We start from the raw sequence: 124,064 nt of genomic DNA, 5'->3' as shown, positions 1-124,064 counted from the left end.
GAGTAGATTAGGTGTCGAAATCTTTCTCTCTCTCTCTCTCTCTCACACACACACACACTCACTGGCCACTTTAATAGGAAGTTGTTGATTCTAAGATCCCTGTTCTTGGCTGCAGGAGTGGAACCCAGTGTGTTCTTCTGTTTTCTGTTGCATGCTGAGATGCTTTTCTGCTCACCACGGTTGTAAAGAGTGATTATATGAGTTACTATATCCTTCCTGGCCAAAAAGTTCAAACCAATCTGGTCATTTTGTGATCTCTGACCCTCTCTTATCAACAAGGCATTTGTTTCCACCCACATTGAGAACTGTCACTCACTCACTCACTCACTTGATGTTTTTTGTTTTTCGCACCATTCTGTGTAAACTCTAGAGACTGTTGTGTGTGAAAACCCCAGGAAGGAGATCAGCAGTTTCTGAAATGCTCAAACCAAAAATACTCATCTGGCTCAAACCAACACCCATACCACAGTGAAAGAAAGAAAGAAAGAAAGAAAGAAAGAAAGAAAGTCACACTTCACTGTGAGATCACAATTTTTCTCATTCTGATGTTTGAACATTGTGAACATTAACTGAAGCTCTTGATTTGTCTCTGCATGATTTGATGCAGGGGCGGCACAGTGGTGTAGTGGTTAGCGCTGTCGCCTCACAGCAAGAAGGTCATGGGTTTGTGGCCGGCGAGGGCCTTTCTGTGAGGAGTTTGCATGTTCTCTCTGTGTCTGCATGGGTTTCCTCCGGTTTCCCCCACAGTCCAAAGACATGCAGGTTAGGTTAACTGGTGACTCTAAATTGAGCGTAGGTGTGAATGTGAGTGTGAATGGTTGTCTGTGTCTATGTGTCAGCCCTGTGATGACCTGGCGACTTGTCCAGGGTGTACCCCGCCTTTCGCCCGTAGTCAGCTGGGATAGGCTCCAGCTTGCCTGCGACCCTGTAGAACAGGATAAAGCGGCTAGAGATAATGGATGGATGGATGGATGATTTGATGCATCGTGCTGCTGATTAGAGAACTGTATCAAACAGTAAGTGGATGTAGGGGTGTTCCTAATAAAATGTCCAGTGAGTGTTCAGTTTTATAAGGAAATGAGCTGTAAGTTTTTCTGAGCACTAAATTGTAATTTTGTGCTGGAACATTAATGTTTAGAAGTCAGTTTTTCACTTTGCATTGAGTCAAATATTATAACTTATTTTTGTTTTGTTGAGTTGCCCAACCAACTCCTGAAGTACCACAACCCTGAGTTAGACATCCTCCCTCCTGTAATACATAACCTTAATCAACCTCAGCCAGTATCTAAGGGACTGAATTCCAGCCCACAAACTCCTTCAGGTTCTTCTTAACCTGTTTGAGACCCTGAGCCCTCTTTAATAATCCACACATCTAACCACTTGGGATGAAATGCTGTACTTTGTGTCTCACTGATCTGGATTATTAACAGCCCAAATGTCATTCCTCCTTTTAATACGAGTCATAACCATGTTCTGAAAGTGTGCATTATCTTATATTATATACTATCGCATTAGTTAGTAATTGAGATCAAGTCAGCTACCTGGTGCGAAATCTTTAAATCAGCTTTCTGATAGTAAAATGTCACCTAATTACTTTTTTTGTTTTTAAGTAGACTGCCTTTCGGATTTTTCAAGATCAGATTTTCCAAGGAGGCCATCATTAGGCTGGAAAAACAAAACAGACCTATCAGGGAGATAGAAGAAAATTTAAAGGTAGACTGCCTTTCAGATTTTTCAAGTGTAGGTCATAAAAAGAATTTTCCCCGACACCCAATTATTTTTGTTCAGTGACCAAACGCTACTGAATTCGAATCACAGACTTCCAATTTTATTAGTTTTAAAAAAAATAGAACAATTAATGAATTTAAGGCCACATGGCCCTAAATTCTCCGCTATTTTTTCCTGCTTCACCATGACCCTGTTCAAGATACTACATCATGCATCACGTGGTGGGCTTTCCCCGTTCGCGCAAGGCATTGTGGGATATAAATTTGAAACCGTTGAGAAAAATGGAGGACGTGAGTGTGCAAATGAACCATGAAAGACGGACTACAGTAACGGAAAGAAAGCGAGAAGAAAAAAAGACGTTGTGTTATATACGAAGGAAAGGAAATGCAGGAAATATCAAACTAATAAATATTGGCGCTCAGCGAGCACTTTGGTGTGATCAGCTGTTCATTTAGCGACAGAATGATGGAACTGTCAGCGCACGCTCAAAGGGAAACCTGTAGATGCCAGCTGCCGTAAAACCCAAAAGAAGAAGGTAAACCTGCGCATGCGCACACGGACTTCCTCTGTCTTCTTGACTGCGCGAAGTGAGTGATTTCAATTTCATGCACATTATTTGCTTTAATCCCCTCAAATTAAATAACTTCCCAGCCACAGAATGGCCTGATATTTTGTGAGATATTACAGAAATAAACAGATATCACAATCACCACATTTCAGACAGAACTAAATTTCACCGATTTTATGAAATCGAAAGGCCGCCTTGCTTTAAATGCAGTGAGTAAAAAGTAGATTTTTCTTCCACCTCTAGGTTTACTATCAACCTTTCTGCCCTGATCTATTACTAAAGATGACTCAATAACCAGATTTAACAACCCATGGGACAGAAATTTTAGTTTTCAATATAAATATGAAAACATTTGATAAGTAAACAGTAGCATACAGCAGCCTCCTCTGAACACAACACAGTTCAGTTTGAGTTTACACCAAACTGAGAAGCAAGTTTAAACAAGCAACATCATTTTATAACCATTTTATATGATCCATTATTTAAAAAAAAAAAAGTTCTTTTTTTGCCCAATAAAACATGTACAAAATTTAAAATAACAAGGCACCTTAAATAACATTACCAAAATCATTTAATGATTTTAATTCCGACATAGAATGATATAAAAACGGCACACAAATTCGCCTTGGTATAAAAGGGAAGGAATAGTCGATGCTCTGGAGCAGATTCTCATGCTATCTCTTAAATTTCCTCTTCCTCCCGAGTCTCTGGCTGTTCCTGTCCGAGTACTGCTGGTGGAAGTTTATGAGGCAGTCCGTGAGTTCGGAGATGGGAGTGAAGGATTTGATCGGAGACGAGCCGACGTAGTAACTCAGAGTCTGAGAATCCGCGCTGTCACTCGGCATCACGGACGCGTCTGCGAGGCCGCTGAGGAACACACACACACACACCTTTAATATTAAAGACTCCGGGAGTTACAGTTGTACGTGTGAGCTGTTTAAAACCTACTGATTGTTTTTGATTGTAGTATTAGACGGTCCAGCTCCACTGTCATCTGAAACAAGTCAGAAATTGTCTTTAGATGCATTTGAAATCCAGGCATTGTAGTTTTAACATCTAAAATCATTACAGAAATGGATTTACACAATCATTCATTCTTCACTTTTACCTGACCCATGGATCCAATAGATACAGATACACACAAACACACATCCATACACTACTGTGTGAAAAGTCTTAGCCACCCTATTTTTTTCATACAAACTTTGTTATAGAGTTCTATTTTGCGGCTATGAGATTTCTACGTTATCGAGTCAGAACATTACAAAAACGTTTTAGAGTTCCAAACGTTTTTTTTTCTTTTTTTCCAGCACAAAATTAAATGTTACAGAAAAAAATGTTTGTAATATGTCTGAGCAGCATATTACATCCATCAGAGAGCACTTTTCAGATTAAAAAATAAAAAAAAACATAATGAAGGCTGCTGGGTTTTGGTGCAAAATGAAGAAGCGAGTGTGACAGTCAAAGTGTCCAGAAGAACTGGGGCTGGTTCTGTAAGATGCTCAGGAAAACCTACAGATCATTTCCGCATAAAACTGCACTCACTGGACTGGAAAATACTTTTTTTTTTTAAATTTATTTTTTCAAGCAAATATTTTACACCAAATATTGACTGTGTTATATAGCTTTACTATGGCTTACTGCTTATAGTATTTTTGTTAATGTTGAAACGTTTAATTATTTAAGCCATTTTTGGTCAACAGCATTTCTTTACATGTGCCTAAGACTTTTGCACAGGACTGTGTGTGTGTGTGTGTGTGTGTGTGTGTGTAGGTAGATAGTATAAACACACAGGTGATTATAGAAAATCGCTTGCTCTGATTGGTCAAGTTAAAGTCCTTCCCGCACCATGTGGCGCATCGGGCGGCGTCGATCTCCGTTTCTGTAGCCCTCGGCCTCTCGCCTATTACATAGCTAGGGTTACAGTGGGGGGCTAGTCCTCTGGTAACCACGAGAGTTTAACTCCCCATGCGCATCTGTATTGCCAGATGGTAGTAGGCACCATTTTTATGATGGTCTTTGGTATGACCCGACCGTGAATAGAACTCCCGATCAAGAGGCGGACACGCTACCACTAGGCCAGTAGTCGGTCTGATTGGTCAAGAAATTCAGATTATTTCTCGATAATCACCTTGAGTGACTCAGCAAAACGGCGGCCAGTCACTGTAAGTGAGGAAGAATTACACATTCAGTAAGAAAATGCTGTTCCTAAATAAAAGCACTAAAAAAAAATGCAACGGAGTTTGGTCTAAAACTATTCGAAGGGAAGGTGGAATTGTGATTTATTTTATCGATTTCAAAACAAAAGTATTTTGTGTGACTCGGTGTAGATAAGGGACAAGTCTGTACCACGCCTTTATTACATTTGCATGAAGATTTTGAAGTCTGAAATAAAATTTTTTTTTTTTCCTGAATATAATTTTTGAAAAAAAAAAAAAAAAAAATCACCCGTGTACAGTGGCATGCAAAAGTTTGGACACCCTTACTGAAAATGTCTGTTACTGTGAATAGTTAAGTGAGCAGAAGATGAACTGATCACCGAAAGGCATAAAGGTAAAGACGACACGTTTCTTTTCAGCATTTTCTGCAAGGTTTGTGTATTATTTTTGTTTTGTACAATTGGAGAGTGAAAAAAGAAAAGGAACACCATGCGAAAGTCTGGGCACCCCAATACATTTGAGTTCTCAGGTAACTTTTCCCAAGGTTCCAGACCTTAATTAGCTTATTGAGCTGTGGCTTGTTCAAATTCTTCGTTAGGAAAGGTCAGATGATGCAGATTTCAAAGCTGTATAAATTCTCTGACTCCTCAAACTTGTCCCTAAAATCAACAGCCGTGGGCTCCTCTAAGCAACTCCCTCGCATTCTGAATAATAAAATAATTGATGCTCACAAAGCAGGAGAAGAACGTAGCAACGTGTTTTCAGGTAGCTGTTTGCTCAGATCGTAATGTTATTAAGAAATGGCAGTTAACAGAAACAGTGGAGATCAAGGTGAGGTCTGGAAGATGAAGAAAACTTTCTGAAAGAACTGCTCGTTGGATTGCTAGAAGGGCAAATAAAACCCCTGTTTGACTGCAAAAGACCTTCAGAAAGATTGAGCAGACCCTGGAGTGGTGGTGCACTGTTCTACTATGCAGCGACACCTGAACAAATATGACCTTCATGGGAGAGTCATCAGAAGAAAACCTTTCCTGCGTCCTCGCCACAAAATTCAGCGTCTGACGTTTGCAAATGAACATCTAAATAAGCCTGATGCATTTTGGAAACAAGTCCTGGGGACTGATGAAATCAAAATAGAACTTTTTGGCCACAATGTGCAAAGGTATGTTTGGAGAAAAAAAAAAAAGGGTGCCAAATTCCAGGAAAAGAACACCTCTCCGACTCTGAAGCATGGGTGTGGATCGATCATGCTTTGGGGTTGTGTCGCAGCCAGTGGCACAGGGTACATTTCATTGGTCGAGGGAAGCACGGATTCAAATAAATACCAGCAAATTCTGGAAGCAAACATCACACCATCTGTAAAAAAGCTGAAAAGAGGATGGGTCCTACAATAAGACGATGATCCAAAACACCTCAAAATCTACAATGGAATCCCTCAAGAGGCCCAAGCTGAAGGTTTTGCCCGGGCCCTCACAGTCCCCTGACCTAAACATCATTGAAAATCTGTGGATAGATCTCAAAAGAGCAGTGCATGCAAGACAGCCCAGGAAACTTGTAGAACTGGAAGCCTTTTGCAAGGACGAATGTGTGAAAATCCCCCAGGTAAGAAATGAAAGATTATTAGCTGGCTACAAAAAGTGTTTACAAGCTGTGATACTTGCCAAAGCATGTGTTACTAGGTACTAACCATGCAGGGTGCCCAAACTTTTGCTTCAGGTGCTTTTCCTTTTTTGTCATTTTGAAAATGCAAAAACATGAAAATAAAAAAAATTGTTTTTGCTTAAAATATAAAGGGAATGAGTCATCTTTAAGTTTACGCCTTTTGGAGATCATTTCATCTTCAACTTGCTTAACTGTTCACAGGAACAGCAATTTTGACCAGGGGTGCCCAAACTTTTGCATACCACTGTATTTATACTAAAACAATTATCCGCCTCAGACTCCGTGAATATCGGTGAATAACCTCAACTTCATCTTGGTTATTATTCACTGATATTGACTTCACCTTCAGCGAATAACTGTTAAATATATAGACTCTGTGGTGTACGTACCTAATTGTACCGTTTCTGTCCGGTTCAAGGCAGACAGCAAGCCATTTCCCTTTAAAAATAAAAACAAGTCCTAATGATGGTGCAAACTGGATTAGAATGATAAAATTTTGTGCACGTCTCTCACAGGAGCTGGTCTCCGCTCCAGGAGCAGAATAAAACATCAATATTACAGAAAGATGTATTCAGAGTTCAGTTAAGCACGTGTACTGAATACTGAAATTGTGAACGTCGGTATTCAGACCTCAGATGTATAGTAAATCCACGTGTTTATTGAATTTGCGTTCTGTGCATCGGTTCAGCGTCTAGTCACTGGATTGTCTTACGGTCAAGCGACACAATTTGTTTTTGTCATCATGTAATTTCACAGCCCAGAATGAATGAATGAATGAATAAATCCACCTGAGCTGAGGATCACCGGTCCAGTGTCATGATTTTAACAGCACAGTCCTGCGAATTATATGACGTGACCACATTCACTCTTCTTCCACAGTGGATCATTCTTCCCATTTGCATATTTGATTAGGCGTAGGTTTTTACACTGGATGCCCTTCTTGACAAAACCCTCCCCAAGCTATCCAGTAGGGCTGTAACGATACACCCAACTCATGATTCGATTCGTATCGCGATTTTTGACCCACGATTCGATACGCCCACGATTTTTTTTTTTTAAATGTTTTTTTAAAAGTAGTAAATTTGACTTATTAACATTTACTTACTTACATTAACTATTTAATAACAAATAATTCAGACCACTGCAGAGAATGAGTAATATGTATGCAAAAATGAACAAATGTATATCCAAAGACTGTTTTATTTCTCAAAATAATACTGTTGAGCCGGAAGCTCTGTTTTTTTCGGTTCTGAAAAAGTCATTTTTCCAAATCGTGTAAATCCGTTAAGAGTTTTTTTTTGGGGGGGGGGGGGGGGGGGGGGGTTGGGGGGGTTGAGGGGGGTGTGGCTCTCTCACTGTCTCACTCTCATAGGGCCAATGATTTTCTGTGATCGCGGAAAACAGATTGAAATTACGGAATTTTTATGGTGAAACATTGCTCGCGTGTCAAAATGTAACTGCCACAGAAGGCTTCCGCCCAAGCAGACATGCCTTCAGTGTTGCCAGATATTGCTAACGTTTTCCACCCCACAATATGTTCAAAACCAGCCAAAAAGCACCTAAACCTGCCCAGTCTGGCAACACTGCATGCCTTTCCGGTCAAGTGACTGTGATTGGCTTGTGGCACACCTAGCCAGCCAATGAGCTGCTTGTTTACAGATTCGCTCCCCGTGTCGCAACCAGAATGGCGACCGCTTAAAAGAAATGAATGCTCTGCCAGTGGCGAGTGTGGACGTTGCGTGACTCGCAGAAGATTGTCGCAGGTCGGCGAAAAAACGACTTACTAATAGATATAAAAAAATAAAAGTAATTTAAGCAAGTTTAAAATGTAATTTAAATAAAAAGTATTCATAAATTGAAGTTTGGAAGCACCTCTGTTTTTGGGCTGAGGAGAAGTTTGAAAGGGTGTACTGCGATTCTGCCTTCTTGTATCGCGATATGGATCGTGGCTCTGCGTATCGCGATTTCGATACGCATATCGTTACAGCCTTACTATCCAGGCTTGGGACTGGCACCAAGTATACACTGGCTTGTGCTGGGTACGGCCCCCGTCGGCCGTGCTGGTGCTGGTTCACAACTCGTTCAACTTGCGAGCCAGCTGAGAACCAGTTTGCTTTTCCATAGCTCGCGGTGCTAAGGGAAGCCACGTCATTACGTCGCTGTATACGTCAGTTACGTCGCTGCTTTTGCATAAACCTTGGCATGAACATCGAAGCAACAACAACAACACGGAGAAGAAGCAGCAGCAGCAACAACAACAATAATGGATGACTTTGCGTTTGTACAGCTGCTGCTTCTCGTCGCTTAAAAATGGCGACCTTTGGCGGTCTTGCGATTGTTGTTGGTCTTAACAACTCCGCCCCCCCGCTGACATAAGCGGTTCTTTCCTCTGTCCCAGCAAAGAGTTGGTGCTAGCTTGGAACCGGTTTTTCTGGCCCCAGAGCCAGTTCTTTGTTCAGTGGAAACAGAAAACCCGGTTCCAAACTAAGCACTGGCCCCGAACCAGCCCTGGAACTGCTTTGGTGGAAAAGGGGCATCAGTCTACTCTTTATATTCAAAACAGTGAAAATTAAGCAATTAAATCACGTTTTGATGAGAAACTTACAAAAAAAAAAAAAAAGTCTTCTGTAAACTATATGTATGATTTAATGTTCTTTTACATCTGACTGACCACACATTCCCTTTTTTCAGTGTACAGAAGCTATTTGGATATTTCATCGCGAGTTGTGCTGGGTCAGGTTTCCCTAAAATATAGGCGTGTCTCAGTTATGCACAATTTTCTTGGCCTTATACGGTATTTAAGCGCATTCTTCTTGCATGCTATCAGCTCGAAGCAGAAGCACGATTACGTCTGTCTACAAATATGCTTTAACTACAATACAATACATCATGCTGAAATCTATGTTTTGGGCTGTAAATGCAAAAAAACAAGCAAAAAAAAAAAAATTTACGAAACTCCATTTAAGGTAATTTTTAAGCCTATAACTATGATAACATTTAATTAATGAATAGTACTGTCCATTTTAAGTGCATGAAATCAGTCCATCATAAATCAGCCACATTGTTTATCTCAAGAACCAAATCATTTTATGAATAAAATCATTTAAAGTTTCCTAGAATAGATTATATCCCGTGCATGTGATGATTTCATGCCCTCAATTTCTCTCCCTCCCTCTCTCTCTCTCACGGCTACTTTAAGTATAAACTGTTGCTGAGAATTTTGAGAAATAAAATCATTTATAAGCTGCTGAATATAAATTTGCACTGATTATTACGATGATTATAATTAGTAATACATTAACAATACAAATCTCCTGTTAGATATTTATTTCACTGCTTGACAACTAATTTACACTTTATTTAACCATTTTTAAACAAAGAGTCTCATGCATGTACTGTACGTTTTATTGTATTGCAGCTGACAGCAAAGAAAAGAATCATCTGTTGCTTCAGAATTTTTCTATCCATGATTGTTTTTCAGGCTGAACAGGAAGTGCTTGTGTTTAAACAGGGTTTCTGCAGGCTTGAACAAGTTCAATTTAAGACCTTTTTAAGACCATAACAGGTTAAATTTAAGACTTATGCCGCACAAAAAAAATAAAGAAAATTGGGAGAGCCTGAATTACTTTCAAAATAACAAAATTTATCATCATTCACCAATGAACTCATTACATCCCTAAGGTGCGCTCTTGCATTAATGAGGAACTAAGTTGCAGTGGAGCCAAAGACATCCCGCAAATCACTTGAGGGTGAGGCATTCGATTCCGTACGGTTTGCGTGTTGTAACGTTACAGTTTGCACGGAGTTAGCTGATACACCGTCTCGAGATGTGCTTGGACCTGACAACAGTGAACAAAATTGAGTGATGGCATGCGATTGTTGCAGACTTTTATGGGCAGCCTGGTGCTTCTCCGCTTCCGCGTGCGATTCCAGTGCCTTTACACCCAGGGTGCGGAGTTTGAGTGTTCTTTTGCACAATGTGCAGTACGCCTCAAACGGATTGTTTGGTACATGTTTTAACCAGTCTACGAAATCATTGCGTTCAAGCCAGCAGTCGTTAAACTTGCATTTGCCCATTTTGCTACAAACCGTGACAATCTCCCTCGCTTCTTTTAGGCTCTACTGTCCAAATGCGCGCGCACCATGCCCTGTGCATCACCATGCCAACCGGGCGAGATGTCGGATTCCACTGTGTCTCATTTGTAGTTTGCAGCGTAGCCTACTGATACTAAGTAGGCCTAGCCTATATGACTAATTATGAATATCACCAACGCATTTAACAAAAAAATGGACGTAAGGATTTAAGACTTCACAAAATTACATTTAAGACCTACAATGCAAAATATGCTCGTATTTTAGACTTTTTAAGGCCTTAAATTAGGATTATCAAATTTTAGACTTTTTAAGACTCCGCGGAAACCCTCTTAAAGCGGGTATTCTGGATGCTTTTGAAAAATGCTGTTAAAACCTCGGAGGTGTGAACAACGCGCAGGTGATCTGCATGATCTGAGTCACTGCCCCAGAAAACAAACCTGTACGACAGGTGCATAACCCGACTCTGAATACGAGTAACTTTCCCTGTGTGAATACTGACATGAGCTCAGAGTCTGAAGCGCTCACGTCATACTGAAAACCAGTAGAAGTATTTAAACATAGGTTTGATATTGATTATATAGACGGTTTACCCGCTTCTTTCCGAGTGTTTTCTGTTGATAGCACTGGTCCACGTGATGGCTGTACTCCTTGTTTGTGAAAAACTTACTACACAAGAAACATTTCTCTCGCTGCTCTGATCTGATGAAAAAAAAAAAAAAAAGCAACACTTGGTTCTTTATTCAGACAAGACATGAACACAACTGATTCTTAAAAATACATCAATAATACTTTTATTGGACAAAACAGCATGCAGCAGTTTGCTTTTCTCCAGATATTTTAGTGGAATTTGTCCCCACACTGAGACGTCTCTCCCTGTGTATGAAACAAGACTCGACTCTAAGGCTGTATGATACAACAAGATTATATCGACATTGTAATAAATTGTCAATATGATTTTCTGAAATTATGAGATATTGTGATATTTTATAAAAATGACTGCAAACTGACAAGAAGCAGCTGATTTTTAGTAAAAATCTTTGTACTTTTACGTATCTTTACAAAATCACAAAATGTAATGTTTTTTATAGCTTTTAATTTTTCCTTCTCATTTTCAGCCTTAAATATTTACACATTCTAAAAATTTTAAAATCTGATCAAGTAATAAGTAGGACTGAATTGATAATCTAATCTAAATCAAATCATGAATCAAATACAAAATCACATCTGAATCTAATCAAGTAATGGGTATGACTAGATTTAGATTAGATCATCAATTCAGTCATGCCTATTACTTGATTCAGATTAGATTCTTGATTACATTTAGATTGGAGGATCAATCAAAAATCTAATTAAATAATGGGCATGACTGAATTGATCATCTAAATCTAAATTAAGAATCTAATCTGAATCTAATCAAGCAACAGGTATAGGTATTACTGAATTGATCATCTAATCAAGAACCTAATCAAGTAATAGGTATGGCTAGGTTTAGATTATCAATTCAGTCCCATATATATTACTTGAATAGAGTCAGATTAGATTCTTGATTATATTTAGATTATCAATTCAATCAATGACCTAATCTGAATCTAAATCAAGTAACAGGTGGAACTGAATTGAGAAATGTTAGAAAAGTTATCAAATCGTTGCCTTTTTATTTGAAATCTTATTCTAAAATATCAAATCGCAACACCCTAATTCTAACACGGTGCAATTATTTATATTCTATAAATTAAATGGCATTTAAAAAATATATTATATATATATATATATATATATATATATATAAAATGTATGTGTGTGCGTGTATATATATATATACACACACACATACACACACACACACACACACATACATACACACACACATACATACACACACACTTATATATATATATATATATATATATATATATATATATATATATATATATATATATATATATATATAAAAACATACACACACACACAAATTAGTGCATCTCAAAAAATTAGAATACCATGAAAAAGTTCTTTCATAATTTAATTCAAAAAGGTAAACTTTCATATATTCTATATTCATTACATGTAAAGTGAAATATTTAAAGCCTTTTTTGTTTTAATTTTGATGATTATGGCAGAAATCCAGTATCTCAAATTATTAGATTATTCCCTAAGATCAATCAAAAAAAGGATTTACAATACAGAAATGTCCAACTTCTGAAAAGTATATTAATTTATACACTCAATACTTGGTTGGGGCTCCTTTACCATGAATTACTGTATCAGTGCAGTGTGGTATGGAGGTGATCAGTCTGTGGCACTGCTGAGATGTTATTGAAGCCCAGGTTGCTTTGATAGTGGCCTTCAGCGTATCTGTATTTTTGGGTCGGGTGTTTCTCATCTTCCTCTTGACAATACCCCATAGATTCTCTCTGGGGTTCAGGTCAGGCAAGTTGGCTGGCCAATCAAACAGTAATATCATGGTCAGCAAACCATTTGGTAGTAGTTTTGGCTCTGTGGGTAGGTGCTAAGTCCTGCTGGAAAAGGAAATCAGTATCTCCAAAAAGCTCGTCAGCAGATGGAAGCATGAAGTGCTCTAAAATCTCCTGGTAGATGGCTGTGTTGACTTTGGACTTGATAAAATACAGTGGACCAACACCAGCAGGTGACATGGCACCCCAAATCATCACAGACTGTGGAAACTTCACACTGGGCTTCAAACACCTTGGATTCTGTGCCTCTCCACTCTTCCTCCAGACTCTAGAACCGTGATTTCCAAATTAAATGCAAAATGTACTTTCATCTGAAAAGAGGACTTTGGACCACTGAGCAACAGTCCATTTTCTTTCTCTCCTTAGCCCAGATAAGACACTTCTGACTTTGTCTCTGGCTCAGGAGTAGCTTGATATTAGGAATGTGAAAGCTGTATCCCCTTTCTTGAAGATGTCTGTTCGTGATGGGTCTTGATACACTGACACCAGCCTCAGTCCACTCCTTGCGAAGCTCTCCCAAGTTCCTGAATCAGCTTTTCTTGACAATCCTCTCAAGACTGCGGCCATCCCTGTTGCTTGTGCACCTTTTCCAGCCACCCTTTTCAGCAATGACCTTTTGTGGCTTACCCTCCTTGTGGAGGGCATCAGTGATCATCATCTGGACAACAGTCAAGTCAGCAGTCTTCCCCATGATTGTGGTTGTGTGTACTGAACTAGACTGAGAGATACACTGTGTTCATACTATTTTACTCAAACTCGAAATGAAATATTCTAATATTCTGAGATGGTTTTTTTCTTATGTTTTTGTACTGTATGCCATACTGATTAAAATTAAAATAGAAAAATGCTTGAAAACATTTTTAGTTTATGTGTAATGAGTCTATAATATATAACATTTACACTTTCTTAAATAACTGATGGAAAATATTGAAGTTTTTCACAATATTCTAATTTTTTGAGATGCACACAAGTTTTTAATGAGATACACAAATTTACCAGCTTAAGGTCGGTCTGTATCGTGAAATACCATGACCGAGGCCTCTGGGCCGAGGTCAGTATTTTCAAGGCCGAGGTCATGGTATTTCACGATACGGACCAACCTTAAGCTGGTAAATAATATATAATTTTTTTCTTTACCAAATTCTAACAGAAAATGAGAGCGCCCGACAGGGAAACTATATTTAGAACAAACCCGATTCAGATAGCACTGGATACTTCTCTGGAAAGACGTGAGCGAGGATGGCTCGTACACAGCCATTTTTCTTTATTGCGGACATGAGAGTTGCACAGCAACATGTTTAGTTCTTCGCCAGGTACGGTATGTCTTCCACCTTTCGATCTTCATTTAGGTTTCGACAGAACTTCCCAAAGACACTGAGGTCGTAGGTCGTCTTTTTTGTTGTATTTTCTGCCCTTTGCTCCTCAATAAAGTGCTGGATTTGCTCAGCGTTAGCAACAGTTACAGGTTTTCGGTTTTCTCTTGAAATGTTTTCTTTTATTTCGTCTTCATCAGGGTAGTAAAACTCGCTTTCGCTGTGAACACTGTCATTATCGCCATCCATGCTGTAAAATTAATGCTATTATACTAAGAAATGCGAAAATAAATGTTGACAAAAAATTTGCTACCATGTTTGTTGTTGTGAACGAGCAAGTCGCCAAAGGTCCGTAACCGGGGTCCGTATCATAGGATTCCGGACCACTTGCGAGCCAATCAGAGTGCACGATTTGATGGAAACCGGACCGTGAAAAAAAAAATTAATTATTTTCTATAGATATGCACTACTGTTTTGCTGAACATTCCTTTGGGGAAAAAGCTATAGCTAGTTATGAGACTTACACTGTATATCATGAAAATGCCTTTGAGAATCATGATAGCCAACTTTAACCCACTGCTACAGATTTCTAACCGCACTGTCAGTGCTCCTGAACCCAAAACCTGAACTCTCAGATGGTTTTTAGGAATAAGGGTTAAAACATTTAGGCCCAATCCCAATTCTAATTTCTACCCCTTCCCCTTGGCCCTTCCCCTTGAAACTGAGCTACAAGGGATAGGGCTTGAAATTCAACCCTTACGTATTGGGATAGCCCTTCAACGATCGCATACGTCATCACGTACCTCCGTCAGCGTTTACGTTAGCAAAACGCGACCAAATGCGTCATTGGCTGCGACCAGCTCTGCTGGCAGGGTGTGATTTGTTAACTAACACCACTGAATGGGATATCTTTGGCGCTTCGTGCACCACATCCGACAGAATGAGGTGTCAGAACACTCATGTAAACAATAAAAGCGAGAATAACAGAACAAAACGTACGCAGTCAAGCAACCGAAAACAATACTCACTCCCAAAGCTTTTTAGCAGCAGCTTGGATTTCAGAAATCGCTGCTCATTCTCAGCTCGAAAGCGAATCAAGCGGCGTGTTTCCTCTGGATAACAACTTAAAACACATAAATAATGGAGAAAATACATTTATGGCAATCTTTCGCCGCGGGAACCGCCATCTTTCTGAAATCCGCATGAAATCTCGCTGAAATCCGCATGGCATTGTGGGAAATCACTCAAACCCCTTCGTTCGGAGTCAGCTCCAGGAAAATCTCCGTTTGGAGGGGTACAGAAGCCCTACCCCTTCCCCTACCCCTCCGCGTTAACTGGGATTGGGATACCCCTACCCCTTCACGTGAACGCGCAAAATGGAGGGGAAGGGCCAAGGGGTTGGTCCAAGGGGTGAAATGGGATTCGGCCTAAGGGCCCACCATTCTTAAAAACCAAGCTGAGCCAAATACAGGCTGCTGAAGAACGTGTAGATGATGTGAAAGGCCACTATGATACCCACTTACTTCTCAAACCTCACATTGTCTTCCATTGCGGTTCTTCTTATGCCCTTCCGTCGAGCACTCCCTAAATACAGAGGGAACCACAGAGTTAAAAAAAAAAAAAAAAAAAAGAAGTGTCTCCAATAATGGTTTAAAAACAAACACACAGAGGACTTGCTGACCTTCTGAATGGTTGTCCTGCTCATCCTGGTCCTCCACTGTGCCGTTACAGTAGGCTGCATGCATCTCAATCTTACTGAGAGGGAAGAGCCGAGTACACATGGGACACTCTACCTGAGAGGGCACGGACTCTCTCCATGACTGCTCCTCACCTGGACGCTCCTCCTCTTCCTGCTCCATCCTCTCCTCACCTTCAGCTGGCTGCTCCATCACTTCATCCACCTCCATGACATCATTCTCTGCCTGCAACTGGACGAGGAGAGAAGAGGAGACCAGACAAGAGTTAGTGACTTTTGTACAAGGTTCATTTAAAATACTGCATGAACATCCGTGTAAATACAGCTATTTATTTATTTATTTATTTATTTATTCATTCATTCATTCTGCTTTGCACTGAGAGGTGTACCTGTGCAGGACTGGTCACCATCAGCTCTGGTGTGTTGTCTTCAGTTATCTGGGTTTCTGTATTTCAAGACAGAGATGAGACATGAGAATGGTTCAATCTCATCCCAATTATAATTAACATATCATTTTGAAGGCATGCAGTGAAATACTTGTGCATGTTATTTTTCATTATTTGGAAACACATTTTAATAAAAAGCTCAGAAATGGTCACAAAAGCTCATTTTGTGAGCTTGCCTAATTTGTCGCCCTTTCTTTTTGTTAAATACGGGAAACCAGAACGTCAAGGACGTAATCGCTCATCTGGCCTGCCATCAAAACACCCATGACGACCAAAACATCAAACAGAACTGAAACGTGACTATGCGAGAGAAGACGAACCTCCATGACAAACCGTTTACAACAGGAACATCAACAAAGGACTAAATTTTGTTCCGAGTGAAGATCGACCCAAAACCTCAGTCAGAACTGAATTTGTATAATAAATGAGCGAGGAGATACAATTCAAGTCCGAAGAAAAAATGTGTGTAAGTTGGCCTAATGACTAATTTGTTAGCAAAAAACTGACAATAAAATGACCAAGTTTTGTGCAGAAGGTCGAATTCTATGGAATCAATTTTGTGCCAAGATGTTCATACAATACTTTTGAAATATCAAACAAAAATGACAAATCAAAATACAAAAAAAAGTCAATTTTTTTAGACTGGCAAACAAATTATTCGTGTAATCGTGCAAAATATCAGTCTATTACTCTTCAGAAACCTTTTATTTTTGTTCCGCGTCTTTCTCAGTTTTGTTTGACGTAATTTATTTTGGTTGCGATTCCAGCTTTCTCGTTTGCGCTCCCTGACTTTTTGCTTGCAGTTTTGGCACAAACTTCACGTGTGGGTGGGCTGTCCAGGAATGCATTCCCATTGGCTAACTTGTGTTTGATTGACAGCTACGCTCAGCCATTCCCTACTCGGATTCTGGCGGACTGTTTGACGAGTGACCGATCCATTGACGGTAAATAAGGATCGAGTGGACTTCAGTGGCGACTATGATATTGAATTAATTCAACAAAGTGTAAGTACGGGACAAATGTGTTGTATATGTTGCAGTAGTGCACATTATGCAGGTGTTTCATGGCAAGTCAAATGTTAGCCTTAGCTCCACTACCCAATATAACAGCTGTCTTACTAACGTTAAACACGCCTGCATAATGTGCACTACTGCAACACATACAACACATTTGTCCCGCACTTACACTTTGTTGAATTAATTCAATATCATAGTCGCCACTGAAGTCCACTCGATCCTTGTTTACCGTCAATGGATCGGTCACTCGTCAAACAGTCCGCCAGAATCCGATTAGGGAATGGCTGAGCGTAGCTGTCAATCAAACACAAGTTAGCCAATGGGAATGCATTCCTGGACAGCCCACCCACACGTGAAGTTTGTGCCAAAACTGCAAGCAAAAAGTCAGGGAGCGCAAACGAGAAAGCTGGAATCGCAACCAAAATAAATTACGTCAAACAAAACTGAGAAAGACGCGGAACAAAAATAAAAGGTTTCTGAAGAGTAATAGACTGATATTTTTGCATGAATAATTTGTTCGCCAGTCTAAAAAAAATTGACTTTTTAAATTTTTTTTTTAAATTGATTTAGCGTTTTTGTTTGATATTTCAAAAGTATTGTATGAACATTTTGGCACAAAATTGATTCCATAGAGTTCTTTCAAATAAAACAATCAGAACTGAAATCCATTGAGAACTGAGAGGAAATACAATTTAACTGAAAACAAAGTTGTAAACAATTTGTTTACAACAAGAAACAAACAACCGAGTTTTGTTCCCCGAGGAAAGATCTACCCAAAACATTGATCAGAACTGAAATCAGGTGAGAACTACGAGAGGAGATATAATTCTAATGAGAAGTCCCAAAACTCATGAAGTTGACCTAATTAGCAGGTCGTTAACAAAAATTTGACAATACAATGCCCAAGTGTTGTACAGAAGGTCGAGTTCTTTCAAATAAAACAATTAGAACTGAGGGAGGAGACACGATTAACAGAAAAATCAAACAAACAAACGACCAAGTTTTGTTCCTCATGGAAAGATCGACTCAAAACATCGATCAGAACTGAAATCGGACGAGAAATGAGAGAGAGGAGATACAATTCTAATGAGAGGCCTGGAAAATTCGTTATTTGGCCTAATTAGTAACTCTTGAGCAAAAATTGACAAAATAACGACTAAGTTTTAAGCAGAGTGAGGAGTTCTTTCAAACAAAAACAAATCGGAACGGAAATTTGTGGAGAACTGACGGAGGAGATACGATTTAACTGAATTATGGACAGACGGATAACGGACGCCACGCCACGGCAACAGCGCATCAACCTTACGGACAGATGAGCTAATAAACCTTGAGGACTGTTGTTATAAAATAAGAGGTTATCTTGATGAAACGTTCTGCTTGTGAAGCAACTGGAAAAATAAATAAATAATAATTCTCGCTCACTGCAGACTGCCAAGCCATTTCAGTTCAACGACTAAGCGACCGTGCAGTAACACATCCAAATCATACATCAACACACGGGGGAACGACTGTAACAGTACACCTCCATAATGTCAAGAGAGGAAAGTCATTTCTGTTCAGTAACTCGATGAACCTGGTGACACCAGCGTCCAGGTTTCACTCATCATTTCATGAGGAGTTAAATCATACCGAGGTCTATACAGAGTCATATAGTTTATACCCGTTTTAAACCATCCCCAGATAGGATCTAGATATTTTCATACCTGGACACACCGTGCTCTCCACATCAAAACGTCCGTTCTGAGCTTCTTCTCCGTTCTCATCGGGCTCAGACTCTATCTGAGTGGCTTCTGAAAGGTCCTGAGAAACAGGCTTCCTACAACTATTAAACAAATGATTGTGTTGAAGTGCCAGGCTGATTGGATGTTAACTGAATGTACCTCAATGCTCTACACTGATACTGAGGTCCTGTCCACACGGCAACGGATTCAGGTGAATCTGATAAAATTGTTTATCGTTTCAGCCTGGCGTCCACACGGCACCGGCGTTTTGGGTGCCCCAAAACGAAATCTTTTGAGAACGGGTCCCAGAGTGGAAAAATCTGGCAACGGCCCCGTTGCGAAGTCGTCTGGATGAGTAGAACGGATTTGTTTACGATGACGTCACAACCACATGACTGTCAGTGCTTCACGCCGGGTAGAAGTGTAACGAACTCGATGCGAGTTGTCAACAAATCCTATAACTAGTCCAAACACTGCAGAAGCAGTAACCAAAACCGCGCACCGCCCGTGCGCTTTCCAAAAACAAAACCAATCCCGCCAGCAAAAATAGGAAAAAAAAAAAAAGGAGCGATCTCACCTCTTCAGATGTTGGTTTAAGTCCGACAATACATTCCTCAAAAAGGGCGTAGAAGAACAAAGTAATCCATCAACGTGTAGCATTCAATTTATTCCGGACCATTAAAGAATTCTGGAGGATATCAGAATGTTGGCGTACCGGCTTCCGTCTACCCCCATTCATTCCTCTTTCCACGTCTTTCGTTTTACGCTACTGATTAATAATCAAAACTTTATGTGGCTAAAGCTACAGAAGAAGGGGTTTATGCGCATGCGTCTACTTCTTCTATTGTTCTGGTGTCTCCGATGGGACCGTCTTACAGCGCACCTAGAGGTGTGGCATGTGTATTGCATCGTTTTCAGCAAGCGTTCCGTTCCCATATGGACCTGAAATTTTACTGATCCGTTGCCCATGTGGACGCGATATTTAAAAAAAAAAAAAAAAATCTTGTTGCCGTTGTCGTGTGGATGTAGCCTCAGAGCGTATCAGTTAACTAGCACACCAAAGGTACAATGCTTTCATTACCTGGAAGGTTTAGCTGGATTTGTAGACTCCTGATGCCTGAACAGCAAAGGCGATTTCTGCTGTGGAATAGAAATAAAAAAGGTTTGTGAATTTAACTAATCAAATCAATAACAACATCTAGTAACTAGGACACCTGAAGAACGCAGATCTCCACCAAGGACAACAGTCGACTCAAATCTGCAACCAACATGCGTCTAAATACATTTCCAAAGCGTATATTAAAAAATACAGTTGGGTTTACTTCTTTGAAATGTGTCAGAGTTTGCATTCAGGCTTTGTTTTGCGTGTGTATTTCCCCTGCATCAAAAATCAGTGTGGCAGCGGGGGCGTGGTCAAGCACCGGTCTGTGACAGGAGGGCAGAGTCAGGGAAGGTAAGTGGCAGAATCACTTCACCTGAGAGCAATTAACCTGTGTTTGTGTGTCTTCCCAGGGACCGCGCCCTATTTAGGGAGGGAGAGCGAGAGCAGAGGAGATCTCTCCCGAACCAGACACCTGATGTGTGTGTGTGCCTGTGTTAAACATATTGTGTTCCCTGAAAAGTGGAACAATAAAACTATTTGTTGAACCTGATCTCTGTCCTGCCGTCCTCTGTGCTCCACCCACACCTAGGGAAAGCTACAGTGGTGCTGAAACCCGGGAAATGGAGCACCAACCCAGCAGCCCCATGGAATCCTCCCCGTTCACCGACCTGGTCCACGCCCTCGCCACGGCTCAGCAAAGCCAGCACCAGGCGCTCGTCACACTCCGAAAGGAACAAGAGCGGCGCTTCGATGCCCTGGTGCTGGCCCAGCAAGAAGATCGCAAGGCGTTCCGGCGTCTCCTCGCGTCGGCGGGGCCCACCAGCGCTCCGGCCGCGGGCCCGTCTCCCCTCACCTTAACTAAGATGGGCCCGCAGGATGACCCCGAGGCTTTCTTCACGTTATTCGAGCAGGTCGCTGAAGCCTCGGGGTGGCCGATGGAGCAGCGCGCGGCGCGCCTCCTCCCCCTCCTGACGGGAGAGGCGCAGCTGGCTGCACTACAGCTCCCCGCCGATCGCCGGCTGGCCTACGCCGACCTTCGCCGGGCTGTCCTTCAGCGCGTGGGGCGCACGCCAGAGCAGCAGCGCCAGCGCTTCCGCGCGCTGCGGATGGAGGAAGTCGGCAGCCCGTTCGCGTTCGGCCAGCAGCTCCGGGACGCCTGCTGGCGGTGGCTGAGGGCCGAAGATCGCGACGCCGAGGGAATCGTCGATCAGGTGGTACTGGAACAGTTCATCGCCCGCTTACCAGCAGGAGCCGCGGAGTGGGTCCAGTGCCACCGCCCGGCGTCGCTGGATCAGGCAGTCGAGCTGGCGGAGGATCATCTGGTGGCTGTCTCGGCGGCAGGACAGCAGATGTCGACATCTCTTCTCTCTCTCTCTCTCCCCTCCTTCTGTGTCCCGTCCTCGCCCCATTCCCCCACCGCGGAGGCGGGGGCCGGCACCACCCCTGCCGGCCCGCCGCACCCGCGGTGCCCTCCCGTTTCTCCCTTCTGTGTCTGTCTCTCCCCCACCTCAGGTGAGTGAGCCCCAGAGCACCGGTGCAGAGGGGAAGCCCGGGCCGGTTTGCTGGCGCTGCGGGGAACCGGACCACCTTCAACAGCAGTGCACAGCAATGGAAGTGGGCGCGGTGGTTCGGATCCCCGACGCGCCAGAGGCCGCCCTCGATCGGGCCGGAGCGTATCGCATACCGGTGAGTATCCAAGGGGCTACATATCAGGCATTGGTGGATTCTGGTTGTAATCAGACCTCAATTCGCCAAAGCCTGGTTCAAAACGAGGCACTGGGGGGAGCACAAGGGGTGAAGGTTTTGTGTGTGCACGGGGATGTTCACAGCTACCCTTTGGTGTCAGTCCATATTATTTTCAGAGGGGAAAAATTTATAGTGAAGGCGGCGGTTAATCCTCGCCTTACCCACTCGTTAATTTTGGGGACTGATTGGCCGGGATTTCGGGGTTTAATGATGCGCCTAGTAGAGAGTGGGTCCTGCCAGTTGACAGGGGGAGGTCCCGGTGTCGTTTTGGCGGGAGCAGCTGTCGCAGAGCCGTCTACGTTATCTCCGCGTCAGGGTGAGGAGCCTCCGGCTCCTCCTCTCTCTATTGGGGAATCCCTCGCGGATTTCCCATTGGAGCAGTCGCGAGACGAGACTCTGCGGCATGCGTTTGACCAAGTGAGAGTAATCGATGGTCAAACGCTCCCGCCGAACGCCACCCCATCCTTCCCCTACTTCACGATTATGAAGGATAGGTTATACCGAGTGACGCAGGACACTCAAACTAAAGAGCGAGTCACGCAGCTTTTGATTCCAAAGAGCCGCCGGGAATTGGTATTCCAGGCGGCTCACTTTAATCCCATGGCTGGACACTTAGGGCAGGATAAAACACTAGCCCGAATAATGGCCCGATTCTATTGGCCGGGGATTCGCGGCGATGTCCGTAGGTGGTGTACGGCATGCCGCGAATGCCAGTTAGTAAATCCAGCGGCCATTCCAAAAGCGCCATTGCGCCCTCTACCGTCAATCGAGACCCCGTTTGAAAGAATTGGGATGGATCTCATCGGGCCATTAGATCGGTCAGCACGAGGGTACCGCTTTATATTAGTTCTAGTGGACTATGCAACGCGATACCCGGAAGCAGTGCCTCTGCGCAATATCTCAGCACGCAGTATTGCAGAGGCACTCTTCCGCGTTATCTCCCGAGTTGGAATCCCGAAAGAGATTCTGACTGATCAAGGCACTACGTTTATGTCACGAACACTACGCGAACTGTATGGGTTATTGGGGATTAAGCCGATCCGCACCAGTGTATATCACCCACAAACGGACGGTTTAGTAGAACGGTTCAACCGCACCCTCAAAAATATCATTAAGAAATTCGTAAGTGAGGACGCACGTAATTGGGATAAGTGGCTCGAACCCTTGCTGTTCTCAGTGCGAGAGGTCCCTCAAGCCTCCACGGGGTTCTCCCCGTTCGAATTATTATATGGGCGTAAGCCGCGCGGCATCCTGGACGTGCTGCGGGAAAATTGGGAGGAGGGACCTTCACAAAGTAAGAATGAAATTCAGTACGTTATGGACCTGCGCGCAAAACTCCACACGCTCACCCACCTAACTCAGGAGAATTTGCGGCAGGCCCAGGAACGGCAAGCCCGCCTGTACAACAAGGGTACGCGCCTTAGAGAGTTCACACCGGGAGATAAAGTACTCGTACTCTTGCCCACGTCGAGCTCCAAATTAATCGCCAAGTGGCAAGGACCCTTTGAGGTCACACGGCAAGTCGGGGACGTCGACTATGAGGTGAGGCGAACAGACAGGGGTGGGGCGCTACAGATTTACCACCTCAATCTGCTCAAACTCTGGAACGAGGAGGTCCCCGTGGCATTGGTGTCGGTAGTTCCGGAGAAGGCGGAGCTGGGGGCGGAGGTTCAAAAAGGGAATTTGGCATCACGTACCTCTCCGGTCCCCTGTGGAGACCACCTCTCCCCGACCCAACTCACGGAGGTCGCCCAGTTGCAGGCCGAGTTTTCGGATGTGTTCTCGCCCCTGCCCGGTCGCACTAACCTCATAGAACACCACATAGAGACACCCCCGGGGGTGGTAGTGCCCTTATAGACTACCCGAACACAAAAAAAAGGTGGTTCGGGAAGAACTTCAGGCCATGCTCGAAATGGGCATCGTCGAGGAGTCCCACAGCGACTGGAGCAGCCCGGTGGTCTTGGTTCCCAAGGCCGACGGCTCGGTCCGGTTCTGTGTGGACTATAGAAAAGTCAACGCGGTGTCTAAATTCGACGCGTACCCAATGCCTCGTATTGATGAGCTGCTCGATCGACTAGGCACGGCTCGCTTTTACTCGACACTGGATTTAACGAAGGGATATTAGCAGATCCCCTTGACTCCATTATCCCGGGAGAAAACGGCCTTTTCCACACCGTTCGGCTTACACCAGTTCGTCACACTTCCATTTGGGCTGTTTGGGGCGCCCGCTACGTTTCAGCGGCTGATGGACCGGGTCCTCCGGCCCCACGCCACCTATGCGGCCGCCTACCTGGACGACATTATCGTTTATAGTAACGACTGGCAGCGGCACCTGCAACACCTGAGGGCCGTCCTTAGGTCGCTGAGACGGGCGGGACTCACGGCCAACCCAAAGAAGTGTGCGATTGGGCGGGTGGAAGTACGGTATCTGGGCTTCCACTTGGGCAACGGGCAGGTGCGTCCCCAAATTAATAAGACAGCAGCGATTGCGGCCTGCCCGAGGCCCAAGACCAAAAAGGGGGTGAGACAGTTCCTGGGGCTGGCTGGCTACTATCGTAGGTTTATACCTAATTATTCGGACGTCACCAGCCCGCTGACTGACCTCACTAAAAAGGGGGCGCCAGATCCGGTCCAGTGGACGGAGCAGTGCCAGCGGGCTTTCTCGGAGGTAAAGGCTGCACTGTGTGGGGGGCCACTTTTACACTCCCCTGACTTCTCTCTCCCTTTTATGTTACAGACGGATGCGTCGGACAGAAGGCTAGGGGCCGTTTTGTCCCAGCAGGTGGAGGGAGAGGATCGCCCGGTCCTATACATCAGCCGGAAGCTGTCAGTGCGTGAGGGGCGCTACAGCACGATTGAAAAGGAGTGCCTGGCGATCAAATGGGTGGTCCTCGCCCTCCGGTACTACCTGCTGGGGCGCTCTTTCACCCTCTGTTCGGACCACGCGCCCCTCCAGTGGCTCCACCGCATGAAGGATGCCAACGCGCGGATCACCCGTTGGTATCTGGCGCTCCAACCCTTTAATTTCAAGGTGGTCCACAGGCCGGGGGCGCAGATGGTCGTGGCGGACTTCCTCTCCCGTCAGGGGGGGGGGGGGGGGGGGGGGGGGGGGGAGTCGGCTGCGGGCCGGACGGCTGCCCGGCCTGAGTCGGGCGGTGGGGGTATGTGGCAGCGGGGGCGTGGTCAAGCACCGGTCTGTGACAGGAGGGCGGAGTCAGGGAAGGTAAGTGGCAGAATCACTTCACCTGAGAGCAATTAACCTGTTTTTGTGTGTCTTCCCAGGGACCGCGCCCTATTTAGGGAGGGAGAGCGAGAGCAGAGGAGATCTCTCCCGAACCAGACACCTGATGTGTGTGTGTGCCTGTGTTAAACATATTGTGTTCCCTGAAAAGTGGAACAATAAAACTATTTGTTGAACCTGATCTCTGTCCTGCCGTCCTCTGTGCTCCACCCACACCTAGGGAAAGCTACAATCAGGTACATATAAATGCCAGGAAACTCGATTCCTGACCATGTCGATGTCCATGTGCCACTCCTTCTTTGGTACATTCTAAGGATCACTCTTCGAGTCCAACTCGATTTTAATAAGCAAATAAATATCTGCTTTAACTGCCAGTTTCAGTTTCCCCTACTAACGGCAGCCATTTGCCACTCGGTTGGACTGAAGGGGCGTGTTCCAGTAGGAAAGTGACGTCAGTGCATACTTTCTGTACTGCCCTCTACTGGATTTTAAGATGTACAACATCGAGTTTGAATGCTGGATCTTGCAAGTGAAAGTAAATCTGTGGATCCGCCTGTGACTCAGAGCCACTCGAAAATGTAATGGATTCTTCCTTGGTCCATGCTTCACCCTTCCACCAAGTTTCATGGAAAATGGGTTAGAAGGCTTTCCACAATCTGGCTTACAGACAAACCGCACTGAAAATATAACCACCTTGGCGGAGGTTTATATATAAATAAATAAATAAAATTTCACATTCACTTCTCAAGTCGAACAGAATCGTTAATGTGCACACACACACACACACACACACACACACACACACCTTGGATATTTTAATGACTGTCTATATGAATTTATTCTATCCACATTCACTGGATACAAGCAATCACATGCTCTGATTGGCTACTCTACTACTAGGATATCAGCTTATATACCGTGAGTAGAGAAAAACAAAATGGTGGAACATGTTGCTGAACCAACAGAGGACGAAATAACAACTCTACTCGAAAACAAAACCCCAAAAAAGAAACAAAAGCGCTCCGAGAGCAAAATATCTCCTGCTGGCAACTCGGCTATAACTCTGGTAAAACGCGACTGAATTGAACGAAATTGCAATGTGTGTATTACCGACATAACACAAAGAATCCTGTCAAATTTCGTGAAATTCCTCCAAAAATTGTGAGAGGAGTTGATTTCAGAAGGTGGGTACCCTCCCCGAAACGGACAGACATCGCCACGACATCATCCCCCTTCGGGCCTTTCGGCCAGCGGGGGATAAAAAAGCAACAAAATGTGGAATTAAAAGTATTTGATGGTAAGAACGCATCTTTTTTTTTCTTTTTCAAGAATTATCGCATTTTTCACAAACTGCTCCTGTCAGTTCACTGGGTTGTTTACACTTTAAAGGAAAACTGAAGTCATTTTTAAACTTGCTTTATTTCTTAATTAACGCGTTATTCAATTATGTTTTCGGTTTTAGTAACCTTATATCGTGACTCATATTGGCAACTAATTATAATTAAATATTATATTTATTGGCCTATTTGGTTTTTAGCTGTGTTGAATTTAGTTCGTTTAGTCCATGGCAGGTGTCGCTTATCTGCGCGATCTTCACGAGACTTGTGAGAGACTTGGAAACGTGAAGTAGTGTCAGCGCCACCATTTTGAAAACTGTTTTCCAAACGAAATATTGCACAAAAACGAGTTTAAATGACGATTACTGCCTACTTTTTTCAAACTTTCCTGATTGCTATCAAAACAAACAAAACTTCCGACTTGATTACATCAGCACTCCAGGGTATCTGCACATTTTTCAAGTACAAATTTAAAGACTTTTAAGACCTTTTCAAGACCTCTAAATGGAAAAATTAAGACTGTACCATGGCAAAGAAAATGATAAATACGACAACTTAAAACTGTTTTCTGCAATAGTTTTTTTTTTACTAACTTTAAGAAGAATGCACACAATTGGTGAACAACAGGGTGCATCAATGGCAACTGTTAGACACGCAAACAGCTGAAGCAAAGTCGTGTGTTCTGGGCCTGCAGAACTACTGTAGCAGCAAGGAGAAGACTGGAGTTTACTGGAGAAAACACCATGAATCATTTCAAAAACGAAAACAATAAACGGCAAGTAGAACCAGCTGAACAACCTTAGCCGGCATTATTTCAATTCCCAAAGATTATCTTTGATGTGTGATTTTGTGTCCGACAGCAAACTCAGTCTGAGTGTGGTACAGTATACAGCTGGCTGAGGAAGTTCTCGAGTATCTTCTGCATTATAGCAGGTAACAGCGTAAACCTGTTTATGCAGCCATACAATCATCAGAGCGTTACATTAAACACAGAAAAACAACTGTCACCTTTCATAACCATTATCAATATTAATCAATGTGCTGTAATAACTAAACTAATCATCATCAGTGCAATTGTTATATCAATGTTCATTATTCAAAAATAATCATTAATTATCTATAATCCATGAATAACTGTTTGTATTACTACTACTACTAATAATAATAATAATAATAAACCACTTTTTTAATAATAATTTTTAAAAAATTCTCAATTTTATAACATTTTAATAATAACTACTTATTAGCTATATTAATAATTGAGTAGCAATTATTATAATTCAGTATTATTAATTACTACTTAATTAATAAGCAGTGATTATCAAAATGCAATTTAATAATTAATAAGTAGCAATTATTAACTACTACTTAATTATACTAATAATTAATAAGTAGTGATTATTAAAATGCTATAAAATTGAGTTATAAGATTAGTTAAAATTATTATTAAAAAAGTAGTAATTATTATTATTATTATTAGTAGTAGTAGTAGTAGTAGTAGTAGTAGTGATACAAACAATTATTCATGGATTATAGATAATTTGTTTTTAATAGTGAACATTGATGTAACAATTGTTCTGATAATAATAATAATAATAATAATAATAATAAGTATTACTAGTAGTATTATTGTTTATTATTATTATTAGTAGTAGTAGTAGTACAGTTATATCAATGTTCACTTTTTTAAAAATTATCTATAATCCATGAGTATGTTTGTATTCTACCAATTACTACTTTTTAAATAATTATTTGTAATAATTTTTAATAACTTAATTTTATAACATTTAATAATCCCTAGTAAGTACTTATTAATCACTAATTCATAAGTAATGATTAATAATCAATAATAATTTCTACTACTACTAATTATTAGTGGTTGTTAATATTATTCTTATTAAAAACACTGTTGTAGACGATAGGTAATAAAACTAAACTTTTTGTACAAATTATTTATATTGTACTATATTTAGAATTATTGTATTTTCTGTAGTTCTTTTTAATTGAGTTTTGAAATAAAGGTTGTTTATATATTTATATTAAACTTAGTACAATAAACAATGTTAATTATGTAAAAAAAAGATGCTAATCATTATTATTATGTCCTATAAGTCCCATTTTCCACCTGACTCTTGTGCGCATGCGTGAACCCCCCTGCGTTTCACTCCGGAGCACTTGACCTCTAACGCGCGCGCGCCTCGTGTCCGTGAAAAAACAGTTTCCCAGTCCGCCGTGTCCCCAGCGCTGCGATTGTCTTTAAACACATTTGTGCGATCCAGCGCTTTTTAATCGCAAACGATTCTTCTCCTTATTTTGGGGGTATTTGTCATCCCCCAACCACTTGTTGTTAAACAGACATCTTCCCATAATTATCAACGCTTTCTAGCGCCCATGTAAGCTACCTGCATTTCTCTCACTCTTCACAACCACCACACCACACCACCTCCAGTAGCCTCCTAACGTTAGTTCTTGATCTACGGAATGCACAGAACGCACAGAACCAATGCTGCCCCCAAAAGGTACGCTGGTCACTTTTAAAATTACGGTTAAAAAAAAAAAAAAAAAAAAATACCCCAAACCGGATGGAGACATTTCACTCGTTCGGTCCAATATTAAATATAATACCTCCCTTTCGAAAATTCCAGTCATTCCAAACAATAAGACGTTTTTAGGCCTTGAAAACCAAAAGTTGTATTTAAGACTTTTTAAGGACCCGCGGGATCCTGCATTCGAAAGAGGGCGCGCGCGTCTTTTGACAACGTTGGCAGATGTCGGTCACTTTGATTTTGATTTTACTTCCGTCCTACGATGTCTCGCACAGGTCTCAACGAATCTCGTTTACGGCCATTGCTTTGACATACGGACTGATATATTACAGAGCATATTTCAAACACTCATAACTTGCTATAGCAGCGACAAAATAGCGATTAGAAATGCATTCCTATATTTAATAAAATGAGATAAATACAATTTTGATAAATTTGCCTTCAGTTCTCCTTTAAGCGGAAATGATTGTCAGACATTTTCTATAGTTTTTATTTATCGAATTTGCAAAAAATAAAAATGCTCCGTTTCCAAAATCCAGTGAATGTGGATAGAATACAACAGTTATTCCACTCAATCTCGTCGTACATGGATTATAGACAACTCGGTGCTACGTGCCTCGTCGGCTATCAGCTCATGTACGACTCGATTTCGTGGAATAACTTAAATATATACTATTCATAATATATAATGGCCAAAAGCAATATATAGTACACCACAAGTAAATATGAACCCCAATTTAACACTCTGGTCCAATTTCCAAAGATGTCTCCAGAGACACCTTTACGGTCCGCTGTATTCTAGAATGCAGCAGTCACGTCACTGATCACAATTCCCAATCATCTTTGAATGGAAGAAAGCGATGGCACGCACTCACTCACTCTCCCTCTCTCTCTCTCTTTCCTGTTGATCAGTACAACACTAGACAATTGTACATGTCTGTGAGATCATGTATGCAGAAGAGGGCGGATAGCGCTCCTGCAATGTCGCAGTTTGAAGACGTACAGTTGGCAGGTCTGACGCGTCACAGAGGAAGCATGTGATATCCTAAGTAAGCTAGCATGCTGCTTTATGAGATCTGTATACAGTGTATTTTTTTTGAATAATAATAGTAAAACTGAGTGAACAAAACACACCCCGAGCTCTTCCTGCGTCTCAGGAGAGGACACGACGACGTACGTTTCGTGCTGAACGTTCTCCGCTCCTTCTTCCAAACAAGTCCGAGACTCTTCCCTCTCCTTCCAGTCTGCTTTTTTCTTTTTCTCTTTTTCTTCCTTGTCTCTCCCCTTGTCGTTGTCTTCCTCTTCCTCCTCCTCCAGAAGCTGAGGGGCTCGGTGTCGCTTCAGTCTCCTGCCATGTGGCCTCTCTACCGGGCATGGGAACACCTGCACAAACACAAAGAACAGCACCAATACACTTCCCTGTATATACGTACATTAAATTCAGACAGGAAATTTAGGAAAACATCAGAAAGCCGAAGGAATCCAAGGTTTCTCACTAGCAGCACATGATATACTGTAAAACCTGGTCTGACTCACTGGAAGACCCCACTCAGCTTTGTGCAGTAGATGTCGTTGGGCCTCTTTCAGGCTCTTCTCGTACACCTCCAGCTGGGCGAGGATGACGCGGGTATAATCATCCGGGCTTTGCCCCTTGGGGCAGAACGGAATGCCCCAGTAGTACGATACAAGACGTTCCTCTTTCCTTTCCACCGGCAGCGAGAGTCTAGAGTCAGAAGACGTTCTAGAAACCTTTGGCTGCTCAGACTCGGCATGGGAAGGGGATTTGGTCTGAAATGAGTCGTGTGTGGTGACGGCTGTAGGCGGGGAGAAGCAGGGTTGCGTTGGCGAGAGCTCTCGTTGGCTTGTGTGTGACGCACGGTCCTGAGGGAAGACTGGGCTTGGAGGAATAATCTATAAAATAAGAAGTTTTTTTTCAAAAATCCAAACATTATGCACCTTCTTACAGTTTGTTTTGTCTTTAAGTGGAATATTTATGAAGTGATTTTAAAACCTACGCACGAATACAAGAAATACCTTTTCTTCGTCATCATCATCATCATCATCAGACAAATGAAGGACCATGTGACTGGTGAACTCATCCAAAGGTTTGGTGGCAGCAGGTGAAGACACGTCCGAGTTCGGTGCCCTGTCTGCAACTTCCAAGTTGAAAAATAACAGATTTAATAACCAGGCTTGAAAATCTCAAAAAAAATATTCTCATGTTGCATCATTGTTTGTATGGAACCATCGCACAGGAAGCCCAATAACTTGGCAGGCCCTGTCGGCAGGAACCGGTCACTCTGTGTGGTGCATATGTGCTGCAGGACACTGCTCAGTTTCGCAGCCACGGTGAAGCCACCACACACACACACACACACACACACACACACACACACAGAACAGAGAACGCTCTACCTGATACAGTGCGTAAGCCGGCTCCCCGAGACGACTCCTCCTTTACCTGTTGAAGCTGGACACCTTCCTGTGATTTAAAGCGACATATTAAGAAGTCAGAAAACTATGAATGTCATACGCCGAATGAATAAATGAAAGATTCTATGCCAAGATACACACTGATTGTGATTTTTCCAAAAACAATCAATAATAATCATAATTTCATGCATACCTCCGCACAGAACAGAATTGGATTATGTTCGCAAAATGAATTTCAGGCATTGCTTATATTAACCAGAGCGTCAGTGACGCAGTAGCTCACACGGCCGTACCACGAGAAACCAGCCTTGTTTATAATTAGCCAAGTTGCTCCTCATGACAACAATTAGAACGATTTGATCTTCCAAACAAAACAACCAGAATCAAAATCCATTGAAAGCTCACGGACGAGTAGCGATTTTTGTGGAAGTTCATTACCTCGCCTAATTAGCAACTTGATAATGAGAAATCACAAAACCAGGGAGTAACTTTTGTGCAGACTGATATCTTCCAAACAAAAAAAAAAACCAAGCAGGATCAAAATCTATTGAAAACTCAGAGGAGTAGCGATTTTTGTAAATTGCGGACAGATGGATGACGGCCGCCGTGCAATGGCAATAGTTCTTTGCCCTACGGCTGGTTAGCTAAACATCAGCAGTGTTAAATTATCGAATCTGACTGCGCCGAAGTTGTTGATTAATATTCCATAACAGCATAACATTCACTTATTACTATGCAATAACCCGCTGTATCATAGGTCACACCCTAGGTACATAGAACTCTTTTTTTTTTTTTAAGCATCTCTTGAAAAGACATGTTTATCCTTTTTTTTACTGACTTATCTATCTTGTACAGATCTGACTTTTTTTCCCTCCTCTTAATACCAAGTGTTTGTATGAATACACCGACTGCGCGTGCTTCAAAGTCACTGTACTGTATGATGCAGTGACAACGGACTCTTGAATCTCTCGGACAGTCCTGACGGCTGCAAAGCGTGATGGAAAACCTCATGAAATTGTCCACAAATTCTGCTTAATCTGTGTAATCCATGCTCTCCCTTGATGAAGAACTTAACTGTAGACTTGGAAAAAGCCACCACAACCTTTGGAAAACAGGAGAGAACATTTAACTCCTTCCACTTCTGCTGCCTTCGTGAGATTCTAGGCATCAGCTGGCAAGACAGAGTGTCAAACTCAAGAGTTCTTCATAAGGCAGAGCAAACGACAATCGCCACCATCATGAGCAAGAGAAGGCTGCGATGGCTTGGACATGTGGACAGGATGGACAACACTCGCATTCCAAAGCAACTTCTTTTGGGCGAGCTTGCCAACACACAACATCCTCATGGAAGGCCCAAGCTACATTTCAAGGATGTCTGCAAGGACACTATGAAACCGGTTCAACATTGATTACTCCTCCTGGGAATGACTCGCCGATGACTGGCCTGCGTGGCGAAGCGCACCGAGCATCCTTGACTTGCAAGTGATGTCAAAGCCAAATAGAAACCCGGATGTCGGCCATGTTGGTGAAGATATTCCATACAAAACAGTCACATGTGCGCAACTCGTCATTTTTTCCACTGCTTTAAGCGTTCTTTTAGCTCTGCCATATCTTTGTGTTGTATATGGTTGTAGTCACAACAGTACTCATGACTGTGGCACGTTCTGATATAGAAGCAAACTAAATGCAGAAGAAGCCCTAACTTACCCGTGCAAGTACAACTGCGTTGTTATCGTTGACTGGTTTAATTAATAAGGTATTCACCCATCCAGAAACAAAGAAGTTTCAGGCTTCCATGGACTTAAAGGTCATAGGCAATGGTCGGAGGTGAAACGTAGAATATCAACTTTGTTGTCGAGAAGAATGACCCAAAAAGCGAATTCAATCTTCCTGGTGTCTAATTTGCACCCTAAAACTGAATAAAACGGTAAAAATATACTGTTTTGCCCAATCTCCGAAGGTTTGTTCACATCTCACTGATGCGCACTTTCACCACCAGGGGGCGTCGTCATGACGTCATTCAAGCCAAACAGACTGGGAGCAGTTCTGTGTTTACCTGCGAACCGAGCACACGTGTACGGACTTTGTGAGAGTTTGTGTAAAATGTCTGAAAGTGATAGTGATTTTGAAGTAGGAACTCTCCAGATCTAATATCGAGAGGTGAACCCGTATATGTATGAACCTCTGGCAGTTGCGAAGCAATCGGTGAACGTGGCTCACTGGTTTGACCGTGCGGCCTCGGAATCGGACAGCGACTCGGCTGACTCTGATCACGGTGACCCCGGACCTCAACAAGACTCGCGCCCAAACGATTTATCCTGGTAGTTATGATAAATTCTTAAGGCCCGGTCCCACTGCACTTACGGATGCAAAGAGGATGTAAAACGTAAAAAAATCTTTGCCATCCGTTGGAAAACGCTATGCATCCGTTGTGTACTCATTGCATACGTGCTTCATACGCTCTATCCATCGAGCATCCGTCCACTGTGATTTCATCCGCGCAAAAAGTTTTGAGCTGCACAAAACTTTTAGAACGGATGAACTTTCCGCCGTGTACGATGTAAATCCGCGACATATACGAGCAACAAACGTTCTATGTCCGTTATCATCCGTTAAACGTCTGCTGTATCCTCTCTGCATCCTCTGGGCATCCTCGCAACTCACATCCACTGCAGCTGAAAATGGAAAGAGGGAGGAAAGATAAGGTACATGAAACGTCTATTCATCGTTAGTAGCACGGAAATAGAAAGGATGTAAGCGTATGCATCTCGTATATAAAGTATTCAAAACGGACAAAGCGTTTATATCTGGGATGTATCTCGTATATTTAGGATGTCTGGAGTATGTCTAGAGTATGTACAGTTGGGCAAAAATGTATTTAGTCAGCCACCAATTGTGCAAGTTCTCCCACTTAAAAAGATGAGAGAGGCCTGTAATTTTCATCATAGGTACACTTCAACTATGAGAGACAGAATGGGGGGAAAGAATCCAGGAAATCACATTGTAGGATTTTTAATGAATTAATTGGTAAATTCCTCGGTAAAATAAGTATTTGGTCACCTACAAACAAGCAAGATTTCTGGCTCTCACAGACCTGTAACAACAACTTTAAGAGGCTCCTCTGTCCTCCACTCATTGCCTGTATTAATGGCACCTGTTTGAACTCGTTATCAGTATAAAAGACACCTGTCCACAACCTAAAACAGTCACACTCCAAACTCCACTATGGCCAAGACCAAAGAGCTGTCAAAGGACACCAGAAACAAAATTGTAGACCTGCACCAGGCTGGGAAGACTGAATCTGCAATAGGTAAGCAGCTTGGCGTGAAGAAATCAACTGTGGGGGCAATTATTAGAAAATGGAAGACATACAAGACCACTGATAATCTCCCTCGATCTGGGGCTCCACACAAGATCTCACCCCGTGGGGTCAAAATGATCACAAGAACGGTGAGCAAAAATCCTAGAACCACACGGGGGGACCTAGTGAATGACCTGCAGAGAGCTGGGACCAAAGTAACAAAGGCTACCATCAGTAACACACTACGCCACCAGGGACTCAAATCCTGCAGTGCCAGACGTGTCCCCCTGCTTAAGCCAGTACATGTCCAGGCCCTTCTGAAGTTTGCCAGAGAGCATTTGGATGATCCAGAAGAGGATTGGGAGAATGTCATATGGTCAGATGAAACCAAAATAGAACTTTTTGGGTAAAAACTCAACTTGTCGTGTTTGGAGGAGAAAGAATGCTGAGTTGCATCCAAAGAACACCATACCTACTGTGAAGCATGGGGGTGGAAACATCATGCTTTGGGGCTGTTTTTCTGCAAAGGGACCAGGACGACTGATCCGTGTAAAGGAAAGAATGAATGGGGCCATGTATCATGAGATTTTGACTGAAAACCTCCTTCCATCAGCAAGGGCATTGAAGATGAAACGTGGCTGAGTCTTTCAGCATGACAATGATCCCAAACACACCGCCCGGGCAACGAAGGAGTGACTTTGTAAGAAGCATTTCAAGGTCCTGGAGTGGCCTAGCCAGTCTGCAGATCTCAACCCCATAGAAAATCTTTGGAGGGAGTTGAAAGTCCATGTTGCCCAGCGACCGCCCCAAAACATCACTGCTCTAGAGGAGATCTGCATGGAGGAATGGGCCAAAATACCAGCAACAGTGTGTGAAAACCTCGTGAAGACTTACAGAAAACATGTGACCTCTGTCATTGCCAACAAATGGTATATAACAAAGTATTGAGATGAACTTTTGTTATTGACCAAATACTTATTTTCCACCATAATTTGCAAATAAATTCTTTAAAAATCAGACAATGTGATTTTCTGGATTTTTTTTTCTCATTTTGTCTCTCATAGTTGAGGTATACCTATGATGAAAATTACAGGCCTCTCTCATCTTTTTAAGTGGGAGAACTTGCACAACAGGTGACTGACTAAATACTTTTTTGCCCCACTGTAGAAGGACACCTAGCGGACAATCGATATTTTGTATAAAAAGGGGGAGAAAATCATCTGGATCTCTCGATGTAGCCAGCAGCACGTCTTTCCGCTTTATGCTGATGACGTGCGTGCTGCATCCCTGTATATCTGCGGAGCAGGCGCAATTCATACCCCCCACATGCGCAGTGAACGGTCTGCATCCGATATACATCCGCGCAACATCCCCTTTGTTTCCGTTAGGCGTACGTGATGCATCCCCTTCATCCGCTAGGCATCCGCTCTTTCTGCTATGCGTCCGCTTCTCAGTTATCACCGGTAACCCCTTCGGAGCTGTCATCCACTTCCATCCGCTTGGCTTCCTATGAACATGCGTTTAACATCCCCGCTATATACTACCCACGTCCGTTCTTTTCCGTTCTGTTTTCGCAAATTTTCGCCAATTTTGTCCATTTCTGGAGCGGATGAAAACGGATAGAGCCACCCCCGAAATTTTGCTCGTCCGCTGTGTCCTTTTTGCATACGTTTTGTGTCCATCGGCCAGTGGGACCAGGCCTTTACTTTCGACATAATACTAAATAAGAGCCCTTCTGAAGAATAATTAAACCGCCCTCCCTAGTGGATATAGGGAACGATTACTGGACAGTGCGCCGGTAGGCCACATTAGCCTGCCATCCACGGCATTATACCATTTATAGCCAACTCTGAGGAAATATCCCTTTGTCTCATTTCCACAATGATTGTACAGGATCCCTCAGGATTCTTGACTTGTCAATTGCAAGCAAAAGTAAAAATGTTTACCTCCAATCTTCTCTTTTTTGACTGAGCATTGCTGCTCAGTTTCTTCTTTGACTGCTTGATTTTGTTTCACGTACACAATCCACTCTCTCCACCTCTTCTCCTCTTTTGGAAAAAGCCAACCCCTTCGCTCCGCCTCTTCTCCTTTTTCGGAAAAAGCCAACCCCTTCGCTCCGCCTCTTCTTTTTCGGAAAAAGCCAACCCCCTCGCTCCACCTCTTCTTTTTCGGAAAAAGCCAACCCTCTCGCTCCGCCTCTTCTCCTTTTCCGGAAAAAGCCAACCCACTCACGCCACCTCTCCTTTTTCGGAAAAAGCCAACCCTCTTGCTCCGCCTCTCCTCCTTTTTCGGAAAAAGCCAACCCTCTTGCTCCGCCTCTCCTCCTTTTTCGGAAAAAGCCAACCCTCTTGCTCCGCCTCTCCTCCTTTTTCGGAAAAAGCCAACCCTCTTGCTCCGCCTCTCCTCCTTTTGCGGAAAAAGCCAACCCTCTTGCTCCGCCTCTCCTCCTTTTGCGGAAAAAGCCAACCCACTCACTCCACCTTTTCTCCTTTTTCAGAAAAAGCCAACCCTCTCGCTCCGCCGCCTCTCCTCTTCCCGAAAAAGCCAACCCTCTCGCTCCGCCTCTTCTCCTCTTCCCGAAAAAGCCAACCCTCTCGCTCCGCCTCTTCCCGAAAAAGTCAATCCACTCTCTCTACCTCTTCTCCTCTCTCAGAAAAAAGTAAAAACTACTTCCTGAGCCGGTCCCGTTGTTACAGTTCACTGCACAACGATAAAGCATGGGTTTTTTTCTTTGGAAATTCCCGAACGCACGTCTGCACTCAAGCCGAACGGCAATATAAGTAAATGGAAGTGGACTCAACTCAAGCGGTTTATTTGTCTTGAATGACGTCACGTGCCGAGTGGTCACGAAAATCGCCGAACAGAAATTTGCCGCGATCCGCACTAACTTATTTTAACTATTACTTATTAACAATACTTCTTGGGACCAGAAGAAAATTACAGAGGGTTTTTTTAACAAAGTTTCAAATGTGCATGAATTGAAAACCGTTGCCTATGACCTTTAAGCCTTCATTTGAAATTTGTCGACCCACGAAGTCTGCGAAACCATACAGAACGCGATATCTGGGTGCTCAATGGTCGATAAAAGCATCTTATCCTCAGAAAAATCTGACTTTTTTAATATGGGTCAAAACCACACATCTATCTTCTCTTTGTATCGAATCTTTGCTTGACCGTTCAAACCATGGTAATACTGAGAAAATTCAGCATTGTGTACAGACACGCTTTCAGTGGCTGCTATCCTAGTTGCTTTGTATATCCACCATCATGGCGGACGCTCATGACATTGCATATTTTGATCACGTGGTTGCAAATCGGCAATAGGTGCTGCCCTATAGGAGGAACGCCTGCGTTCAGAATGGGAAGGAAACGCGCCAAAGCAGGAAGCAGAGGGCCAGCACCCCACCCGGGGTTAACAACTTCCCTTGCTGCTTGTGCAACCACCTCTGCAAATCGAACACTGGTAGAATCAGGTTTCTATTAATGCACTTCTTCTTATAGTTTCTGTAGTAACTCATGAAAGTCACTCACGGACAAGCAAATTTCAAAAGTGTTTTGTTAAGGTAAAACGTGTAATTGTTGATCTCGTGATGCTTTCCTGTTGAAGGAGAAATATTTACGGAAGGGAGTCAGAATGGTTAGTAAGTTTTATGGTTCAGGAGTCTTCAGGACAGAGAAGGTTTTGATTTCTTTGTAATATGACAAGCTCTGGTTTTGTGTGTGTGTGTTTGTCTTATTAACTTATAAAGAAGAAAAAAAGAGAAGCTGATGAAGGAACGATGGTTTATAGCTGCAAGAGTGCAAGATGCAATGCTCTTGAATGTTCCATAATGTTAAATGCAACTATAAATGGTTAAAAAGTGTGATATGTAACTTTTTTAAATGGTACGTTTTCGAATTACTGCGGTATAACAGTACATTCCGACATATTGTTATGGGAAATAATCGACCTCTGGGTGGCATCAGTAGCTCTGCCTCGCGCAGTGCCACATCACACCAGCCTCAGGTTGATTATTTACCTCTGACTGCATGTTTTATTCCTTGTGTGTCCAACAATATTCTGGCTATTTATCACAGAACATATTAGACCACATTATGACCAGACATTATTTATACACCTTCCTGGTTTTTCATTATTGAAAATTGAACCCAAGGGATTAGTCAAACATTCTAATAACTACAAACACCTCAAGAAACCCCAATACAAACCTGTCTGTCATCTTCAGGCCCTGAAACGGGTGATGATGATGGCTGTGCTGTCCTGCTGCGTGCAAGGCGTTTTAGGGAACCTCGGCTTTTATGGCTTGAAGATTCTTGGAATGTGTCTTCAGGTTTGCATACGCGGTCTGTAAAGCTGCTGAGGGAAGTGCAATCGCTAAATTTATCCCGTGTTAATTTAGTGCATCTTTTAGAGTCAGTCATAGGAAAAACAGGGCTTTTGGGAGGAGGGGGGCTGTTTTGGGACCGGTCAGGACTGGTTAAGGCGACAGAGGTGTTCCCTGAGGATCCTCTGGGGCTCAGAAAGTTCTGGTTCAGTCTTACGCTGCACTGACGGACGAAGATTGGTGACCCCTCGCTCTCGGGAGAGTGGACTTTAATTTCCTGTTTATCCAGGCGTGAAGAGTGGGATTCCTGTTAAATAAGAGAAAGCAGACCTCGTTAAGAGCTATTCAGTCAACTCACTGGTTCTACTGAGCCACTATGCTGGTCAGACACGGTGTCGCAGAGAAACTAACTTGAGAAGCAGCAGAAGGCACAGAAGTAAGGGTTGGACTTGGAGGTGAAGGTTGCGACAAGGTCCTCTGAGACAGATCAGGCATCGGTGGTAGTGGACTGACTTCCTCAGAACCTTTCAAAGCACTCGTGTGTGTGGCTGAAACGTCATCATCGCTCCCACTGTCCTTCCCGTCCTTGCTTGGAAAGGAGAGCTTACACCGAACGTGTGCTGTCACAGTGTCTCGGTCCTGGTGAGGCTTTGCCGCAGGTCTGACTCGCTTGGAGCTCGTTTCTGAAGTTTGACAGCAGCTGACCTGGAGGATGATGAACGGGATTTTCAAGATCTTTTACACACAATAAAAGTCACAAAGATCAAAACAGAAATTTTGAAATCATTTACTTCAAAGGAGCATACTTATATTTTTCAATCCAATCTCTGATGGGGTGCCAAAACTTTTAAAATCGCAATCTCAAATTGTTTTTCAGTGCTGTTCAATTCAAGAAAAGGGTTCACGACATGCGACAGCATTTGCACAACTACGACAAACCATAAAGTCACACCACATGAATAGAAAAGGAAGAAACGACGATATAAAGCTGAGCACATACAACAAATACTAAACAACTCCCATATACTGCTGTACAGTAAATACAACTAGACCGGACAATTCCCCGGGGGAAATTGTGAGAGGATGCAGTGCGCGAAGCAATTCGGTCACGCATGTTCGCCGGCCGTGAATGTGTGACCCGCAATGATGTTTCAATGCAATGATTGTGTGTGTGCTTGAGACAGCAGCCGTCATGAAGAAGAGCTATTCAAGAGCATAACCAAAGTGACTACAGGCGGAAATTAGCATGTACTGCTATAACCTGGGACAGACATCTGTCCTTACCACAAGGATAATGTTTAATTTGTGCACTGTCCCTTTTAAAAATAAAATAAACTCTAAACTCTAAGAAGAGTGTTTGTATGTACGAACAGAAGTGTTCCTAATAAAGTGGACGGCTAAGGTGAAGTGTCATGCCGACCGAGGCTGTTTTTTTTTTTTTCACAATAAAAAGAAATTCACAAAATTCTTTCACAGTGAGTGCTAGAAGGGTCTCCTGAATAAAATGATGTATTTTTTTTGTCTGTAGTCTTAAAAATAACGACACTAGAGCGATTTAAAAACGAGTGACTTTTCTCTCACGTTTATAATGCGTGTCAATGAGCTAAGACACACAAGGGCTGGATTTTTCTACTGATTTTTATGAAGGAGCAGGCCTCGAACAATGACAAATAACTCGACAACGGAAGCAGCTATTCACAAAATTATTTCACAGTGAGCGCTAGAAGGGTCTCCTGAATAAAATGATGTATTTTTTTGTCTGTAGTCTTAAAAATAACGACACTAGAGCGATTTAAAAACGAGTGACTTTTCTCTCACGTTTATAATGGGTGTCAATGAAGCCTGTCAGCTGCCCTGTCCTCAGTTTGACGCTTGTCATTCAAAAACTGTAAATCCTATCGTTTAGGTAGACACATTGTGTGAATCAGGACAAGTTTTCCTACTACTTTTGAGAAAATCATGTCTGTAGAGTGAAATTTGTGGCTGAAAACACAGTTTAAGCGAGAAAGTTTGAGCTTTATTTTCAACCTCTCTCCACTCTGAGTTAACGACCTTCACTGGTGTGTAACGCAATAGACACCCATACAAAAGCCGGATTTTCTCCCAGAACCCACATGGCGTTGGAGCCGGGACTGATCCGAAAGTGTAGAACCTAGCAGAAAAGTTGAATGCCAGATCCACAGAAGAGAAGTTTTCCTACGTTTTAGAGTTTGAATCACGTCTCTAGGTGAAAGCATGCCAGAGCAGTGGATGTTTGAAAAAGTGCTTTTTTTTCAATTAATTCCATAGAAATGAATGGGGGTTTTTTGGACGATTTTTTCGCGACTACGTCGCGAAAAAATCGTATTCTGTAGAGAAAAGTAATAGCATAGCGAGTCCGATCGAGCCGCACGTTTTGATATATTGTTTGTCTGTGTGCGACGTACGGTTATTGAGTTAATCGAAATCAAAATTTGCGTAGGAATAAGATTAAGAAGAAGAAGAAGAAGAAGAAATACGTAGAAGAACAATAGTTGCAGTGCTTTGCACTGCAACCTATGGGCTCCCCTAGGGGAGCCCATAGGTTGCTGTGCTGCAGCACTGCATCCTAATTCAATGACATGAACAAACAGACCGAATGAGCTGTGCTGCATATTATACAGGATGAGATGACCAAAAAAAAAAAAAATTCATCCCAGTTTTGACACAATATTGTCATGACCAACAAATTTCCAGCACCGGGTCTGAATATGAGCGTCTGGAATGACGAACAGGACTTGTAGTGCGACATAATTGAAGAACAGCAATGTGGCATCTGGGACGTCCCATGACACCCCGACAAAAAGCCTTTTTTTTTTTTAATTTTCTCGCCTAGTTTGACAACTCCTGAGACGTGTTCCTTGATAGCCATGAGTGACAATTCCTTGACCCTCCTCTCTGATGACACAAAGGACGTGAACCATGATTGGTCAAGGTCAAACTTATTAACAGAGCAGAGCCACATACTTAAGAGAATACATCAAGGTGATTTTTGATGGCTTGACCGTATGACGTCTGTACGTACGAATACGAACGATCAACGCGTACCACCACAGGGAACCCGATCGCAAGTTTTATTAGTCCGCTAGCTTGTTGGACAGTTGACAGTTTCCGTCACGTAAGGGTGACAGACGGATGTAATCACAGGAAGAGTTTTATAGAAAACATGCTAGCAAACAGATCCAAACTGGCGACGAAGGCAGAGTCGAAAAACAGGCAGCAAGGTACAGATATCAGAAGGAATACAATACTCACAGTCCAAAAACACAAACAGGGTCAAAACCAGAAAAGCAATACAAAATACAAGGCTTTCGCAAAGTCTATCTGTTACTCAGAGTCCTTATATAAATGTCTGCGCTGTGACTGAGCTCAAATCACAAACAGGTGCATATGGGAATTAGTCCTAACGGTACTGTGTGCGCGCCAATGTGCACAGACGTGACAGATGTATCAAGTTTGATATTGAATGGTAACTACATGGTAATGATGTAAAATGAACGTACTGGTTCACTGCTGTCCAGTGACGTCATTTATCTCACCATAATAAATGTCATGGTGTTGTTTCTGGCGCATGACATGCGGCGTCAAAGAAAGGAATAAGTATGTATTCGTAACTGCGATGGTTTCACTGTCACAAGACAATGCAGCGATTTATTGATATGAAATACAGGACATGACAATTTGATGGCTCATTCATGGTGCTATATTATTATTATTATTATAATATTCAGGTGGGCGGCACGGTGGTGTAGTGGTTAGCGCTGTCGCCTCCCAGCAAGAAGGTCCGGGTTCGAGCCCCGTGGCCGGCGAGGGCCTTTCTGTGCGGAGTTTGCATGTTCTCCCCGTGTCCGCGTGGGTTTCCTCCGGGTGCTCCGGTTTCCCCCACAGTCCAAAGACATGCAGGTTAGGTTAACTGGTGACTCTAAATTGACCGTAGGTGTGAATGTGAGTGTGAATGATTGTCTGTGTCTATTACCCCTTTTCCACCAAATCAGTTCCAGGGCTGGTTCGGGGCCAGCGCTGGTGCTGGTTCACAACTCGTTCAACTTGCGAGCCAGCTGAGAACCAGTTTGCTTTTCCATAGCTCGCGGTGCTAAGGGAAGCCACGTCATTACGTCGCTGTATACGTCAGTTACATCGTTACGTTTGCATAAACCTTGGCGCGAATATCGAAGCAACACCACCAATAATAATAATGGATGACTTCGCGTTTGTACAGCTGCTGCTTCTCGTCGCTTAAAAATGGTGATCTTTCGCGGTCTTGTTATTGTTGTTGGTCTTAACAACTCCGCCCCCCACTGACGTAAGCGGTTCTTGCCTCTGGCCCAGCAGAGAGTTGGTGCTAGCCTGGAACCGGTTTTTCTGGCCCCAGAGCCAGTTCTTTGTCAGTGGAAACAGAAAACCCGGTTCCAAACTAAGCACTGGCCCCGAATCAGCCCTGGAACTGCTTTGGTGGAAAAGGGGTATGTGTGTGTCAGCCCTGTGATGATCTGACAACTTGTCCAGGCTCCAGCTTGCCTGCGACCCTGTAGAACAGGATAAAGCGGCTACAGATAATGAGATGAGATATTCAGGTGGATTTTGTACCTGCACAAATTCATGATCCTAGGTTGTTTTATCTGTAACCGCTTATCCCGTGCAGGGGGCAAGCTGGAGCCTATCCCTGGACAAGTCGCCAGCTCATCACAGGGCTGACACATACATAGAGACACAAACAATCGGTCAATTTAGAACTACTAATTAACCTAACCTAACCTGCATATCTTTGGACTGCGGGAGGAAACCCACGCAGACACGCGGAGAACATGCACACAGAAAGGCCCTTGCTCGAACCCAGACCTTCTTGCTGTGAGGCAACAGTGCTAACCACTACACCACCCTGCCGCCCCATGGTCCGATGATCGCCTGATAATCTGACATGGCGAGTCTCAAGAAGTCTGATCCTGATCTAACACAGATGATCTCACCTGAAGACTTTCTGCAATGGCTTTTCTCACGTTGTCATCTTCCACTTGCTCTCTCTGGTTAGCACTGTTTGCTTCTTGTTTACTGAGTCTCAAAGCCAGGTCCAACATCTCATCCTCAGTCATGTCTGATGGCACAAATAAAACCCTTTATACAACCTGAAATGCTGCACACCAGGTGTGTGATGGAGGTGTAAATGGCAGTGTTGTGACCTTGTACAAGTGCTCTCTTTTCTCTCTCTCGGCGTCGTGCTGCTCTTGGAGTCACTTTCATGACACAGTCTTCTTCCTTGTGGTGAATATTTACATCTCAGTGTTTAAAAAAAAATTAGCACACAAGTGTCAGATTCGACTAAACAAACCACAAATGATCACAGACTTTCAAGCCAAGTTAACACTTACATTCACCTCATCACTTTCAGAGTCGGAGATGACCAGTGTGGTGTTATCGTTGTTGTTATTATTATTGTCCTCTTCATCGTCGTCGTCGTTATTATTCTCTCTTCGACGAATTTTTCTCCGTCTTTCATTCTGACCTGTGCTTCGTTTCCTCCGAGGCATCACGTTATACCGTCTAACAAGCTATTTTTCACTTCTAACTAGACTAGCTAGAACCGAGCTTGCTAAACATCTCAAAAGCTACACCGACAAACTCTAACCAAACATTACCTCACGAACTCGTTTACTTCACAATCTCGTCGACTTTTCTTTAAAAAAAATTACTAAAATGAAGTTGTGAATTAATATTAGCTAGCTAACTAGCTTCTTTCTTTCAAATAGCTGTAATATAGAGCTAACAGCTATTACAACAGTGCCCCATTTCCCTACTACTACTCAGGCCCAAACACTGGCTTTCACAATACTTCTATACGAAATAGTACGTAAAAAAGCAGAATTCCTATTTTCAGCGTACTACTTCTTTCATACTATGTAGTATGGTAGAATGCGGCGGCCATTTTTAAGTCACGTGACTCACAATCCTGAGGGGATGGAACGCGCGCATGCGCTGTTTTCTTGTTAACGCTAGTAATGTGGAAATACACGACATACATTACTAATGTTTATTATTGTAATATGTTGTATAAAATATTAAAACGTCACGGTTGGCTTCCACATGTAATCTCCATCTTGTGCATACTGTACTTTGTCCTTTTTGTCATTGCAGAATTGAACAAAAGACATTTTACATGATCTGTGGCTAATTCTTTCTGCACAGTTTCAAACAGTCCCATATTTTTATTATAATTTGTTTGTAGCAGAAACTGACTTTGTTCTTTGTTCAGTAAAAACAGTCAGTCAATCACAAAGAGTGCACTCTTTTGGAAAAACTACGAGATTGTAGGAATACGTCAACATAAAACACCTTTTTATGTCTCATTGTTTCTTTACTTTTTTATATTTAGTGTATATGTCTATGTGTTTACACATATATTTTTTCACATATGATCATAGATAGGGGCGGCACGGTGGTGTAGTGGTTAGCGCTGTCGCCTCACAGCAAGAAGGTCCTGGGTTCGAGCCCCGGGGCCGGCGAGGGCCTTTCTGTGTGGAGTTTGCATGTTCTCCCCATGTCCGCGTGGGTTTCCTCCGGGTGCTCCGGTTTCCCCCACAGTCCAAAGACATGCAGGTTAGGTTAACTGGTGACTCTAAATTGAGCGTAGGTGTGAATGGGAGTGTGAATGGTTGTCTGTCTATGTGTCAGCCCTGTGATGACCTGGCGACTTGTCCAGGGTGTACCCCGCCTTTCGCCCGTAGTCAGCTGGGATAGGCTCCAGCTTGCCTGCGACCCTGTAGAAGGATAAAGCGGCTAGAGATAATGAGATGAGATGAGATCATAGATAGATAGATAGATAGATAAACCTTTTTCTTGTTCTTTGTAAGAGTTGTTGATAACAGGTCCAGGCTGTTTTGCCAATATTAGTATATTTTAATCAATGTAATGAAATGTTGCTAAAAATATACAAATACATTGATGTAAAACAATTGAAATATGAATTCAGAGCTATTTTTGTTTGTAAAACCAAGACTTTCCCGAGCTTGTTGGTTACTTTGCCGATTTCTCTGTTTTCCCCTGCAAAAGTTGTTGTTTTTCTCCAGTGCTCAGACTGAGAGGAGGCCATCTGCATTTACTGGTCAAATATCAACACAATGAAACTAAATTTAATTACTGATCCATCAAAGCTATTCTGGGTATTTGACAGCCTTCTATCAAATCATATTTGATAATTGATATTTTCCATTTAGGGCGGCATGATGATGTAGTGGTTAGCACTGTTGCCTCACAGCAAGAAGGTTCTGGGTTCGAGCCCAGTGGCCAATGAGGGCCTTTCTGTGTGGAGTCTGCATGGGTTTCCTCTGGGTGCTCCGGTTTCCCCCACAGTGCAAAGACATGCAGGTTAGGAAAACTGGTGTCTCTAAATTGACCGTAGGTGTGAATGTGAGTGTGAATTGTTGTTTGTCTCTATGTGTCAGCCCTGCGATGATCTGGCGACTTGTCCAGGGTGTACCCCACCTCTTGCCCATAGTCAGCTGGGATAGGCTCCATCTTGCCCGTGACCCTGCACAGGATAAGCGATTATGGATAATGGATGGATGTTTTCCATTGATAAATGATCTTATCGCTCGCATGTAGTCCATACTTCATCAACAGAGTTATTGCTAAAAATAAACAATGACAATACATCTAAAATACATCCTATTATAATAACATATAGATAAAAAAAAATTGCAAGATAATAAGAGAATTATTCTGGTGATCTGTAAAATGACAATCTATTTTAGGTGTTCTAACAATAATATTCTATGTGAAAGACTTTGTAATGTTTTTTCTGAATTTTTATTATACAGTGAATAAAATGCCTTTTTGAATTTTGCAGGGTTGTTTTTAGAGCTACTTTAATGATTTTTTTTGTGAGAACAAAAGCGTATGGAAATTTTTTCCTTTTTACTTAAAGCGGCACGGTGGTGTAGTGGTTAGCACGGTCGTTTCACAGCAAGAAGGCCCCGGGTTTGAACCCAGTGAAGGCCTTTCTGTGTGGAGTTTGCATGTTCTCCCTGTGTCTGCGTGCAAAGACATGCAGTTAGGTTGACGTGGTGCGGCCTTGGGCTGAAGTGCCCTTGAGCAAGGTACCTAACCCCTGACTGCTCCCCGGGCGCTGTAGTGTGTGCATGTGTTCACTGCTTCAGATGGTAGCCCAGGAGTAATAGGGTTATACCCGGAACAAATTAGTAACAAGCTGAAAATTTCAGAATATGTTCAGAATACCTTTAGGAATAACATACTAAAAGTCCCCGGAAATCCCCCTTGTGCTCTCTGAGAAATTCAAGATGGCGTCCAAAATGGCCGCCAAATGGAGATCTGCCCATATCTCAGGCCCAAAACAAAATATTAATGCAATTAAAAGGTCAGAATATATGTTTTGTAGGGTAGGAGAGTAAATTCCAACATGTGTGTATTAATTACATTGTGTATTAACATTATATAATAACAATGTACACATTATTATAACAGTATATTTGTGTATAGTGTGGATCCATTGGTTACTCGTTCACTCCGTATCATCCTATTCTGTTCACAAAACAACAAACACAATTACTAGGGGTTGGAGCACTTATTTTCATTAATATTAATTAAAGTAAATTGGTGGTGTAAAATGAAAAATGGCATGTTAAAAGGTCATGCTGAGTTCAGTCATTTTTAAAAGGTCATGCTGAGTTTAGTCATTTTTTGTCCGAACACACTGGCATTGCTAGTAGTAAAGATTGGCGCTAGAAACTCAAAGATTAATTTTTTTCCACCCTTAAACAAGCTTGAATAAATTCCCTACTTCATTGATAGTACAACAAAGGTCCAAGCATTACAACTGAGGCACTGAGAAGTGTTTAAGTCTACTCATTGTTTATAAGCAAGAGCTTTTATTGAGGCAGACCTTTTTGTCATGAAAGTCGCCGGAATGTTGAAGAAGTGTACTGAAACAGCTTGCCATTGTAGTTTTAGAAGATCTCATCTCATCTCATTATCTCTAGCCGCTTTATCCTGTTCTACAGGGTCGCAGGCAAGCTGGAGCCTATCCCAGCTGACTACGGGCGAAAGGCGGGGTACACCCTGGACAAGTCGCCAGGTCATCACAGGGCTGACACATAGACACAGACAACCATTCACACTCACATTCACACCTACGGTCAATTTAGAGTCACCAGTTAACCTAACCTGCATGTCTTTGGACTGTGGGGGAAACCGGAGCACCCGGAGGAAACCCACGCGGACACGGGGAGAACACGCAAACTCTGCACAGAAAGGCCCTCGCCGGCCCCGGGGCTCGAACCCAGGACCTTCTTGCTGTGAGGCGACAGCGCTAACCACTACACCACCGTGCCGCCCAGTTTTACAAGATAGAGTTCTCAAATTTAATTTCCCTTTAATATTTTATCAAAGCTTAAAGATGCACTAAATATTAAGGAAATTGATGTCTAATTGTTGTCTTACATTATGTTCATGTATGTAGGTAGCCTACTAAGCTAATCTGTCAATCATGTCAACCATCAAATTCCATGTAATTTCCACATTAATGACCTTGTAATCTTGGTTAATTTTAACAGTGTGACAATGGTGAATTTGCATTGCTTGTATGAGAGAACGTATAATTTAACATTTTAATTGCATTTATATTATGTTTTATCCCTGAGATATTGAAAAATCTCCAATCGGCGGCCATTTTGGACGCCATCTTGAATTTCTCAGAGAGCACAAGGTGGATTCCCGGGGACTTTTAGTATGTTATTCCTAAGGGTATTCTGAACATATTCTGAAAAATTCAGCTTGTTACTAATTTGTTCCGGGTTGGACTCAGTTTTGAGCTAATGCTCTTGGGCTATGGGTTAAAGTGTGCATGTGACAAATAAAGGTTTCTTCTCTTCTTCTAAAGCATGAGATAATATTTCAACAATTTCAGAACCAGTGAGAGTAAAGTGTTGGGCTTTTTCTTCAATAACTTCAATAAAACTGGTACAATATTAGAAAATGTAAAAAAAAAAACCCCAAAAAGGATCGTCAATATTTTTATCAAAGATGAAATGAATGAGTGTATGTATGTATTTTCCAACAGGCTGTTGAGTCTATTGGGCATGCGCAGAGCTAAACGCGCATGCGCAAGAACACGGATGGCGCGCAGTTTATGACGATGAACCAATCACAGCACAGGAGGTAAGATTTGCCGGAATATGGGTGGGGAAAATAACATTCAGCGTACCGCCTTTATTGAACATGGCGACCCAAGGACCGAATGGAGATTTTCCTTATTTACCTTCGGGGGCAGCGGAGGGTAAATTATCTCACATGTTTATATATACACAACATCAAATAACACACTGATTAATTTGATACGCGCATAGTAATAGTTAGCGGGCTGGGAAATGTAATTTAGGTTGATGCAGCCCATAAAGCCTAGCTAGCCTGTTAGCCTTTGAGCTAGGTGCAGAATTTCAGTCAGTTAGCATTTAGCTAGTCTTGGAGAGACACCACAAGGTCGCTGGATTGTTCAGGAGAGGGCATGTTGGTTATTCGAGTGTGAATAAAAATCTCTCGATCCTTGCACTATAATGTGTGGGTAAGAAAGAAAAAAGAGAAAGAAACAAAGACTCGTTATATGCTTCTGGATAAATTGCGTCCATTGAAAAAAAAGAAAGGGAAAAATGTCATTCAGTCGGTTGAGTTGGCTGAATCGTTTGATTCAACAAGTCACTGTTCTGTTCCAGTGAACCGACTCATCCAGGAAAATGGCGACCTGTTTTCTGAGTCGCAGTGTCGAGTGTGCAACGCTGTCCTCATTTCAGAGTCACAGAAACTCGCACATTACCAGGTAACCCGTTTTATAGTTTCATCTGAGGTGTGTGTGTGTGAGAGAGAATCGGTTTGATCTAGATTCCTGTATAACGTGCAAGTCGATTCACGGAATCGATTCATGGAGCCGATTCATCGTTGTGCTCTTACATTTTCAGAGCAAGAAGCATGCAAGCAAAGTACGACGTTACATGGCCACCCATACTGATGAACCCTTAGCCAAGAGATTCAAACCATCATCAGAGGATGCTGAAGTAAGAAACCAACATTTTATTCCTTTTTTTTTCCCTTACGGAGTTCATTTGCTGTCCTGTTCCTCCTGTACTACTGCTTTTTATTTCTGTGCATCTGCATCACTGAGGCTGATATGATGCACATCTGGATGCATTACTAACAGTCTGGGGGTGGGTTTCCCAAAAACATCATAGCACAAAGATCGTCATTAAATGGTAGAGCGAGCATCATAATGAACACTCTCTGTCTTAAGATGCTCTTAGTGTTAAGAGGCTTTTGGGAAACCCACCCGTGATGCATTAAAGTGCATATTCTGGACCAATTTCGTTTTTTTTTTTAATATGAAAGCATGTCCCTTTACACACTCATCCAGAAGGGTAATTTTGCACAAGGCCATCTGTCTACAGCAGAAAAAAATAAAATAACAATGCGTCTGGAAAAATCCCAAGCGAGTCTGGAGCCAGGTTCGTGACTTCACCTGCGGAAGCGCCAGCAGGCTGCGAGAGCTTTGCACGGTTTCAGTGCACAGCCTGTGTAGACCAAGCGCTCCCATTTCTCTCTCATTGTCCGGTCTTTTGGGAAACGATGAGTACTAATCCCATCATGATTGGTGTTGCTACACCCTCCTACGATACATCTGTTAACCATTTTAATAATTACGCGATAACGTTGAAGAAATTTGCAGAAAACCACCAGGTCGTTTTCTCATAAACAAACCAGCGCTGACGTAGGATTCAGAAGGAGGCGTCCCGCACGCGACGTCACGAAAATCAGTGTTTCCCGGGAAATCCATATGCCAAGTTTTTTCAGAGGCGGACCAATTCACCTCAAATGGCTTGATTTCAACTGAATTTTTCTGGTATTGCGCAAGGTAAAAAAATTGCACAAAATGCAGAATGTTACAGATATTTGACCAAAGTTTAATATAAAATAGGAGAATTACATTGATCTTGCTCCTGAATTTACCCGTGATATGCACTTTAAAGATACATATGAAGCAACTACTAATTAGGAGTGTGCGATATTATCGCTATATCGCGATACGTTAATAGTATCGGCAATCGTCTGATACATCAAACAAATAGTTCATGTCTTAGTTTTACATTTGCAAAAAAAAAGTTTAAAATGTATTGTTTACATGTGTGAGCCCTGAGAAAAATGTATCTAACTTGGTACAATCGGCAGTTGTTGGATCCAACAATCTTAACATAGATTTAGTTCTGTAATGTTTAACTTTATGGAACTAAATAAAAACAGCTGCCATGGTGAAAATGGCTGCGTAGTCACAATTATTTTTACGACGCTTTACGGCATGCTGCAAAACATTATCCAAACGATGCGCATGATGTATCGCAGTACGTATCATATCGTTGCTTCATCACTGATACTCGCCCCTACTACTAATGCAGTACGATGCGATACGTTTCACTCTTGTTGCGACGCAGTGCGATTTGATTCAGTATGATGTGATATATCTTGATGTGATGCTGTGCAATTCAATATCGCAGCGCTTCCTCCTCTGTGATGATCCGTTCTCTCACAGAAACGCCTCCAACCTCAAAGCATTGATCTGGACTGATAGAGCAGAGCTTCACCACGTACCATAGCGATCATTCAAGAAATACTAATTTTCATAAATTCCTCATTCACAGCTCATTTGGAATACTAACTTCCTCTTTTACGAGAGCAACAGTTTAAAAAAAAAAAGCTTTTTTTTTTGATTTGCTCACCTTTCTTGATGCTCAAGTCCCAAATTTAGCGCCATCTAGTGGTTAAAAAGGGAACTAGAACAAGCGCTAATAAAAACCTACTGGGGCAGGTATCATGCTGCCCCATACTTTCGTTACCTACAATGAAGTGATGTGCCTGTTATCATCCAATTTGCTAAAATGAGTCCGGAATCATTGTAATCCTGGATACAAACTTGAGTATTCTGTTCAAGTGTGAAAGTTTAATGACACCACCAGATTTAAAGATGTCACTTGTATATATGTTTTTGTTAATTTGTCTGGTTTTTTGCAGAGTGGTGAGACCTTGGAGGCTGAAGGGGACAAATACAAAGCCTGCCAAGTGTGCAACATGAGCTTTTCCTCTGCAGTGGTGGCTCAATCTCACTACCAAGGCAAAGTGCACGCTAAGAACCTTAGATTAAAAAGCTTCGGAGTGCAGGCACCTGGTACGACTGGAGTGTGACTGATTAGTGTTAGAATCCTTAAATTACCCTTGTGGGCAGAATGTTGGATTGTTTTACACATAAACCTTCTGGTGAAAGTGTGTGTGTGGTGGTGTTATTATAAGTGTGTGTTCCTGGTTTCTGTCCCAGCCGTGTCTCAGCCTGTTCAAGGGAAGAAGTCGGATGGACAGACTGGAGTAGGACAAGGCTCTGCTTTGAATGACCCCAACCGCTTCTGCACCATCTGTCAGGCTTCTTTCAACAACCCAGTGATGGCTCAACAACACTACAGTGGCAAGAAGCACAAAAAACATTTGACCAAGCAGAAGCTGATGGAGACCTTCGGACCTTCTGCCACACCAGGTGAGGAAGGAAAATGTAAAAATAAAAATGCATACGGGTGGGTATTGAACTTGTGCTTGAGTATTTATTATTCAGGGGTTTGAAGAATACTTCAGTAATGTACAACTAGTTCAAACTCCTTCTTGTGTGTGTGAGAGAGAGAGATATGGGTCTGTCTCAGAGACTGGGTACTGTGGGGGTGCCCCACTAAATATACTCGGTCAATAAACTATACGGTTTTGAATGGTGATGTTGGTTTTAATTTGAAATAAAATGATGAAAGAAATGACAGATAAAACTAATTCTTTGATGTGAATATTCTATTCAGAATTTGGCAAATTCTGCAGATTTGTGGAAAAATGGCGGCTTTATCTGGGATATGACTTATTTTATTTTTATTTTATTAGCTTCGCCATTACAACACACAAAAAAAAATAAAGTATAAAAATTAACACACTTATAAAAACACACACAGGCTGGGTGACCACAACAGCCAAAGCCAATTACTGTGGACCCATAATATTAAAAAAAAAAAAAACAACGAACATATAATATTCAAATTACTGGCAGCATGATGCAGGGCGTGCAAGGCTATGCGCCAGGTTACATTTAAGGCATATCGATTTAAAGGTGCGAGGGTTGTCACAATCATAGTTATTTAAAGCACAAAAATAGTAATTGAGCGTTACACGTTTAAAAGAGCTAAGATTGTCCATATTCAAGTTCAGTTCCTCAGCAATAGTGTTCCAAATTCTAGTAGCCCTAACTACAAATGATTTTTGATAAGTAGATGTTTTACATTTCCGGACATTATACTTTATTACATTACTATTTGAGGACCTTGTAGGTCTAGTAAACCGAAAAGCAGGCAGAACAAAGGAAGATACATTTGTAAGACCATGTGTCATCTTAAAAAAGAAAATCTAAATACTCATGCCAATAGGTAATGGGAATAAGATGTAACGCTTTTAACCTATCACTATATGTCTCTGTACATTTAAATGGTAACTTATGGATATATTTAGGTGCACGCCTTTGAGTGCGTTCTATTCTAGTGATGAGATCTATAAATTGTGGTGCCCAAAATGATAAATGGTCGACTACATCGCATTCCCTTAAAAAGGTTGTAGTCCACTGAAAAGTCTGCAGTTATCACTAATTGTATTTTAAGTTGTAACTTTATCCACCTAAGGATTGGTGCGCTCACAGAATAATCATAACCGTAATACATCATACACAATATTTGATCACCGTTGTAACTCCATTTTCCGCAAACCCAAAACCAATACGATCGTGTGTTTTGATCTAAACGGAAAGCCTCAGGGTCAAGGTCACGACCTCACCAAAAGTAGTAACTTAAAATCACTACGCCGTATAAAAAATTGTTATAAATCTGCGATTTTGTTTTTTAAAATGAAAGCTGAAAGTTAGGTATAGAATATGTTTCTTACAGAATATGTTACGATCAGGGCCGTAACCAGGATTTTTCAAATACCGAGGTCAAACATTGCGATACATCTTATTTGCCAAAAAAAAAAAAAATGTCCTAATCTGGTGACTTTTCATGCATTTTGGAAACGAGTCAAAATCACAAGCCCAACAAGATGAACATGTAGGTGAACATGTTCATTTTAACAATTTCAAAACTGCACGATCACAAAAGTATTTTGTGTGTGCGCGCGTGAGTGAGTGAGCATGGGCGCCGCCAGGGGGGGAAAGGTTAGAACAATTCTAGGGGCCCAGCACTGCCATGGGGCCCTTTAAGGGGCTGATAATATGCTTTTAATGATTTTAATAAGACTTTTGAAATAACAACAATGCAATATTCCATCTGGTAAAATGAGCTAATTGAACAAGGTTGTCTATTTCTTGAGTTCATCAACATATTGTCATTTAACCCTCCCCCTTTTGCGAAATGGTTACGGTCCAGTTCTGGTAGAAGTGCGATGCGTTAAATCTATGTGCTGATGAGTGCAACGCTACTTGCTGCTGTGTCGCGGTGCAGCAGCCAGCCAGCCAGCAGTGGAGTGCGTACAGTCTATGATCGCTAAATATGAAGAGTGGCTGTCAAAAACGTAAAGAAAGGCAGCTGAAAGCTGAGAGGGACCGGAGAGGCAGGCAACTGGTCACTCAGTTTTTCCCAAAGAAAGGTAGCTATCGCTCACGTGTGTGTTCAAAATATTAGCGAATGGTAAATGAACAGTATGAACGTGGTTGGATTAGCCTATCAAGAGAACACTTTTACAGTTTATACAGTGACATTTTTTCCATTTTAATAACTGAACTGACTTGTGTGATAAACAAGATGAAATATTACGTTATGCTGGTGCTAATAACTAGTGCTAATAACCAGTTTCATAACTAATGGGGTGCCCTAAATATGCACAGATTCAGCCTCAGTGGGACCTCCGCCCTACCAAACCACTGAACCCCCCTTTGGAGAAGGAGGTAAGCAGCAATACAACCCATAAATGCTTTAGGATTTAAGTTTTTAATGAGCGAGCGCCATATACAGTTTGCTACGTAGATTAAAGTGTTGCTAATAGTTTGCTAGATTAAAGTGTTGCTTAGCAGTCCTAGCACAAGAAGGCATGTGGCAAAATCTTGAATTTTCATTTGTGATTGTAAACGCACCAGAATTAGTCACTGACCAGTTTTCATCTAGTCCCTGGTAGGTTAATACATAAAATGTAATAACAAAGTCACAAACTCAAGGTCCATGGGCTATCAAAAGTCAAATAATAACAATAGTGCAATTGTGATGAGGGTGGGCAAAGGTGGGGGGCCCAAAATTTCTGGCGGCGCCCCTGTGAGTGAGTGAGAGTGACAACGCAATCTAGCCGAGCCTGAATGGACTTCAGTTGCTTTTTAAAAAATATCTGCCCTTTTCAATAGCAAAATACTAGACGGTTATTGGACAAAACCGACTAAAACGCCATATTGGGAGACTGAGCCTCACTGGAGATGGGAGTCAATAAGAGGGGCGGGACAAGACTTCCCGAGAGGAGGCTCATCTCCAGCTGGTGATCGGAGGAGGAGCTGTGAACACGGCTGGGCTGTTCATGATTGACAGAAAGCAGTCAGTGGCGGTACATCGTGTTGTAAATAAAATGTAAACATAATAAGTTTGCTACCCGTTTTCATTTCCGTTCGAAAATACAGCCAATGATCAAAACAATAGTGTCTTGTGTTCACGTTAGCCTATAGTCTGGTAAGTTAGCAAAATAGCTCAAGTCTCGTCAGCACCAATAACTTCATAAACAACAGGTCACGACTGTCCAGCCTTTTCTGATCTGAAACGCACCAAATCAAATCGAGAGAGAGAATAAAAGAGTTTGTGCCGCCTGGAAAACGAAAATCCTATCTAGCTAAGTGGCTTCGACTGTTGTTGCTTGAAATGCTAATTAAAATTGCACTGTTAATGATCATAAGCATTCCGGCACATAACTGTCAGTGACTGGCAAAATTAACTCCCCTTCTTCCCTCTTTCTTTTTCTCTCACTTGTTGACTTTCCAAAGCTGAGTTTGGTTTGTTTTAGTGTAGTAGACTTCTTCATCTTATGTCAATTTTCAGATTCCACGACTAATTGACAAACTGACTGGCTGCGGAGTCGGACCTTGATGAGAACACTTCTCAGCTCCTGTGTATCCCGTGGTGCTTAGCTGACTATCGCGAGGCTGCCTGATATGAAATGTTTCCAATGTCGGATATTTCAGCTTCGTTTAAAAATGATTATGTGGACTTTATTTTTAGACAAACAAATGAGAACAGGGGGATGCAAGCTGAATTTAGAATTTTCCACCGATCAAAGTCAGAACGATTTTCATCATATATTAATTTCACATTTCTGAGTGAAAAAAAAAAAATACCGTGGGAAAAAAATGCCGAGGACATGACCTCGGTGTCCTCAATGGTAGTTACGGCCCTGGTTACGATGGTAGCTGGTCTTGTATGAATTTCTGAGCTATAAAATGAGCTGTGGTCTATTTTTTACCGTAGCGTGTTATTTGTGTGCGGGGAAGGACACACATTAACAATTTGCATGTGTAGAATGGAATTTTCCACTCCAACAGTTAGAAGTTGATCGCGCTTCCATTTGCGGTCTTTCTGTTACGCGAGTGATCTGTTCGGACGTTATCACTGAAAAGGTGAGTTTTGGCAGTTTTATTTTGTTTTAGTCTTGCAGTATAAGGCAATAGAATGTTTCTTTTTCATCTTACTTTCATATTTCGTAGTGTTTGCATATTTTTGGCCAATATTTTGCAACCGTAGTCAATTTAGATCGAATTTTTGATAGAATCTACAGCCAGTCATTTTGCCCCGCCCCCGCCTCGCGCTCCGTCCGGTGCAGTAGTGATGTCCCGTTTCTCGTGCACCGCAGCAGAGACCCGCGCGACCTACAGCCGGTACAGTCGCTGTTCTTTTACCAGCGCCATTATTCTCATCTTTCCGGTGTGTTCTTGATTTTTCCGTTGTGTCCTATTTCGCCGTATCAAATACCCAAAATGTATCATATTATTCATATTTAAATTAATAATCAATTCAGTCATCATAACTTGGCATTTTTAATCCAAGCAATCATCTCATCTCATTATCTGTAGCCGCTTTATCCTGTTCTACAGGGTCGCAGGCAAGCTGGAGCCTATCCCAGCTGACTACGGGCGAAAGGCGGGGTACACCCTGGACAAGTCGCCAGGTCATCACAGGGCTGACACATAGACACAGACAACCATTCACACTCACATTCACACCTACGCTCAATTTAGAGTCACCAGTTAACCTAACCTGCATGTCTTTGGACTGTGGGGGAAACCAGAGCACCCGGAGGAAACCCACGCGGACACGGGGAGAACATGCAAACTCCGCACAGAAAGGCCCTCGCCGGCCACGGGGCTCGAACCCAGGACCTTCTTGCTGTGAGGCGACAGCACTAACCACTACACCACTGTGCCACCTCCAAGCAATCAAAAAGAGGAAATTTATTCAATATTTTCACTCATCTGTGAAGGAGGGGCTTTAATTCTTCATGATGGAGTTATTTTATATGGAAATCAATTTTACAAAAGCATTTGAATTGTAATCAAAAAAATTTTCCACAGTGGAGGCCAGATAAAGCAAATACTATCTTTATTCTTATTAAACACGACAAAAGAAACATTGAGCGTTAGGTAAATGCAAAAAAAAAAAAAAGTTAAATTAGAAAATGTATTTTTTGACCATGATGTCCCAAATGAGAGACCAGTTTCTGAGACGGACCCATGTATGATGCATACCTATATAAGAAAAATAAAACCCTATCTGAGAAACAGCAGGAGTGATGGCTAATGCTTTCCCTTTCAGCCTCTACAGTAAAGGGCTACCCGTGTACCATGTGTAATATTGAGCTCAATTCGGTGGAACAGTACCAGGCCCATATTAGCGGCGCCAAACACAAGAACCAGTAAGTATACCTTCACGGCTCTCCCACATCACACTCTCACGCTGCGTTCTATGTATAGCGAACAAGTAAAAATATTTTCAACACGGCAAGATAAATTTCGTATTTTCGCTCTACTGTGTAACGTTCTTTTATATTATATGGAGATATCCACATTAATGAAAATTTTAATTTGGTTCACCGTTTTGTCAACACACATCAAGTCAGCGGGAAAACGCTGGGAATGACATCATCGGAGTGAAAAATCAGGAATTATTATCCGTACAGGACACTCTTTCGATGGAATAAAACGTGTTCTATTCCCTTCCAGCAGGTTTCATTCATTTGGTTTGATAGCATGCAATATTGTTAGCATATCGCTTATCCTACATGTATTATGTCACTCTACCAATGGAGAATGAGCGTTGAATATGGTTTACGATATTGCATGGTTGACAAGACAACATGACGTCACACGTCGGAGACGTAAAACTTCCACGCTATCAAGCGACTGGGACAATTTGTAAACAAACGTGGCCGCCAGGTTTGCTTCGTTATAAAATACGGAAGATTTTGAGAGAATTTTGAAAGAGAGACGCGTTGAAAGCAATGAATAATAATAATAAATGTTGCCAGGCAAAACAAACGTCGCGTGGTAGCACTTATGATGATTATGAAGGAAGATATTGTGAAAAAAATAGGTACCCTGTAGTATACCATGTGGCTCCTGCTTATAAATAAAGTTTTCTGATCCCATGTCCATACAGTAAATATAGCATATATTTTTACTCTGAGGCAGTAGCCACAAAAATGATGCGTAATCCAAAAATGAACAATTTTTAAAACTCACAGAAATAAAATATATCAAGTGTCTGTACTTTATATTATTCTGCTCTTACCTCTTACAGTTTTCGAAACTGAAACCTCCGAACCGAGGCTGACATACACACGCTTACGCCACGACCCAAACTCTTATTTCCCGGAAATGGCTCGGCGCTAGAGCTCAGTGGAACGCACTTTCCCTCTAATAAGCATAAACATGTCTGAAAGCGATTTCTTTCGTCCATTTATTTTGAATGGTGAACCGGATTGTATATACTAACCGGCCATTTTAACCGGAACATGTGCATGCGCAGTGCGTGACTTGCACCCTTACATTCTTACAGCAGGATGACGTAGTGGCTTGCGCCTCTATATGAGGCAGTAGACACAACAAAAAGATTTTGACCTTTTTGGTGACCTTGACCGGATGAGGTTCAAAATGTTGGAGGTTCTATTTGAGACTAATGTCCATCTATCCTGAAAGTTTCATGAAGATTGATACAGCCATTTTCCTGTAATATCACTGACAAAAAACAAAGAAACCCGACCGAAAACAATACCTCGCCCCCTGGTGGACGCCGTCCTGGGCGAGGTGATAATATATTGTCTGGCTTTTTATCGTGGTCTATCAGATATATTCCATTCAGCTCCTCGTCTTTGACTCGTTCAGTATCATGCTAGCTGAATGGAATAGACCACGGGGGAAAAAAATCCAGCCTATATTATTTAAATATGTCACTCAGATCCGTGATGTATTTCATATGAAAAATGCAAGTTTTTTGACACGCGAAGATAAACTTCATATCTTCAAGCCAACGTGTTTTTTTTTTTTTTTTAATCGACACATTCACAAACAAAGTCCCCAAATTTATCAAAACAACTCGCTCATCGATTTACTCACGAGTGACGTATAGAGATTTAGGTCACGGTTTTGGTTCTCCACGTCCCAGATGGAGCTCGTATAAAAAATACAGGTGGTGTATTTCCCAGTAAAACATGTGTCAGAATAATAAATAAACATGCACACAATTTATTCTTACTTTGTTTCATTTATAATGTTAAATTAATTTGAGTATACTGTATGTCTAACTCTGAGTTGCTGTAACAGATGAATTTGCCCTCTAAAATGAATCTGTCTCTCTCAATTTGTCTGTTTCAGTGCTTCATATTCATTCTAATTTTTCCACCTTTTCATTTACGGGATAGTCATTCCAAAAAAAATTGCTTTCGGATGGAAAAATCATAACAAATCGTGTAAAGACCTTCACTGCTGAACTGTGTTATCTGAACTTAACCATTTCAGGAAAATAAATCTGGAAACCACCTGTAAATCATTTAAGTCTATAAGTTTAACATGAATCGTGATCCTGATTTCTAAACTATTTGTTGCGAAACTTCTACAGAAAAATCTCTGTTAAAGGAACAGTCCACCGTACTTCCATAATGAAATATGCTCTTATCTGAATTGAGACGAGCTGCTCCGTACCTCTCCGAGCTTTGCGCGACCTCCCAGTCAGTCAGACGCGCTGTCACTCCTGTTAGCAATGTAGCTAGGCTCAGCATGGCCAATGGTATTTTTTGGGGCTGTAGTTAGATGCGACCAAACTCTTCCGCGTTTTTCCTGTTTACATAGGTTTATATGAGCAGTGATATGAAACAAGTTCAGTTACACAAATTGAAACGTAGCGATTTTCTATGCTATGGAAAGTCCGCACTATAATGACAGGCGTACTAACACCTTCTGCGCGCTTCGGCAGCGCATTGATACGGAGCTCAGATATCAGTGCGCTGCCGAAGCGCGCAGAAGGTGTTAGTACGCCTGTCATTATAGTGCGGAATTTCCATAGCATAGAAAATCGCCACGTTTCAATTTGTGTAACTGAACTTGTTTCATGTCACTGGTCATATAAACCTATGTAAACAGGGAAAACGCGGAAGAGTTTGGTCGCATCTAACTACAGCCCCAAAAAATACCATTGGCCATGCTGAGCCTAGCTACATTGCTAACAGGAGTGACAGCGCGTCTGACTGACTGGGAGGTCGCGCAAAGCTCGGACAGATACGGAGCAGCTCGTCTCAATCCAGATAAGAGCATATTTCATTATGGAAGTACGGTGGACTGTTCCTTTAAAGCTACTACTTAAATGGCAGGTGTGTTAATACTCAGGACTGGCATCATGCTATAAATCTTGTACTGTTTGGAGGGGAAAAAATAGTATCAACACATCCCTGTTATCAGTAGCTCATCGTGGATAACTTTCCTGACTTTCCACTTTTGTTCATTCCACAGCGTTCGACTCAAGGAAGGTGGCAACTCCACAATGAACCCCCTGGGAAAAAAACAGCCGGACTATCTGTATGGCTATAACCAGGAGCAGGAAGCCCAGGAGGACTGGGGCAGTTTAAAGCAGGACTATGAGTCAGGAGGCCTGTAGAGCGTCGCTGCCCTCGACACGCTCACGACGAGCCGCTTCTATTCAGGCTTCAAAGGCGGCGTCTCCCTTCACAACACCACATTCTGCTCCAACATCGCTCGTTATTCTGTACGGTGTATCGTTCTCACTCGGAGGTAGACGAGTGAACACCTCTAACCTCCATACTGTTTGTTTGTTTGTTTGTTTGTTTTTTTACAAGTATTTAAACGAGTATAATCTTAGTGATGCGTTAGATAAACAGTTCAGCTGCTGCACAGAATTATGTAACAGCTGATTTATTCTCTGAGGGTCAATCCATCCCCCCCGCTGGACTTCGGTCTTCTCAGACTGGAGTTGTGCAAGAGTTAAGTATTTAATAATAAAAAGTAGTATCCTTTATGTTTACTCTTGAGCTTTGTAGTCATTTTTTTTGCTTTTTTGTTTGTTTTTAGAGTAAAGATAGCTTAGGTTCCTGATTGCTTTGTTTCCATGGTTAATGTGAACTCTCTCTCTACTTTTTGTCCAATGGATGGAAAATAGCAGATAAGGTTTTTTTTTTTTAATATGTTTCTCTCCTATTTTGTACAGGACTCCATTGATGGCATCACTACTTAAAGAAAAAATAGCGTATTAATGGCAACAACGAGGGAAGAAGAGAAATAAGCACGGCCACGTATTAAGTGTACGTATAACACGCTTGGAGGGAAAAGCTGCTGCTCGTTCTGTATTAGTTATGATGTCGTATGATCTAAATCCTGAAGAATTTTTCATGCACAATTTATCATTACGTCGTACTGCATGTTTTTCCGAGAATAGAACGATCATTTTGCGTAAGTTTGTTTAAAGGTGCAGTAGTCAAGTTTGTGTTTTTTTTGTTTGTTTTTTTTTCCTTCCCCTCCTTACTTTTGCAAGTAACCTGCAAAGTAAGTAAAACATGATTTTAAAAAATATTGGTTAGAAGCCATGAGCTGAGGACAAAATAATTACGTGGATGAGAAAATCCTTTGGAAAACTGATTTCCAGTCCGGATTCGGGATGGGATGGGTCTCGTGTGAGTCATTTTAGAGTTTACTACTGAGATTATGTAAATCCTGTGGGTGGAGCTTTGAGTGTGAGAAGGAGGTGGGGCATCTTACCTAACGAACCTTTAAAGTGCCATTCCACCATTGGATGTATTCTTTGGCATAAAATACAATATATTTTGACAACATATATAAATGGTATCACTAGATAGAGAAATCTTTTAGCTTCAAAATGATATATCAAACATAATTTTTTGACAACGACAAGTATATTAATTTTGCGACCAAAGTCACCTACCCTTTTAATTTCCGCGCGTGATGTCATCGGCAGGTTCCTCTTCTTGTGTACCACGTGACATGGCACATATCAGCAATGGCGGATAGAACGCGATAAAAATAATACCAATAAATCTAGCTAATACCAATAAATCTAGCTAACTGAAAGATTAACTCAAATTTTTTCGCAATTTTTTTGGCCCCCATATACGAGGAGAAATGACTGTCTCACTTTGGGGGTTTCCTGGTCTAAAAATAGAAGGGGAACCTGCTGATGACATCACGTTTCACTACCGCGCGGAAATTAAAAGGGTAGGTGACTTTGGTCGCAAAATTAATATACTTGTCGTTGTCAAAAAATTGTTTGATATATCATTTTGAAGCTAAAAGATTTCTCTGTCTAGTCATGTTGTCATAAAATATATTGTATTTTATGCCAAAGAATACATCCAATGGTGGAATGGCACTTTAATTAAAATGATAGTGGTGTGTGTGTGTGTGGTGGTTTTTTTAGGTAAATTGTGTAGAACACATACACAACAATTTTTTCAGTAACATTTCAATCTGACTTTTGGCTGAACAGTTGAATTCTCCCCCCATTACTGCGTCTTCTACTTTGAGTTGTTGTAAATGATGAGACTGATTTATATGGTCATCGTTCGTTTTGCGTCCGTCCGTCCGTCTGTCTGTCCATCCGAGATTTCCGTTAGCGCTGTATCTTGAGAGCGAGTGTTTGAACGTTAGTAGAATTATCATTTTAACCAGCAGATGAAATTTTGCTTTTAGATTTTTGGAATTGATCCAGTTAAGGGTCAAGGACACAGCAAGGTCAAAGGTCTGAAATAGTTTTTATTCAATAGCATCCTTCCTGTATGAAGTATATTTTAAAGTTGTTTTTTTTTCTCTCGTCGTATTGTGTATAGCAATGGTATGATGGTGCGTGTTAACTAATATCTTAACTAAAACAGATGAGCAGCAGGTTCTCAAGTGTGCCGTGGTTTCTGTCAAACCCTGTATACACACACATACACACGTCACAATTTTCTCATTCCTTCGATTTAACGATCTCATTCACACACCGTACTAAATCATGGCCGCGCGTTCGCATCTCACTCCTGTACACCTTTAAGAAGGATGTCATCAGTACGTCTCTGTAATTTTGTCTCTCTGTGTCTTAAGTTTAATAGACTAATGACTATGCTCTCTGTCTGTCTGTGTGTGTGTGTGTGTGTGGTTATGCTAGTCATGTGTGTGTAAAACTGATCAGTCCTATCTGAAGGACGTGTTCATTTGACGTCTTGAAGTGATTATAAAGGTTAACTATGGACAGATGTGCGCGTATGTATACCATTAAACGTAGCACAACATTTCAGTTGTGTTCTCATGTGGATAAAATCGTGGTCAGGTGATGGAGCAGTGGTGCTGGTGCTGGTTGGACTGATACGAGAGTCATAATTAAAATTCCTGTTTTAGTTTACAGGCCTGTAGGAGTCGCCAAGTACAATTTCCTTGGGTGTAAATTCCTCCGCTGCATCTGCTGAAATCGTTTAAAAAAAAAAAAAAATCTATAATGAGCTTATTCTAAAATATATGGTATCTTTTCATTAAAAAAAAGACTGAACTTCTTGAGGACATACAGTATTAGGATATTTGTGTGTTAAGACTTAACCATCCATCAGCTTTCATTCTGCAAAACACGTAAACCAGTTAACCCTGAGTAACACACAGACCTGAATTCAATTCTTTGATTTCAATCTATTTTTGTTCAACAGTTTATTCAGTACTGCGTTATCATCCACCATAGAAAAAGTGAGCATTTGTTATTTGTTAAAGACTGAAAAACGTATGACGGCTGTGTGTGTGTGTGTGTGTGTGTGTGTGTGTGTGTGTGTGTGTGTGTACTAACCCTTTATATTTGCATACAGTGATTACAGTCAATGGGCCAAGTTTCATGTTTTCATGCATGTCGGGTCAGAACAGAACATTTTGGTTGTTTAGGATTTTATCACGCATTCCTAGCAATGTGAAAGGCTCATCTCATCGGTTCTGAAAATACTGCTTCGTAAGAGAAATGTGTAACACAGGAACATCTGTGTACAGATGTTTCTTTAACTTGTAGGGCTGTGTTATGCTGAAAAAAAAAGTGCTGCATTGTTGCCTTATAGATTATATGCATATTAGCTTTTGTCATGATGTGTTTTGTTTCTTGTTTTTTTTTTCAGTACATTGTGAGTGCTAGTTAGTACACTTCATTTAGTAAATTTGTTTTCAGAAAAAAAAAAGTTTCTTGGTGTTTTATTCAGGAGCAAACGTAACCATCTCGTTACGACATACAACATGACTAATTACCTGTATGTGATTTAAATAATAATTCTTTCTTAAAGTTAGACTGCCTTTCAGATTTTTCAAGTGTAGGTCATAAAAAGAATTTTCCCCAACACTCAATTATTTTTGTTTAGTGACCGAAAGCTACTGAATTCGAATCACAGACTTCCAATTTTATTAGTTTTTTTTTTAAATGGAGCAATTAATGACTTTAGAGCCACATGGCCTGAAATTCTCCGCTATTTTTTCCTGCTTCACCATGACCCAATTCAAGATACTACGTCACGTATCACGTGGTGGGCTTTCCCTGTTCACGCGATTTGAAACGGGAGAGAAAAATGGAGGACGTGAGTGTGCGAATGAAACGTGAAAGACCGACTACAGTAACGGAAAGAAAGCGAGAAGAAAAGACGTTATGTTATATACGAAGGAAAGGAAATGCAGGAAATATCGAACTAATAAATATCGGCGCTCAGCGAGCACCTGGGTGTGATCAGCTGTTTGTTTAGTGACAGAATGATGGAACTGTCGGTGCACGCTCAAAGGGAAACCTGTAGATGGCAGTAATGCAACACTGTGGATGCCAGCTGCCGTAAAACCCAAAAGAAGAAGAAGGTAAACCTGCGCATGCGCACACGGACTTCCTCTGTCTGCTTGACTGCGCCAATCGAGCGATTTCACGCACATTATTTGCTTTAATCCCCTCAAATTAAATAACTTCCCAGCCACAGAATGGCCTGATATTTTGTGAGATTTTACAGAAATAAACATATCACAATGAGCACAGTTCAGACGGAACTAAATTTCACCGATTTTATGAAATCGAAAGGCCGTCTACTTTTAATATGGTGTACAAAAAGGGGGGAAAATAATAATTAAAATGTTTTTTGAAGGAGGCAGTGAATTGTTGCTATATGGCAACAGTGTGTAATGGTGGAAAGTGCTGTAAAGTCTAATTTATCCTTACAAATCTTAACTGTACTTGAAATTAATAACCAAATCTTTACACTGTGAAATAATTTAAGTCCAGCTGTAATTTAGTCTATGGTAATAACACAGTAATACGGTTCTAATTAACATATTACCATATCTGGACCATATTTGTTTGTTTGCAAACTGGCAAACATTTCCAGAAATGTCGAAAATTATAAATGCAAATATAATTATGTAACTTTTTTTTTTTTAAACTCTGAAATATTACTAAAAGTTGTAAATATGTTCTTCGAGCATTCTACAACCCCGATTCCAAAAAAGTTGGGACAAAGTACAAATTGTAAATAAAAATGGAATGCAATAATTTACGAAACTCAAAAACTGATATTGTATTCACAATAGAACATAGACAACATATCAAATGTCGAAAGTGAGACATTTTGAAATTTCATGCCAAATATTGGCTCATTTGAAATTTCATGACAGCAACACATCTCAAAAAAGTTGGGACAGGGGCAATAAGAGGCTGGAAAAGTTAAAGGGACAAAAAAGGAACAGCTGGAGGACCAAATTGCAACTCATTAGGTCAATTGGCAATAGGTCATTAACATGACTGGGTATAAAAAGAGCATCTTGGAGTGGCAGCGGCTCTCAGAAGTAAAGATGGGAAGAGGATCACCAATCCCCCTAATTCTGCGCTGACAAATAGTGGAGCAATATCAGAAAGGAGTTCGACAGTGTAAAATTGCAAAGAGTTTGAACATATCATCATCTACAGTGCATAATATCATCAAAAGATTCAGAGAATCTGGAAGAATCTCTGTGCGTAATGGTCAAGGCCGGAAAACCATACTGGATGCCCGTGATCTTCGGGCCCTTAGACGGCACTGCATCACATACAGGCATGCTTCTGTATTGGAAATCACAAAATGGGCTCAGGAATATTTCCAGAGAACATTATCTGTGAACACAATTCACCGTGCCATCCACCGTTGCCAGCTAAAACTCTATAGTTCAAAGAAGAAGCCGTATCTAAACATGATCCAGAAGCGCAGACGTCTTCTCTGGGCCAAGGCTCATTTAAAATGGACTGTGGCAAAGTGGAAAACTGTTCTGTGGTCAGACGAATCAAAATTTGAAGTTCTTTATGGAAATCAGGGACGCCGTGTCATTCGGACTAAAGAGGAGAAGGACGACCCAAGTTGTTATCAGCGCTCAGTTCAGAAGCCTGCATCTCTGATGGTATGGGGTTGCATTAGTGTGTGTGGCATGGGCAGCTTACACATCTGGAAAGACACCATCATTGCTGAAAGGTATATCCAGGTTCTAGAGCAACATATGCTCCCATCCAGACGACGTCTCTTTCAGGGAAGACCTTGCTTTTTCCAACATGACAATGCCAAACCACACACTGCATCGATTACAGCATCATGGCTGCGTAGAAGAAGGGTCCGGGTACTGAACTGGCCAGCCTGCAGTCCAGATCTTTCACCCATAGAAAACATTTGGCGCATCATAAAACGGAAGATACGACAAAAAAAGACCGAAGACAGTTGAGCAACTAGAATCCTACATTAGACAAGAATGGGTTAACATTCCTATCCCTAAACTTGAGCAACTTGTCTCCTCAGTCCCCAGACGTTTACAGACTGTTGTAAAGAGAAAAGGGGATGTCTCACAGTGGGAAACATGGCCTTGTCCCAACTTTTTTGAGATGTGTTGTTGTCATGAAATTTAAAATCACCTAATTTTTCTCTTTAAATGATACATTTTCTCAGTTTAAACATTTGATATGTCATCTATGTTCTATTCTGAATAAAATATGGAATTTTGAAACTTCCACATCATTGCATTCCGTTTTTATTTACAATTTGTACTTTGTCCCAACTTTTTTGGAATCGGGGTTGTACTTTGATATAAACCTATTCCATTCCCATCAGCTGAAAGGACAAACTTCCTCAGTTCCATACACTGTTTGGATGTTTTTTCCTGTTGCCACGTGGCAACGAGTACATTTTATCATTTTACAAACGACTTGTATCTAAACTTGTTTTAATGATATAAACTAAATGTTTACTTACCACAGATAGTGTTTTATTTAATTTTTTTTTCTTGAAGGCCTTTTTTTTTTTTTTTTTTTTAAATCTAAATGCTGAACTTTAACTTTGACAGCTCTGAGGTTGACCATGATGGTGTCAAGCATCTGCTGAAAAGGGGAATGTGAAGCATTTCCTGGTCATGTGACCTGATAATTAGGTTTCAAAGCAGAAGAAAGGATCCTCTTCTTACAAATAAGTAGTAAAACACAAGTTTTCTGGTACTATCTCTTAGAAAAATGTAATAAATGAATTGTTGCCATATGGCAACATGATACAGTACACTGTGAGAAACAGGGGTACAGTAGGAGTCCATTTCTGTCCCCCAGGGTATCTACACTAATGTACCCTTGAGGGCGCGTAATCGGACCTCAAGGTAGTTGTGTGTTCCATTTTTACAGTCAAAACGGTACATTTATGTTCCTACACAGTATACGAAAGTTACCGTAGAGGGTGACAAGCTTTTGTACCCTGAAAGATATAATAAGGTACTTTATTTTCTTCGAGTGTAGAGGGTTAAACTTGATGGTTTTGCATGCCAGTTTTAGTGGTGACCAAAATGTTTGTTTTGTCCTCTAGATGGTGCCCTTGGCATTTGATGTAAATAATAATGGCTGATCTTTTCCTCCTGGAGGTGTACTTAGGAAGCAGAAATTTGTGTTACAAAGTTATGTATAGGTTATAACCCTGTAAATAATTAAACCACATTTAAAAAAAAAAAAGTTTGAGCTCTTAAGCTACACTGGAATGGTTCCATAGGTCATTAGGTCCTTCCCTTTCCTCCACTGAGGCCTGAATGGTACATTCCTTTTCAGGAATAAAGGTGAATGAAACCTGCTTATTTGGCACAGGTAGACTTCCATTCATAAAAAAGCAGAAAGAAGGAGGGAGGGAGGGAGGGTTCACTGTTTTCATTGATAAGATCTATTTACTTGGAGGGGAGGAGGGCGGAGGGTGGCCCGGTTCATAGTGTGTGAGGCGCCACAATGTATAAACAGCGCAGCTCTATATACAGCCAACACACACTCCCCCTGTGCTCCTCAAACCAGCCAACACACACCGTCATTACTTTTTCCAGAAGTGTCCATGTTCATATTCACGTTCACATTGCTGGATTTGTGTCTCCACTGAGTCATGAAAAACGGCTTGCTTTACGAACACAAAAGCGCCAAAGTAATCTACGTAGAAGCTGAACACTTAATTACAGTGTCAATACTGTGTACATATAAATAAACGGCTTTTCTTTTCCGAACTTTTCTCAACTTTCCTCATTGGTTCAGCATGCAAGCATGTTTGTTTAGGACATGGCAGTGCAAATAGAGATGTTTCAGGTCGATGGACTGTGTGCAACCTTTAGTCCAATACAACGAGGGTATATTTTCATACGGAGAAAGGTTACCTGATAGATTATAATATTGCACATCTGGCCCACTTCCGTGTCCTGTATCATTTCACTGATTGTTTTTCTAACCCTTATGGTCAGGTCAGGTTTTGTAGAAAAACAAACAAGTTCCATACACTTCTCTACTGTATATTATGACTTCTTCAAACTGACAGGCCCTGGAGGTAGTGTGTGTTCAAAACGGTGTTTTCCTTCCTGTACGCTGTGTATGTACAAGTTTGGCAGGAGGAAAGAGGATCCGTTCACCGCCGTTAGATTATCCCAACAAACAGAGCTTTTAGCTTCAAAATGAAGTTCGGGAAATCGGAGGGATTTGAAAAATCGGAAGGTGAAAATCTCATTCGATTTAAATCGTGGCTGTAAATTAAACAGGTATAAAAGTATGAGTACAGAAAGAAGAAAGAAAAGGAGACATGGGACAAAATTAGCTCATGCTAACGATGCTAAAAGACATTGAAAATACTTTTAATAGACGAAAGTCTGCAGCTAAACGTAATGTATCATTAGTCCGATGACGATTTTACAAAGACTTGGGATCTTGGAGGGTCACTACTTTTAAGAGATGTTATTTTAGGAGGTGTTCCTGTACCTGTTTGCTCACCTCGTGGTTGTTGATGATGTCCACATCACTATTTGTGCGAGTCAAGGCTAAAAACTGATGATAATGTTAAACACCATTTCTTTTTTTTTTTTTCATGGCTGATGGAACATCAAGACTGACTTAGGCTACATCCACACGACAACGGCAACGAGATTTTATTTAAAAAAATATCGCGTCCACATGAGCAACGGATCAGTAAAATATCAGGTACATATGGCAACGCAACGCTTGCTGAAAACGATGCAATGCACATGCCACACCTCTACGTGCGCTGTAAGACGGTCCCATCGGAGACACCAGAACAATAGAAGAAGTAGGACGCATGCGCATAAACCCCTTCTTCTACCCGGCGTGAAGCACTCACAGGAACAAACACACAACAACAAGAAGAAGATGGCTGCGACTACGCGAGGAAATCGTGCCTTCTGTGTGTACAAATTAGTTTTATTAGTGTGCATAGTTTTATATAACTTAATTTTCTTATTGTGTATGAACATTTTGAAAAGCGTTTTTATATAATTTATATAACTTTTTATATTGTGTGTGAACATTTTGAAAAGCAGTCTTATCCAATAAAAAAAAATTCAAGAAATGGTTCAGTTACTTGTTTATTTAAAAGAAAAGCTGTATACAAAAGTGAATGCAATGCAGTGGTTCATACAAAACAGCGAGAGTGCTGCTTGTTCTAGTCATGTGGTTGTGACATCATCGTAAACAAATCCGTTCTACTCATCCAGACGACTTCGCAACGGCGCCGTTGCCAGATTTTTCCACTCTGGAACCCGTTCTCAAAAAATATCGTTTTGGGGCACCCAAAACGCCGGTGCCGTGTGGACGCCAGGCCGAAACGATAAACAATTTTATCAGATTCACCTGAATCCGTTGCCGTGTGGACAGCCTCTTAAACCAGCGATCCTGACCACCTCACACCAAACCATCGAGATGACGAGAGCACTCCACAACTCTAAAACTCTCCTGATTTTATTCTGGCGTTGAAAATTTGTTTGCGACAAAAATCATTTGAAAAGTCATTTTGTTTAAGGCTAGCTAATAACATTCTTTCACGTGTGAGCTAGCTGAATAACAATACAAACTAGCTGAATGTGAATCACTTGCAGTTACAATACAAGCTGTTTTGTAAAATATAAAGTGTTTGTAGCATGAGAAAGCTTTCAGGGATGGTTAATCACAGAGCCTCATGCTTAAGATAAATGCATCGCCCTGATTTTTTGGTGGCTTTGACCATATGATGTACGTACATGTACCATCATAGGGAACCTGACTGCAAGTGCAAAGCAACATATCTCATAAAGACTTGACCGCCAGACAACGAAATTTGTATCTTTCTTTCCATAAGATAGATGGGGTTTTAAACACCAATGTAGTCTTGATGTTCCGTCAGCCATCAAAAAAAAAAAAAAAGAAATGGTGTTTAACATTATCATGTATTAAGAAGGTGGAAAGAGTACTTTGAGAATTTATTAAATGAGGAGAATCCAAGACAGAAAAGGCCAGATTCATTGGAGACAGCACATCAGGAAGCAGAGTTGGTTAGTAAGGATGAGCTGAGGGCAGCCATGAAAAGAATGAAGACTGGGAAAGCAGTTGGGCCAGATGGTATCCCGATTGAGGCTTGGAGATGTTTGGGTGAGATGGCTGTGGAGTTCCTAACGAGAATGAGAAAATGCCAAATGAATGGAGAAAGAGTGTGCTAGTCCCAATATACAAGAATAAGGGAGATGTACAGAGCTGCAGTAATTACAGAGGAATAAAATTGATGAGCCACACCATGAAGGGTATTGGAGGCGAGATTGAGAAGAGAAGTAGCAATCTGTGAACAGCAGTACGGGTTTATGCCAAGGAAGAGCACGTCGGATGCAATTTTTGCTTTAAGAATGTTAATGGAGAAGTACAGAGAAGCTACATTGTGTGTTTGTAGACCTGGAGACAGAGTTATGGTATTGTATGAGAAAGAGTGGAGAGAATGAGAAGTATATCAGAGTGGTGCAAGACATGTATGAGAACAGTGAAACAGCAGTGAGGTGTGCAGTTAGAACAACTGAACGGTTCAAGGTGAAGGTGGGACTCCATCAAGGATCTGCTTTGAGTCCTTTCTTGTTTGCCATAGTGATGGATAGCTTGACGGACGAAGTGAGGCAAGAGTCACCATGGAACATGATGTTTGCAGATGATATTGTGATATGTGGTGAAAGTTGGGTTTGGAGAGATGGAGGGATGCATTGGAACAAAGAGGAATGAAGGTGAGCAGGAGCAAGACGGAATACATGTGCATCAATGAGAATGGGGATGAGAGTGGAGTGAAGATGCAAGGAGTAGACGTAAAGAAAGTTGGTGAATTCAAGTACCTGGGGTCGACTGTGCAGGAAAATAGGGGCTGCGATAGTGAGGTGAGAAAGAGAGTGCAGGCAGGGTGGAGCAGTTGGAGAAGGATTTCGGGAGTCGTTTGTGATGGGAAAGTCCCAGCAAAAGTGAAAGGTAAGATGTATAAGACAGTAGTGAGACCAGCTGTGATGTATGGATTGGAGACCGGACCCTTAACAAAGAGACAGGAGGCAAAGTTGGAGGTGGCGGAGTTGAGGATGTTCAGGTTTGCGATGGGAGTGACGAGGTTGGACAGGATAAGGAACGAGCACATCAGAGGGACAGCACATGTGGAGAGCTTGGGGATTAAGTTAAGAGAGGTGAGACTGAGATGGTACGGGCACATCCTGAGAAGAGATGCAGAGCATGTGGGAAGGAGAATGTTGAGGATGGAGCTGCCAGGCAAACGAAAACGAGGAAGGCCAAAGAGGAGATACATGGATGTGGTGAGAGAGGACATGAAGTGGCAGGTGTGGTAGAGAAGGATGCTGAAGACAGGGAGCAATGGAGACGAAAGATTCGCTGTGGTGACCCCTAATCGGGAGCAGCCAAAAGAAGAAGAAGATGGGTTTTTATCCAGCGCTTATTTTTAATAGCTGCTGCCTTTTATTAAATCACATTTGAGGCTTTTGATTAATTCCTCGCTCTGCACTGTAACTTTTATTCTTGCATTTTTTCTGTCTTATTCTATTTTAGCTTATTTTCTATTCTCTTACTATTTTTAATTGTACTTGAATGTCCGTTTATAATGTGTTTCTTCCTCCATCCATTCACCCCAACACACTACAATATTATTGCCATTTTCACGCCACAACTTATAAATTTTTCTTTCAGCGCGACCGCAATGCATGATGGTATATATTGCTTGGTTAGTGCCCATCGGTTGTACACTACTTTTCACGATGCATTGTGGGATACTATAAATCCACTATATAGGGTGTAATAATTCTCACTATACATTCGGACAGCACTACAAAATGGCAAACTCACTATCCAGTCCACTATATAGTGAGTAGCAAGTGATTTCGGACACAGCACGAGAGTCCTTATGTAAATGTCTGTGCTGTGATTGAGCTGTAATCAGGAACAGGTGCATGGTAATTAGTCCTAATCATACTCTGAGCTCCAAAGCGTGTGGACGTGACCGACGTAACCAGACAACTGTTTGGTGTATCGAGTGTGATATTGGATGGTAACTCTACTGTAGTGATGTAAAGTGAAAGCGCTGGTTCACTGCTGTCCACCAGGCACCCAGCAGAGTCACACCATAATAAATGCCGTGATGTTGTTTCTGGTGCATGGAGTGCGGCGTCAAAGAAAGGAATAAATATGTATCGCAACTGAGACGCATCTCTCATTATTGCTCTCGCTGTCACAAGACAATGCAGTGATTTATTGGGATTTTTTTTTTTTGTCCTTGGAAATATTTTGCTCATAAACTCATCAGGAGCTCCACTTCTCAGCACTGATCAAATATCTATATTAGATCTAATTCTCGAATTAGATGACACTATCTGATCTGATGCTGAAACTCACAATCACTTTACAAACATATGATTGTGGAGCAATGTAATGATCTCATCTCATCTCATTATCTCTAGCCGCTTTATCCTTCTACAGGGTCGCAGGCAAGCTGGAGCCTATCCCAGCTGACTACGGGCGAAAGGCGGGGTACACCCTGGACAAGTCGCCAGGTCATCACAGGGCTGACACATAGACACAGACAACCATTCACACTCACATTCACACCTACGCTCAATTTAGAGTCACCAGTTAACCTAACCTGCATGTCTTTGGACTGTGGGGGAAACCGGAGCACCCGGAGGAAACCCACGCGGACACGGGGAGAACATGCAAACTCCACACAGAAAGGCCCTCGTCGGCCACGGGGCTCGAACCTGGACCTTCTTGCTGTGAGGCGACAGCGCTAACCACTCAATGTAATGATTTAGTGTTTAAATATGTAGTAAATAAAAGTCAAATGTTTAAAACAATACGGTAAAAAAAAAAGCTCCAGAAGTAAATATTTTGAATTTTTGGATTTAAAGTTCTTTCATGTGGACATGTTAGACTGTTTTATCAGCTACGTGCTGATAGTGCTGCAGTGAGATCGATAGTGCATTCAACTAGAGGTCGTAATTTGTAATTTGTGACCTCCAACCAGGAAAAAAAAAAACTAAGAAAACATCCTCTCGAGTTGAACTCAGGAACTCAGGGTGGTCTTTCAACTCCGGATTCAGCAAGTGATGTCAAATCAAATGGATGTTCACAGCATGAGCAGTAAACAAAGCAGCACTTCTGTACTTTGAGATAACTTATACTGCAAAGACGAACAATTTTTTCCCTCCAGTTTGTAGCCTGAACGCACAAAGCTTTAGCTTTAGAGATATTTAAAAATAAACATATTACTGTAACAGTCTTTCAGATTTGACTTTTCCTTTAAGTAAATTTAAAAAAGTATTGTAATTACACACCTCTGTTGATCAAAGTGTGATAAAATATATCAATATATGAAGTTTATCTTTGAGTGGTGAAAATATTTTCAGCACGGGAAGATAAACCTCATATCTTCACACTACCATATAATGTTCTTTAAATTATATGGAAACATCCACAAAAAAGGGGGCGGCACGGTGGTGTAGTGGTTAGCGCTGTCGCTTCACAGCAAGAAGGTCCGGGTTCGAGCCCCGTGGCCGGCGAGGGCCTTTCTGTGCGGAGTTTGCATGTTCTCCCCGTGTCTGTGTGGGTTTCCTCCGGGTGCTCCGGTTTCCCCCACAGTCCAAAGATATGCAGGTTAGGTTAACTGGTGACTCTAAATTGAGCATAGGTGTGAATGTGAGTGTGAATGGTTGTCTGTGTCTGTGTGTCAGCCCTGTGATGACCTGGCGACTTGTCCAGGGTGTACCCCGCCTTTCGCCCGTAGTCAGCTGGGATAGGCTCCAGCTTGCCTGCGACCCTGTAGAACAGGATAAAGCAGCTACAGATAATGAGATGAGATGAGATCCACAAAAAAATATGCAAGCAAATCAAAAGAATTTTAATTTTGAACCGGTTCGCCATTTTGACAACACGCGTCCAGTCAGTGGAAAACACTCAGAGTGACGTCATCCGAGTGAAATATCAGGAAATATTATCCATTCAGGACACTTTTTCGATGGAATAAAAACATGTGTTCTATTCCCTTCCAGCGGGTTTCATTCATTTGGTTTGATAGCATGCAATATTGTTAGCATATCACTTATCCTATGTGTATTACGTCACTCTACCTAATGGAGAATGAGCGTTGAATATGGTTTACGATATTGCATGGTTGTCAAGACAACATGACGTCACACAAGCTGATACGAATATCCAATGAGAAACTTTTCTGCTGCGCATGCACAGAAGCATTTCTTTGTTCGCGGGGAAAGAGAAAGACGCATTGAACACCTGAAAGGTTCCCAAAATTTCATTAGATATTCTTCAGGCATATTTACAAGAGAAAAACATGCCAACGGACATCGAAAAACTGGAAAAGAGGCACGTTGGTGATGTAAAACCTCCACGTTAGCAAGTGACTGTGACAATTTGTAAACAAACATGGCTGCCAGGTTTGCTTTGTTAAATATGGAAGATTTTAAGAGGATTTTGGCTGCCAGGTCGATGTGTGCCGTTGTGTGTAGTTATCGAAGTTGATTTTAAAAGTAACTCAGTAAATTACACAGGGAAATTAATATATAAGTCTGAGTGAAAAATACTGTGGTGAGCGTGCAGCGTGGAAGAAGAGTCTGGAAACAGAAATCTTAGTTTCTCAGTCGTTAGCCTGTGCTACTTGCTCTTGATAGATAGCACTGGCTTGACTGCTTTATTAGCATTCATTAATACGACTGATGAACGCTACACCAGCTGGAAGGTGACTGCACTGTCGCGATAATCGCACCAACTTGCGGGTAAGCTAGTGTTGGCCTTCGAGTATGCTGATGGGAAGAGAGTCTCATCTCATCTCATCTCATCTCATCTCATTATCTCTAGCCGCTTTATCCTGTTCTACAGGGTCGCAGGCAAGCTGGAGCCTATCCCAGCTGACTACGGGTGAAAGGCGGGGTACACCCTGGACAAGTCGCCAGGTCATCACAGGGCTGACACATAGACACAGACAACCATTCACACTCACATTCACACCTACGCTCAATTTAGAGTCACCAGTTAACCTAACCTGCATGTCTTTGGACTGTGGGGGAAACCGGAGCACCCGGAGGAAACCCACGCGGACACGGGCAGAACATGCAAACTCCACACAGAAAGGCCCTCGCCGGCCACGGGGCTCGAACCCGGACCTTCTTGCTGTGAGGCGACAGCGCTAACCACGACACCACCGTGCCGCCACACCAGACACTATTATTTAAATATGTCACTCAGGTCCGCGATGTATTTCATACAAAAAATGCGAATTTTTCAACACGAGAAGATAAACTTCATATCTTCAAGCCAACGTGTGATTTTCTTTTTATTATATCGACACATTCACAAACAAAAAGTCCCCAAATTTATCAAAACAACTCACTCATCGATTTCCTCACGAGTGACGTATAGAGATTTATGTCCCGGTTTTGAGGCCGAGGGCTACGGAAACGGAGATCGGCGCCGCCCTATGCGCCACATGGCGTGGGAAGGACTTTGGTTCTCCATGTCCCGGATGGAGCTCGGATGAAAAATAAATACGAGTGGTGTATTTCCCAGTACAACCCTCGTCTCTGTGTAATACTGTATATATATTTTTAAAAACAATATTAAAAAATCCACACGGCTCTGATGTTCCTCTTGTGTGTGTATATTTTCATGACACTGCATTTCTCTTTTTTGAACCACAATTCCACAACCACAAAAAACAAACGGTCGTTAGCATCAGTGATTTGAACTTGTAATGCTTGCTGTGCATTATTATATCTACTTTAATCTATAAAATCAATTCATTTGCCGTGTAGGACACATTCAGTGATGTCTGGGATGGAGACGTCCAGAGGTCAAAGACTCAAAGCCCATGTGAACGCAAACCAAATAGGAATGACAGGTGGACCACGTGCCGCAATATCAGCTCAAGTGCCTTGCTATTGGCTGCTTGAGAATGATTTTCCGTGCCTGAGTTAGCACAAATGGCTCTGGATTGATTTTTTTTAAAGAAGTTTACGAACCCACTCTCCCAGGAGCATCATTATACTATATTAACTTGAGTACATGTGTAGAAACACTACATCAGATGCAAATTATTCCTGTCTTGGGTGGTACATAAATGTATAAAAGTTTAACTTTGGGGATTTCCAGGAAATCTGTTTCAGTCACCAAACTGTCAAAGTTTTTTTTTTTCCCTGTGGCTCATTAGCTGTGCAAATGCTAACAAAGGAACCACACAGCTGTTTGCATATGTTCTCTGTGGCTGAGCAGATCATGATTCAGCCTCCAAAAAGAGCAAATCTTCCTCTTGAGGTTTTGCGATATCTTTGAAATGTTTCTCCTCTAAAAACAAACATGCCACAACCTGCACATTCAGTTTTAATTCAAACATATTATGTTGAAAGCGTAACGTCCCCAAAGAGTTTGCATTGCCAAACGTTCATGGCCCGTCGTAGCAATGCTGTTTCATAACCCCGAATCGGATGTTGGGCTGACGTAGTCCAACAAACACGGGGTGAAATAGAGAGCCGGAGATAAGGGAAGGTCAAACGTTTGTTTACACAGCCTGGAGCAGGGCAGGAGAACAGCGAGCAGGGAACAAACAAGTGTGGATGATTTTTATTTTTTTTTTTAGCACACTTGTTTTTATGATCTCAAAATTGGTTAAAGTGGGATATTGTCTTTGCGCATGTAGTCTAGCTTTCCACATATTGCTTTGATAGATAATTTAATGAAATGACACACAGAACTGTCTGAGTATTCCTCCTAGAGCTAGACAGTGTCATAACTGAGTGCTAAAATTGTGCAAAAGTATTTTTACTCATTTAAATAAATGCTCGATGTTTCAAACTCTTTATATAAGCTCAAATATTAAAGTATAAACTCTTAAACTTACTTCAAGTATGAAGTGCAAAAGAAAGATGAATGCTGGAAATCATTAAGGCTAACTAACATGATTCTATCCGCATTCACTGGATATGAGCAATCACGCACTCTGATTGGTTACTCTACTACTAGGATATCAGCTCATATACCATGAGTAGAGAAGAACAAAATGGCGGCACGCATCAAGTCAGATATATCGCTTTGTTATCAAGTATTTAAAAGAAACAAAAATAGCTAAAAGAATATAGTGGGTCCCCCCCCCCAATCAGATGCCATGGTTAAGTCGCTGACATCATGTGACTGGCTGAGTAGATAATTGCACAAATGAACATGGCTGCCGGTGTTTCTATTAAAGTGGCCGGCAAGCATAAACATCTGCATGTGACTCTTAAATAGGGATTAGCCCTTTCCGAGAGTTGGGAGAAAAGTCTCACGCGCCCCACTTCCTGAGTTCAGGGATGGCTGCAGGTGGCTGTGGGGTTCAGATTACTTTTCTCCTGCCAGATCAAAACGCTGCACAATCTGAAAATTCCTGCAGATTACTCCTAATTCTTCTGACAGATGGACACGTTTAATCCGCAGCAGTCGGGGGAGAAGCAAGTGCTACAACCTGTGAACGAGCAGCTTGAACAGCCACCTGTCAGGACCCCGTCACATGATCAGGCAGCAGAGCAGAGCAGAGCACAGACGAGCCAAGCGATGAGTGAAAACACATTTGGTGCCATTTTTGTTGGAATGTGAATGAAAATGAGTGAATTTAAAAACTCATCTCATCTCATTATCTCTAGCCGCTTTATCCTGTTCTACAGGGTCGCAGGCAAGCTGGAGCCTATCCCAGCTGACTACGGGCGAAAGGCGGGGTTCACCCTGGACAAGTCGCCAGGTCATCACAGGGCTGACACATAGACACAGACAACCATTCACACTCACATTCACACCTACGCTCAATTTAGAGTCACCAGTTAACCTAACCTGCATGTCTTTGGACTGTGGGGGAAACCGGAGCACCCGGAGGAAACCCATGTGGACACGGGGAGAACATGCAAACTCCACACAGAAAGGCCCTCGCCGGCCATGGGGCTCGAACCCGGACCTTCTTGCTGTGAGGCGACGGCGCTAACCACTACACCACCGTGCCGCCGCATTATTTTCTAATTGAAATATAACATTTAAATTGCAAATTAAATCATCTTGGGTGAAAAGTATGTTGTAGAATTTCAGAATTACTTAGTAGTTGGTATTTTGCTTTAATGACACACTGCAAAAAAAATTATATCCTGTTAAGAGAAAATATCTTTAATATGAGTAAAAGTATCTAATATTGAAATAATATTGGCTGGCATGGAGTGGTATATCTGAGATATTCCATTCCAAAAAGCCAGCCAATATTATTATTATTATTATTATTATTATTTTATACATACACATTCCTTTCGGGTGTTCAATGTGTCTTTCTCTTTCAAAATTCTCTCAAAATCTTCTGTATTTTGTAACAAAGTAAACCTGGCGGCCATGTTTGTTTGCAAATTGTCACAGTCGCTTGTTAGCACGTAAGTTTTACATCTCTGATGTGTGACGTCATGTTGTTGACAACCATACAATATCATAAACCATATTCAACACTCATTCTCCATTGGGTAGAGTGACATAATACACGTAGGATAAGCGATATGCTAACAATATTGCATGCTATCAAACCAAATTAATGAAACCCGCTAGAAGGGAATAGAACACGTTTTATTCCATCGAAAAAGTGTTTTGTAGGTATAATAATTCTCATTAGAAGATTGTTAGAACTCAAATATAAGATTATTAGCTCGTGAAAATCATGAAAATCGCTTCTTCTCTCTCAGTTCTTCACTGATTTTTATTCTTTTTGGCAGGAAGGTAGGTCTGCCTGGGGTGCACATAGCTTCTACCCAAATTTGCATAAATGCAATTAATAATGAAGATATGGAGTAATGAAGCCCTAACAAGCAGTTTCCACACAAATCGCTTCTTCTCCCTCAATTCTTCACTGATTTTGATTCTTTCTGGCATGAAGGTAGGGGGACCTAGGGTGCATGTAACTTCTACCCAGATTTGCTTCATTACAATTATTAACAAAGTCATGGACTAATTAAGCCTTAATGAGCAGTTCAACAAAAAGGTCAATTCTTCGCCATTTTGGATTCTTTCTGGTAAATAGGTCGGTATTCCTAGGGTGGATATCGCTTCTGTATATAGCTTGTATATAGTGTATATAGCTTGTATTGCACAAGGTGGCCCACTTTAGATCGTTCCTTCTGGACTAGACGGGGCCGGAGTGAGCTACACCGTCATTGATGGTCTCATTTAGTTTACTTTTAGATGCTTTTATTTATTTCATTTCAAGCTTTAAATTTTCTCATTCTGTTGGCAGATAATTTTTGCTAATATTTAAACATTTAATTCTAGAAAGAAGCAAAATTATCTGCCAATATGCCAGTAGAATAAGAAAATTTAAAGCTTGAAATGAGTAAAAGCATCTAAAAGTAAGCTAAATGATCTTATATTTGAGTTCTAATAATCTTCTAATAAGAAATATGAGATAAATTCACCCATATTAAAGATACCTTTTTTTTTTGCAGTGTGCCATACACTCAAGATGGCATGCACTCCATAAGTTTGTATAAAACAATCCATGTAAGATCAAATCCATTGACGTATCATGAATAAGAACACATGAGGATAAGACTCAAGGAAAAGCTGATCTTTTGTACAAAGGAGTTAGAATGATGAATATCATATATTTGTCCAAGAAACACTGCGGAATCTTGACTATTTCCGATCTTTGTTTTGTTTTAAATTTAAAAAAAAAAAATTCCCAGATTTCCCCATGTGGGCTCAGAAATTTGGACCCCACTCTACAGGGCATGTTTTAAGGTTCATATTACATTTCCTTATTGTTATTCATTCACCTTCCGTCTATGAAAATTCCATTTTTTTAGCTTTGCGCCAAACAGAAGTATCTTCCACACCATCTGACCACCAACATATGGATATCATTTGTAGCATATAAGTGTCTGAGGAAGTGGAGATGGAGTGCTTCTGCGAATGTCCAGCCGGACCAGACAACAGGTGAACAGTTACGGTCTACTGACAAATCTCACTGATATTCTAACCTATTGCACTTTCCCAGAGAACGGCTCCCCCGTGGACACACATTATTGCATTACAGAGCCCTTTCTCTGCGCTTTGATCCGTTGAATGTGAAGCAGATCTGTGGCAATGGCCTGTACCACGGAAGGCTAATGAAAGCAGGCTGACTAAAAGAGAGCTGTCCTGCAAGAAGCCGGGACAATACCCTTCTTTCAGGGTGTTTAGTGGGATCTGGTAGATTCTTGTACTACACCTAAGCGAGCGGTTCTCCAGATTCAGCACCTCCACTTGGCAGAGAACAGCATAACATTTCAGGAAAACCCAGAGACCATTTGTTTGATATGAAGGTTGGGGATAAACGTCTGCACTGTGTATCCAATAATGTAATAGCATCTCCAAGCATCTGTTCTTGGTGAAGAAACAGATGAAGGGAAGAAAGAATGGTTAAAAAAAAGTCACACTAAGTCAGGGGTACTCAAAGATGGATCCATGAAGCATAGCCAGGATGTTGGTGATGGGTAGTTTTAAGATTCTGGTACCAGGGACGGATCCAGCCCAAGAATCTGACAGATGCACATTTGCAGAAATATTTTCACTAATTTTACCCGATCGCTATGGATTTTCACAGGGGTGTAGAGCAGGCTAAGCCTTTTCCGAAGAGGGCAGTCATGGCCCATTACAACCGCGGCTCGGCCCGCTATTCGCCCCCAAATCCCCGTGTGAGCACAGCTCACCGAAAACTTTAATATGAGCCCTGGCTCCAGCCACGTGCCCACGCCGAAATTCAAAAACTCATAACTCGGCTGCCAAAGGTTCCAGCCCTGCTAAACTTTACAGGCACCTCCCTCTCCCTGAGACCTTTCGAAACAGCCCAGGCCCAGCCCACTATAACCATGGCTCGGCCTGCTATTCGTGCTGAATTTCAACCTCTTTCTGGAGGATTTTATTGGTTTGACCTAGATTCTCTGTCTCAGGTCATGCTATACAAAGCATCGTGAGAATACAGGTAATTAAATCAGGTAAGCATCACCGCTTACCACAGGTGGTCGGATCCTGAACCATTGGTCAGTTGGTTGAGTGTGGCTATAGCCCATGTAGCTGGCTAGCGCTAAAGTAAACAAACACCCCGTGACTGATGCCAAGTGGTGCACATATATTTCTGACTGATGCACATGCATCGGTTGCATCAGTCTGGATCCATCCCTGCTGGTACAGTTCTTGGAAATCACAACCTGCTCATGAAATCAAAGCTCACGGGGTTGTTAATCTAAAGGTTGTTTGCTCCCTTAAATTGAATTGGTCTAATCCAAAACTAACTCAATAACTAATCAGCCTATAAATAATGTCAAGTTGGAACTAAAGTGTTCAGTCAGAATATTATCATACACAATCATTATAAATAATGAGTCTTATATTTGAATAGTCCATAAAATCAATCTGTACTGAGGCTGGTCTATGAAATTCATGGAAAAAATGAAGATCAGTTTCATTCAGAGGTCACGCCGATGGATTTGATTTCACATGAATCATCAGGTTTTACACAAACTTGTGGAGCCCATGCCAGCTTTTAACATTATGGCTATTTATAAGCTCCAACATTTCACTTATTATTGCTGATGATATAATTTGCAATAAAATTTTTGTAACTCAAAATAACACAAACCAGGACAAGTAGGTCTATAAATAATCAACTTGGTCCCTTGGACTTGATGTATTCTGTTGGTGGAAAGTTCAGGAATAAAAAGCTCCATGACTCCTATAAATAGCTAGAATATTATTCTACCTATATATAATGAGCCTAATATCTGGATTGTTGGATTACATTTCTAAAATAAATCTGAACTGAAAGGGCCTGTGGATTTTATTTTACGGTTTTCTGGACACAAACCTTTTGAGAACCTCTGCACTGACACTCACTGACACTGCTTTTCAACCAACAGGGAATGGGTTCTTAAACCAGGTCCGTTATTGCTGATATTTATTTTCATCCAGAAAACAAACACGGACCAACTGCTCATGATAAGAAGATGTAGAAACTCTTCAAACTAATGACGCCCACTGATGTCATGGTTTGCACTCCAAAAAAAAAAAAAAACAGCTATCTTTTGGTTCTAGCTGGGAACCAACTTTTCAGGTTCCAAGACAATTTATTTTTGCTCAAAATGTTCCGAATAGTTCAAAATTTGGTGCGCATTGGTAGAAAAGGGGTAAGAGTGATATTATCTCTTCAAACTATGTCTGAATTAACCAGTAAATTTTTAATGCTGTGTTTACGTTTGGAAATTAACGCCAAGTGTAAATTTATGTCTAATGATGCAGCTTAGCTAAAAATTCCATAATAATTGTCCATTTTGCGATAAAAGAATATAATTTGGTACACTTATAGCCAAAGGCATTCCAAAAAAAGTATATTGAGCCATCATGAATTTTCAATATGTCACCCATGGCAGCCGTTTTTCAAAATGGTCACCAGCAACACCAGTTTTCAGATCGGTTTTCTTATCAGGGTTGGGTATAATGCGATATTGAAGACAGTTAAATTTATTTACCATGCATAGTTGTTGGGAATTGCCGTTTGGATGATAATACATGCAAGTCATTAAAAATTTAAGTTGACTGCCATTTTTTAAGATGCGATCCATGACTGGAATGAAAATTCGAATTGTAATTAAGTCACATTGCGTCGACTAGTCCGATACGGATGATCTCACTCCCAAATCATACATTTTTTTTTATGATGCAGAATTTGAAGTTGGAACTTTAGTATTGCTCAGAAGCTTCCTTCTATGGGTGCATTTGAAACAGGGAAAATACTTTCTCAGGAGGATGTCTAACAAGACAGCGAGGCATCAAGGACCATTCAAAACTGACTGATCTCTCATTTCCTGTTGTCTAAGCTATAATGACTATTTTATTTTCAGAAAGTTGATAACCAGTTTAGCTCATGCTAATCTGACACTGGGCCTTCAAATTTGGCAACTGTTTTACATCAGATGCCCTTCCTGATGCAACCCTCCCCAATCTATCTGGGCTTGGGACCAGCACTAAGCATGTACTGGCTTGTACAACCCCAGTGGCTGGGTACCTAACCCAATCTGCATGTCTTTGAACTGTGGGGGAAACCAGAACACCTGGAGAAATGGGGAGAACATACAAACTCCACATAGAAAAGCCTCCATCGGCCACAAAGTTTGAACCCAGAACTGCTATGAGGTGACCGTGCTAACCACTACCCCACCTCACCACCCACCTTCCAGATGAAGGCAGCATTTATCTATCCTTGATGCTGTCCATTACCTATAACTCTGTGCAGTAGTTCCTTCAAGCAACAGAAAATTTTTTTAAAAAGATGGCGGACCAAATTTAACAGAAAAGTGATTTTGTATACAAATATAAGTTTTGGGGCTTTTTTTTTTGCTTAGATTTTTTTTGAAATGTTACCAAGAAATCAACATTGTACTATCTTATAACCCTGTGACTGTAACCATATAAATTTGTTTAATATGATTTTTGAGAGGGTGGCACAGTGATGTAGTGGTTAGCACTGTCGCCTCACAGCAAGAAGGTCCTGGGTTCAAGCCCAGCGGCCGGCGAGGGCCTTTCTGTGCAGAGTTTGCATGTTCTCCCCATGTCTGTGTGGGTTTCCTCCGGGTGCTCCGGTTTCCCCCACAGTCCAAAGGCATGCAGATTAGGCTAATTGGTGGCTCTAAATTGACCGTAGGTGTGAATGTGAGTGTGAATGGTTGTTTATCTCTGTGTCAGCCCTGTGATGACCTGGCAACTTGTTCAGGGTGAACCCCGCTTCTCGCCCATAGTCAGCTGGGATAGGCTCCAGCTTGCCTGCGACCCTGTAGAACAGGATAAGTGGCTAGAGATAATGGATGGATAGATGATTTTTGAGGAGGTGGCACGGTGGTGTAGTGGTTAGCGCTGTCGCCTCACAGCAAGAAGGTCCGGGTTCGAGCCCCGTGGCTGACAAGGGCCTTTCTGTGTGGAGTTTGCATGTTCTCCCCGTGTCTACATGGGTTTCCTCTGGGTGCTCCGGTTTCCCCCACAGTCCAAAGACATGCAGGTTAGGTTAACTGGTGACTCTAAATTGACCTTAGGTGTGAGTGTGAATGGTTGTCTGTGTCTATGGCCAAGTTTACATTAGACCGTATCTGTCTCGTTTTCTTCGCGGATGCACTGTCCGTTTACATTAAAACACCTGGAAACGCTGGGAAACGGGAATCCGCCAGGGTCCACGTATTCAATCCAGATCGTGTCTGGTCCGGTGCTGTGTAAACATTGAGAATACGTGGATACGCGGATACGCTGTGCTGAGCTCTAGCTGGCGTCGTCATTGGACAACGTCACTGTGACATCCACCTTCCTGATTCGCTGGCGTTGGTCATGTGACGCGACTGCTGAAAAACGGCGCAGACTTCCGCCTTGTATCACCTTTCATTAAAGAGTATAAAAGTACGAAAATACTGCAAATACTGATGCAAATACTGCCCATTGTGTAGTTATGATTGTCTTTAGGCTTGCCATCCTTCCACTTGCAAATGGTAAGTGATATGCACTGAGATCACACACACAGCGGCTCAGTCCCGAATCACTGCTCGTGCGCTTCACTCGCGCGCTCTGTGAGCTGCGCAGGGCCGGAGTGCGCACCCTCCAGAGGGCACTCGCTGTTCAGGGCGGAGTGATTTGGAGCGCAGGATGCCTGCGGAGCCGAGCGTATCCGTGTATTGGTGTTGCTGTGTGCACGCGAATCGTGTATTGGTGTTGCTGTGTGCACGCTAATCATTTTAAAAATGTTAATCTGATGATCTGCTGATACGGTCTAATGTAAACCCCACCTTAGAGTCAGCCCTGTGATGACCTGGCGACTTGTCCAGGGTGTACCCCGCCTCTCGCCCATAGTCAGCTGGGATAGGCTCCAGCTTGCCTACGACCCTGTACAGGGTAAGCGGTTACAGATAATAGATGGATGGATGATTTTGGAGTCATCTATTAGCCAAATAGCTAACTAGTTTAGTTGCATGGCATGCTGTTGTGAAAAGTTACCATAAATGCTATCCTAAAATGTCATTCCAAATGATTGTCCTTAGAAGATGCATTTAGTCGAAAGTCCTGCCTTATGAGGCACATCTGTTTATTACAGCAGTGAGGCAACAAAACAGCAACCTTCTGTTTTGAAAACAGGCTATCTCACAATTCAAGATGACTGCTTTTTTTTTCAAGATGGTGGCCATGGCTGGCATAAATATTGTAACTGAAAATTCATGATGGCTCAATATCCAGGATTTTTCAGAATTCATAATTGTTACAGTTACTGTATCTGCACCACTACTAGAGAACTGCTGTACAAAGTCATTACAGAGGTGCAGAATTTCTTTGTCCCCACACATCATGCCTCTGCTATGTCTTGCACCTGAGCGGCTCTTTTGTACTTGCAATCTTGAATGCGAACTTGAAGGGTTTAAGGAAGACAGATCTTTCACTGTGGTGCTTTAAATCAATGCCTTCTCCTGTTTAGACACACAATGGCCATTGTGTCAGATCCTTTTTGAACCAGTTGGGCCTCAACAGTCCGACGACCTTTCCTACTGTCTGCTTAGTTGCCCAAACATCTGACTCAAGATAACTCCAACTCCAGTCTATGGCACTGCTTTTAAGATGATTATATCCTCTAACGGGGTGATAGGAAGGGCAAAAGGAATTGGACGATGCTAGAATGGTCAGGAAGGATGTCTGCATTTTCCGAACCGACTGTTAACTGCTGTGACCAAGGAGTGACCAAGAATAAAAGAGACAAAGAGAGCTTCTCCAAAAGTCCCTTCTGTATAAAAAAAATTGTTAACGTAATCACAAATTCAAATACAACCCCCTTGGTCTGACTACTTGGCAGTGATTGTTGAGGTTTAAAGCAGCATCCAATTACTTGTGGTTAAATAGAAAGTTCGAAAACAGCAGAATTGTGATGGTGTCAAGCTGAGCTTTTGTGCATTTGCATGGAAATAGGTTCTGTTCAGACATTTGTTTTTAATGGAGTGTGTTCCGAGGGCATTTGGCAGTAAAATACACTGATTGCAAGTTGTTCCAGAGGAAGTGCTGTCCACATTACGAGAGTGACATGCAGAGGATGGGTCTATTAAATAAGATCTTGCTCAATAGATGGATAAGATAGGGAGGTATGAATGGATCCACACAAATGAAGGGTACAAGGGTATTCCGTTTCAAACTGTTGGGATCCTTCTTTGAAATAGGTAGTTAATCTGGGGGGAGAGGCTGTTAAGATGTACCCCAAGGGGAGGTCAGCAAGGCGGACTGCTGGCACAGTATCAGTTAAGGTCCAGTTAAGTATCAGTGAGGTCCGGCAAGTTCAGGAGCATATGGTGTGCGAGCTTTCCGGGCCAAACATGCCTTTGTGTTTGAGAGCTGGATGAACTATCCATCTCTATTTCCTGTTGTGTGTATTGTATTGATCATGCTTGGCTCGACTGCAGTCATGGTGAAAACAGGATGAGGAAGGGCTATGGATGTATGGGGATGCAACAAACAAGCACTACAAAGCCGTAGCACATCTCAGAACTCTGCTTGTGACTACTACTGCTACCCTCGTTTCCGAAAGCACTCATTGTGCAGTGACTGTGCAAAGTTTTTTGTGCCGTAAGCCAGGAAATCCTGGATTGGTGTGCTGGCTTGGCTAACCGTCCATTGTCTAGCTGTGGCTTCAGTGGCTCCATTGAAGCTCTCTGTCCAGCTGTAAAATTGGGAGAGACGAGACCCCCACTGCAAACAAGATGCTGCCCTACTGGGCCGGTTCCAGCTCGGCCCAGCCAAAATCTGCACACTTTGTGGAGGGGGTTGCTGAGGCATTCTGTGTTTGCCATGTTTGCTTCCTGTTACTTCCTTCACTGGATCCCAGCTTCCTGCCCTAAGCTATTGCGTTTCATGGTGCATTTCCTTACATTTCTGCAGTGGCCAGATTACCATAACAGTCGCTCCAGGAGCTCTGTTAGCGGTGGAGACATTTCCTCAGGAAGTGATTTGCCACATAGTCTTTACCTCCTACCAGTTAAGACAGGAAGCTAGCAGGAATATATAATTGTCCAAGTGAGCACAGAGTTGGAAGGAAAGATGAAAAAAAAATACATCTTTGGTTTTGGAATATGTTTGTCCATTCAAGAAAGCATGTAGAGAATCCGGTGTCCACAGCCAGGTGGTTTCTTTTACTGTGGACCGTTTTAAATCATTTAAGAAGAACAGATTATGCCTGATATATGAGCTAAACAATCTGTTGCTTGTTTCTCCAAGCATGCACGGTCATGTTCGTCTGTACTGGTCCAATGTAAATGGTGGGGGTTTCTTAATAAAGGTCATAAAGAGTGATCCAGATTTCAAAACAGATTGCACAGAACAGATTTTTGCTCCATTTCTTTTAAAACAGAAATGTTTTCGTCCATATCAAGTGCACAGATTTGAACGTGACGCACTGAATTTGTGCTTGCGACTTTAGAAAGTCCACCAGAGTGTTCTGTGTGTAAATTATGGATGTTATTCTATACCACAAGCCTTTTCTCTTTTCATTTCGCATCACGTAACTTTGATGGTGTCCCCTACTGTGATCATCATACAAGGAGTCTTCGTTCAAAATGGCCGCTGTGGACTTTCACAGTACGGGGTTTGCTGCTTCAGTGTTGAGATGCTCGGCCAAAAGGCACACCTTTCTGTCCACTTGTAGAGAGACAAAGGCTGCATTGAGTCTGTTGTGCTTGTCTCTGGGTCTTGACCTGCAGCCCCGAGCCTTGAAAACAACAGCTGTGTTGGAGGGGTAAGGGGAGGCTTGGGCCTGTGGCCACAGTCACACATGGGAGGCCTGCTGTTCCTCTGGACACAGCCGTCCACCGACGACAGGAGGTGACAGGCAGCAGTATTTCTGAATTAACCGTAAGAATCTTTGGATCAGAAGAGCACAGAGTATTTTTATTTTAGTGGTTTTCTAGAATTTTTCTATAAATTGTTTGTGGAATTGATTGTAATTGAAATTCTCTCTCTCTCTCTCTCTCTCTCTCACACACACACACACACACACACACACACACACACACACACACACACACACACACACATGCAGAGCCTCATTGCCACAGCCTAAGCTTAAAGATATTTTCAGCTGTCAGAGCTGGCAGAATAAGTGAGTCTTTGTTTCCCAAGTGTGGTAAAAGGACTGGTTTGAGCCTCGGCTGACCTTTCCACCCCTCCCAACTCCTTGGTTCTGTGATGTGAGGTCACTACTATCCCTTACCTGAATCGAGGACCTTTGTTAGGCTACACTACCTCACTAGGAACACAGAGGGAGGCTTGCAACAGGATCTCAAAGTTCCTCTGGTGTGGATTTTGCCAGGCTGTTTTCTCTGTCAACACAACACTTGAGAGAGTGAGGGGGTAAAGTACCTTTGGTATTACACTGATATGGGAGGGTAAGTATAATTTAATCCTCCACAGCCTCCAGTGTAGTTTGTTCATTCATTCATTCATTCATTCATTCATTCATTCATCCATCTCCAGTAAGTGCTTTATCAGTTCTAAACAGTGTCTTGGAATACAGCCTGGATGGGATGCCATGACACACTGTATTCACACCGAGGGGCAATTTATCGTAGCTGATCTACAGTACCTACCAGCATGTTTTTGAGAGAATGGAGCAAACCAGAGAACCTGGGGAAAGTCCACACAGACGTGAGGAGAACACAGGCAGTAACCAAGCTCGATCGAACCGGGGACCCTGGAGCTGTGACACTATCTACTCCAGAATAATCTCTAGAGTGAATATGTCACACAGTGCAGCATCATAGAGAGAGGACATTACACGGTTGCGTGAAGATATGTAGTTCATCTTCGAGTGATAAATAGATATCACGAGTGCGATATTTTTCAAAACGACAAGATAAACTTCATATCTTCACACCACCATGTGATGTTCTTTATATTATATGGACACATCCACAAAAAAATATGCAAGTTAATCAAAACAATTTTACTTTTGAATCGGTTCACCATTTTGACAATGCGCATCTAGTCAGCGGGGAAGCACGGGGAGTGACGTCATCGGAGTGAAATATCAGGAATTGTTATACATCCAGGATACTTTTTCAATGGGATAAAAACACGTGTTCTATTCCCTTCTAGTGGGTTTCATTCATTTGGTTTGACAGCATGCAATATTGTTAGCATATCACTTATCCTACATGTATTACAGTGGTGCTTGAAAGTTTGTGAACCCTTTAGAATTTTCTATATTTCTGCATAAATACGACCTAAAACATCATCAGATTTTCACACAAGTCCTAAAGGTAGATAAAGAGAACCCAGTTAAACAAATGAGACAAAGATATTATACTTGGTCATTTATTTATTGAGGAAAATGATCCAATATTACATATCTGTGAGTGGCAAAAGTATATGAACCTCTAGGATTAGCAGTTAATTTGAAGGTGAAATTAGAGTCAGGTGTTTTCAATCAATGGGATGACAATCAGGTGTGAGTGGGCACCCTGTTTTATTTAAAGAACAGGGATCTATCAAAGTCTGATCTTCACAACACATGTTTGTGGAAGGGCATCATGGCACGAACAAAGGAGATTTCTGAGGACCTCAGAAAAAGTGTTGCTGATGCTCATCAGGCTGGAAAAGGTTACAAAACCATCTCTAAAGAGTTTGGACTCCACCAATCCACAGACAGACAGACTGTGTACAAATGGAGGAAACTCAAGACCATTGTTACCCTCCCCAGGAGTGGTCGACCAACAAATATCACTCCAAGAGCAAGGCGTGTAATAGTCGGCGAGGTCACAAAGGACCCCAGGGTAACTTCTAAGCAACTGAAGGCCTCTCTCACATTGGCTAATGTTAATGTTCATGAGTCCACCATCAGGAAAACACTGAACAACAATGGTGTGCATGGCAGGACTGCAAGGAGAAAGCCACTGCTCTCCAAAAAGAACATTGCTGCTTGTCTACAGTCTGCTAAAGATCATGTGGACAAGCCAGAAGGCTATTGGAAAAATGTTTTGTGGACGGATGAGACCAAAATAGAACTTTTTGGTTTAAATGAGAAGCGTTATGTTTGGAGGAAGGAAAACACTGCATTCCAGCATAAGAACCTTATCCCATCTGTGAAACATGGTGGTGATAGTATCATGGTTTGGGTCTGTTTTGCTGCATCTGGGCCAGGATGGCTTGCCATCATTGATGGAACAATGAATTATGAATTATACCAGCGAATTCTAAAGGAAAATGTCAGGACATCTGTCCATGAACTGAATCTCAAGAGAAGGTGGGCCATGCAGCAAGACAACGGCCCTAAGCACACAAGTCGTTCTACCAAAGAATGGTTAAAGAAGAATAAAGTTAATGTTTTGGAATGGCCAAGTCAAAGTCCTGACCTTAATCCAATCAAAATGTTGTGGAAGGACCTGAAGTGAGTAGTTCATGTGAGGAAACCCACCAACATCCCAGAGTTGAAGCTGTTCTGTATGGAGGAATGGGCTAAAATTCCTCCAAGCCAGTGTGCAGGACTGATTAACAGTTACCGCAAACATTTAGTTGCAGTTATTGCTGCACAAGGGGGTCACACCAGATACTGAAAGCAAAGGTTCACATACTTTTGCCACTCACAGATATGTAATATTGGATCATTTTCTTCAACAAATAAATGAGCAAGTATAATATTTCTGTCTCATTTGTTTAACTGGGTTCTCTTTCTCTACTTTTAGGACTTGTGTGAAAATCCGATGATGTTTTAGGTCATATTTATGCAGAAATATAGAAAATTCTAAAGGGTTCACAAACTTTCAAGCACCACTGTACGTCACTCTATCCAATGGAGAATGAGTGTTGAATATGGTTTATGATATTGCATAGTTGTCAAGACAACATGACGTCACATGTCGGAGATGTAAAACTTCTGTGCTAGCGAGTGACTGTGACAATTTGTAAACAAACATGGCTGCCAGGTTTGCTTCGTTAAATACAGAAGATCTTGAGAGAATTTTGGAAGCGAAGGATGCGTTGAACACCCAAAAGGAATGTGTATGTATAATAATAATAATATTGGCTGGCTTTATTTCATGGTATATCAGATATATTCCATTCAGCTACTCGTCTTTGACTCGTTCAGTATCATGCTAGCTGAATGGAATATATCTGATATACCATGAAAAAAAGAAGCCTTTATTTATCACATGCACACTTCAAGCACAGTGAAATTTATCCTCTGCATTTAACCCATCTGAAGCAGTGAACACACGCACACACCCAGATCAGTGGGCAGCCACACCAGAGCACCCGGGGAGCAGTCAGGGGTTTGGTACTTTTGCTCAAGGGCACCTCAGCCCAAGGCCACCCTAACTGCATGTCTTTGGATTGTGGGGGAAACCGGAGCACCCGGAGGAAACCAGCACAGACACAGGGAGAACATGCAAACTCCATACAGAAAGGCCCTCGCCGGCCACTGGGTTCGAACCCGGAACCTTCTTGCTGTGAGGCAACCGTGCTAACCACTACACCACCATGCTGCCCGTAAAGCCAGCCGATATTACTTAAATATGTCACTCAGATCTGTGATGTACAGTATTTTGTATGAAAAATGCGAGTTTTTCAACATGAGAAGATAAACTTCATATCTTCAAGTCAATGTGTGATTTTCTTTTTATTATACCGACACATTCACAAACAAAAAAGTCCCCAAATTTATCTAAACAATTCACTGATTTCCTCACAAGTGACGTATAGAGATTTATGTACCGGTTTTGGTTCTTCATGTCCCGGATGGAGCGCGGATGAAAAATATGAGTGGCGTATTTCCCAGTAAAACACTCATGTCCATAAAAAACATGGGATTTTCATCATGACTTTTTTTGAGCAGGCGGCACGGTGGTGTAGTGGTTAGCGCTGTCGCCTCACAGCAAGAAGGTCCGGGTTCGATCCCCATGGCCGGCGAGGGCCTTTCTGTGCGGAGTTTGCATGTTGTCCGTGTGGGTTTCCTCCGGGTGCTCCGGTTTCCCCCAAAGACATGCAGGTTAGGTTAATTGGTGACTCTAAATTGACCGTAGGTGTGAGTGTGAATGGTTGTCTGTGTCTATGTGTCAGCCCTGTGATGACCTGGCGACTTGTCCAGGGTGTACCCCGCCTTTTGCCAGTAGTCAGCTGGGATAGGCTCCAGCTTGCCTGCGACCCTGTAGAAGGATAAAGTGGCTAGAGATAATGAGATGAGACTTTTTTTGAGCACTTATGTACTTCTTGCTCTGCTTCTTCTCTCAGTGCATTCAGAGATGCTTTTCTGCTCACCACGTTTGTAAAGAGTGGGGTATTTTTTGTGTGTTATACAGTATCTTGAACCAGTGTGGTCATTCTCCTCTGAGGTTTTTTGTTTTTTGCACCTACTCTCAAACCAACCATGCTACAGTTAAAGTCGCTGACCTACACATTTTTTTTCTCCATTCTGATGTTTGATGTGAACATTGAGCTCCTGCCAGGTGTGACCAGGTGTGTAGGTGCTTCTAATAAAGTGGCCAGTGAGTGATTTGACAAATTATCTATTTCTATGACCCAACAGGAAAAAAAGACAACTACAATGCCATTATTTGTTGATTTTGTTTTTATTAACAACTTGTGATCCAGCAAATTGACCCTTTAAGTTCTCAGTGGAATATTCCAAATATACGGGAAGAGCTTTTGCCTCTAATGCTGAAATGTAAGGCATGCCCTCTAATTTATGGATTGTGGTTTGTGGATCAGGCTAGACCAAGTCATTTAGTACTGATTTCAAAAACATATTATTTATTCATAACAGAAATATTCTTCTCAGAGTTGTGACTTGGGCGGCACGGTGGCATAGTGGTTAGCGCTGTCGCCTCACAGCAAGAAGGTCCTGGGTTCGAGCCCCGGGGCCGGCGAGGGCCTTTCTGTGTGGAGTTTGCATGTTCTCCTCGTGTCCGCGTGGGTTTCCTCCGGGTGCTCCGGTTTCCCCCACAGTCCAAAGACATGCAGGTTAGGTTAACTGGTGACTCTAAATTGAGCGTAGGTGTGAGTGTGAATGGTTGTCTGTGTCTATGTGCCAGCCCTGTGATGACCTGGCGACTTGTCCAGGGTGTACCCCGCCTTTCGCCCGTAGTCAGCTGGGATAGGCTCCAGCTTGCCTGCGACCCTGTAGAAGGATAAAGCGGCTAGAGATGAGAATGAGTTGTGACTTCTGTCTAAAATAACAGAGAGAGAGACAGACAGGCAGACATGAAGTGGTATGTATTCTGATCCAGATAATTGATATCGAATTACTTTGCTTATATATTAAGGGTATACAGAAAGGCTAATACACGACCGTTCAAAAGTTTGGGGTCACTTTGAAATGTCCTTATTTTTGAAAGAAAAGCACTGTTCTTTTCAATGAAGATCACTTTAAACTAATCAGAAATCCACTCTATACATTGCTAATGTGGTAAATGACTATTCTAGCTGCAAATGTCTGGTTTTTGGTGCAATATCTCCATAGGTGTATAGAGGCCCATTTCCAGCAACTCTCACTCCAGTGTTCTAATGGTACAATGTGTTTGCTCATTGCCTCAGAAGGCTAATGGATGATTAGAAAACCCTTGTACAATCATGTTAGCACAGCTGAAAACAGTTGAGCTCTTTAGAGAAGCTATAAAACTGACCTTCCTTTGAGCAGATTGAGTTTCTGGAGCATCACATTTGTGGGGTCGATTAAATGCTCAAAATGGCCAGAAAAATGTCTTGACTATATTTTCTATTCATTTTACAACTTACGGTGGTAAATAAAAGTGTGACTTTTCATGGAAAACACAAAATTGTCTGGGTGACCCCAAACTTTTGAACGGTAGTGTATATAAGCAAAGTTGAGCTGAAAACAGTCCACCAGTTCACCTACCTGGGGAGTACCATTTCATCAGATACAAAGCTGAACAAGGAAATTGACAGCAGACTGGCAAAAGCAAGCAGCACCTTTGGAAGACTCTACAAAAGAGTGTGGAAGGACAGACGCCTGAAGAAACGCACCAAGATCAGCGTATACCAAGCAGTGGTACTGACAACACTCCTCTACGGTGCCGAGACATGGGTCATCTACTGTTGCCATCTACGACTTCTGGAACACTTCCACCAACGCTGCCTCCACTGCATCCTCAACATCCACTGGAGCAACTTTGTCACCAAGATCAAAGTCCTTGAAGAGGCAGAGGTAACTAGCATCGAGGCCATGCTGCTGAGGACACGGCTACGCTGGGCTGGGCATGTCTCTAGAATGGAGGATCATTGCCTACCCAAGATTGAGCTGTATGGTGAGCTGTCCTCTGGTCACCGAGGCATAGGGGCTCCAAAGAAGCGATACAAAGACAATCTGAAAAGAACACTGAAGGACTGTTGTATCGATCACTACCAGTGGTCAACATTGGCTATGGACCAAGTAGCCTGCAGACATATAATTTACCAGGCTACCTCCTCCTTTGAAGAGAGGCAAAGGTCTGAAGCAGCAGACAAACGAAGAAGAAGGAAGGACTGTAACACCAAAACCAAAGAAACAAACTCTACAGCCCAGACCTTCTCCTGTAACTTCTGCAGCCGGACCTGTCATTCTTACATTGGGCTGTTGAGTCATCAGAGGAGCTGCAGTAGCCGTGGACAACCCTCCCACTGATCTTCGTTATCGAAGCCGTGCCATACAGAAAGGCTGGAAGAAATGCGTATATAGAAATTCAACTTAAAGAATATTAAAGTATTTAAAATAAAGAAAAAAAATATTTATTTTCAAGAAATTAGAAATCAGTCTCACGTTTGTGAATTCTAACAAAATCCATGAGTCACTTCCGATGAAAAGTTACAATAAAAGATTGGGGTTGGGGGCATGGTTAGCATTCATATCTTTTCTTAAGACTGAATTTGTATAAAATTAAATAAAACCTAACCACACTATTGCACTGAAATACCCTTAATATATGAAGAGCATGTGAGGCTAACAGGCAGGGCAGGCACAACACTGATTGGTTGTTGTTTTTAATCCAAATTGTTAAGTTGGAGGTGTTAGATCAAGTTAATGAATAAAGTTAAAATGCACAGAAATGGGATTTAAATATGCTTGGAATCCTGGAAAACATACAGTATTTGAGCCATGGTGTTTACAGTTGTATAAGCTAAGTGAAAATGGAAGGAGTCAAATTAATGTTTATGGAAAATTAGAGTACAAGTTTAAGGTTTTACAACCACAATTCCAAAAAAGTAGTAAGAGTGCAGGCGCTAAACTGGCCTGCTTGCCTTCTAATGAAGATGTGTGCTGCAAAATATGACAAAGGAGACCCCGGATTGTTGATTGCTGAAGTCGTATATCAAGCAAGAACGGGATTTCAAAACTCAAAAGTTAGTGTCCTCATTTCCCAAACGCTTAATGAGTGTTGTTAAAACAAAAGGTGATGTAACACGGCGGTAAACACGCCCCTGTCCCAACTTTTTTGGAACGTGTTGCAGACATCAAATTCAGAATGAGTGTATATTTTTAAAAAACCCAATAAATTTTATAAGTTTAAACATTTAATAATTATCTTTGTGTTGTTTTCAATTGAATATAGGTTGAAAAGGATTTTCAAATCATCACATTCTGTTTTTATTAACGTTTTACACAACGTCCCAACTTTTCTGGACTTGAAGTTGTGGTTATGTTATTTGTGTGTGTGTGTTCTGTCTTTTTCATTTATTTATTCTCCAGTTTCAGGATCTTTGAAGGTTGAAACCTGCTTGCACTCAAGACCGTCCTCTCACTGAACATATTCCTTGGCTATAATAGGAGAAACCACAACAAAAACAAATAAGAGAGAGAAGAGCTAAGGTTTCTGTGCTGACCCATACACAATAGAATCGATCTCACAAATATGAGCCTATACAGCTTTCCCAATCAAAGACAATGAAATGTTTTGACAGAGAGACTGTGAGAGAGAGAGACAGAAAGCCCAAAGCCCCTGGGACACAGCGCTGGTAATGGCTTTTGACGCGCAATTCTTCCATAATTTGCCGATTAATGGGTGACAGATGTGAGTAATGCTTCTGTGCATGTAGCCGGCCTGGGGAGGATGGAGCGGGAGTGTTCAGGGGATGAGATAATGCCTACAAGAGGAAAAGAAGCCACACTGAGCCCCCCCACACGTCCCCTCGTCCTTACTCCGGCTGCCCCTGTGCACTTTCCAACAGATGTTCAACATCTCAGTCGTGACTCATTCACCAGAGAGGTCAATATCGGTGAAAAGTATGAGCAGCTTGTGTTCATCAGTGCAGGACAGGATAAAAGAAAAACAAGCCAAAAATGTATAAAAAGTGCAGTGTGTTAAGACGCGATAATATGATTCCAACTGTACATATTTACTTAGAAAAAGTCCCTTAAAAATGGCACGCATCCTTAGCCACAGCTTAAGAACGTACAGTATATTCTTGGCATGACTACGACGGCACTTACTCGTCTTTGCCAGAGGTTATGTACACTTTATAAAACACACAATTTTACACTTCTCAGAAAAACGGAGCACATTTTGTGTGATATTTGTGTCCTTGGATAGGTTTTGCTCTGGTCATTTCTGTTCGGGTCGTAAATTACTCAAACATTCAAATCTGTATATCTCAGGAATAAAAATACAACATTGTGCTTAAATATAATTATTCCCCCCAATTTCCTGAAATTCTGGAATGCTCTGTGTTTGTGAAAATTAGTTTTATGGAAAATGTTGTCCTTGTGGGGACATTTCATCTCATCTCATTATCTCTAGCCGCTTTATCCTTCTACAGGGTCGCAGGCAAGCTGGAGCCTATCCCAGCTGACTACGGGCGAAAGGCGGGGTACACCCTGGACAAGTCGCCAGGTCATCACAGGGCCGACACATAGACACAGACAACCATTCACACTCACATTCACACCTACGGTCAATTTAGAGTCACCAGTTAAACTAACCTGCATGTCTTTGGACTGTGGGGGAAACCGGAGCACCCGGAGGAAACCCATGCGGACACGAGGAGAACATGCAAACTCCGCACAGAAAGGCCCTCGCCGGCCACGGGGATCGAACCCAGGACCTTCTTGCTGTGAGGCGACAGTACTAACCACTACACCACCGTGCCGCCTTGTGGGGACATCTGGCTGCTTTATTTTTTAATTATTATTATTATTATTTTTACAACTGCAACATTTATTGAAAACAAACAAACAGACAAACAAACTGTCCAAAAAAAGTTTCCTTTTGGTTACTGAGGTCAAGGTATTTATTATATTTAGATGCAGCAAAGCGTTAGAAACATTAGGTGCATTAATAATAATAATAATAATAATAATAATAATAATAATAATAATATCAGTGGAAGGTTCTCAGAAAGATAGTAAGACAATTTGTGTGTGTGTGTACTTAATACATATTGAAGACCAGAATACTTTCTTTTGGCTGGTCCTCACTTTTTCAAAGGACTGTTTGGGAGTTAATACTTAGTTATAGGGTTCAGGTTAAAATGAAGTTTAGGTGAGGTTTAGGGTAAGGGGTGGGGTGGGGTGGGGTGGGGTTAGGCAATTATTTGTGATGGTTAAGGTTAGGGGTAAGGGGTTTGGGAATGCCAATGTCAGTGAGTCCCCACAATGATAGAAGTACAAGAATATGTGTGTGTGTGTGTGTGTGTGTACGCTGGCAGACATGTGTCTGGTGTGCTAAATGCTGAGTAGATTTCCTGCAGTGAGTTGCAGGGCTCCGGATCTGAGCACAGCGTTCCCCACTAATCCCCCCTTCCTGTTTTGTGTAAATGCACCACCACAGAGGAAGAGCAGGATTTATTTGATAATTAGGCTGATAATACCTTACAGCCAATTACCTGAGATGGTGAAAAGAGGGGAGTTGTTTTACGTGATATAATGTGTGTGTGTGTGTGTGTGTGTGTGTGTGTGTGTGTGTGTGTGTGTGTGTACATCTGGATGTGGGTTTGTGTGCCTGTATATGCTCTGATGTGGATGTGGGTTTGTGGGTAAATTCTCATTCACTGAAGGATTTTCAGTTTAATTTGCTCGCTGCGTTTCTCAGTGGACCAGAGGAAGAAACGTGCAGTTCTGTGATCAAGACCATTGCACAAGAGCTGCTTTTGGGTACCAACTTCTGCACAAGTGTTGTCAAAAAACAGATGAACGCAATGGTGTGGAAAAGCTCATGGCTTTTCCGAGGCAGGGTGGATTCCTGTTCGCCACACGCTCCCCCACCTCCCCCCCCACAGAATTACACCCTTCACGCATTTTCACTTGATGCACATATGGGCATAGAGCAAATTATTCCAATATGGTAGGAAATCATAATGTGTTCCAGAAGCCTTGAATCAAACTTCTTTAACCTAAAGCACAACATTTACACACAACTTTCTAAAAAACAGACAGTAAGTTTATACAGATGACACTAATTGCAATCATATATATATATATATATATATATATATATATATATATATATATATATATATATATATATATATATAAGACTTGCACCTGGCAAAATAGTCTGTAGAGGAAGTTGTATATTATATTTTCAGCTGTTTAAGAGGAACTCCTGCCTGCCTGACATTTGCTGTTTATTTTGTCTTAACGCCTGTGTTAAATGTGGTTTAGGGAAGTGTGAAGTGTGCCTGCATCCCTCCCCCACTGAGGTCACATTGATCAGATGTCTTTCTAATTATCTCTTCCTAACAGCTTAGGCACAATACTATGCACGATCTTGATTATTTTTTTTTTCTTTTCTAAAACTTCACGGCCCATTGTTAGGAGATTTGATCTCGAGTCTGGCTCCTTAACGGTCAACTGGAAGCAACCATTTTCCTAAGGTTTGTGTTGGATCTTGTCACCGTTCCCCATGCACGCACGACCGCTTCATTTGTTCAGGGTTGCAAGCAAGATCGTATCGTGCTGTCGACATGCGCAAACGTTTATTCACCCCTGCTCGTTGCTACGTTGAAGAAAACGGAAAGAAATAAAGAAGCATTGCAGTTTGTTGCGACTGGATAGGGGGAGTGGAGGCGCCAGACCATGTCATGCTGTGGGAACACTGATAACTGGGGCGGCTGGGAAATCGTAGCAGACTCGTACCCTTCCTCCTCTGTTTGTTCCTGAAATCCAAGCCAAATCAATTACGCTCCCAAATTACAGAACAATAAATAACCTCCCGGAGAACCATTGAGTTAAAAGGGACTGTTGATGACATAGCTACCCATGCCATGACAATCCCTACACCGCATACACTCATCTCGACTGCTACCGACTCAGTGTTTTATTTTTCCTTCGCAGGGTGGATGATTCCTCTTCCTGATTCCCTGATCTCTGGTTTCAGCGTGTTCTATTGTCCATGACCTTGGGCCTTAGCCTTAGGATATGTGATCCAGTGTGTAGCAGGCACCCTGCTTTGACTATGGCAGACCTGGACTGGGAAATATTTATCTCCTGGCTCTCAAATCATTGTGGACCAGGAGAGAAATGCGGACATTCCGTAACCCTCTGCTTTTTCATTTAGAGATAGTGTTTCCCATAGGAGTTACAAATCTACGTACAGCACAAGCTTCCAATATATCTTCTTTTGTGTTTTCCCTGGAAAATTATGTTCTCTCGATTCTATTGTGAATGAAAGTTTTTTCCTGTAGTATGACATTCCGGATTATTGGGAATATTTTATTATAAGCCTGTTTAGCTTGAAAGCACATGTTACGTCAATGGTTCACAATTCTTCTCAGCTTGGCAGCTGCAAAAGCTTGACAAGCGTCAAGAAGCGTCAACGCTCTCAGTTCACACACCTGTGGGTGAAAATAAAAATACTTCCCTTTTACTGGGGGTGTTTACCCTTCACACTTCCTGGGTCCACACACTCCAGGCATTATCTGCAAAGGAACTGTCTATAGAGAAGTGTTCAAATACTTCCTGCGATCAGCAGATAGTGAGAAAGAGAAAACACACATAGATAAGGCATTGTGCTCTTGTCCGGTGTGGGGCTTGTCCAGTGGTTAAGAGGTTGAACATTAACCGCGCAGTTTGCATGAAGTGACTTTCTTAGCACAGGTGGGTGATGAAGAGGTTGTAGGGCTTTTGGTTGTAGGGCTGTGTGGTAATTTGTGATGTATAACATCACCGGGTTGTGAAGCAAATCATTTTTCCCTCGCAGTTTTTCCAATCGTGATATCACTCGGAGCTGTGGTGTAACCGCAACCCTAACTTACACTACATCGGAAGTACACTCTGAACTAAATTTCCAAGTGTTAGCCGAGGCCAAGGCAGGAGCAACGTCCTCTTTCGACTTAGCACTGGCAAAATCCTACGTAACCTGAGCTGCAATGAATGCATGTTATCAGATGTGTACACAAGAGCTGCATGTTACATTTCTTCCCGCTTTCAGGGCTTTGCAGTGAAACGGGATCATGCTAGATAGTACAATGCCGTAATCTTAATTGGAACGGAAACGAGAAATGTGGAGCAGCTGATGTAATCTGACGTGATGTCATAATCGGCCCTGGCGAGTTCTAGTCCAGATAAACACGCCGGATCCTTCAGATAACCCTTGGTGCTGATATAGTACCCACTTGAATAGGATATGTATAACACAAACAGAGAAACGTGGAGAATATTAGGAACTACGCCGAGCTGAGATTTGTTTGGCTCTTAGGAATATTTGATTGCTTGATGTCAAGATCTAGCAGAGGTTCAGTGAGCTCTGTAAGTTATTACTAAGCCCAAGTGAAATCAGTTTACAACACATGAACTGTACATGGCCAAAACGATTTCCTCTAACCACAGACTTCCTTAAAAGTGCATACAAGATTGATTTTAGTCAGGTGTGCTCTAACAAGTCACTGCATCATTTCCCCGTAACAACTTCACACTCGATTAACCTTATGCTAATGACCGTATGAGGTCTTCTCTTAGAGGGACAGTTCTGACGTGCTGCACCAACAAACTGGAATATACCGGAGAGTCATAGCTTTTAATTTATTCCCTGTTTAGCTGTGGCTAGAGCTGTTGGCTAAATAAAAATAGCTTGGTGGTCATGTTTCAACCTGCTTTGCAAGAACCTCACTACCAGAGCAACAAGGAGACAACAAATGCTGGATGCTGATCATTTATCAGTGCTTGAAACTGCTTACATAATCTCATCTCATCTCATTATCTCTAGCCGCTTTATCCTTCTACAGGGTCGCAGGCAAGCTGGAGCCTATCCCAGCTGACTACGGGCGAAAGGCGGGGTACACCCTGGACAAGTCGCCAGGTCATCACAGGGCTGACACATAGACACAGACAACCATTCACACTCACACCTACGGTCAATTTAGAGTCACCAGTTAACCTAACCTGCATGCCTTTGGACTGTGGGGGAAACCGGAGCACCCGGAGGAAACCCACGCGGACACGGGGAGAACATGCAAACTCCACACAGAAAGGCCCTCGCCGGCCCCGTGGCTCGAACCCAGGACCTTCTTGCTGTGAGGCGACAGCGCTAACCACTACACCACCGTGCCGCCCTTGCTTACATAATAATAATAATAATAATATCAATGGTTTATATATACAGTATTTATATATAGGGATTGGCCAATCAGATTTGAAGTCTGTGAACTCATTTATTCCCATTTTCAGAACCAATGACTGTATTCCCATTTACAACCCCAATTCCCAAAACGTTGGGTATAAACTGTAAATAAAAACAGAATGCAATCATTTGTGAATCATGGAAACCTGATATTTCATTGAGAATAGTACAAAGACAACATATCAAATGTTGAAACTGAGAAATTTCATTTATTTATTTGTTTATTTTAAATATGCGCTCATTTTGAATTTGATCCCAGCAACACGTTTCAAAAAAAGTTAGGACAGGGGTGTGTTTACCACTGTGTTGCATCACCACTACTTTTAACAACACTCTGTAAATGTTTGGGAACTGAGGAGACCAATTGCTGTAGTTTTGGAAGAGAAATGTTGTCCCATTCTTGCCTGATATACAATTTCAGTTGCTCAACAGCAACAGTTCGGGGTCTCCTTTGTCATATTTTGCGCTTCACAATGCGCCAAACATTTTAAATGGGAGACGGGTCTGGACTGCAGGCAGGCCAGTTTAGCACCTGAACTCTTTTACTCTGGAGCCATGCAGTTTTAATATGTGCAGAAAGTGGTTTGGTATTGTCTTGCTGTAAGAAGGAAGGCCTTCCCTGAAAAAGATTCTGTCTGGATGGCAGCGTATTGCTCTGAAACGTGTTTATGTCATTCAGCATTAATGATGCCTTCCCAGAAGTACAAGCTACCCATGTCATGTGCACTAATGCCCCCTCATACCATCACAGATGCTGGCTTTTGAACTGTGAACCGATAACAAACCAGATGGTCCCTTTCCTCTTTAGCCTGGAGGACGTGGTGTCCATGATTTCTAAAAAGAATTTCTACTTTTGATTCGTCAGACCTCGGGACAGTTTTCCACTTCGCCTCAGTCCATCATAAAAGAGCTCGGGCCCAGAGAAGGTGGCAGCGTTTATGGATATTGTTTATATCTGGTTTTAACTTGCATTTGTGGATGCAGTAATGAAGTGTTTTCACAGACGATGGTTTTCTGAAGTGTTCCTGAGCCCATACAGTGATTCCCACTACAGACACGTGTCTGCTTTTAATGCAGTGTCTCCTGAGGGCCTGAAGATCACAGGCATCCAATGTCAGTTTTCAGCCTTGTCTCTTGCATACAGAGATTTCTCCAGATTCTCTGAATCTTTTGATGATATTATGGACAATAGATGATGTGATCCCAAAATTCTTTGCAGTTTTACATTGAGGAACGTTATTCTTAAATTGTTGCACTGTTTGCCCACGCAGTCTTTCACAGAGCAGTGAACTCCTCCCCATCTTTACTTTTGAGAGACTCCGCCTCTCTGGGATGCTCTTTTTATACCCAGTCATCTTACTCACCTGTTGACAATTAACTAAATTATTATTATTTTTTTAGCATTACACAACTTTTTCAGTCTTTTGTTGCCCCTGTTCCAACTTTTATGAAACATGTTGCTGACATCAAATTCAAAATGAGCATATATATATTTTTTTTAAATCTCAGTTTCAACATTTGATATGTTGTCTTTATACTATTTTCAATGAAATATAGGGTCTCCATGATTTGCAAATCTTCACATTCTGTTTTCATTTGTTTTATACAGTGTGCCAACTTTTTTGGAATTGGGGTTGTACGTTGACCGACCATGGATGTCCAATGACAGCCCAATCTTTTTTTTGCCTGACATAAACACACCCATAAAAAGACTTGGTGTATGTCGTTGTTGGTCTACATTTGCTCAGTCGTGGTCTGCCATGTTTTGACCCCTAATTATATGTCTCCTTATAGGTTTATATTAAGGTTTGCATTTTCTCTTGACTCCATCACAGCTCCATAGTGAACCCTAGTTCAATCCTGAGCATGGAATACCTCCAGGTTCTGTTTTCTTTAGGGGTCTGGAAGTAAGCTAACTTTTGAAGGTAGCTGTGTTTGGTTTGGAATGTAAATAACAGATATGAAATCACTCTGCATTAAGTAGTGATGTTAAGTGTGTGTTTTTGGCGATAACACCCAAGGTAAGATTTGTACACACTTACACATTACATTCTAACCCTAGAAATACTTATAATAGTCAAAATAAACCTTGGTGTAAAGCTAAATACTACTTAATGTGCAATGTACGATGTGACTCTTACGATTGACTTACTATAATCCACATTTTTTAAAAATTCAATGATTAACGCAGGCAAGTAGTTTAAATTATCCTTTATTTAATATAAAACAACACAATAAACAAATAAATTAGATATTTCTAAAATAATTCTCTCAAGGGAAAATGCATAAGAACATTTGATTGCTATACATTTGTATATGGAGTACATAAATGGAATGTCATGCAGTTTGTTATTTTTCTTTCTGCTTTCTTGTTTCTTCATACAAAAGAATTCAGGGTTTTTGGTTTTTTTAAGGCCACGTAAAGGGAGGATATGATTTTTTTTTTCATTCAAGCTGACCTGTTAGATGAATTTGAGCCCCAATCATAGCTCATATCAATAAGATAATGACATTTTTCACCCCTGCATCTCAAAGAAGGAGGACTGGCCACTCGGCTCATTCTAATGCGCACACGGAGGGCCGAATGTTCCCAAAGGAATTTGGAGGAGCATCGCTGGCTGGGCATTAAAAGCAAAGAGTAAATTAACTTGAGAAAGCTGCCTTATCAGCTTGCGGGTGAGGCCTTGCATTCCCCGAAGAGCACTGCAGAGATTGCTCCGAAAGGGCGCCATTAGCATTTGTATATTAAAAAGATAGTGGAGGAGAAAGATGGGCAGCTGGAACCATTAGCATAATAAGGGGCCACCTCATTTGCACGCAGGCTCAGACAGCCCCCCAATCGCCCTGTCCTGTGGTCACACCCATTACAGCTGCGTGGGCCTATTGTCCAACTTGGCCTGCGCTTGGACCCTGCAAACAAACTGTGCTAGGTAAAAGGTTACAGCCAAACAATGGAGGATTCTCTCATTTTAAATCAATCAACCTCAAGGATGGTTTTCACATTCAGTCCAGTCCTTTTCTCTCTGTACAGTATAGATACGGTGGAATGGGGCTCGGCTTTGTGTCACAAAAGCAAGCTCTTCAAGCCGTGCTTGCAAACGTCTAAACTCTACTAAACCATACTCATCTGCTTTGCCTGTGTGAAGACTTTGTGATGTCAAAAACTCGCAATTTCGAAATTCTTCACCCAACACCTTCACTTCATATGCTTTAGAATAATTTATAAAAGGTAATTGTCTTATTCAATGATATGTACATAAAATATTTTAAGATATTCACAGGAAATCAAAATTCAGGCACCTTGCTGGCACTGCAGCAATTTCACCAATGCGAGATCCTGAGATTTTAAGACAAATCTTTAAATAGGAAAAAAAAAGTAGAATAATCTTTATATAGAGAGAATTTTATATTTAACAATGCTATCAACTTTTATATCAAAATAAATGTTCTCTTTTCTTCAACACAACAACAACAACAAACAAACAAACAAAAAAATCTGGTTGTTTCAGCACACTCCAGTTTCTATGCTGCTCATATACTTGGGACTTTACACATTATAAGCAGCATTGATTCATCACAAAGAAAACAGAGACTGAATTGCTTCTTTACTAGGCAGTCCACTTACTGTATGATAAACCTGATTATTTGAGGCAGCCATTTTTTGTCACCAGGTTTTCTAGTGCCGAGCATTATGATAATGTTCTTTGCGCAGCGCATTCGAAGGCTAAAGTCCACGCCTCACGTGACTGCTTCGTACTGCTGATGGTGCTAAATGCAAACTTTGATATCCATAAACCTGATTCCTCTGCCAGACGAGTCCTTATCGTAGCGTTGTCTTCATGTCTAGCCGAGAACGCACGTCATGATAACCGAGCAGGCACGGATCGGTGGACAAGGCATCGTGGGTAAACACTGAATCATTGTCTGAAGAGCAAGAGCTGGACGTGTCCTCACAAGATGGGGAATACTGTTCGAAAGGGGTCGACAGGTCGAGGTACTGAAAAAAAAAGACTTGTTTAATGCATTGACTTCACAATAATTTTTAGCAAATGGGATACGCTGAATATTAAGAACACTGTCAAGGGATTTACCTCGTCTGAAATAGACAGCAGCACTCTGTCCAGCTCTTCCACCAGCTGTTTGAAGGTTGGCCTTTGTGTCGGAACTGCATGCCAGCATTCTCTCATCTTCATGTAGCTGGAAAAAAGTAAACATTAGAATAATTAAAGGTAGACTGCTTTCCGGATTTTCCAAGTGTAGGACATAAAAAGAATTTTCCCCGACACCCAATTATTTCTGTTTAGTGGAACGAAAGCTACTGAATTTGAATCACAGACTTCCAATTTTATTAGGTTTTTGTTTCTAATAGAACAAATGAATTTCGGGCCACGTGGCCCTAAATTCTCCACTATTTTTTCCTGCTTCACCATGACCCAATACAAGATACTACATCATGCATCACATCACGTGGTGGGCTTTCCCCGTTCACACAAGGCATTGTGGGATACAAATTTGAAACAGGAGAGCAAAATGGAGGACGTGAGTATGCGAATGAAATGTAAAAGACCGACTACAGCAACGGAAAGAAAGCGAGAAGAAAAGACGTTATGTTATATACGAAGGAAAGGAAATGTAGGAAATATCAAACTAATAAATATCGGCGCTCAGTGAGCACCTCGGTGTGATCAGCTGTTTGTTTAGCGACAGAATGATGGAACTGTCAGTGCACGCTCAAAGGGAAACCTGTAGATGGCAGTAATGCAACACTGTGGATGCCAGCTGCCGTAAAACCCAAAAGAAGAAGATAAACCTGTGCATGCGCACACGGACTTCCTCTGTCTGCTTGACTGCGCGAAGCGAGCGATTTCATTTCACGACAGAATGATGGAACTGTCAGTGCACGGTCAAAGGTAAACCTGCGCATGCGCACACACACGGACTTCCTGTGTCTGCTTGACTGCATGAAACGAACAATTTCATACACATTTATTTGCTTTAATCCCCTCAAATTAAATAACTTCCCAGCCACAGAATGGCCTGATATTTTGTGAGATATTACAGAAATAAACAGATATCACAATGACCAAGTTTCAAAGAGAACTAAATTTCACCGATTTTATGAAATCGAAAGGCCGTCTAGCTTTAACGACTCGGTTTTCACATTATACTCTTGTCAACACTAGCATGATAATGGCACTTACAGTTCATGCGTGCAGTTGGAGGGTTTGTCCATGCGATGGCCTTCTTTCAACAGCTTGAAAAGCTCCTCGACTGGGATTCCTGGGTACGGTGAGCCTCCCAACGTGAAAATCTCCCACATCAGAACTCCAAAAGACCAACTGTGGAGGCAAAAATGAAGTCAGCACAAGATTTAAATAAAAGACAGGTTTGCTCCGTTCTGATGGAATATAGCATTCTGAATCATTTGAACAAACTGGTATTCCCAACACTGGGGATTGCTGGTCAGCTGATTGCTTGGCATAGGGGCAAAGATTTCACTTACACATCGCTCTGGTGTGTGTAGACCCTGTCAAACAAGGCCTCTGGTGCCATCCATTTCACTGGCAGACGTCCCTAAATTCAGACACAACAAGACAGTGAGCATGCCTGCTGCTTACAGCACGGCAGAGCCAAAGGTTTCCCTTTTGATCCACAAAAAAACCCATGGCTGTTCACCCTTTCCCTAATCCTCCCCCAACTATCTAATTATCTCCCATTAAACTGCCTGCCAATCAGCAAGGACACACCAAACATCTGTCTTTAAAAGCATTAGGACTGCAGCAGACATGTCAGAACTTTACATTCACAAGGGCCAGAATTTGTTTCAGATTCAAGACTTTGCTTCGGAAAACAACAAAGTGTACTTCATTTAGCTGCTTACATTTGTAGTTTTCTTGTAGTAATCAATCTGATGGACTCCTCTTGCCAAACCAAAATCTGCGATCTTCATGACGTTGTCTTCTGTGACGAGAACGTTCCTTGCTGCTAGATCTCGGTGAATGCACTGTTGAGGAACAGAAAGGACGCGGCTCAGTGATCACTCAGAAAAACTGCAAAAACTAGACAAAATGTTTTCGATATATTTCAAAATGGACGCATGACTAAATCAACATGCAAAGAAATTTCACTTTCAATATATGCTCCAAAAACAAGACTGGCTTTAAATAGATGTGGGCTTTGTAGAAAAACACCACCGGACTGTTTGCTCAACTGAACGCATATTATTACGTGTATTTTGGTTTTCATTTTAAATAGTAGTGGCATTTGGGGACCGAAAAAGGGGGGACGAAAAAGCCCCTGGTTTGCGGCCCTTAATGGAAGGGTTTCAGACAGCTGCATTCTTAGCAGGCCACAAAGACCTAGTAATATGATCTTGTGCACAGGCGGATCTGTGCGCCTGCATGCTAACAGATTTATGGCAGTGCTAAAAAGGACAAAGCCCACAGAGACAGGACAGACGCAGTGGTAAACACAGCACACCACCACTCCAGTGAGGAATGCCTGGCATCATGTGTCAGACAAAGGGAAGTGTTGATAAGACACAGGGGTAGGGGTTAAGGGTTAGGGGTTAGAGTAGGTGGGTTTTAACAGGCAAACGACTCACCCTTTTAGAAGCCAGGTACTCCATGCCTCGTGCCACTTGGTAGGCACAAGAAAGCAGGTCCTTGAACGTGAGTTGCTCTTCTGGAACCTTGGTCACGTCGAAGGTGTAGTCCATTCCGGGTGGACGACGTGCTCGTAAGTACTCACGCAAACTTCCTTTTGAGGCATACTCAACCAGCACATAGAGTGGACCTAAGAAACCAAGATTCGAAAAGTTTAGTGTGAATCAGTGAAATTGGTCCTGGTGCATGTTTAGGTTGGAATCATCAAATATCAAATGTAACATTTATCTTCAAGCAGCCACAAGATCCTTTTTGGTTGAACTGACCTTCCTGAGTGCAAACACCAAGAAGATTTATGATGTTCTTATGTTTGTCCATGCCCTTCATAAGCTCCATTTCAGAGATAAGGTCAGCCAAGTCTTTGTCAGTTGCATCATCTGGAAAATGACCAACAATCATGTTTAACTCGGCTCATATCATTATGCACATATATACGTGATCAGCCATTTTAGGAATACCCACCTTTTAGCATTTTGACTGCCACGGTGGTTACTTGATCTGGATTATCCTTGTTTATCCCATAAGCCTCTGCTCTCACCACCTGACCAAAGCAACCTTCGCCAAGAGGTTTCCCTAAAGTCAAACTAAGTAATAATATACCATTGTCAGTACATCATCAAAGTTAAAGGGCAAGATGATCAAAATGAATTGTGTCACTTGGCATGTACTTCTCTCTTGGGAACTCCCAGTCAGGATCGTAGGGAAGCTCAAACTCCATGACTCCAGCTAACATCGGAGAGCAGCTGGAGGAAAGACGTGCCACTCTCATTAGAGAAGCACTGGACTTCCCAGAGGAGTTGGACTCGACAGAGTACTGGGTTTCCAAGATACACAGAATTAGTGTAAATATATTCTAAATAAATATGCATTACAGAGATGTCATAATGCTTTAACACGAGTTACTATCTCACCTGTCTGCGCAGAGGAAATTTGGAAAGTTTCTGGACAGGGAGGGCATCAAAGTGCTCACGGCTGGGGTGGGTCTGCATTCGGCACAAGACCACAATCACAATTGCCATCACCAATGCTAGGAAGCCTGAGGCATAAATTATAATGTCGGTGTACTTGGTCTCCATAAGGTCCATCTCTTTGGTCACTTCTTCCTCTGTTAATAAACCAATCTGAGGTGTTAATGTCCATAAGAATGATGACCCATGAAGGTAAAGATGTTTGTTAAAGATGGTAGTTAACCTACCAGATAGGACAGTGAGCCATGCAGACTGGTGTGAGAAGCCAATAGAGTTTCCAGCCAAACATGTATATTCTCCAGCATCCTCCATTGTGACATTTGTCAGATATAAGATCTCCACCTCAGACATGTTCAAGCTGCCTGTCTGTAAAAGAAAAAAAAAAAAGGTCTGAACATAACAGTCACATCATGCTCTCAAGTTAATTTGGTACCACTAATTGACGATGTGATGTGGCCAGCCAAGAGGGGTAGTGAAGCCAGTATTTCAATACCTTGACAACCTTAACGTAGGGTATACCATCAGGTCCGTACCGGCTGCCGTTCATCTCAATGTGCTTCAGCCACTGAATGTGTGGCTGTGCATCACTATAGACCTTGCAGTGGAACTGGGCATCCCCTCCGACCACTGCTGTAGTATTGGTTGGTAGACCAGCTTGTAAAATGGGTCTGTGAGGAGAGCGTTCTGAAATGGAAACGTTAAAAAATGGCTCAGAAGGTGCAAAACAACCATCCAGAAATTTCTCAAACCTCCTGTTGCCCCATCATTTGCAAATGCTAATCAGATAAGATTCAAAACATGGAAAGAGATAAGTGCTGCCTCCAGAAGCTCATGGAGACATGAATCCCGGAGCCAAGCTTGTGTACTGGGATGCTTTGAAGTCATTGAATTCCCCCCACCACCACCACCACCATCATCACCTCACCCCTCAACTTGCTCCTTTCTCTTTCGTTTTCCCTTGATGGAGACAGCAGTTGACCTGCTATGAAACTGTCACAGGTCAAGTAGAAACCTCATCTGGATGCCTGGCCAACTGCTCATCCAAGAACATACGACCCAAGCTCACACTAGCCCTCCTATTGTGCCAATAGTTGTTTCCCCTTTCCTGTGTGGCCCTAAACGAACCCTGTGGTGGACACACTTGCCCTGTGGCTATATCTGAGGTGCGATTGGTGCCTGTCTCACTGTGAGACGTTGCTGAGCTGCCAGCACTGTGGCTCCCCAATTTAATTCTTATTACCCCTGACAGGCACAGAACGAAGGCCAGCTTCAGCCACTCTGCATGGAGCCAGACCACTGTCTGCTGTAAACAGCGAGCTGTCTTACCCAACACATCGAGGAGGTAGCTATGAGCGATGGAGCCATATTTGTTCTCCACCACACAAGTGTAGTTCCCACGGTCCGAGGGCACCACACTCTCCATGACTAAGCTCCAGTGCTGATGCCGCAACTGTGGGTGAGAATTACATAAATATGAACATCATTGTTTCAGTCAAATTATTCTGTGTCCAAATAGCCGTATTGTTCATGTCCTGTTAAAATGCTATACTGTTGTATACTGTTGTAACCATTTCACCTTGATTCCTCCAATCCTGTGCTCTCCTCTGAATTCTCTGCCATTTTTCAGCCAGCGGATTGTGGGCAGTGGGCTTCCTGTAGCCGGACAGCGAAATTTAACCGTGTTTCCAGCTGGGACAGCATAAAGCTTTTTCTCCATCCTCTGAACATGGGTCCAGTATGGGCCTGAAGAAGAAGTGGAATCATGAAACCTAATTTTACCATATTTTCCTGACAGATATGTTTGTGGCATTTAATTTTTGAGTTTCAGTAAATACAACACAGACCTCTGGAGAAGTAGACTCGGTCATTTTCTGTCTCTGTAATTGATTCTTCTTGGCCATCTTCATCCTCATCATCATCACCGGATCCCATTGCATCTGCAAGGTTAAAAGTAAACAAATGCAACTAAGCCTTATTTTCATTACCAAGTATTTAAAATGCACATGAATGTTGTTGCGTTGCGTTGCGTTATATGCCTGAACGTACCTGCCACTGTGATGGTGAAGTTGCGCAGAGCCTCTCTGGAGCCATGGATCATGCACACATAGACCCCTGAGTCTTCATATGTCGCATCTGTAATCTCCATGACTCCTGCTCTTATCTGGATGCGAGCACTATGTTGCACTCGGGCATCTCCTTTGAACCAGAGGACAGTTCCAGGGCGGTTTGTGTCACAACGCAGTTTGAGCACATCACCCGGTTCTAGCAGGAGGCGTTCTGATGTATCCTCACTCAGCTCCTCAAAAACTTCTAAAAAAGAAACAAAAGACAAATGAAAAATGTTCCCATTGTTTATCCTTTATCCAACTTATGTTACAACTAGGGGCGGCACGGTGGTGTAGTGGTTAGCGCTGTCGCCTCACAGCAAGAAGGTCCGGGTTTGAGCCCCGTGGCCGGCGAGGGCCTTTCTGTGCGAAGTTTGCATGTTGTCCGCGTGGGTTTCCTCTGGGTGCTCCGGTTTCCCCCAAAGACATGCAGGTTAGGTTAACTGGTGACTCTAAATTGACCGTAAGTGTGAATGGTTGTCTATGTGTCGGCCCTGTGATGACCTGGCGACTTGTCCAGGGTGTACCCCGCCTTTCGCCCGTAGTCAGCTGGGATAGGCTCCAGCTTGCCTGCGACCCTGTAGAACAGGATAAAGCGGCTAGAGATAATGAGATGAGATGAGATGTTACAACTCTGGATCTATTGTTCCTCAAGACACACTCAAGTAGATCCACCTTTCCATTGAGCCTTGTTTGGAGACCGCAGAGCTGCATAAGAACTACCAAAAACTCCAACTAATGAAAATTAAAGAATGCCCTTTATGTATTTCTTATTTGTAATAATCAATAAAATTAAAACAACTGAAAAAATCCAGGGTCTGTCATACCTGTTGGATCCTCAGCCAAAGTCAACTGGTCCATAGATTTAGCAGGAAGGATTTCTGGAAAGGAATGGGCAAAGCTTTAATTCACAACCTGAATCAACTGGATGTGGTGTTTTCCCACTAATTATGAAAAATTAAAAAGAATAAAAGGGATCACCTGTTAAGACTTCCACCCACGCTGAACTGCTAGTCCATCCAGCAGAGCTTTTTGCCTTGCATATATACTCTCCTGCATCTTCCAAAGTGATGTTTACTAAAGGAAGAACGTTGACTTTGGAGATGTTGTCTTGAAGAGGCTGCGGGGGAAACACATCTTCAGTTACAGCCACTCTTTCACAGGAACAAAATACTAAGGTGCTCTTTATCACTTCCTTACAGTGAGGGGCTTAAGAAGCGGTGATCCATCAGGCCCCAGGCGATCCCTGTCCTTCTTAAACCACTGGAGACGTGTCGTGGCTGGCCGATGGACTTTACATACCAGTTTCGCCTGGCCTCCGAGTAGCACGGTGGTGTTCTCGGGGAAGCCTGGCTGAAGAGTCATCCGGTATGCTCTGGAATCTGGGAGAAGGTAAAATAAGAAGCTCTTTTAAACATGCTGATGTTGCTACACAACAAGTGCAGTGTGATTAATAAAAAAATAAATAAATAAATAGAAACAGAACTGACTCCTGTATTTACTAAGCAAGCAATTATTGCCAGACTGCTACCAAGAGCCCCTGTTCTGAATTTGAATCCCTCAAGGATCTGGCATGGCTTTCTTTTTTTGGGTGGTAGAAGGTGGTGGTGGTGGTTGTAAATTGCACCTGAAGAGACAAAAGTGAGAACCAACCTATGGTTCTCAGTGGAAGTTTGACTTCACAGCAGTGTTTCTGGCGGCCCAGCAGTGAGTGTGATAAGCATTTGTGTAAAGAATCCCTAAACCAGCAATGTCACCTCCAGTGTTGAGGCACAGCATTCTCCCACCAACACACTAATGAACTTCGCTGAATGAAACCAGGGCCTGGCCTCAATCTGACCCCAAAAGAGGGTGTAAATGGTCAAGGGGGAAATAAAAGGCAGGCTAAACAAAACACACAAACACAACCTAAAAATAGGCTGAATGGGTGATCCTGATGAAGAAAATGATGATGTTCGCGTCTTTAGGCCTTATTCTATACTCAACCCATTGAGGAAGTGACACAAAATCAAGAACAACAGTATGGAAAATAATCTCTAACTTATGAAATCAACTTCTACATGGCTTGATCATGGTAAGATTTCACTGACAAGCTTTAACTGAAGTGTAATATTAGAGAAATTTCCTGCTATAGTCTTATTTCATACTAGACCTTCATTTTTTTAAACTAATAACTGGAACTTTCTTGGATGCCTCAGTCCATTAAAGTATTATAGTTGTCAAATTACTTTAATTTGCTTTGGCAAGCGTTGTTAGGCTGCACCACAGGGTCTCTCAACCTTCACTACTTCTCCTCGGCTGGACCTGAAGTTCATAAAAGGACACTTTTAACAAACACTTTGCCCCTGTTCTTGGCAGGGTCTACACCTGCCCTCTTCATTCTCTCACTAATAACCATGTGGTCGTCAGTAAACCACCCTGACCATGATAATCACACGAACCCTTCGCTCAAGTCTCTTTCCAGTACAATGCTTCTAAATTATTACTGAATTTATATCAACACAACACTACTATGATAAGCTCTGCAAGCCAACACAGCTGACCCTTAAGTCCCATGGATTACCTGAAACCACAAGTACTTGGTGTACATCATAATAGCACTTGGAGATAACAGAATACCTTTCCGGCAGGTACACAACCAGGACAGCCCCGTATTTGTAAAAGAGCTCCCCCAGACCTCCCCACAATCCCTTGTTACTGGCACCAAGCCAGACAGATTTACACTTCCGAGCCTCAGGGCTTTGGCAGGATCAAGTAGCCCTGTTTACGGCTCAAAAAAAAAAAAAAGAAAAAAAAAAGATTCTTTTCCTCTCTGAATGATTTCATCCTACCTCACTTCCTCTGGATTTAAGTTCTTTGCGATCACACTTCTCTGTGCTTAAAAAAAAAAAAAGCTCTCCATGAATCCCAAATCAAACCAAACACTAAATAGTTTCCAGAAATTTCCCATTAAATGGTCATGCCAACAAATGTGACAATAAGTTGGACTTACAAACATCCTGGTCGTAAAACATTACATAAATTAACATACTCTATTTTATCCTGTCTTCTAGTCCATTTACCTTTCGAGCGGACTTCTTGTGTCGTGATGCTCCTCGATAAAGCACATTCTGCCAGGCACACGGTTATGATGAACTTGAAGATCCTCCACATTTTGACAAGGAAATGTATGTCTTGTGATCAGCTCAAGCACTGACTCCAGGCATTGGCAACGTCTGGGTATCTCTGTGTTGTTGAAAAAACTGTAACACAAGCAGGATTGAGAGTAAAGTGTGTGAGGCTGTGAAACATTCAACCTGGTGTAGCTTCAAATATTGAGACATGAACAGCACTCCTTCACCACTAAAGCACATTTGTATATGAATGGCCAGCAGTCCGGCCACACTAGACGCACTGTCTACCTGATCACTGCTGGATATTGTGCACCGTTTTCTACAAATGGATAATTAGAAGCACAATTGCCGGGACGTTATGGGCTATTGTCTGTAAAAAAATGTGTGTAATGGACCATTTATACAAGAAACAAGGTACAGTTCTGGAACTTCCAATAGCCCATATCAGGTAATTAGAACAAGATGTAGATTTTATCATGTTTATGCATCATTTATATGCATTATTTGGATGCTTTGGGTTCATTCACATCAAATTTGATATGTAAAGCATCTTAAATGATTATTATTATTATCATTCACTGTAAACCATTTCAAATTGGTTTAACTTGGAAAGGCAAGTTCACCTGCTGCCTTGAAAATGCAAGTTAACTCAATTTGATGATTATCTTTGTTTCAACTCAGAAAAAGTCCCAATTAGTCAAGACAACGACATAATTCAAGTCTAACCTTTGAAAACAGTTCAAATTAAAACACTTTTCAGAGCTCATTGAGTGAAAGAGAAAAAGTAAGTGGACATAACTAAACAAGGCTGAGATGTTTTACAGTGTATGATGGTTTCCAAATATTGAACAGGTACTCAGGCACTCTGTTGATCAGTTCTGCGTTTCAGACACTTGATTTGTCCAGGATTAAATCTCCAATCATTCAGGGCCAATGTCAATAGCTCGTATGCTGTAATCCTGTCTAATTACTGTATGCAGTTTTTAATTTCTCCACAGAGAAAAAGTCTCTCCAATCTGGCAACCCTGATGGAGAGCAGCCTGAGGGAAATGACCATGCGACTCTCTGTACCCGGCTGAGATTTTCACACCAGAGTGAGAGTCAGTTTAAGATTATTAAACCTATTTACAAGTGTGAAACCACTTGGCAGTCTGAATGAACCTATGGATAAGGCGCACGCACTCTGAGTTGTGAGTGAGTTAGCAAGATAGGGATGATGAAGATGATGATGATAATAATAATAATAATAATAATAATAAAATAAATAAATAAGCACAGGACTAGTGACATCTCCAACTGAGCTCTGTTTGAAACAAACCCCAAGCCTTGTTCATGTCAGTTTCTCTTGGAGTGGCTGTTTGACCCTGCACTGAGCTGCATGTGATACCACATTTTACGCAATGTAACCGGATACGCATTTTGTTTACGCACAATATAAAGAGCATAATAACATACAATCAGAGATCCAGCACCAACTGTATGAGCAGTCATCAAATGCCTGAAATAAATTCAGCTCTCTGAGGTCACACAAAGTTCTTCCAGCTTCCAGGCTATTCCACTTACCTTATTATTATTGTTCTTCTTCTTCTTTATTTTCCAACCCCGTGCCCTTTGCCCGGTTCTTTGGAAAACAGTCCGTTAAGACAGCAGTCGCGTTTAGATCCTTTCCACTGCTTTTCTATCTTCACAGATTTGCATTTGTCTTATCAAGTTCTCGCTCTGTACAGAAATCCTCTCATGCTACAATCTGGGAAGTTTCACAAGTGATTTCCCTTTTTAGAAATCCATTCCAATTGAACCCATGGCTCTCCGTGCACTCAGCTCCTGCGTGGAAGACACTTCCGAGGATAATAATAATAATAATAATAATAATAATAATAATAATAATAATAATGCCCAAAGTCCAGCTGGCCTTGCTTCTCCTGCTTTGGATTTTTTGTTTTGCCAAATCCTACAAGGAAACACACGACTTCTGTTCACACTTGACTACGAGTTCCTTCATGGAGTCAATAAAGGAAAGCGCACACACACACACACACACACACACACAATCCGCGTCTTGTTCGGAACAGGTCTTACAATGGGACAGCGGCCGTCGGTGGACTCATGGTGGACTCTGGTGTCCTTCTGTCTGTGTGAACGCGCTGAGACGCGCGCTCCGGGTTCTTTTATTGCGCACTGCAAAAGAAAATCCCGTTTCCGTGCCGCTTAAAATTGCGGATTAACGGTGCAGAACGTGCGGCTGGTGCGCTAAGAGGAGAAGAGAGGAGAGATAAGGGGAGAGAGAGAGAGAGGAGAAGAGAAGAGAGGATAGGAAAGGAGATGAGATGAAATGAGAAGAGAAGACAGCGGCGTTTCTCTAACAGCCAGGGGGGACACTGTTCTTCTGAGGGCAAGGATCCCTACAATGGACTAAAAAACGAGGGAGGAGGAGAGGGAGGAGGAGGGAGAGTCTAAAAAAAAAAAACCCTCAGTCACCCCTCCACCCAATCCACCCTCGGGTGGACTCGTCTTTAAGACTCTGCAGATCCCTAGCAGCCAGTATATCTCAGGATAACCTCCTCACTACCTCATTGCAACTCTCCAAACTAATGTGCGTAATAGCAGAAATGCACAATTAGTGAGTCAGATACTTACACACACAATAGCAGCCCGGTATAGAGGTATATACTGTACATGCATGCATAAAGTTATTATTGTTACACGTCATCGAAATGAAATGAGCCTGAACAAATAGTTAACTCAGCATCAGCATGAGGATCTGTGGCGCGTTAAATTAGCAGGAGGCAGAAATCAGGCATAAAGTGCCCTTTGAAGCGTGTGCGCATGCACGCGGGCGCGCTCTCGTCTACTGTATTCAATCGCCGTGAATGGCTCCTTCCCGTAATTACATCATTGCCGTGTAGCGCGCGCTCGCCCAATAATCCTTTGAGGTCGGGAGGCGTCACATTGAACCCTAATTGATTTATTAGTGGAGTTTGAAACGTTCTCTGTCTTTATTGACACTTTGTTAGCTGTGTGTGAGCAGAGCTAGTTTAGGTTCAACAACATCACACCGAACACACAAGTCCAAAAGGGGGATATTTCTGTGTAGTCTTAAAATAATAATAATAAAAAAAATAGATTCAATACGTGCTTAAAGGCTCTCACTAGAACCCATAATACAGGAATGCTATTTTTAATTTACTTTAGTAGTATGCTGGGGGTGGCATGGTGGTGTAGTGGTTAGCGCTGTCGCCTCACAGCGAGAAGGTCCTGGGTTCGAGCCCCGGGGCCGGCGAGGGCCTTTCTGTGTGGAGTTTGCATGTTGTCCGCGTGGGTTTCCTCCAGGTGCTCCGGTTTCCCCCACAGTCCAAAGACATGCAGGTTAGGTTAACTGGTGACTCTAAACTGACTGTAGGTGTGAATGTGAGTGTGAATGGTTTTCTGTGTCTATGTGTCAGCCCTGTGATGACCTGGCGACTTGTCCAGGGTGTACCCCGCCTTTCGCCCGTAGTCAGCTGGGATAGGCTCCAGCTCGCCTGCAACCCTGTAGAAGGATAAAGCAGCTTGAGATAATGAGATGAGATCCAATACGTGCTTAAAGGTTCTCACTAGAACCCATAATACAGGAATGCTATTTTTAATTTACTTTAGTAGTATGCTGGGGGTGGCATGGTGGTGTAGTGGTTAGCGCTGTCGCCTCACAGCGAGAAGGTTCTGGGTTCGAGCCCCGTGGCCAGCGAGGGCCTTTCTGTGCGGAGTTTGCATGTTCTCCGCGTGGGTTTCCTCCGGGTGCTCGGGTTCCCCGCACAGTCCAAAGACATGCAGGTTAGTTTAACTGGTGACTCTAAATTGACCGTGAGTGTGAATGGTTGTTTGTCTCTGTTACCCCTTTTCCACCAAATCAGTTCCAGGGCTGGTTCGGGGCCGGTGCTGGTTCACAACTCGTTCAACTTGCGAGCCAGCTGAGAACCAGTTTGCTTTTCCATAGCTTGCAGTGCTAAGCGAAGACACGTCATTACGTCGCTGTATACATCAGTTACGTTGCTACGTTTGCATAAACCTTGGCGCGAATATCGAAGCAAAAACAACACGGAAGAAGCAGCAACAACAACAATAATAATAATGGCTGACTTCGCGTTTGTACAGCTGCTGCTTCTCGTCGCTTAAAAATGGCGATCTTTCACGGTCTTGTTATTGTTGTTGGTCTTAACAACTCCGCCCCCCCCGCTGACGTAAGCGGTTCTTTCCTCTGGCTCAGCAGAGAGTTGGTGCTAGCCTGGAACCAGTTTTTCTGGCCCCAGAGCCAGTTCTTTGTCAGTGGAAACAGAAAACCCGGTTCCAAACTAAGCACTGGCCCCGAACCAGCCCTGGAACTGCTTTGGTGGAAAAGGGGCATGTGTGTCAGCCCTGTGATGACCTGGCGACTTGTCCAGGGTGTACCCCGCCTCTCACCCATAGTCAGCTGGGATAGGCTCCAGCTTGCCTGCAACCCTGTAGAACAGGATAAGTGGCTACAGATAATGGATGGATGGATGGATAGTAGCCTGCTCAAGAGCTAAATGCATAAATATGGAATGTAGCCTGAAGCTTTATTTTTAATTTTTTAATTTTGCTACAATGCAGTGTAAAATCACAATCTAAATATATCATTCATCATTCACATTTACGGGTAATTTAATGTAGCCAGTGCACTGAAATGCATGGTTTCTGGTCAGTGAGAAGAAACCAGAGAACCTGTGAGAAACCCATGCAAACAGAGTCAAGTCAAGTCAAGTCAAGTTTATTTGTATTGCACTTTTAACAACAGACATTGTCGCAAAGCAGCTTTACAGAAAATTAACGACTTTAAACATGAGATAATTTTATCCCTAATCTATCCCCAATGAGCAAGTCTGAGGCAAAGGTGGCGAGGAAAAACTCCCTCAGACAACACGAGGAAGAAACCTCGAGAGAAATCAGACTCAAAAGGGAACCCATCCTCATTTGGGTGATCACAGATAACATGATCATAAATAACTTGCTTCTATAACAGTGTCCTGTAGAGTCACAAAGTATAACTGTGTAACCAGGAAATTCATTATAGTTTTAGCATGAAGTCTGTTTTGTTGGAGTTATAAACTGTTCACTGATGGAAACTTGAGTGCAAAAGTGTTCATAACAACTGCAGTCCTAAAATTAGCAACTCAACTGTAGTCCTCAGCCGTAAATGCATTACTGTAAGTGTCCAGAGCGTCTTCCAAGTGCAACTTTCAACTGTCCATATGGTGCCATCCTCCACAGGAGCGATGAGATGAGACTCCAGCCAGAAGTGGGGCGTCAGGATGGATCAGGCAGGTCCGAGGAGCAGAAGAGGTCAGCATCAGTGGTGTCTCAAGATCGACATGTAACTCAGGTTGTTAGGTATGCCCAATGTCACCTAAAGAGTAAGAACAATATTCATTTTGCAGATGAAGAACATGAGAAACTCACAAGCTCATGCTCAAACCCAGGATCCTGGAGCTGTGAGGTGGCAGCAGTGTCTGTTATCAAATGTTATAATCTTTTTTATCAGACTTATTATTGAGTTATTATCCTATTGGACTGGTCATTTAAATTAAACGGGTTGACTCCAAACCTCAAAAACAGGAAAGTGTACAAATAATAATGTCAAAATTTTCCAGGAATAAAACGCTCTAGCATATAGCCAAAGCTCTAATACACAGCCAGGATTTTAGACAGTGTATGTTTGAATAATGAGTCTAATACTGTGTTGAAATAACTGTAGAGAGCAAGCAGGGAGTCCCAGATTCGAACTTGAGCTCAAGTTAGTGTATGTGCATGTTCTCCCTGTATCCATGTGGGTTTCTGCCAGGGTCTCTGGTTTCCTTCTACCTCGAACGCCAAGTGTGGATTGGCTAAATTAATTGCTGCTAGATGTGAATGAATGAGTGTGTGTGTGTGTGTGTGTATGGCGCACTGTGATGTCCTGGAGTACCATTCCAGGGTGTATTCCTGAATTACTCCCAGTGTTCCCAGGATAGGCTCTGGATCCACTGATGAGGATTAATCTGCTACTGAGAGTGAGTTTAAAGAGTTTGAGAACCCCTGACCCCTGACCCCTGACAAAGCCTCCCATATAATCATTACATATTGTATGTGTTCTCATCCTTCATACCTTCGTTCCTCGGTCGCTCCTCAGTGGCACGTGCATGGTTTGATTTGTGTACAGATTCACTCTGAGCTCTGCTGCTCCTGGCTTCCGTGTGCGCAGGTGTGGTGATAAATTGCCCTGGGGCCCAAAATGAGTGGGGTTAAGAGTCCCCAAGAGACAGAAACGAGAGGGGGATTGTGTTTGAAATAAGCAGTTTCTCTCATTCCTCACTCAGTTATGCAGTGCATGTGCTTCCTGCAGTCCACTTCGCTATTTCCATCCGTGGCCTGGTGTGACTGCTAGTAGATTATTTTCTCACCTAAACTGTCAGTCACCAAGGTGAAGATCTAACCAGAGTACAGCAGATATACACACAGGTCTAGCAATAGTGAAGGCACAAGTTGAACCTGAAATCTCATGTTATCTTTTAAACCAGTTGCTTTAAAATGACCAGATTCCATGCTATGTCTGGTGGAAATTTGGAGCGTACTGAAACTGGACAGCATTTCCAGCTCACGGTTCCAGAGTCCCCAGTTCAATCCTGATTTCAGGTTTCTGTTATTCTCTCCACATGGGTTTCCTCTGGGTTCCCCAGTTTCTTCCATCTCTCAAAACCAGGTCCATGTGTGGATGTCCATGTTCATCGTGCTGATCTCATCCAGGTGAATTCCTGACTCACATGCAGTGTTCCTGGGATAGGATCCAGATCCACCGTGGCCTTGACCAGGAGAAAGTGATTACTGAGGATGAATGAAAGAATAGAACTGGGATGAAAAACAACCAGAAGAATCTTTGAATTTTTGAAAGTGCTGTGTTACAAGGACTAATCAGTGTTACAATCAAACCCTTTTAATTGCCAGCGATCCTCAACTTAAACATCTTCTTGATTTTTTAAAAATCTGGTTCAAAACATCTTCAAGGAGACAGCTTTGATCTTTGTGCAGATACGGTACAATGTCTACACCAGCCAAGAACAAGGTCCTGTCAGTCCTAGCTCAACTTCCTTCCATCCATCCATCCATCCATCCATCCGTTATCCATAGCTGCTTATCCTGTACAGGGCTACGGGCAAGCTGCAGCCTATCCCAGCTGACTATGTGTAAGGGCAGGGTACACCCTGGACAAGTTGCCAGATCATCGCAGGGCTGACACATACAGTGCATTTACATGCACATCCAAATCGAGCTACTGTCGGTAATCGAGCTAAGGGTCCCAGCAGGGGTGCCAGAGAAATCCAATCCTACATGCACACAAGGAAATTGAGCTATTGTGTGAGGTACATTGTGCACCCGAGCCACAGGTGGTGCCACACGCCCCATCGTGTTGGTACACTTCCGGTTGTCGTCATGAAGAAGAGCTATTCAAGAGTATAAACAAAGTTATCAGTTCCGTGTTCACAAGAAGAACGACGACGAGGACAGCAACATCGATCGATATATTATATATATATATTCAACTCCTTAAGCTGAATGAGCATGAACTCTATCTCCTCATTGCTCCAGAAGTGCACGTTTCTACTACTGTTGTCATGCCGACTGAGGCTGTTGTGTTTCCCGCTTGTGGTCTCGTCACTCGCCACTTCCGGAAGGGGCAGTGCTGAAGTAAGTAGCTTGACTACGTAGCTCGATAGGGTTTACATGCACTAAGTAGTTTGGCTACAAATCGCATAATCTAGGTCGCGTAGCTCGATTACGAGAAATCCAGTTCGGTTCGATTTCAGCCGAGCTAAGGTGTTTCCATGGCATTTAGAACTTCAATTTCAGTCGAGCTATGGCAGAAATTCGATTTTCTCTATGTGCATGTAAACGCACTGATAGAGACACACAACCATTCACACTCACATTCACACCTACGGTCAATTTAGAGTCACCAGTTAACCTAACCTGCATGTCTTTGGACTGTGGGGGAAACCGGAGCACCCAGAGGAAACCCACGCGGACACGGGGAGAACATGCAAACTCCGCACAGAAAGGCCCTCGCCGGCCACTGGGCTTGAACCCAGAACCTTCTTGCTGTGAGGCGACAGTGCTAATCACTACACCACCGTGCTGCCCAGCCCAACTTTATATATTAATTTAACTGTAGTGCATAGTAAAATTATGTTTTCACAAATACTAGTTGAACAGAAATTGGTGTCAGAGTGC

The 124,064-nt window shown here is 42.2% G+C and overlaps 3 protein-coding genes and 1 non-coding gene across 10 annotated transcripts; 1 reads left to right on the top strand and 3 right to left on the bottom strand.

Moving 5' to 3' along the window:
• Positions 1 to 2,595: 2,595 nt before the first annotated feature.
• On the bottom strand, positions 2,596 to 44,736 carry uimc1 (ubiquitin interaction motif containing 1). 5 transcript variants are annotated; one of them, XM_060936483.1, is made up of 18 exons: positions 44,294 to 44,736; positions 44,105 to 44,180; positions 43,895 to 44,019; positions 39,321 to 39,614; positions 38,794 to 39,216; positions 31,266 to 31,332; positions 30,885 to 31,006; positions 30,387 to 30,761; positions 29,985 to 30,233; positions 19,960 to 20,018; positions 18,861 to 18,979; positions 16,085 to 16,140; positions 15,681 to 15,927; positions 15,523 to 15,583; positions 10,803 to 10,911; positions 6,507 to 6,555; positions 3,245 to 3,290; positions 2,596 to 3,163 (listed from the first exon to the last, which is right to left on the bottom strand). In XM_060936483.1, exons 1-18 carry the CDS (start codon positions 44,450 to 44,452, stop codon positions 2,971 to 2,973), a joined length of 2,829 nt encoding a protein of 942 aa, XP_060792466.1. In that variant the 5' UTR covers positions 44,453 to 44,736; the 3' UTR covers positions 2,596 to 2,970. The 5 variants fall into 5 exon arrangements, with proteins under 5 accessions (XP_060792466.1, XP_060792467.1, XP_060792468.1 ...); XM_060936484.1 differs by having other exon boundaries at positions 19,960 to 20,015; XM_060936485.1 differs by having other exon boundaries at positions 44,300 to 44,736.
• Positions 31,084 to 31,212, bottom strand: LOC132895811 (small Cajal body-specific RNA 14). Its single transcript, XR_009655846.1, has one exon. It is a non-coding gene; the product is annotated as a small Cajal body-specific RNA 14 (non-coding RNA).
• Positions 44,737 to 49,134: 4,398 nt separating the features above from the next.
• Positions 49,135 to 64,326, top strand: znf346 (zinc finger protein 346). Of its 2 annotated transcripts, XM_060936481.1 has the most exons (8): positions 49,135 to 49,212; positions 49,646 to 49,749; positions 49,889 to 49,984; positions 51,987 to 52,140; positions 52,288 to 52,500; positions 54,868 to 54,927; positions 57,821 to 57,920; positions 61,009 to 64,326. In XM_060936481.1, exons 1-8 carry the CDS (start codon positions 49,155 to 49,157, stop codon positions 61,151 to 61,153), a joined length of 930 nt encoding a protein of 309 aa, XP_060792464.1. In that variant the 5' UTR covers positions 49,135 to 49,154; the 3' UTR covers positions 61,154 to 64,326. The 2 variants fall into 2 exon arrangements, with proteins under 2 accessions (XP_060792464.1, XP_060792465.1); XM_060936482.1 differs by lacking the exon at positions 54,868 to 54,927.
• A 40,827-nt stretch (positions 64,327 to 105,153) lies between these two features.
• fgfr4 (fibroblast growth factor receptor 4) lies at positions 105,154 to 118,279 on the bottom strand. Of its 2 annotated transcripts, none has more exons than XM_060936479.1 (21): positions 117,369 to 118,279; positions 115,755 to 115,934; positions 113,893 to 114,074; positions 113,674 to 113,812; positions 113,520 to 113,573; positions 112,634 to 112,897; positions 112,432 to 112,524; positions 112,164 to 112,330; positions 111,914 to 112,037; positions 111,081 to 111,271; positions 110,815 to 110,953; positions 110,531 to 110,724; positions 110,288 to 110,433; positions 110,082 to 110,203; positions 109,886 to 109,996; positions 109,559 to 109,749; positions 108,836 to 108,958; positions 108,458 to 108,528; positions 108,156 to 108,293; positions 107,046 to 107,151; positions 105,154 to 106,951 (listed from the first exon to the last, which is right to left on the bottom strand). In XM_060936479.1, the coding sequence occupies exons 2-21, from the start codon at positions 115,843 to 115,845 to the stop codon at positions 106,775 to 106,777; spliced, it is 2,823 nt and encodes a 940-aa protein (XP_060792462.1). In that variant the 5' UTR covers positions 115,846 to 115,934; positions 117,369 to 118,279; the 3' UTR covers positions 105,154 to 106,774. The 2 variants fall into 2 exon arrangements, with proteins under 2 accessions (XP_060792462.1, XP_060792463.1); XM_060936480.1 differs by having other exon boundaries at positions 117,885 to 118,279.
• Between the last annotated feature and the right edge of the window lie 5,785 nt (positions 118,280 to 124,064).

This window comes from Neoarius graeffei, chromosome 12 (assembly GCF_027579695.1).
Source record: "Neoarius graeffei isolate fNeoGra1 chromosome 12, fNeoGra1.pri, whole genome shotgun sequence".
NCBI lineage: Eukaryota > Metazoa > Chordata > Actinopteri > Siluriformes > Ariidae > Neoarius > Neoarius graeffei.
The sequence above is the reverse complement of the archived record's forward strand: the minus strand, read 5'-3'. Positions and strand labels throughout refer to the sequence as shown.

What these genes read in the sequence shown, in the direction of transcription:
- uimc1 (XM_060936483.1), bottom strand. Translation starts at nt 44,452, where the DNA reads ATGCCTCGGAGGAAACGAAGCACAGGTCAGAATGAAAGACGGAGAAAA. An exon ending in CGGCTTACGCACTGTATCAG is followed by an intron (nt 31,007 to 31,265) that starts GTAGAGCGTTCT and finishes TCAACTTGGAAG; the next exon opens with TTGCAGACAGGGCACCGAAC. An exon ending in ACTACAATCAAAAACAATCA is followed by an intron (nt 3,164 to 3,244) that starts GTAGGTTTTAAA and finishes TGTGTTCCTCAG; the next exon opens with CGGCCTCGCAGACGCGTCCG.
- znf346 (XM_060936481.1), top strand. Translation starts at nt 49,155, where the DNA reads ATGGCGACCCAAGGACCGAATGGAGATTTTCCTTATTTACCTTCGGGG. An exon ending in AGAAACTCGCACATTACCAG is followed by an intron (nt 49,750 to 49,888) that starts GTAACCCGTTTT and finishes TTACATTTTCAG; the next exon opens with AGCAAGAAGCATGCAAGCAA. An exon ending in CTTCGGAGTGCAGGCACCTG is followed by an intron (nt 52,141 to 52,287) that starts GTACGACTGGAG and finishes TTTCTGTCCCAG; the next exon opens with CCGTGTCTCAGCCTGTTCAA.
- fgfr4 (XM_060936479.1), bottom strand. Translation starts at nt 115,845, where the DNA reads ATGTGGAGGATCTTCAAGTTCATCATAACCGTGTGCCTGGCAGAATGT. An exon ending in CTACCTCCTCGATGTGTTGG is followed by an intron (nt 111,272 to 111,913) that starts GTAAGACAGCTC and finishes TTTCCATTTCAG; the next exon opens with AACGCTCTCCTCACAGACCC. An exon ending in TGCTGTCTATTTCAGACGAG is followed by an intron (nt 106,952 to 107,045) that starts GTAAATCCCTTG and finishes TTTTTTTTTCAG; the next exon opens with TACCTCGACCTGTCGACCCC.